The 144,179-nt window shown below is 38.1% G+C and overlaps 1 protein-coding gene and 1 pseudogene across 1 annotated transcript; both read left to right on the forward strand.

Annotated features, from left to right (window-relative positions):
- Positions 1–1,957: 1,957 nt before the first annotated feature.
- On the forward strand, positions 1,958–2,344 carry LOC112929934 (histone H2A-Bbd type 1-like). The gene has a single exon (XM_026012181.2). The coding sequence runs from the start codon at positions 1,958–1,960 to the stop codon at positions 2,342–2,344; it is 387 nt and encodes a 128-aa protein (XP_025867966.2).
- Positions 2,345–12,362: 10,018 nt separating this feature from the next.
- LOC112929935 (dnaJ homolog subfamily C member 14 pseudogene) lies at positions 12,363–78,995 on the forward strand (annotated as a pseudogene).
- The last annotated feature ends 65,184 nt before the right edge of the window (positions 78,996–144,179 follow it).

Genomic DNA, 144,179 nt, shown 5'->3' on the forward strand with positions numbered 1-144,179 from the left:
GACAAAAACAGTTTATAGCCTCAATTCTACAATTTCATCCTTGGGTCAAGCATTAACCCAGAAACAGTAAACACTCCTGGCACAGATATCAAGTAGATGTTCTCTTTGTAGAGGGCATGAAATTCTGCATTGATAGGCGCTAAAAATAGACAAACAAAAAGACCGACAAACTAGATTCTCTGTTGTCTCTCACCCAGCGGGGACCAGATCTCTATGAACAATCAATCAATTTAGAAAGATCTCCAGATGGTCAGACCATAAATACAAATTCTCACCACATGACCAGCAATTGTACTTTTAGGTATATACACAAGAAAATTGAAGCCATATGTTAACACAAAATCTTGTACCCAAATGCTTGTATCAGCAGGATTTATAATAGCCAAAGTGTTGGAAACAGCCCAGATGTCTATCAACTAATAAATGGATAAACAAAATGTGATATATGTTTACAATGGATTATTTTACAGCCATAAAAATACATTAAGTAATGACACATGCTATAATATGGACAAACCTTGAAAACATGCCAGGTACAAAATGTTTCACATGAGTCACATGAGTCAATTTATATAAATGTCTAGAGTAGGCAAACCTATATAGGCAGAAAGTAGATTGTCTGCCAGGGGCTTGTGGGGAGGGAGGAATAAAGAGTTAAAGCTTTAATGGGTATGGAGTTTCTTCTGGGGGTGATGTAACTGTTCTGGAATCAGAAGTGAGAGTGTCACAGCATTGCAAATGTATTAAAAAAACATTGAATTGTACACTTAAAAATGGCAAAAATGGTGAATTTTATGTTATGTGGACTTTACCCTACTAAGAAAATAAAACGAAAAGATAACCAAAACCCAAATTCCCAATCATGGCTTTCAATAGCAGGGAAAAACATACTGACTCAAAATGAGCCAAAACCAAAACAGAAACAGTAAGGAAGTAGAGAGAAAAATAAATTATAAAGAGTTAACAGTGTACTAATTGATACATTGGAGTTACTTCAAATAGCTAAGAAAAGACATCTGGGATTTAGATGTTCATGTGGGCCACTTTTCTATTATTGAGGTTTACCTGGCTCTGGTAGATGAAACAATTAGACATATGGATGTTTTCTTCAAAAATAAAGATAATTATTAAAGAAATATAAAATCATGGCACTCATACAGATATGAACACATGGTAAAAACATTTTGTTTATCATATGAGCAAATTGGCAGATATTGTTAACTAGTTTACAAGAGAATCCAAAGAATGGAACCAGGAATATTAATTGGGAATACTGAGATGAATATGTAAAAGGAAGCAAAATTGTTTTACCCACTGCATGTTAGGGGGATCAATTGAGCCTGCATTGAAGGTTGTACATATTTGTCAGTCACCTACAATTTAAAAAGGGATAGAGGGACGCCTGGGTGGCTCAGCAGTTAGGCGTCTGCCTTCTGCTCAGGGTGTGATTCTGGGATCCAGGATCGAGTCCCACATCGTGCTCCCTGCATGGAGCCTGCTTCTCCCTCTGCCTATATTGCTACCTTTCTTTGTGTGTCCCTCATGAATAAATAAATAAAATCTTAAAAAATTAAAAATAAAAAAGGATAGAAAAGAGCTCAAAGACAACATAAGGTTAGAATACTTGAAGTGGTGTCCTATAGCCAAGGAAAAATTTTTCTCTGAAACATATGTTTTGCTAGAATACTATAGTCAAGTAGAACATTAACGTTCCCTCATACAGAGTTTCAACAGTGAGGCCAGGTTTCTGTCCTAGACGTTTCCAAGGCAGTTATGATGAGGCCCCAGTGACCCCGATGACATCACAATGTGAGTTGTCATAAAGCTGACTCCCAGTGACCTCCAGTCACTGACCAGTGCGGCCCACAGTAAGCAGGAGTGAGCACTGGTATCCTGACGGACCAAGGCCAGTGGGATCGTTGGGCTGGGCTGATCAGGACCAAACGCAGCCACCAACATGACTGGAGAAAGAGGCCACGGGCATTCCCGTAGACCGAGGAGGCACGGCATGTCCCGCTCCAGAAGAGCCGAGCTGCAGTTCCCCGTCAGCCGCGTGGACCGCCTCCTGCGCGAGGGTCACTACGCCCACCGCTTAAGCTCGTCCACACCTGTGTTCCTGGCCGGCATCCTAGAGTACCTGACATCCAACATCCTGGAGCTCGCGGGCCAGGAGGCCCGCAACAGCCACAAGATGCGCATCACTCCTGAGCACCTGCAGAAGGCCCTGGGCAACAACCAGTACCTGAGCCAACTCTTTGAGGAGAACACCTACTCCCAGGGGGATGGGATGGCCCAGGCCAGGAAGTGGTCAGGCCCGGGCACCGGGTCCGACAGCCGCATCTAGTCACCAGAGCCGACAACCTCGTCTAGTCGCCAGAGCGGCACGCAGATGAGGGGGGCCTGCTCCTCTGGGGGCACCAGCCATTAAAGGGTTGAAACCCAGGGCCATGCCTCTGACTAGTTTCTGTCCTTCCGGAGACACCCAGGAGGAGTTCTCCCGTGGGGAGCGGAGGGCGGAAGGGGTGATCAGTGTGGGAGGCTGCAGCCCAGCGTTTCAGGGAGTTGTTTCTCTGGGGACTGCTTGGGGGGAAAGGCCCTGGGGGGAGTAGCTGGCTGCAGAGGAGAGATTTCCTCACAGTCTCTGAGCCATTCGAGGCCTGCGGGCTGAGAGGTTGGCAGCGGGTGGGGGGCTTCCCAGGCATGTTGAGTTCCAAGAACCATGGTGGTAACTGGGGAGGTCCCCAAGCTCGTGACTGAGGTGCCAGGAGCTTTATTCATGAGAAGGGAACGTGTAGAAGTCAGGAGGTGATGGCAGTGTGGGTGGATAGAGAGGGTGGCAGAGCAGTTGACGTGAACTTGATGGCATGAGCTTTACGTGAAGATTGAGGGGCGATGGGGAACCCATGAAGAGGTATACAGAGTGGAACGGTGCTCAGATTGATTTCATTCACTGATACCCAGCCTCATTCCAAAAAGGGACCTAAGACAGATAATATTAGTGCTGTGATAACATTTTGTGGAGTATGTCCTTGGGTCCTCTCCTGTGGACACTGGTATGTTCATTAGTAACCTCAAAGGTATTATCTGGCCTAAGACTTGCAATCCTAGAAGTTCTTAGTGGTTATTAATAATTGATTGATTGATTCGAGAGGAAGAGGAGGGAGGAGGAGAGGGAGAGAGAGAATCTTAGGCTCCACGTGGAATCTGACTCGAGGTGTGATCTCACAACCTTGATATCATGACTGGAGTCAAAATCAAGAGTCCGATACTAAACCAACTGAGCCATTCATGTGCCACTCATATGTGTGGTAGATTTATTTCTAAATACACTCCATCATAAGCACATTAGCCTCATTCTCAGAAGAAACACGTAACCTGTCTATGGTCATATATTTGATGGAGCGATCTAGACTTATCAGTGTCTGAATGCACATTTGGAGAGATATAAATATGTTTTCCCAAGTGGGAGACTCACAAGTACATGTAATTCTTATAAACAGTCTTGTGTGTTTTAGGTTAAAAATAGTGTCACGTCAAGTATCCTTGCAGCCTGTTCTCTTCCTGTGACTGTCAGCATTTAACATTTTCTCTTGTTCATCGAATGCTCAGGGCCCCCCCTCTGTTTCCCCTTGGTGTGTCATAGAGGGCTGCTCAGAGGTTGCCCAGGCACCTTCAACAATGGGGTCAGAGGAGCTGGGTTGGCCATCCCAGTTCACCACTTTCTGGCCTTGTGATCCTGGACAGTCCTCTATTCTGTCTGAGCAACACTTTCCTAATGTGTAAAATGGGGATAATAAGAATTCCTCCGTCATTGGATTTTTGCAAAAACATAAAGTTAATATGTGCCTGTAAACTGCTACATAACAGTGCCTGGCACAGAGTGTGCCCTTAACGAATAGCTGTGTGTCTCTCTCCCTTTTGGTAGACGAGATGCTTACATGTACTTCCCCAAGTGCTCCTGCACCTGGTTTTCCCATGACTGCTGGGTGCTTGGGCCACTGGCTGTGAAACCACAGCCTGCTGAGTCCTGTGGAGACACAGAGGAGTGCCCCAATAGAGGAAGAAGCCAGAAGTATGCCTGGGAACATGGTAGGTCTCAGCCTGGTGTCTCTCCTCCCCTCTGCATGGTGACTCCCCCTCTTTCTGCCTCCTATTATCTTTCAAAGTGTGGAGCTGTCTGTGCCTTTGCCTCTTTCACAGGAGGGTCCTGACAATAATAGGGCCAGGGTTGTGTTTAGAGCTCATTGGAATATGGGCCTGTATAAATCCAAGAAACTTTTCTTTCTCCCTAATGCCATTCAGTCAAATATTTCCAGAAACCTCCCTGTGAAGATGTCCACCGCATAATGTTGGGATTTGTTAGAGATCCAGGAGGCCTTATTGCCTCGGCCAAGTTTAACTATTACTCTTCTGTTCATCTGAGTATCAAGCAGGCCTCTCCTCAGCAGCTGCAGGTGAGATTGTCCTTCACCTGGTCACAGGAAGCACCAACATTGCTACCCCATCCCTGAAGCAGAGCATCTGTGTGTCCAGGGCATGGTGTCTCATATTCCAGTGTCCTTCAGCCAACAGCAAGTGCCTCTGGGGTGGATAATGCCAGGGAATCAGTCATTATGCTATGATGTTGATATGTTGGTTAAGTGGCTGATTTTTATAAGCTATTGATTTTGGCGATGGGAGTGGCTTGTTTTAGTGCAAAATAATCTCCTGGGTACTTCACCAGAAGGCACAGCTAAGGAGAAATTCATTAAAGGCCAGAGATGTGAGAGTAGGTTGATAAATTATGTTGGCGTAGCAGAACTGTGTGGTCAGGTGGTCCCCTTACAGTCCATGCAGGAGTCGACACTGTTGGTCATTGTGACATTTGCGAGGAGCCAGGCTGCCTGGGCTCCTCAGACTATCCAAGGTCCTAGGTGGAGTTTGGAGTTTGAGACTTAATGACCTCATGAGCCCTCAGCAGCCACGGGGTCATGGGAGAATCAAACAGGGCATTGTTGCCCTCCCATTTGGAAACAGTCCTTCACCTGTGCTTGTGGGTTTCACACAAAACATGGGGTCTGTGCCAGCATAGCATGGGTGTAAATGCAGCACCTTTCTGAATCCCCCTCTTATCTGGGCACAGGAATCCCACCCTCAGGGGAGGAAGGTGGGCAGAGAGTGAGAGTCACTACCCTTGGGAATGAATGAGCCATAGATGTTTATGCATTTTGTGCATTTCAAAAATTGGGAGGTAGGTGATAGTGAGGAATGATTAGCTGTATCTTGGGCCTGAGACAAGGGACACTATTGATGACAAGTGCCCTATTGTGAGTCGAAAATTAAAACTGGAGCAGTACCGGTGGCTGAGCCATTTAGCACGGCCTTCGGCCCAGGGCATGATCCTGGTGTCCCGGGATCAAGTCCCATGTGGGGCTCCCTGAATGAAGCCTGCTGCCTCTGCCTGTGTCCTGCCTCTCTCTCTCTCTCTCTCTCTCTCATGAATGAATAAATAAAATCTTTAAAAAAATATTAAAAAAAATTAAAATTAGAGTGAATAGGGATGGTCTGGGGAGGGTGTGGCTGACAAACCAGATCTGTGATCCAAAGCAGTATCAGGGCAGGCTAGGGTTAGACACAGATCAGTACAGGGGAAAATATTAATGTGTCAGAAGAGATTAGCCCAAGAGTTGAACTTGACAGGAACCTGGGAGGGTAATGTGGGCTTGGTGTTGGCATGAACACAAGGCCTGGACACTAGGCTGGCCTCTTACTGACAACAACCTTTGCGAACAGAGGTGTTAGAAAGATGTTAGAAAGATGAATCCTTCCATGAACATCAGTACGTCATTTCTAAACCATAAATTATAGAGAGGCAGCTCACAGGTATAATCTGGACAGCAGATGGGTTTTCTAGTCCTACATGTGTATTTGGTAGAAAATCAGTTAGCTGCTAACATTTAATCAAGAACTTTTTACCTGAAGAAAGGACTTGGCACAGGGTGCATTGGTGGAGGTATAGTAAACCTAGTTGAGAATGTAGCTGGAAGTGCATGGGTGCCCGATGCATGAGGTTAGGTGAAGAATCATCAGGAAGTTCATTAGCGTAGGATACAGCAACTATAGGGCATGTATCGGAAGGTCGTGTGTGTGTGGAAGGTGCAGCCATCGTAGGGCCTGATCAATTAAAAGGTGTATGGCAAGAGGGAGAACCCAGCCTCTAGGAGGATTGAGCAGGAGTTGAATGAATGGAGGAAACATCCACTTTGTGCTGGGACCTAAAATGCTGTGCATGGTTAAAGGGAGCATCTAGCCTAGAGGAAGACTTCTAGGCTATGCGTTGGTAGGGAGAAACCAGCCTAGTGCAGTATGCAACAACAGGTACCGCCGTGGTGGGTGTAGCCAATGTAGGGGACAACCCTGCAAGAAGTCCTTGAGTGGTAGGTGGACATAACCTTGGGTGAGGCTTAACAGGAAGTGCAAAGGATGAAGGAGTAGGAGTATTCTAAGGATGGATTTAGTAGAGCCTAAATGGTAGGTGAACCTTAGGGCCAGACATTGAAGATGGTGCGTGGAAAGAGGTAGCATGTAGTTTATGGCAGGACTGGACAAGAGGTGCATGGGTAAAATAGCCATTTTAGGTGAGCAACATGTAAGACCTGTGTAAGTGGAGGATTCAGAGGGCCTGGAAAAGTATTCAGTAAGAGGTATAAGGTAGAGGGTACAGACAGGTTAAGGGAGGAGTAGACCAAGGCATGTATGGCTGGTAGGATCTTTCAGCCTAGGGGAGTATTTGGCCTGAGAGGTTTATGAGTAGTAGGCTGTGATCACTTAATAACTATTTTTGATATTCTGTAATTGATGATTTGGCATCATGAAGTCACTGAGCCATTCTAGTGGCCCAAAGTTTTTTCATCTCCATCATCCCAGTGTTATCTTGAGCATGTAATAACCTTATTCTAAACTCTCCATGTACTCACTAACTTTAATTTGTTTTGCTTCTTGCCTAGTAGGTGATGTCCTCTCATGGCTACATTACACTGCTGTAGTAATAAAGGTCCTAATTCTACTTTATCCCTCTCTCTGCTTGTCCCTACAAGTTACCATGTGGCTTGCTGGGTCCTTCTGCCCTCTGGGGAACTGTGAGAAACTCTCCTTTTAAAGGTGATTGCCTCTTATGTCTGTTATCTTAATGTGCTCAAAGTAAATCTTGGGTACATTTTTAAACAGTTGGTGCAATGAACAGGGTAGTCTGGTGACAGATGAGCTTGACATGTCTCTGGGTTTACCAAGTGAATCCAACAGGCAGCAGATACTGTGGGAAGGCACTGCTGGCTATTGGCACTTTACTGGCCACTGCATTGTATTCTGTCTGTATGGTATTGCAGTGGTTCTGCAATCTAAATAATAGCAGAGCTCAAAAAGCTTAGTCTTCTCCCAGTGGCTGTCTGGTTTAGGGTGCTGTAATCTGGGCAATGTGGTCCCCATCTGGCTCCTTAAGTGTTTATAATGTGCCTAATCTGGGGAAGAGATCCTAGGGTAGTTGGCTATTGTACTGTGTGAAAGTCCTTCCAAAGAAATAGGAAGTGGTTACCTATGTCCCAATATAGGTGTGTCGAATCCACTGAACCTCCACTAGGGCTGAAGTCTGTAGAACTACTCAACTAAAAGCAATTTCCTTCCTAGGCACATTAGCCCTCTTGTAGCAGAAAACCAACCACCTAGAGCTACCCTTAGAACTGAAAAGACCTGTTGACTAGTGATGTGGTCCACTCTTTTCAAAGACACTGTGGTTCCTTGCAAACACTTTTGTGTTGACCACACTCCTTTGCTATTGTCTGTCTTGTTGCTGTATTGCACTTTGTCTCTGAAGCCTGTGGGTTATAAGAGTTCATATTCTTATAAGCCCTTGGCAGAATATTATTGGAAAAAAATGGAAGGATAAGGAGCATCTGGTTCCAGCATCTCCAAAAACCCTTTGATGATGGACTCAGTTTAATACTTGTAAAATACCACAAGAGCACTATTTACGGATCCTTAGCACTGCAGCATATTAAAATCAAAGCATATGCATAAATCAGGCAGTGTCACAGTTGCCTTCTTGGAGGTGGATACTGACTGTTTGTGTGTTGAGTGGGATACCTTTAGAAAGGCAGGCCAATTCTAAACCACTCCTGCAGGTATTTCTTGTAAACACCCAATGGATAAAAACTCTGAGAAATGAACGGGAAATTGAGATAAAGATTCAAAACTTCATAAGGCCAAATATACAAACCATCTTTAGGCCTTTATCCAGAGAGTTCAGGAAAAGAGAGCATAATGGGTTCTAAAGGTCTTTACTACTGGCTCAACTCTGGCTTGTGGCCTAAGAAATGAGGCAATCATGGGAATAGCCCAGAATCCTTAAATACAGCTTTACCAAGGAATGTCCACATTCCCTGAGAGAAGTCTTCCATAGGGCTAGATTGTTCCCTATATGCCCTGGCTAGACTCACACCTTTACTCAGTACACCTACCAAACAGATGAAAGTGACACTTATGAGCCGGTTCAGAGCAGTTCCCAGACAATTGCTATGCCGAATGAGCCCCTTCCCTTATGACCTTGAGTTTTTATGGCCTGGGAATGGGTTCACTGTAGCATAGCCACAGTCTTTGCTAAGGCTCCTGATAAATGGCAAATAGTAGTGGTGGCCAAAACATTATTATTCAGGATTGGCATAGTTCGATGGGTTTATTGTTTTGTAGAAAACCCTGACCCTGCAGATAATGAAGTGGTTTCAAACCCAGTGTCTACCCTCCTTAACTCAGAATCCAAGAAACTTTTCCTAAATATGGGACTGGCAGGTTATAAACCTGTCCTTCTTCTAACAGGCTCAGCCCACAAATTTAGGGAAGCCCTGGAGAGAACAAATACCCTAGTGGACTTGGAGTGAATCCCCCAACAATAAGCAGGTTTTAGTTTATCAGAACCAGCCACTGGCTGGATCCTCCAGGCATTTCCCCCCTAGCAACCTCCTCTACCTCTGGAAAATTTCTCTTGGGGGAACTTCCATTACCTGTGGCTTCTACAGACTTCATAGCTGTGCAGCCATCTCACATATTTGGACTACTTATGAAGGCGTTTCTTAATTTAGGACCTTTTCCTAATCCATAACCAGCCCCTGCTGAGGCAGTACAGAGCTTTCAACCATCATCCTCAGACAAACTTGTATATTGGCAACATAAGAGACATGAGCATCCCTCATGAAAAAATTTCAGGCCAATCTACCCTTAAACTCCAGCAATTCAAAAACTTATTAGATGTTGTAGTGAGTTTCTCCATTTTTTTTTTTTTCTCCTTTATTTGATATGGGAAGCCCTGCTCAGCCAGAGGCTGGCATTATCAGTTCCTCGTTCAAGGAGTCCTCATGCCTCATGTTGTATTCTGACCTTTGACATGGCTGTCACCTAGCCCCTACCCCTAAGGTAATGACAACTCCCTGGATCTTGTCCCACTGCCTGGGGACGGCTGCAGAGAAACTAATCTGATGGTATATTGGAGCCTATAAAATAGCCAATTTTCCCTGGCTCTTTTAGATACTAGAAACAAGTCACTTATTCTGGGTAACTCTTCTCTTTAAAAAAAATAAGGTAACCTATTTAAAATGCAGGGCATATTGGATCACCCCATTCAGAGCATATGAGTCACACATGATGTTATGATTAGATTTATCAAATTAATTAAATCTACAGTCGTGGTGGCCCCTCTGTCTCTGATCTGTCTGAAATGAGGCATGGACACCATTTATGAAATTCTCTTAAACTGGAACAAACCAAAACCAGTAGCACTTGCTGTGGGACTTGCCTCAGTGTGAACCTGTGAACCCTCCACCTTCTATTATGATTGTCATTATGTCTCAATGCAGGCCACAAGACTGTAGAGATGGACACAGGCCCATTATTTCAGATCTTTTAACTGGATAGGGTGTAAACAGGGCAAGGAGTATGACTGACCATCTGTTGATTCAGTGGTTTATCCTGGCAGCAAATATGAATGATTGCTACCTGTGAGTCCAGTGGAGTAGCAAACAAGGGACTATGTATGAACAGAACAAAGAGGGCGAGTCATGTGCTATCAGTGCCCTGGGGGATCTTGGCAGAAGATATGATTGGGGAAAAGAAATGTAGCTTGCACAGTCATTGTGCTGTTTTAATTGGACAAAGTATGTGAATGGAGCTAAGAAAGTAGCTCACCCAGTGTATTATACAGTAGTTCGAGGAAGAGGGCTTGTGAACAAGGCAAAGAGGCGGAGCCCTGTTTCAGGATTATAGTGCCACCACTGGACAAAGGATGTGAATGGGGAAAGAAAAGGTCTTTCCGGGCAGCCCCGGTCGTGCAGTGGTTTGGCACCACCTGCAGCCCATGGCGTGATCCTGGAGGCCCTGGATCGAGTCCCACGTCGGGCTCTCTTCATGGAGCCTGCTTCTCCCTCTGCTTGTGTCTCTGCCTCTCTCTTTCTCTGTGTGTCTCTATGAATGAATAAATAAAATCTTAAAAAAAAATAAAAAAGAAAGAAAAGGTCTTTCTCTCCAAGGGAGTAGGTGACAAGGTATGACGAGTCGACAATGTATGACGAGTCTAACGAGAAAGACCCCTGAAGCATCAGTGCTGTAATGGCAGAATGTGAGTTGGGTGAGAGAACTAGAACAGGCGATATGAATAAGGCAGGGAAGATGAGGCCTTCCCCATCATTGCAGTGATGTGCTTGGCCAGAGAATGTAGAAGGGACAAATGAAAAGGGCCTTACATCATCAATTCATTAGAGCAGCTGGACAGAGGGTATGAATGCAGCAGATAGGAGTATTTACTCCATAGATGCAGTTAGTCTCTAGACAGAGCATGTGGATGGGGCAAAGAGTAAAAGCCCTACACCAATTGTAGTGGTATAACTGGACAGATGATGTGAACAAAGAGGAAGAACCCCACTATATCAGGTCAGTCGAGCAACTGGACAATGATGGTGATAAGTGAAAGAGGAGGATTCCCAGTTGATTCCTGCAGTGGGGGTGACATGACAAGTTTTCTGATGGGGGCCGAGATCTCATTCCCCAAACCTTATGGGTATGACAGGGAAAACCTACTCCTGGATGGGAGATGTGTACAGGAAGTGAGACACATGCTCTTACCATCATTATAGTGAGTCTGGACAGCAAATTTGATCATGGCAAAGAAAAGGAGCCCAGCACCATCACTATCATGGTATAAGTGACAGAAGATGTGAAAGGCACAAGGAGAATGTACTTCCTTCCCCGCTCCAGTATAAAACACAGTACAGGGCATGTTATCAGGGTCTGGAGGAACAATTCTGAATGACTGCATCAGTGCAGGAAGGTAACTGGACAGGGGATGTGACTTGGTCAAATTAGCCTGGTACCGTCAACATAGTGGTACATGTGTACAGTTCATGTGAACTAGGCAAGAGGAGGACCCAGCACCATTTCTCAGAAAAGTCGAAAGAGGGCCCAGGGCACAAAATTCTGAGCAGTGCAGAGTGGAAGAGCCTGAACAATAAACAACACTGTGGCCTGGCCACAGATGTAAAGCGGGCAGAGGTTCAAGCCTACACCATCAGTGTAGAGGTGTAACTGCAGAGGGCATTCCAGCAACATCAGTGTAGTGAGGTCATTAAGCAAAATATTCAAATGATGCTTAGAGGGACAACTGAGTGGACCAGGTCATGACCTTAGGGTCCTGGGATTGAGCTCCATATTTGGTTCCCTGCTCAGCAGGGAATCTGCTTCTCCCTCTCCTCCCTCTGTGTACATACTCTCTCTCTTTAAAATAAATAAATAAAATCTTTTAAAAAAATTAAAAATAAACAACAAATGACGCAAAGAGAAGGAGGCCAACCCCATTCATGTGCTGGTGTAACTGGCCAGTGGATTTCATTTGTGCAAAGAATAGTCACCTTGCACCATAACTTTTGTAATAGTATAATTCGTTAGAAGATGTGACCAGGACAAAGTTGAGGTGTGGTCCACGTGCATAGCAATGTACTTGGACAGGAATGTGAACCTGGCAAATAGAAAGTGGTGTGAGACAACAACTAGACTGGAAATGTGGGTGGTGGAAATAGGATGAGCCCTGGTCTGTTAGTGCCTTGATAGAATGGGGCATGACCTGTGAGAGGGAGAAAGAAGCGGAGTCCTACCTGACAAGGTCAGTGGTGAAACGTCACAGGGGATGGGAGTAGACCGAATAGGAGAATCCTCATACCATTAATGCTGAGGTGTAACTGGACAGGACCCAAGATCATGGCTAAGAGGAAGAACACTGCACCAGTAGCACAGTGGTTACATGGATAGGGATGTGAGCAGCACAAAAAACTGCCGAGGGTAAAGCCGATATGGTGGTGGTGCTGGGTGGGTGATGTGAGCAGAGTGAAGGGAGGCCTCGTGTTCTCTGGTGTAAGTGCATCATGGGTCTTTATGAGCAAGGGAGGGATCCTCACAGCATTGTGACTATGTTGTGCATGAATGTGGTAGAGGAGGTTCATGTACTGCAGCACAGTTGTGTAATGGGATGGGATGTGGATAGGGAAAGGGAGTGACGTGCCACCATCAAGGTGTTCCCTGAGTGGAATGGGAAAGTTGGGAGGAGGAGCACCAGTGCAGTTGTGCATGTGACCAGAGCAGAGAGTAAAACTGTCCTGCCAGCCCTGGGTTTAGTCTCAGGACGAGAACAGGGCATAGATGGGCACATCTGTACTCGTGCTGCAGTGGTGCCACCAGACCAGTGTGACCAGGGTAAAGAGGGTGAGGCCTGACTAATGGATCCTGTGGTGTACCAGAACAGGGGACCAAAAGGCCAGAGGGGATGGTCAGGGAGCCACATCACCACTGCAGCTGAGTAACAGCACAGAAGATTGGCAGAGAGGAGGAGAGTGACTTGAGAGTGGATATGAACATGCAAAGAAGGGGAGCTCTGAAGTATGACAGGACTCTAACTTAATGGGGGGTATTTACAGGGCACATGGGAAGAGCCCTTCAACATCATTTCAGTGGAACAATGGGCTGGATATGAAAACGGCAGCTAGGAAGAGCCCTAGCCATCCTTGGAGTGGGTCAACTGGGAAAAAGTTTGGAAAGGGGCATAGAAGGGAAGGGCCAGCTCTATAATTTCAGAGGTGTGACTTAACAGGGATTGTGAGAAAGCAAAGAATCGGAACCCCACACCGTCGGTGGGGTTATACACTTGGATGGAGATGTGAACATGGCAAAGAGGAAAAACTCAGGCCTTCATTACAGTGATGCATTCCTGGCATGTGAAGAGCTCCAGGGCAAGCATCCCTGCACCAGCAGTCTGATATGGCAACTGGTTAGAAACAGTAAACTGCCCAAGCAGAAACAACCCCATATCATCAGCTGAGTTGTTAGGGATGGAAAAGGAGTAAATAGAAAGCCTGCATATCACCTAGTAAAGTATAGGGAAGTTGAACAAGACCAAGTTTTGGAGCCCTTCCCCTCAGTGCATTGGGGTAAATGGAGAGGTTATGTGAATATGGTAAAGGAAGAAACCCCACCCCAGCAGTGCAGTACTAGATGGTTGATATGAACTGGGCAAAGAATAGAACCCCAAAACATGAGTCTATGGGTATAATGACACAGAATTTAGAGAGATCAATTAGCAGCATCCTCACACCACAAGTGTAGTGCTGCAACAGGAAGGGATTGTGAACTGCACACAAGAGCTGCCCTTTGTCATCCATGTGTGGTTGGGTGTATGGAGAGAGAATGGTAAAAAGGGAATGAGGACAATACTTCATGGCCATATATACCTGGGAGTGTAGTGCGAGTGGGACAGAGAGTAAGATTCTTCTATCACCACTTCAGTGGTGCAAATGGAAAATTGATGAAGACAGGGCAAAGAAGAACCTTCTCAAAGCATGGACGTGGTCACGTAAGTTGTGGGAGAGTGTGTACTGGGTAAGGACTAACATCCTCATATCACTACTACAAAGCTACAAATGGAAACTAGGCAGAAACTGGGGAAAGTGGAGCCCTCCCCATACCATTGGCCCAATTATGTAAGTGGAGAGGGTGTGTGAATGGGGGTCCTGGGATTGAGTCCCATATTTGGTTCCCTGCTCAGCAGGGAATCTGCTTCTGCGAAACCTTTTGCATCTCAATGGCATGATTTGAGGGGGACTTCAGCAGCAGCAGGAGGATTATACCCACATCTTCAGATTAAGGCTCTCATGAGACATGTATTTGAAAGGGATGAAGGTTGGGAGCACTTCTTCATCACTGGAGTGGCGTGACTGGATAGTGATGTTTACATACCAAATGGCAGGATTCCTGAACATTCAGCGAAGTATTAATAGTAGGCAGAAGTAGAGATCAAACAGTAGAGCAAACACCAAGAGCCCTGCTCCTTCATTGGACTGGCGCCTGGACAGGGAATGTGAACAGGGCAGTCAAGAGTATTCTAACTCCAGTGTGGTGGTGTTGGTTGGCTGGATCTGTGAATGGGACAGTGGTGAACTGGCAACTCGACCAAGAGCAAGAACACCAAACCACCAGTGTAGTAGGGTAATGGGACAGGGGATATGTATTGAGCCAAAAGCAATACCCCACCCAGTCAGTGGAGATGAATAACTGGATAGGAAGGAGAGTGTGAATGGAGCAAATACAAAGAGCTCCAAATTTTTCTTGCAGTGGTATAATTGGGAAGAATGTTTTATGGATATGAAGAAGCCAAGTCTTGGAACTTATTTAGTTGGGCAGGGCTACATATGGGGCAAAGAAGATGAAATAAGTATAGCGCCATAACTGTGCAGTGTATACGACATGGTGTGGTTTGAGATGATCCACATTAGTGCTCTGGAGTAACTGACAGTGTATATGTGGAGCCCTGCCACGGAAGTACAGTGGAGTTATTGGACAGTGTATGTGAATGGGGACAGTAGGGGAACACCTGCCTTGTCAGTGCAACTGTATTACTGGATTGTAGATCCCTGAGGCCATTAGGAAAAGCCCTACAACATCAGTACAGTAGAGCAGTACACAGTAGATGCGAATGGGACCATTGGGAGGAGCCAGCCCTGCAGTGGAGTAACTAGACAGTTTGTGACACAGGGTCAGGAGGAGTCCTACCATCTCCTCGCAGGAGGGTAACTGTATAAAGTTAGTGAAAAGGGCAATTGTGAGGACTCCTGCCGCTCAGTGCATGAAATGACTAGATAGTGTATATGAATGAGGTAGTTAGATTGAGTCTTGCCCCATCTCTAGAGTGGAGTAACTGTTAGGTGATGTGAGTGGGTCATTTAGGAAGAGCCCTGCCACGTCAGTGCGCTGTAACACATGGACAGTGTATGTGAACAAGGGCAATTAGGAGGATCTCCACCATATTAGTGAAGTACAATGTGAACAGAATGGATAGGAGGAGCCGTACCCCATCAACACAGCACAGTGACTGTGGGCAGTTATTGAGAGTTCCCCTGCATCGGTGCAGTGGAGTCACTGGGAAGACCCCTACCTGTGCTCTTACAGACTCAGCATTTCTGCCACCATAATTTTGGGCTGAAGCCAGGGATGCCTCTGCCGCCAGCAACTCAGTTCGCTCCCAAGTTAGGAAGAACTGGAGTGCTGCTCTTCAGTGCCCCAGGAGAATTAAAAGTGTGCCTTCATGCTAGCGTGATTTATAGTTACAGTGTCATGAGACATTTCATCTTCAATAGACTGATCTGCTTTTTGGAGCTTGAGGTGACCTTCTAGATACTACTGAGATAGTTAACGGAAAGCCAATTCTCCTGCCGTCCTGCTCAGAGCCTGTCGTGTATCTTGTAACATATATCACTGAAGACTCTAAAAGCCGAGGTTCTAAATTTTCAGACACTATAATTGCCCAAGATATATACCCTGACATAAATATGCACAATGGTAACACTCTAGAATGTTAGGTAACTAACATGCAAACCAAGTAAATGACCCAAAACCAGTCCAGGCTCTAGTTACTAAAAGTCATCATGGATTATCTGGCAGCCTTGACAAATTGAGTTTCAGCAGAAGAGAATGGATCACAAGACAACCCCTGCCACAGTTGGCGGCTTATTGACATTTCCGCAGACATGGCCAGGAAGTCAGTGGGCTGTGAACGCTGAATTATCCTCTTAAGTCTGGAAGTGATCTCTGCAGGCCAGGCTGCAGGACGTTAGCAGAATGACTTGCAGGAACACACACCAGTCCTGGATGCTTCTCCTTCTGTTCTGGGAATAAAGGGGCTGCCTTGCTTTCAAGGTTGTGGACCTGACGATCGAAAGCAACACTGTGTTCACCAAGGAGCCACCTAGCAAGATTGATGTTTCTCACTATATTGTTGTGCTGTATTAAATGTGCCAAAGTTAAAATAGATTGAGAAAGATAATCCAAATCAAGTTTATTGGGTAGATACTCTAAAATTTTAGACAATATTTAACAGGGGTATGGTGTTCATGGAAGAAAGGAGAGGAAATAAGTTTGGGAGGTGAAGTGAGAAAATAACTTTGAGGAGTGTAACCAGGGTTTGGTGGGGCCACCTTGCACAGTTGTGTGGTTTGCACACTGCACAGAGTGCCCAGTCACTGGGGTGGGGACACTGATATGCAGCTTGGAGTCTCCTCTCCAACATGCAAACCCCCTACTACATCTGGCAGAGAGGCACTTCTTTCTGAGTCCTCTTCTCATAAGAGGGAGACATTTCTTATGGGGAGTAGGAGCTATTCCAGATCATTCCCCTAGATATAGTACCTCTTCACTCTAAAAAGCTACCCTTTTCACCATTCCGGAGGGGAACCTTTCATTTCTTAAACACTCCTCCTGCTGGGAGCCTCCCATCTTCACAGTGAAGCCAGCACTCTGCTCACCTTCCCTGATGGCAGGGAATGCTTCCGGCTAATACATACAAAGATTCTATATAAACTGTTGGTGACTCGGAGTTTATGGTGCCAAGGGAATTTTCCTGATGCAGGACAACCAGTTCACATTGTCAGGTACCATGCAGGTTAATGCCCTGAGGCTGTTCTATTTAATGTCTGATTATAGATACAACCAATTCATACTTCAGAAACATTTTCAAAGGACTTTGGATCTTATAGGAAGCTCCATCAAAGATTAGGGAACTACTGGGAAACCTCTAGTTTTCCAGGTAAGTTTCTTTCATTTATACATTCATTCTACAAACATTTGTTATGTATTTGCTATGTACAAGGCAGTTATAGGCACTGATGATTCATATTTTTGGGGTTTTTTTTGTGATTCATAGTTTTAATGCTATTTGAAAAGTTTATGTTACAAGTAGGGAGTTAGACATTAATAAAGAACTAAATGATTCCACGATACTCATTGTTTTAGAGAAATAAAGTGAAAATATTAATAAAGCTAAATCCCTTTATTGTTTTCCAGGACAAACACAATCACCGTTTTCAAATACATGTTATAAGCATACACTTGGGGGGAGGCATTATTAAACCAAATTTCTTTTACTAAAAAGGTTTTTCAAAACCAATATAGGTAAAAATTGGAATTATTAACATTTATACTTCTTTGAAATCCTATTTACGGTAACTATTCAGCCTTACTTCCTCTATTTAATTGATTTCCCCATTCACCTTTGGGACTTTTACTATGCACTTCTACTTCAAAGGTTTTATTTTGATTAATTTTTTGAATTTTGATGAATATTTTCAGACATGGTAGAATCTTCAGAGTGTATATAATTGGAATTTTTTCTGGGGCTTTCAGATATGATTTGATATAGAATTGTTGAGTCAGACACAGCCTTGTCCCCTTAACCTATTATATGCTGTTGCTTTTGTATCCTCCTCACTCTCTGACACTCAGGAACAGCCTGATTTTGTGCTTGTGGGAATTTTTTTCCTGAAAACCTGTTGGATTATTTTTCTTTGAAGTTAAGAATGTCAGACATTCATATTTAAATATTGGACAGAAAAAAATAAATATTGGACAGTTTTAAATTTTGATTGAACATTTTAAGATATTTTCATCTGAAGATTAACGCTTTTCATCTCAAGAAAACTTTATTCTTTTATCTAAATATTGCTGCTTTTCCATTTGTTGAGGAATTTTCTTCCAAGCATCTGAATAATCTGCAATATGGATCTCCATTCTCTTTTATTTTTTTTTAAAGATTTTGTTTATTCATAGAGACCCAGAGAGAGAGAGAGGCAGATACACAGGCAGAGGGAGAAACAGGTCCCCTACAGGACGCCGGACTACAGGAAGCCGGACTTGGGACTCGATCCTGGGTCTCCAGGATCACACCCCAGGCTACAGGTGGCGCTAAACCGCTGCACCACCGGGGCTGCCCTATTCTCTGTCTTTAATATCTGTTTTTCTTCGACTACTGCTATGCATCTTGCAGGATAAAAGTGGTGTTTTTTTTTCTGATTTTATTTTTAAATAATCTCTACACACAACATGGGGTTCAAACTGATAACCCCGACAGAGCTCAAGAGTTGCATGGTCTACCAATTGAGTCAGGCAGGTTCCCGCAAAAGTGTTTTATATATATATATATATATTTTTAAAGATTTATTGATTGATTGATTGATTGATTCATTCATTCATTCATTCATTCATGATAGACATAGAGAGAGAGAGGCAGAGACACAGGTAGAGGGAGAAGAAGCAGGCTCCATTCAGGGAGCCCGACTTGGGACTCCATCCTGGGTCTCCAGGATCCCTCCCTGGGCTGAAGGTGGCGCTAAACTACAGAGCTACCCGGGCTGCCCAAAAGTGTTTATTCTTTGAATAGCCACATGCATAATATAAAGATGGACGTGGTACATCACTAAGTGTAATTTCTTCCTGACATTGTGATTTGATAATTCTATACATTATGCATTGTTCGTCATAATAAGTATAGTTAACATCCATCACCATACAATATTATTACATTATTATTGCCTTGTATTTCCTATGCTTTGCTTTTCAACTCTGTGAACTATTTGTTTTATAAATTCACATTTGTACCTCTTGCTTTGTAAAAACATCTTTACTAAATTATCACTAATATACAGAGAACTGCATGCATATAATGTGTACAGTTTGATGAGTTTGATTATATGCAATTATCCCTGATCCCATCAGCATAATCAAGGTAATAGCCATATTCAACACCTCCAGAAGTTACCTCGTGTCACATTTGTTGTTGTTATTATTTGTTTTTGGTGTTCTAAGCACTTAATTTGAGATCTACCCTATTAACAAAATTTGAAGTACACAATAATATATTGACTCTAGCCACTGTGTTCAAGATAATGCTAGATGAAAGAGTTCTCGTGATTGACTGTATGTGTCTTAACAGTATCTTTTGGAGACTAGAAGTTAAAGCAATTCTTTTTTTTGCTTTTTAATTCATTTTTTTTAGTATAATAGGAAATAAAACATAACTAAAATGTTAACATTAGGAAAAAAGTGTGGGAACTAGAAAATTAAGAGAAAATGCTTTGATTCCGGCTTACATCTTAGTATCTCAAACTTTCTTTTTTTCTGACTTTGCTTTTATATTTCTTTGAACATTGTCAGATTGACTCATCGAAAGTAACAGGGCTTTTTTCAAGATGGATAAGGGAAGGTTTTTTTTTTTCCTTGTGGTAAATATACATAAGTTTAACATTTTAACTATTTTAAGTGTACATTTCAGTGACATGAAGTCCATTCACATTGTGCTACCATAGATTTTAATTTTAAAGAAGTTGACCGTATCAAATTTTTCTTTTGCAGATCATGTTTTTGGTGTTGTATCTAAAAAGTTATCAACAAACTCGAAGTCAGCTAGATTCTCTCCCATGTTATCTTCTAGGAGTTTTATAGCTTCCCATTTTATATTACTCCTATAATTCATCTTGAGTTAATTTTTGTGAAGGTGTAAAGTCTGTGTCTGTGTTCATGTTTTTGTATGTGAATGATGCCCAGTTCTGGCACCATTTATTGAAAAATCTGTGCTTTCTCTATTTAATTGCCTTTGTACCTTTGTCATAAATCAGTTGGCTGTATTTGTGTGGGTCTGTTTCTGAGTTCTCTATTCTGTTACATTGGTCTGTCTGTTCCTTTGCCTATCCCACACTATTCTGATTACCTGATTACTGTGGCTTTACATTAAGTATTGAGTTTGGTAATGTCAGGCCTCCAACTTTGTTCTCCTTCATGATTGTGTTGATCATTCTGGGTCTTTTGTTTTTCTATATAAACTTTAGAATCAAGTTTTTCAGATCCCCAAAATACATTTCTGGACTAGCAAAGAAGTGGAAGCAACCCAAATTTCTGTTGCTGGATAAATCGTTCAAAAAGATGTGGTATAGGGCAGCCCCAGTGGCTTAACGCTTTAGCGCTGCCTTCAGCCCAGGGTGTTATCCTGGAGACCTGGGGTCGAGTCCCATGTCGGGCCCCCTGCATGGAGCCTGCTTCTCCCTCTGCCTCTCTTTCTCTCTCTCTCTCACGAATTAATAAATAAAATCTTCAAAAAAAACTGTGGTGTATACATACAATAGAATACTATGCCCCCTTAAAAAGGAAGGAAATCTTCTCGTAAGCTACCACATGGATGTACACTTAAGATTTTATGGTAAGTGAAATAAAGCAGTTAAAAAAGTACAAATACTGTATCATTACATTTATTTGAGATATCTAAAGTCAACAAATTCATACAGGAAGTCTTCGAATTAGACTAGATACATGGTTGGTACTGGACACTATAGGAAAGGGCAAAGGAATTGTTTAATGGGTACACAGTTTCAGTTCTGCAGGATGAATAGGTTTTGGAGATCCATTCACAACAATGTAAATATACTTAACACTAATGAATTGTGCACTTAAAACAGGTTAAGTCTGTACATTTTATGATAATTTTTTACCCCAATTAAAATAAACTTGCTGGGATTGCATTAAATCTATAGATTAAATTGGGAAGATATGATATCGTGAGAATATTTAATGTTCCTATTCATTAGGATCATGCACAGAACGTCTTTCTATCTAGTTAGATCTTCAGTTTCTTTCAGCAGAGATTTGTAATTTTCCTCATATAGATCTTGTACACATTTTGTGAAATGTATACCTAAACATATATCTTTATTTGGTGCTGGTGTAACTGTCAATGTGTTTTTAATTTCAAATTACAATTGTTTGCTGTTGGTATTGAGGAAAGCATTTGACTCGTATATTAACCTTGTATCCTGAAACCTTACTCTAATGATTTAATAGTTCCAGGAGTTTTTGTTGTTGTTATTGATTCTATCAGATTTTCTACATTGAAAATCATGTCAACAGCAAATAAAGACAGATTTATTTCTTCCTTCTAAATCTATATATTTTTATTATGCTGTATTTTAGCATTAAGAATGCCTTTCCAAAAAAAAAAAAAAGTGCCTTTCCAGGGGTAACTGGGTGGCTCATTTGATTGCCTGCCTTTAGCCCAGGCATGATCCCGGAGTACTGGGATCCAGCCCTACATTAGGTTCCATGCTCAGTGTGGAGTTGGCTCCCTCTTCCTCTGCCTCTCCTTTCTTTTTCTTTTTTTTTAAGATTTTATTTATTTACTCATTAGAGACTCTTCTCCCCTGCCTATGTCTCTGCCTCTTTCTTTGTCTCTCATGAATAAATAAAAGCTTTAAAAGAAAAAAAGAACTACTTCTTTATATTGCACAATCATATGGGACTCTTAAATGTAAACCATTTTGGCCATCAGAGGTACGTGATCCAGGCAGCAGTAGCAAAATCAGGGATGTAGTCCTGTGTACCAGCTCCTTCCAGAGAGATATTGGTGATTTGGAGTTGGCTGGAGGGAGAAGACAGAAGTGTGAGGAAGAGAGTATAGCTAACCTCTAGATGTATGCTAAATTAGAAGCCTGACTGTGGAGGCAACCTCTTTATAAGTTTCCAGATAATCCTCTTTTGGGTTAAGAATGAAAGATGGGTGTTTTTGCCTGATCTCTCTACACTTTGTTTTGGAGGAATAGCCTTGGTGAGTGCTCTCGTGACCAATAAGAAATATTCTTTGATTGCTATAGTCTCATTGGTCTCCTGGACACAAGCCCCACTGACTTTCAAATTTAGATGTTTTGAGGGCCCACCCTTGGGTGTGAGTCTGAAAAGCTGGAATGCTAGATGTGGTTTTCAAACCCTTTGCTCCTCTTCCCTGACTTTATGGTATGTGCCAGAGGTGGAGTTCATGTTAAGAGTTTGTCTCAGCCTTTCCTACCCTTTCAATATGGGTATTTTCTTACTTGCCCAATGTGTAGAAGTTACTCAGCTAGTTTCTAAATCTCTTTCATAGGGAATTGTTCCACGTGTATATTTGATGTGTCCATGAGAAGAAGGGGCAGAATTGATGAAAGGCACTGAGGCAGCCCAGGAGAGATTATCAATATGCATTCAATATTTTCACAAATTTCAGAAAAAAACATAATACTGAATTATGTTCCAGTCAGTGCTTTCTGTTACACACATGTAGGGAAATCTTATGTTTACTGAGGCACGACTGATTGTACTCAGCTCTTAGAACTGTAGACACTCTATCTGGAAATAAACTTTCTGAAGTATGAATCTCATATAATCAGAACTACACAGTAATGGCAAATATCACACACAGATTTAATAAAGGTAGAAAAGATTCAAATCAAACATCACTCAGGGGATGGAGAAGTGTATGCTTTATTCATTTAGGTTTACAGAGAACTTAGGGAAAGGTGTACTCCTCTTTGGAAAACTTAGAGAATTTCTCTCTAAAAATCCTCTTCATTAAAAAAAAAAAAATCGTCTTCATTTATTTTCCAGAGGATCTTAGAATAAAGTAACAAAGAAAACAATAAGAAAATTATTGCCTGAGGAATTGCTTGACTAAATAGCTGTTTCTTAAAGTATTGGTAGTTTCTTCTGGATACAGTTAAGTGCCAAGGCTAAAATTTCCCATTTATTTTCCTTTGTCATTGTAAATGTTGGTTATTTACCCAAACTTGATGCAATTTGCACTTTGTCAGAGGAAGACTTTCTGCAGATTCATATTAACCACATTTCTTCTCCTAAAACATGTCATAAAAACTGTCCCTGTCATTCTTCTTTTGACATCGACCTTTTTCTCACACAGAACTCAGTCATCAAATGATTGAAGGTCTGTGTAATTCAGCTCTAATGGATTGTATGAGGCAATGGTGTTTTAAACTACTGTAGTTTAAAATGTCTTTCCTCAAATAGCTCACAGATCTGAAAGTGCATACACTTCAAGTAGTTCAAATTCCACTGTCATGCTACTGTAATAGCTATCTTGACAGCTTTTTATTTATAGATTTTGTTTGGAGGGTGTTTAATGTGAGGAGAGACATATAAATCATAGGTGAGTTTTTGGTTCTGGATGTGAGCTCTTGGACATTGTATAGTTTAAACAGCAGTGTAGACTGCACATCTTTTTCTTGAACAAACTCACTTTTGATCTACTCCACATTAATTTCCTTTAATGTAATTTTTTAAAAATTTAACCTATTACTTAAGTGTTGTGCCTTTTCACCAAGAAATATAACTATATCTTCAATATTGTCCTGTTTTGGAAGTGGGTTCAGTTTAATGCATAGTGTATTGTGGCTTTATCTTTCCAAAGGGAATGATTATCTTATTACAAATATCAATACTCACCTTTTGAAAAAACAAATAATACATTCTCTACTACCATTTTCCTTTTGTCCACAATGCTCCTAAATGTCAGCAATACCAAAAAAAAAAAAAAAAACCAAAACCATAAAATTGGACCAATGACCATAACAAACACCTTTACCAAAAACAAACAAAAAAACGAAAAACGGTGGAAAGTAGTATATAAGATGTTCCTCATTGTGTGTCATCTGGAAAATGCAAATTAAACCAATGGAATAAAAAAAAATACCATTAAACACCTATTAGAATGGCCACATCCTGAATATTGACCATATCATATGGTGGTGAGGATATGGAGCAATAGTAACCTTCATACATTGCTGGTAGAAATGCTATATGGTAAAAACACTTTGGAAGACTGAGTTTCTTAAAAAAACTGAACATACTCTTGCCATACAAACTAGCAATTGCACTCCTTAGTATTTACCAAAAAAAGTTAAATATCTTGTCCACTCAAAATTTTGCATGTAGAGGGTTATAACAGCTTTATCCATAATTACCAATACTTAAAAAAAAAAAAAAACACCAAGATATCCTTCAATGGATGAGTGGATAAACTGGTGCATAGACAATGGAATATGATTCAGTGTTAAAGAAACGAGTTATCAAGCCATGAAAAGACGGAGAAACCTCACATATTTATTATTAAGTGAATGAAGCCAATCTGAAAAGGCAACATTCTGCATAATTCCAACTACATGACATCATGGAGAAGGCACAACTATGGGGACAAGTACAAAAAGTTAGTGGTTGCCAGGATTCAGAAGGGAGAAAATATTGAATAGGAAGAGCACTGAGAATTTTTAGGGCAGTGAAACTACTCTGTAAGTTACTATAATGTTGGTGGGACGCCTGGGTTGCTCAGTGGTTGAATGTCTGCCTTCGGCTCAGGGCCTGATCCCAGGATCCAGGGATCAAGTCCCACATCGGGCTCCCTCCCTGTGAGGAGCCTTGTTCTCCCTCTGCCTGTGTCTCTACCTCTCTGGTACTCTCATGAATAAATGCTAATGGTGGATTCATGTCATTATACTTCTGTCTAAACCTGTAGAATGTACACCACCATGAGTGAACTCTACTGCGAACTATGGAATCTGATGACATGTCAGTTTATGTTTATTAATTGTAATAAATGTACTACTCTGCTGGGGATATGTTAATAATGGGGAGGCTATGCACATATAGAGTTATAGGTATATGGGAAACCCTCTACCTTCTGCTCAATTTTGCTATGAATCCAAAACTGATTTTAAAAATAAATAGGTATTGGCATGCCTGGGTGGCTAAGTCAGGTAAGCTTCTGCTTTCAGCTCAGGTTGTGATCCCGGGATTCTGAGATCAAAGTCCCATGTCAGGCTTTCTGCTCAGCAGGGGGCCTTATCCCTCTCTTCCTGCCACTTTGCCTACTTGTGTGCTCTTGCTCTGTCAAATAAAGAAACAAAAATTTTTAAAAAATAATTTTTTAAGAAAAAATGAAATTTTTACATATCCACTGTTAAGATTAGTATGAAATTGGATATTTGTCTTTGAGTTTGGATTGCATATTTTAAAACTACCAAAAGCTTTTAACTCATGTATGTCACTAGGTATTAATATGTCTTTCTAGGGTTTATTAGGGTTTCTAGGGTTTATTAACTTTCATTTTGCCAGGCATCTTAATCTAAGTATGCCCACCCTCAAATAGAAAATTTATCATAGCTGGGAAGGATTCTTACAGAATCCCTTTGCTAGTTACCTATGACACAGAGGATATTGTTAGGAAAAGTCATGATACAAATTAGCTTGAGACATTTGGAGAAAAAGTGTATGTTTGTGTGTTCAAATGTAAGAGAGGGGGATGCTTGGGTGGCTTAGTGGTTTAGCATCTGCCTTTGGCTCAGGGTGTGATCCTGTGGTTCTGAGATCAAGTCTCACATCGTGGTCCCCATAGGGAGTCTGCTTCTCTCTCTGTGTATATCTCTTTCTCTTTTTCTGTGTCTGTCATCAACAAATTTAAAAAAGAAATAAATATTTGATTGGAAGATAGGCAACTGCTGGAATATGCATCCAAAGACACAGAGAAAGCAACAAATTGTATGTGCTTACCAGCTGACTGTTCCTCCTAGTCTAGATAGGCTGTATACCTCTACATGGAGGCCAGCACCTCTGTTCTGTGTGTTCCGGACACAGGATACTGACAGAACCGTATAAGAAAGTGGACTATGGAAAAGGAATCTGTTAGAGAAAAGGATACAAGAGGACCTCTACACGGGATGACTTAAAAACAATTTAAATATGACCAACGGATAAAAAATGTGACCAATAAAGATAGAAAAAAGGCATAGGAAAATGTTCTTTGTGCTTTTTTTTTTTTTTCAAGTATTAGAGGGAGAGTGTGCACATGGAGGGAGGGGCAGAAGGAGAGGGAACAAGCTGACTTCCTGCTAAGCGAGGCTGGATCCCCGGTGCCTGAAATCATGATCTGAGCTGAAATCCAGTGCTCAGCCCACTAAGCCATTGAGCCACCCTGTTCTCCGTGCTGTTTGATTTAAATGAACTCATCATAGACATCTAAGAACAGTTTATAGGTTTTTTTTAAAGATTTTATTTATTTATTCATGAGAGACACAGAGAGAGGCATAGACCTAGGCAGAGGGAGAAGCAGGCTCCATGGGACTTAATCCCGGGTCTCCAGGAGCATGCCCTGGGCTGAAGCCAGCGCTAAACCGCTGAGCTACCCAGGCTGCCCCAGTTTATAGTTGACTACTGATACTTAGAAGTCAACATTACCAAAGAAACATATATAATGATATTGATTTAAAATGCATTTGTGTGTATGCATGCATGTAAACATATTGGAAAAATAACAACTAGAACAAACGTGCATTGCTAAAATCTCAGACTGAAGTTGGATTGGTTTATTTCAAATTACGAATTCAAACTGGGTTATTTTGAACAAATCATTTTATCACACTTTAGTCCAGATTCCTAATCATTAATACAGGAATGATAAGAGCACCTACTTCAGAGGATTTTTGTAAGGATTAAATGAATTCATATGACAATGCTGGACCTATAGCAAACAGTTATTGCTGTAATTCTAAGGAGTATAATTATTGGAATGCAAATGCAGTCACATGAAATGATGGTGTGTTTGTCAGAACTGTGAAACTGCTTCTTTCTCTTGGCTTCAGTTGTCCAAAACTCATTATCACCATAAGCACTTGGTGGTAATTCTCTAGTAAGTAGAAATGGCACAGCAAAGATAAAATTGAGTGAGAGAAGGAAGAAAGAGAATCTTTTCCCCTAAATTCTGATTTATACATCCCAAGTAAGGAGAGAAGAGAAAAGCTAGAAACCGCATTCAAGGGATCTATACTATTCATAGTGTCTGCAGCTCTTCTTGCTGTGATATTCTGACCTCTGCATATTTACATTCCTCCTGTAATGCTCTGATTTGCTTCATGAGGCAGAGCCGCTGTGTCTCATCAATTAAAACAGGTTCCCAAATCCTCAGCTGTGAGTTTCACATGACTCCTGGTTTCAATGTGATGCGTTTTTATTTTATGGTAAATGTCACTTTTCATCAGTTCAGTTGTCTTCATGACATAATATGACTTGAAGATATGTAAATACTTGCTTACCAGATACTTCTAATTATGTAGAGGTCTTGGGTGGGGAGTGCTCCCTAATTACTTGAAGTAATCAGGAGACATTGCTCTTGTTTATATGCTGAATGTCAGCTTCAGAAATCTCAGAGCCAGCATTCACTATAATAGGGCTTCTGGGAGTCAGGCTCCAGGCTTTTCTTTTTCAGAAGGATACTTTTCTTTCTTCTCAAGCTTCCTCAAGATACAATATCCTCTCTGTATTCATGATTTGAAGACAGCCTGGGATCCTGGTTTGCATTTAAAATGGGCCAACAAGGAGTCTGAAAGCAAATGATGCACAGTTCTAAAACTACCCAATAATCAAATCTTAAAGCAAACACACAGATGTCAAATGATTTTAATTGGAAATCATTGGGAAATGTCACAAGTATAGGCATTACGGTTAAAGGGAACCTGTCAGCTATTGGGGAAGTGACAGTGATGGTGTCTGGCTTGTATACAAGACAGGGCCTTAGTGCTTAAGTGAATCGAAGAGAAATCCATTAAGAACTACCACCATGGGACCTTGGGGCCGTAAATCCATTTTTTATATACTTTCCCCTGTCTATCTCTTTGAGATCATTTTAGGTCCATGACCCTTAGTTTGATTTCATAAGTGTTAAACTTGATGTTCTTAAATCTAGCAGGGCTTAAGTTAAGCCACTCCCTCTGGACTGATGGTAAATGGTGAAACTGTGAAATCCAGGGAACATTCCAAATGAGTGTGTGTGGTTTGCCTGAATCACTTCCACTGTCCTGAGTCAGATACATCTGCAGAAGGAAGGCTCCCCTCAGTGACTCAGTGAATTTTTCTACCCCTGGTTTGCAAGTCTCTTTGGGTTTTCTACTTAAATATGAGAACAATAAGCAAATTCTCTACTGTGATTGCAGGGGTCCAGGGAAGGATGCCGGATTTCCCTCTGGTGCTGACATCTGCTAAAGTAGAAGAGAATTTGACCCACACTGCAGTGCTCAATGCTTGTGTGATTTAAAAAGTAGAGGAGGTGGTGCTGTTAGGTTGTGCTTTAGGAATGGGGACTGCCTATTGGATCACAAGGTCTCTGAATGTGCTTTCATGTCAAGCAGTTTGGGCTTTCTAACTATGCATTTCACCAAGAATTACATAAGGTTTGCTTTCTGATTTCAGAACTTGTAAATTTCTGTGTTCAGAGACAATTTGTTTGTCATTGCCTTGAAGCCCTTATTAGGGGCAGAGGGTAGAGCCATTCAACGTCCAAACCAAAATGCTAATCATACAAATGTATTCATATTTGAAATGTAACAGTGGGTCACTTAGGGCCCAGGGGGTGAGAAATGGTTCAAGTGTAATCTAGGATTAGGCAAGAAATAGCAGTAGGGAAATGATTTAATCAACATAATGAGAAGAATACTTTCAAGACTAAATCAGAGCACTGTACCATCCCTCAAGAAAACTGATTGGGCAAAATATTCATTTAAATTACCTGTATTTGACAGTTATTCATTATTCATTTCAGTGACTAGCATGGTAAGCTGACCCCCCTCAATTCCAATGCCATTGTTTTAATAGAAAACTTTAAAAACCAATAGACACCCAACATTCATTATCTGTCTAATAGCCACACACCAGTTAAATATTACTTGCTCTTGGGGTTGTTATAATTGCCTTGTCTTTCAAGTCAGATTTTTGGTCAACAATATATCATTCCCCAGCTTTGATGAATTGAGGATTTAAAGGAAATGGTCTTTAACTTAATTAGAATACAGAGCACACCCACCCTTGAGGGGGAGAAGAAGTTAATAGACTGTGTTAGTGGACAGGGGACCTGAATTGTGCTGGTGCTAAAGGACTCTAAACAGGGCCAGGCAGCATATGAGCACTGTAAAAGATGGGATGAATTCCTGGCATTGGTACCAGTTTGCACTGGATCGCTGGCCTGCAGGGTACATAATAAAATTGGGATCAGTTGCTAATAAGCAAAACAGATAATGAGATTTGTAAAATAATTCAAAAGAAATTCTATAAACCAGTCAGGCCTTGAGGGCAGGAAGAAAACAGAGCAGGATAGTCCCCTCTGTATAAAATTATGGCTAAAATACCCCTACTCTGTATGTTAGGTGTCAGTTTGCTACAATCCTAAATGGAGGAAATAAAGGGTTTTCTATGGGTTTTGATAGCTGCAGCACAGCAGGATAGATTGGAATTATAAAACAGTACTAAATTACATGATCACTGTCTCAGACACCTCAAGTTGTGTCGTTAGCAGCATGGTTTAACTTGCTTAGTTTAGTTAATTTTGTTTCTGGAATTGGCATTTGAAATTTCTGAACAAAGAGAATAATATTTCAAACACAATGTTTCTGCCTAGTAGAATGTCCCTAGTTCTCAGCCAAAGTGCCTGAATAATACTTTTTTTTTCCCCCACCAACTTAACAGGTGACTATTAAGGAACTTTGCAATAGGCATCCAAGGTGACAGGATGATAATGTATATCACTTTAATTGTCACAACACAGCCAGGAATCCCTAGGGCTATGAATGAAACACATTCTTTAGCTAATGAGTTCTGAGAAAGCCCCATTGATCCTACGGACACACGGTATTAATAAGATAGTGCTAAGAAATAAAAGAACAAAAATTTTGGAAGCTTGTCCTAATTTTAAGCAAAAATTCAAAAGTCTTATTGCCTGCATATCACATTTAATATTGTAAGGTTCTACAAATTACACATATTACTAATCTCTTAGCTTCTGTCGTTTTGTTTTGTCTCAGAAAATACGGAATTATGGAATGTGGAAAGTCGAAACTATATTGGGGGAGGGGAAGATTCAATCATGAAACAATTCCTAAACATTGTGCCTAGTTCATTATATATTGGTTGAAAATTCTGGGTATTAACAGGTTACCAAAGGTTCAAAACTATGTCTATCACATGAGCAGTGAAATAAGCAAATGCTTATCGGAAAAAGTAACAGCTTAAAAACATCTCTTTTGTAATATCTCCTTTACTAATATCATTCTTCATGGTATTACCAATTACTATTCACTACCCCCTTCCCTACTGAATGGGTCCATACAAATGGGGCTGAGGTAGGGCAGAGCTGCCAAGTACTTCTCACCCAATGTTGCATCATGTAGCCTGGTAAGTCTGTACTGGAAATCAGATCCTAAGAGTAACTTGATAAACTGCTCAAAACAGTTGTTGTCATGGGGTCAGGGGAGAGGGTGGCAGTGGTCTATTTTTCCCTATCCACTGTGTTTGACATTCACTAGGGTCTTTCATTCTAGAAATTTATATAGTTATTTCTGGGAATTTCTTATACTGTTTTTAAGTAATCATATATTACTTACAAGGAATAGTCATTAAGATTAAGAGCCAATTTCTCATAAAAAATTAGGGATGCTAGAGGGCAGTGGGATGACATTTAAAATGCTGGAAGAAAAAAACTATCAAGAATTTTATATTCTATTGCTACTTCAATATTTTCCCTTTGTTTTTGGTTTTCAACAACTTGATTATAATGTGTCATACTGTGGATATCTGAGTTTAACCTACTTGGAATTTGTGAGATTTTTTGGATGTAAAGAGTTATGTGTTTCATCAAATTTGGGAAGTTGTCTGATGTTACTTCAGCAGACAATATTTTGTCAAATATTATTTCTGTCCCATGCTACATCTCCTCTCTGCTGGGACACCAGTTATGCATATGTTGTTATACTTGATAGTGCCCCTCAGGTCTCTTAGACTCTGTTCATTTTTATTCATTTATTTTTCTTTTTGCTTCTCAGACTTCATAATTACAGTTGACTTGTACTCAAGTCTACCAATTCTTTCTTCATCAAATCTCCAGTTGGATCTCTTCAGTGAATTTTTCACTTGAGTATGTGTACTTTTCACCCTGAAAAATTCCATTTTCTTCCTGTTTATGTTTTCTATCTCTTTATTGATATTCCCCTTTTGGTGTAGCATTGTTATTTTGTTCCCCTCTACTTCCTTTCCCGTGATGTCCTTTAGCCCTTTGAATATATCCAAGATGTTTAATTTAAAGAAGTTTTCTATTAATTCCAACCTCTGGGCTTCCTCACAGATAGAAAGGTTTCTGCTCATTTCTTTTCTTACTGTGAATGAGTCATGCTTACTTCTTTTTGTGGATGACTTATAGTTTTTTGTTGAAAATTTGACACTTTGAATGTTATAATGTAGTATCTTATTTTATTCGTTTTTAAAAGATTTTATTTATTTATTCATGAGAGATACAGAGAGAGAGAGGCAGAGACACACACACAGGTAGAGGTAGAAGCAGGCTCCATGCAGGCAGCCTGATGTGGGACTCGATCCCCGGCCCCCGGATAATGCCCTGAGCTGAAGGCAGACGCTCAACTACTGAGCCACCCAGGTGCCCTATTTTATTCATTTTTAAAAGTAAGCTCTGCACCCAATGTGGGGCTTGAACTCCAAACCCTAAGAACAAGAATTGCATGCTGTCCTGACTAAGCCGGCCATGCAACTGTGGTTACTTAAATAAGATTCTCCTTCCTCTCTAAGATTTGTTACTGCTTATTATGGATTATAAATGTCATTTATTTTTCTAGTGGCATTTTAAACTATATTTTAAAGATTGAAATTTTAGTAATTTGTGTTCACTTAAGTCCCTGCTCCCTTAGCTTAGTGGTAAGCAGTAATTGACATAGTTTTCTTTAAAAGATTCGATCTCCTTCCCTCCCCCTAAAAAAGAAAGAAATTTATTGACCTACACTTTGTAGAGTAAGGAATATTATAAGGGATAAAGAAAGGCATTACAGGTTGATAAAGGAGTTCATTTCTTAAGAATACATAAATATCTTTGAGATGCATCAAAAAATGTGAGGCAAAGAGGGATAGAACTGAAGAAAGGAGAAATGGATGAATCTGCAACTACTAGAGATTTTTAAACTCTATCAAACAGTAAAGACACTGTTGAACTGAACAACACCATCAATATACTGGATCTACTTGATATCTGTAGCTAATTGACCTCTCTAGAATACTCATCAACCAAGAGGAGATTGCACATTCTTCTCATATCACATGAAACATTCACCAAGATAGAACGCATTCTAGTGAATAAACCACACTTGAACAAATTCAAAAGACTAGAAATCACATAGTCTGCTATCAGACCACACAGGAATTAGACTAGAAATCAAAAACAAAGCTAGCTGGAAGTACCCTATGATGGACTGAATGTTTATATCCCCCCCCCCCCCCCCATGCATATATTGAAATCCTAACCCCCTCCCCCACCTCCAATGAAATGGTATTTAGAGGAGTTGCCTTTGGGAAGTGATTAGATAATGATGGTGGGCCCTTCCTGATTGGGATTAGTGTGCTTATAAAAGAGATCACAGAGATCTCCATTGGATCCGTTGCTATGTGAGGACTTACTGAGAACATAAACATCTATCAACAATGAAAAAAAAAAAAAAATCTATCAACAGATGAGGTAGCTGGCCCTTACCAGACAGAGGATCTGTCAGCAACTTGATCTTGGACTTTCCAACCCCCAGAAGTGTAAGAAATAAATTTCTCTTGTTCATAACACAGTCAGTCCATAGTATTCTGTTATAACAGCCTGAATGGACACACTCCAAATACTTGGAGAGATTAAATATAAATATAAAAGGAGAAAAATATAAAATTAATAATGTAAGCCTTCATCTTCGTAGACTATAAAATAAACAATAAATAAAATTTAAAGTAAGCAGAAAAAAGTAAATAATAAGGATGCCTGAGTGCTTCAGTCAGGTAAGCATGGTTGGCTCAAGGCATGATCTCAGGGTCATGAGGCTGAGCTCTGCATCAGGCTCCCTGCTCGGTGGGAAATTGTCTTCTCTCTGCCCCTTCCCCTGCTTGTGCTCTCTCTCTCTCTTTCTCAAATAAATAAATAAAATCTTTAAAAAAAAAAACAAAAGGACTCACAGACTGAAGTGTAGGGATAGGAAAAAATAATCTATGTAAATGGATATTAAAAGAATGCAGGAGTAGCTACATTCATATCAAACAAAATAGACTTTATGTCACAGACTATATAACAAGAGGCTAATTTATTATATAATGATAAAGGGACCAAAGGCGTCTATAACATTTAGAAATATTTACCAACCAAACATAGGAACGCTTAAATAATATAAAGCAAATCTTAACAGTTTTGAAGGGAGACATAGATAAAAATAAAATAATAGTAAGGGCCTTCATTATGCCACTTTCAACAATAGATAGATCATTCAGACAAAAATTAAGGAAAAACTGGACTTAGGTGATACGTTAGACCTTATAGATGGACCTTACAGACACATACAAATAATTCCATTCAATGGCAACTGAACACACATTCTTAAGTGCACATGGAACATTCTGCAGGATAGATCATATGTTAGGCCGTAAAACATACTAAAATTAAGAAGATTGAAATCATATCAATCAGGTTTTTAGACCAAAAGACTGAATCTGGAAGTAAATCACAAGAAAACTGGAAAATTCGTAAATATAGGAAAATTGAACAATAAATTCCTTAACAGCTAATGGAACAAGGAAGAAATCAAAATAAAAATAGTAATGTGTCTTCAGACAAATGAAAATGGAAAAACAAAATAGTGAGATTTAGGGTATAAAGCAAAAGCAGTACTAAGAACAAAGTTTTTAATAAAAACACCAATTTATTACATGACAGTTCTCACAGAAACGACTTTATGCCTCAACAACTAGCATCAGAGGTGAACCAAGCCTAAAATTAGCAGAAGGAAGGAAAGAACAAAGATTATAGTAGATGTAAATGAAATGGAGATCAGGGACTCCTGGGTGTCTCAGTGGTTGAGCCTCTGCCTTCAGCTCTGGGCCTGATCCTGGAGTCTCAGGATCAAGTCCCGCATGAGGCTCCTTGCATGGAGCCTGCTTCTCCCTCTGCTTGTGTCTTTGCTTCTGCCTTTTTCTCTCTGTCTCTCTCTATATCTGTGTCTCTCATGAATAAATAAAATCTTTAAAAAAAAATGAAATGGAGATAAAAAAACAATAGAAAAAATTAATGAAATTTATAGGTGATGTTTTGAAAAGATAACCCGAAAACAGGCCTTTAGCTAGACTTATCAAGAAAATAGAAGGCTCAAATAAAAATATAAATGTCTTTCTATAAATTAATAAACTATTAGAGAAATTAAGGAAGCAAAATCAATTTATAATTGCATCACAAAGAATAAAATACCTAGGAGTAAATTTAACCAGGGAGGTGAAAAACCTGTATACTGAAAACTGTAAGATACTAATCAAAGGAATTAAAACAGAAGAACATAGAAAGATATTTCATGCTTACAGATGGTATTTGTCACTATATTTAGTATCAATTTCTTGAACATTTTTGTTTTAATGAGTCTTGTGTCTTTGAACATAGATGATGTTAGTAACGTTTGACACCTGATTCTTCATCTCTTCCACCAGGATGTTGTGGGTATTTTTATAAACTCTTTTAAAGAAATTTTTGAATCTTTTAAATTTGTATGTTCTCCACTTTATATACTAGCCTAGTAAGAATGAATTCTGTTGGAGGAAAACATTAGATAATTTTGGCTTATTAATCTGTAATGATTCTGGGTAAATATTATTCCATATTTAAATTCTCATGAAAGTCTGTAACAGGCATTGCTTTATCTTAAGAAATGTATTAGCTTCCTCGCTTGTTAGCAGAAACGCATGACTGAGAGAAAATTGCACAGGCAGGAGGATATCAATTAATAAAGATAGGAACGGTGATACAGTTGTGTGCCTTTAAGGTGAGATGGGAAGAAACATGGTATACTGGAATGAATGGCAACTTTGTAGGCAGACACTCTTATGCTTTAGACTTGGTGCTAGGCAAATGAGAATAAGAGAATCAATGTCCAACTTGCAGTGCCTTTGGAAGAATTAAAAGCTATGAATAGAGAATTTTCTATGGGATGTGGCACTTAGTTTTCTCAGATGAGAAAATGTTAATTTCCAAAAAATGTGTATGGAGGAAAAATAAAATAAGACGAAAAGAGAGAGGGAGGCAAACCACAAGAAACTTAAGTCTAGGGAACAAACTGAAGGTCTCTGGATGGGAGGTGGTTGGGGGGATGCAGTAACTGGGTGAAGGGCGTAAAGGAGGGCACTTGAAGTAATGAGTACTGGATGTTATATGCAACTAATGAATCATTGAATTCTGTCTCTGAAACTAATAGTATAGTATATGTTAATTAAGTTGAATTTAAATTAAAAAAGTTTAAATGTATATGGAACTAGTATTTACATATGATCGTCATTATGTCTTCTTGGGAGTAAGAGTATGCTTCGGGAGCAGAAATACTACTTCAGGGCAACACAGGCCCCTTCCTAACCTCTGACTGCATCCTGTGGGACAACCAGCAATCCACTTCTAGCCACACTCTGGGTTTTTTAGTGTTTGGTTGTATAATATTTTTAAAATATATTTTGGATATTGATCCCATATCAGATCATTTGCAAATATCTTCTTCCATTCAGTAGGGTATCTTTTAGTTTCATTGATGGTTTTCTTTGCTGTACAAAAGCTTTTCATTTTGATGTAGTCCCAATAGTTTATTTTTGCTTATGTTTCTGTTGCCTGAGGAGACCTATTTATAAATAAAATACTAAGGCCAATGTTTAAGAGATTACTACCTGTGTTCTTTTTGAAGTTTTATGGTTTCATGTCTCACATTTAGGTCTTTAATCCATTTTGAGTTTAATTTTGTGTATGGTGTAAGAAATTGGTTCAATTTCCTTCTTTTGCATGTAAGTGTCCAATTTTCCCAACATCAGTTATTGAAAACACTATCTCTTCCCCATTGTATATTGTTTCCTCTTTTGTAATAGATAAATTGACCATATAGTTGTGGGGTCATTTCTGGGCAAAAGGTTTCCTGTTTAAATTACAGCAGGACCTATGATACTAAACAAAGATATATTTCTATTCATTAAATAGCATTTAAAATTTAAATTGAGGGCCACCTGGATGGCTTAATTGCTTAAGTGTCCATCTCTTAATTTTGGCTCAGGTTATTATCTCAGAGTTGTGAGATTGAGCCCCATGTCCACACTAGGTGTGGAGCCTGCTTCAGATTCTTTCTCTACCTTTCCCTTTGCCCCTCCCTCCAGTCTCTAAAAAAATTAGAAAATTGAAATTATAGTGGTTCGCTAAGAGGCCAGGCATAGATAGTTTAAATTTGTATTTATTTATGGACCTTATAAATCCAGTTTTATGAATTTTCTAACTATATTAAATTTTTGAAAAGACTTAAAAATTTTTCCCCCCTAAGATTGTTGAGGAAAGGAGTCCCTGGGTGGTTTAGTCAGTTAAGCTTCTGCCTTTATCTCAGGTCATAATCCCAAGGTTCTGGGATCGAGCCCCATATCAGACTCCCTGCTCAGTGGGGAGTTTGCTTCTCCCTCTCCCCTCCCCCAATTTGTGTTCTTCCTCTTGCTATGTCAAATAAATAAAATCTTTTTTAAAAATTAAAAAAAAAGATTGTCCAGGAAACATTATATGCTTTTTAATAGTAAATCAGTGGTACTTGAAAGCACTTCTAATAGAAGTTAACAGGAGGAGGGAAAATATAATTAATCTAAAAGGTTATTAATAGCTAACTATGTTTTTGACAACTCTAGCAGCCTAATATTTCCCAAGCCCATTTGGTCACTTCCTCTGGCATAATGCAATTCCTTGCATTACACATTGGAAGGATAAACTGAATGTAGATACAATCTCAGAGATTATAGAATATCGCAGGAGAAGGCAGAGTTTGTTGTTGTGGGTTTTAAACCCTCGTATCTGGGCCCCCATACCATTATCAGTTTTGGTTCAGTACTTTGACAGAAATGCAAAATTTTCTGAAAGTAAGAAATGTTTTTGGTAAATTTCCCTCATTTTTATTAATAAAACATATTTCATCTTTCCAGGCCTTATGTTCCATGGTTCTGAAAAACTCTCCAGCCATGATTCTATGTATGCACGTTTTAATTTTTTCTCTCTGCACACTCCTGATCACAGTGATTCTAGGTGATTAAATTTGTAATGCTTATTTAGCTCTGAGTAAAATATGTTGCATTTTTTTCTTTATTTCTTTGTTTTTGCATTTTTATGAATGAGGAATCAGGACAAAATGCAGAGCTGTCTAGGTTCCATTGTTAGGATCCTTTCTATTATGCTCCAGTGTAGTCTCCTTTCCAGGCGCCCCACCCGCCCCATTCTAGGTAATTTAGTCACTGCCTTCTCATCACTTCCTAGCACATTGTTGCATTTGCTTTGAGACTTCTGCCCCCCAGAGTAATAAGGCCATCTTATGGGGACATGAGGTTTCTTCTGCACAGGGCCTATGACTGCTCCTCTGCTATCCCTACATCAGCCCATTGCATAAAGAAGAATAAATAAGTGAACTGAAGAACAACTGACTGGCTTCAGGCTGTCTGCTTTCTTGTGCTGCCTTCAGTTCAATTTCTACATTTATAAGAAGGCAAGGAAAAGCATCGTATCTCCTTAGTGAGATTTCTTCCAGCTCTAAAAGTCTATATGCTTGAAAACTGGGGCTGTTCTGTCAATGTTACTGACTCCCTGCTGACACCTGCTATAGAGGGAAGCTGGAGCCTGCCTTTCTCTGGGCCTGTGTCTTCTTCCACCCTTCCTTGACACCTCGGTTCTGACAGCACGTCCCCCACTGGCATTGGCTCGCATGCAATTTGTCCAGTGCTTGACTATAGTCATTTTTTATTTGATAAGAACAGATGCTGTTATTGAGAATATGTTACTGTTAGTTTTTTCACTGAAAAATTAAAATTAAAGTATTTTTAGTTTTTAAAGATTTCTTTATTTATTTGAGGCTGGGAGGGGCAGAGGGAGGACAGAGAAACTTTAGCAGACTATGCTCAGTGCAGAGCCAGATGTGGGGCTCAATCTTACAACCCTGAGATCAGGCCCTGAGCCACTGAATGGAAACCAGGAAGCCAATGCTTAACCGATTGTGCCACCCAGGCACCCCAAAATTGAAGTACTTTTAGATTAAAAATAATATTTACATACCTCTGTTAAATCAGCATTTATTTAAGCTTTGCACTGCTCTGAAATTCCATGTTTGTGATCAAGGCTGGCTATAAAACTACTCAAAAACACATGGTCCATTATTAAGAATTATACATAGTTTATGTTACAAGAACAAAATGCCACTCTTTTTTCATCAAACCCCAGAATGTAACATAGGAAAAAAATTTTTTTTAAAGATTTTATTTATTTGTGAGAGACATACAGAGAGAGGCAGAGACACAGGCAGAGGGAGAAGCAGGCTCCATGCAGGGTGCCCAATGCAGGACTCCTGGGAACCCAGGATCACACCCCCAGCTGAAGGCAGCTCTAAACCACTGAGCCACCTGGGGTGCCCGGAAAAATTTTTTTTAAAAGAATTCCTTATCAATTTAACAGAAAAAATCATCCCCAGAGAATTCTGTTGGCTTTTTAAAAAATTCCAGTATAGTTAACATGCATTATGTTAGTTTCAGGTGTGCAATATAATGATTCAACAATTCTATAATTACTCAGTGCTCATCAAGATAAGTATACTCTTAATCTCCTTCACCTGGGATCCCTGGGTGGCTCAGCATTTTAGCGCCTGCCTTTGGCCATCGCGCGATCCTGGAGTCCCTGGATCGAGTCCCGCGTCGGTCCCGGCATGGAGCCTGCTTCTCCCTCCTCCTGTGTCTCTGCCTCTCTCTATCATGAATAAATAAATTTAAAAAATTAAAAAAAAAATCTCCTTCCCCTATTTTACCCATACCCCCACCCACCTCCTCTCTTTTAACCATCTGTTTGTTCTCTATAGTAAAGACTCTATGTTTTAGTTTCTCTTTTTTTAGCTTTGTTGTTTCTTATTCCACTTGTGAGTAAAATGCTATGATATTTGTCTTTCTCTGACTGGCTTGTTTTTTTCAGCATAATACTCTCGATCCATCCATGTTATTACAGATTGTAAGATTTCATTCTTTTTATGGCTGAATAATCTATTGTATATATACACCACATCTTTATCCATTCATCTCTTTATGGACACTTGGGCTACTTCAATGGTTTCACTATTGTAAATCATGCTGTAATAAACATAGGGTGCATATAACCCTTTGGTTTTTTTTTTTAAGATTTTATTTATTCAAAAAAAAAAGATTTTATTTATTCATGTGAGACACACACACGCACACACACAGAGAGAGAGGCAGATACGCAGGCAGAGGGAGAAGCAGGCTCCAAGCAGGACTCCAGGATCACTCCCTGGGCCGAAAGCAGGCGCTCAACTGCTGAGCCACCTAGGGGTCCCACATGTAACCCTTTGAATTAGTGTTTTTTTATACTTTGGATAAATACCCAGTAGCGTGATTACTGGATCATAGGGGAATTCTATTTTTAATTTTTTGAGGACATGACATAATGTCTTCCACAGTGGCTATGCCAATTCGCATTCCCACTAACAGTGCACAAGGATTCGTTTTTCTCTGTATTTTCATTAACACTTGTTTTTTTTGTGTGTCTTTTTGATACTAGCCGTTTTGACAGGTGTGAGGTGATCTTGTTGTGGTTTTGATTTACATTTCCCTGCTGATCTGTGATGTTGAGCATCTTTTCATGTGTCTGTTGGCCATCTGGGTATCTTCTTTGGAGAAATATCTTTTTTTATTTTTTATTTTTTAATATTTTATTTATTTATTCATGAGAGACACAGAGAGAGAGGGAGGCAGAGATACAGGCAGAGGGTGAAGCAGGCTCCATGCAGGGAGCCTGATGTGGGACTCGATCCCGGGACTCCAGGATCACTCCCTGTGCCTAAGGCAGGCAGTAAACCGCCGAGCCACCCAGGGATCCCCGAGAAATATCTTTTCATATATCCTGCCCATTTTTCAATTGCTTTATTTGTTTTAGGTTTCTGAGTTATATAAGGTCTTTATATATTTTGGGTGTTCATCCTTTATTGGTTATGACCTTTGAAAATATCTTCTCCCTTCATTAGGTTGTCTTTTTAGTTTTGTTTATTGTTTCCTCTGCCGTGCAGAAGCCCTTTATTTTGATGTTGTCCCAGTAGTTTATTTTTGTTTTTGTTTCCCTTGCCTCAGGAGACTTATCTAGAACACTGTTGATATGGCTAATGTCAAATATTTTTGCTTGTGCTCTCCTCTAGGATTATGTTTTTAGGTCTCAAATTTGAGTTTAGTTTTGTGTATGATGTAAGAAACTGGTTCATTTTCTTTTTTTTTTTTTTTTGAAACTGGTTCATTTTCATTCTTTTGCATGTAGCTGTCCAGTTTTCCCAACACTATTGGTTGAAGCAACTTTTTCCCATTGCATATTCTTCCCTCCTTTGTCAACGATTAATTTGACATATAATGGTGGGTTTATTTCTGGGCTGTCTATTCTGTTGCACTGGTTTATGTTTCTGTTTTTGTGCCAGTACCATACTATTTTGATTACTATAGCTTTGTAGTGGATCTTGAAATCTGAGATTGTGATACTGGCAGGTTTTTTTTTCCCCCCAAGATTGCTTTGGCTATTAGGGTCTTCTTGTTCTGCACGAATTTTAAAATTATTTGTTCTGATTCTGTAAAAAATGATGTAGGTGTTTTGATTGGGATTGCATTAAATGTGTAGATTGCTTTGCGTAGCACAAGCATTTTAACAGTATTTGTTCTTCTAATCCATGAGCATGGTACTTCTTTCATTTGTGTTATCTTCAATTTCCTTAATCAGTGTTTCATCATTTTCAGAGTACACATCTTTCATCTCCTTGGTTAAGTTTTTTCCCTAGGTATTTTATTATTCTTGGTGCAATTGTGAGATTGTTTCCCTACTTTGTCTTTCTGTTTCTTCATTATTAGTGTATAGAAATGCAGTGGATTTTTGCGTATAGGTTTTGTATCCTGCAACCTTAACAGTATTAATTTAACAGTTATAGCAGTTTTTTGGTAGAGTCTCTAGGATTTTCTATAATACATTATTATGTCTTCTGCATATAGTGAAAGTTTTACTTTTTCTTTACCAGTTTGGATCCCTTGTATTTCTTTTTGTTGTCTGATTACTGTGGCTAAGACTTCCAGTCCTGTGTTGAATAGAAGTGGTGAGGGTAGATATCCTCGTCTTGTTACTGATCTTGGAGGCAAAGCTATTTTCTCCATTGAGTATGAAGTTTGCCATGGATTTTTCATAGATGGTCTTAATTATGTTGAGGTATATTCCCTCTAAACCTACTTTGTTGAGGGATTTTATCAGGAATGTATGTTGTACCTTGTCAAATGCTTTTTCTGCATCTATTGAAATGATCATATGGTTTTTATGTTTCTCTTTTATGTAACAAGACGAGAAAATCCTAGAGACTCTACCAAAACACTGCTATAACTGTTAAATTAATACTGTTAAGGTTGCAGGATACAAAACCTATGTGATGGATCATGTTGATGGATTTGGAAGTATTAAATGATACTTGCATCCCAGGAATAAACCCCACTTGACTGTGGTGAATGATTTGATTTGTTAAGGATTTTTGCATCTATGTCCATCAGAGATAGTGGCCTATAGTTCTCTCTTTTTGTAGTATCTTTATCTGATTTTGGTATCTGGATGCTGCTGGCCTCATAGAATGAATTTAAAAGCTTTTCTTCCTCGTCTGTTTTTTGGGATAATTTGAGAAGAACACATATTAACTCATCTTTATTTTTTTTTAAACATTTTATTTATTTATTCATAGACACAGAGAGAGAGAGGCAGAGACACAGGCAGAGGGAGAAACAGGCTCCATGCAGGGAGCCCAACGTGGGACTCGATCCTGGGTCTCCAGGATCATACCCCAGGCTACAGGCAGCGCCAAACTGCTGCACCACCGGGGCTGCCCTATTAACTCATCTTTAAATGTTTGATAGAAATCATCTGTGAAGATGTCTGGTCCTGGGCTTTTGTTTGTTTCAGTTTTTTCATGACTGATTCAATTTCATTGCTGGTGATTGGTCTTTTCAAATTTTCTATTTCTTACTGATTCAGTTTTGGAAGGTTATAGGTTTCTAGGATTGTAGCCATTTTTTCTATATTGTCCAATTTATTACCATATAATTTTTCATAATACTCTTTTATAGTCCTTTGTAGTTCTGTGATGTCAGTTATTTCTCCTCTTTCATTTCAGATTTTGTTTATTTGTGTTGTCTTTTAATGAGTCTGACTAAAGGTTTATCAATTTTATTTTCATAAAACGAACTCCTGGCTTCATTGATCTGTTCTATTGGTTTTTTTTTTCTATTTAATTTATTTCTCCTTTAATCTTTATTATTTCCTTCCTTCTGTTGATTTTGGATTTTAATGTTCTTATTTTTCTACCTTTTTAGGTGTAAATTTAAGTTGTCTATTTGAAATTATTCTTGATTCATGAGTTAGGCCTGTTTTGCTATAAACTTCCCTTTTAGAATAGCTTTTGCTGCATCCTTGACTATTTTGGACCATTTTGTTTTTATCATCATTTGACTGTAATATTTTTTTTCATTTTTGATTTCTTCGTTGACCCTTTCATTGTTTAGTAGCAATTCATTTTAATTCCATATATATTTTCTTTCCTGATTTGTTCTTACAGTTAAATTCTTGTTTCATAGCATTGTGGTCTGAAATGATGCGTGGTATAGTCTAATATTTAATTCTTCTAATGTACTTTTCACTTCATTTGTTGAGTTACTCATCTGTGGTTTCTTTTTTTATGTTTTCTGTCTCTTTGTAAAGGGTCTCATCTACAAGGGCATTCTTTGCCTGTTGTAGGCAGGGTTTGGTCTCTATGTTGTTTTTTAGCCAGTCTGGATCCACCATGGGCTTGAGTTGTGTCAGACCAGCATTTGCCAGAGATCCAGTATCATGGAAATGTAAGAGAACACAGGGGTGGAGTGCATGGTACCAGCAAGGTTTACACTGGTCCTCTGAGGAGGTGACTTGCAGTCTCAGAGACCAAAGCAGGCCAGGTTCGAGGGATTGGATTTGCAGAAGCACACAGTGGTAAAACGCAATGTGTTAGTAGGATTTGCAGGGGTCTGCTGTGGGAGGTGGCCGGGCAGGGGGTGATGTTTTAGCAGGAGAATGTGGAGGCAGGGCCCGTTGTTAGCAAATTAGATGGAAATGTTGGCACAGAGTTGGTTCTGGTGGGTGTCCATATGTTTATGCTGGTGACATGGTGCCAGCCAGCTCCTTGCTCCTGGAGAAGTCTCCCAATGATCCCTGTCCCTCACATACTGTGAGATGAGTAAATAATCTCCCTTGTATAATGCAGGTATTTTTCAAACTGCTGCTTCTATACTGTTTCTCAGCTTGGCCATCCTTGTGGTGTCTTTTTAAAAAGTGATGACTCCATTAACTCTTGTCCCCCCTGCTATCTTAGAGCCAAGCCCACTGATTTTTAAAGTTCCAGGTTTTTAGACACACTGATTTTAAAAATTCATGAAATTTGTCCCCTTTGGTTTTCACAGCCAAGTGTTATGGGGATTTCTTCTTCCCTGTGGGAGCTTCCTGGTGTGAGAGCCTGTTTCTGTCCTCTCTCCTCACCTGCAGCAACCCTCCCATGGGTCTGTTTAGCTCCTAACTGCATCTCTGCCCTTCCTACCCTCTTCTCTGTGTTCTATTCTCTACATTTAGCTGTGGAGAGTTTGTTCTGCCAGGCTTTGAGTCATTTTCTGGGTTATTTATACTGATATGACTGTTATATAGTTGTTTCTGTGGGATGAGGTGAGCTTAGGGTCCTCCTACTCTGCTATCTTCCCCACAAGACCCATACATAATTTTTGAAGTCTGTAATAATCCATCATTCAATACACAATTTTTTAGGAGCCATCAGAGGCTAGATACCAAGGCTCTGTGTGTAGTTAGAGGGATGCCCACATGAGAAAGACATAGTTCCTGTTATAATAACAATGAAATTAATGATTAAAGCACTGAGTTTTCAGCCCAAAGTTGTAGTATCCAGATTACTTCTTTTTTTTTAAGATTTTATTTATTTATTCATGAGAGACCTACAGAGAGGGAGAGAAAGAGAGAGAGAGAGAAGACAGAGAGGCGGAGACACAGGCAGAGGGAGAAGCAGGCTCCATGCAGGGAGCCTGATGTGGGACTCAATCCCCGGTCTCCAGGATGAGGCCCTGGACTGCAGGTGGCGTTAAATTGCTGAGCCACCTGGGCTGCCTCCAGATTACTTCTTGGTTCATGAAAACAATTCACTGATGTACACTAGGTAAACTATGGGACTTATCATTTTTCATCCATCCACAAGAATATAATCATCAGCTTTGCAGTCTTTCTCTGTCTCATTTGTGCCTGTATCTCCTGTGCCCAGAGACATACCTGGCCAAGAGTAACCATAATAAGTGTCTATAGAAAGAATGAATTCTCATCTGAAATATTTCAGTTCTTTCTGTATTAAAAGCCTTTGATGGGTTCTGTGATTACGTGTAAGATGGACACACCATTGTACACTGGAGAATAGGGGCATAGCCTCTAGACTCTCCAGCTGTGTGACCTTGGGTAAGTTTCTTAACATCTCTGACCTTCAGTTTTTACATTTGTCATTTTCAAGTGTTAGCCATAAATATCCTCTTCACAGGCTGTGTGTAGGTGAAACTATCTAATGCATGTTCAGTGCTTAGCATGATGCCTGAGCATGATAAAGAACTGTCCTTGTTTTTGATGCTCTTCTCATCATATAACATTCAACTCATCAGAATTAATTCACCTCTCTCAAACAGTATAAAGTTGCTGTGCAAAATGAGAATTTCAGATGATGTGATATCTGAGACATAGCACAGTGCCTAAGGCACAGTAAATTATAACCTAATTCACTGTAGTGATAATGAAGCTCAAAAGTTATGCCTTCCAGTACTGTAGCCCTGTAGCCTGCCATTCTTGCTCCTGGCACATATCAGACAGGCAACAACAAGTTGTTCCCTTTTCTTAGGAAGCATAGATGAGAAAAAAATTCTGGAACCTACGAGGGATTGAAAAGAATGGCGATAAAGATGTTCATGGGCCCTGCCCTAGAGAGTCAGAAGAAACAAGCAAGAGCTCTTCAGGGAGCCCCACCGGTGTTTTCACTTTATCATTTATTTCGGGGGGAACTTCATCTCCCCCAGAACTAAGCTGTCAATGACACCTGAGAAGGGACCATATATCTGTGAACCGGGAAGAGAGTTCCTTCATTGCTGTCCCTAAGAAGAGATTAAATTATATCTTTCTAGTGGAGCTATGTCCTCAACTTGTCTCTTTAAAAAATAATAATTTCTAAACAAGTTAAAATTGATGTGTATTTTACAATAACCTTGTTAGAGTTTATAAGAACACATTTTTGCAGTATCATTTAGTGCTCATGAAAGGCAAACTCACAGCGGAGCGAAAGGATAGAAATATCAGGATGTCTGTCACACGAGGCATGTTACAGAGGCATTTCAGGAGACAGGACCCACCACCTGCTCACAGAAGCTGCCGTTAGACACCTGAGGAGCTGCTGCCCAGACAAGTTCGTCTTCTTCCCAGTCATTGATTCTGTGTAGGGGAAATCCAGTGAGCTTCTATGTGAGCCTAAGTTCAGCCACTTCCTGAAAGGACAACATAACCGCTCTGTTTTGTTCATGCTCACCTCAGTCACAAATGGATTTTGTGCCAGTATTATAAATCAATTCTGATGATATGTGGGGGTTAAAATTCCCAGTACGTATTTTTATGAGTGGAAGTGTTAAGTCCAGTGTCACATTCCAATGCAATTTTAACGTCCCATGCGTAATTTTAAAACTTCCTGAACTTACATAGTAAGTAAATGGCATGTAAGGTTTTAATGGATGCAGAAAGGCATGTTTCTACAATTCTGGATGAAAGAACGTGCTGGGAAAATGTCTTCCACTTTCTTTTCTCCCAAGCTTGCAACTCACTTCTCCCATATCCCTCACCTCACTGTGCTTGCCAAAGCCACAGTTGCATAAACTTCACCCACCTCCACAGAGCTTGATCTACAGTAGCCAACTGGGTACAGTTCATACCAAATAATAACAGGGGCTAAGTATGCTTTGCTGCTCTTCATCCTTCCCTTTCCAAATCACTCCCTGCACATTTGTTATACACCCACCCCTCACCAGGACAGTGAACCCTTCATCGTGCTGTTCCTCAAAATTGTGCGTTCCCTCACATCCCACATTTACCCCCATCCATAGTTTGGCTATTGCTAATAGTGCTGCTATAAACATTGGGGTGCATATGCTGCTTCAAATTAGTATTTTTATATCTTTTGGATAAATACTTAGCAGTGCAATTGCTGATTCATAGGATAGTTCTATTTTTAACTTTTTGAGAAACACCATACTGTGTTCCAGAGTGGCTGCACCAGTTTGCATTTCCACCAACAGTGTAAGAGGATTCTCCTTTCTCTACATCCTCACCAATATCTGTTGTTCCTTGAGTTGTTAATTTTAGCCATTCTGATTGGTGTGAGCTGCTATCTCCTTGTGGTTTTGATTTGTATTTCCCTGATGATGAGTGATGTTGAGCATTTTTTCATAAGTCTGTTAGCCATTTGTATGTCTTCTTTAGAGAAATGTCTGTTCATTTCTTATGCCCATTTCTTGACTGGATTATTATTATTATTATTTTTGAGTTTGATAAGTTCTAGATAGATTTTGAATTTGAGCCCTTTATCTCATAAGATGTTAGCAACTTTCTTCTCACATTCTGTAGGTTGGCTTTTAGTTTGTTGATAGAGTTAAGGGTGCTTTTCTGGGTTGTCTATTCTGTTACATTCATCTGTATGTCTGGTTTTATGCTTGTACCATACTGTCTTGATGATTACAGCCTTGTAATATAGCTTAAAGTCATGGATTGTGATGCCTCCTGCTTTGCTTTGCTTTTCAACATTCCTTCAACTATTCGGAGTCTTTCTGGTTCCTTACAAATTTTAGGATTATTTGGTCTAGCTTTGTGAAAAATGCTGGCATTATTTTTATAGGGATTGTGTTGAGTGTGTAGATGGCTTCAGGTAGTATAAACATTTTAACAATATTTACTTTTCCAATCCAGGAGCATGGAATGTTTTTCCATTTCTTTGTTTCTCCCCCAAATTCTTTCATAAGTATTCCATAGTTTTTTCAGTATAGATCTTTTACTTCTTTGATTAGGTTTATTCCTACATATCTTACGGGTTTTGGTGCTATTGTAAATGGGATTGATGCCTTGATTTCTCTTTCTGCTTCTTCATTATTGGGGTGTATAGAAATGCAACAGATTTCTGTACATTGATTTTATGTCATGTGGCTTTACAGAATATATCCATTTTAGCGATTTTGGGGTGGAGTCTTTTGGGTTTTCTACATAGATTATCATTTCATCTGCAAATAGTGAAAGTTTGACTTCTTCCTTGCCAATTTGAATGCCTTTTATTTCTTTTTGCTGTCTGATTGCTGAGGCTAGGACTTCCAGTACTATGTTGAAAAACAATGGTGAGAGTGGACATTCCTTTGATGTTCCTGGCCTTAGGGGAATAGCTTAGTTTTCCCCCGTTAGGATGATACTACCTATGAGTCTTTTGTATATGGCCTTTATGATTTTGAGTTATGTTCCTTCTATCCCTACTTTCTTTAGCATTTTTATGAAGAATGGATGCTATATTTTGTCAAATGCTTGTTCTGCATCTATTGAGAGGATCATATGGTTCTTATCCTTTGTTTTATCAATGTGGTGTAACAGGTTGATTGATTTGCAGGTACTGAACCACCCCTGCAACCCAGGAATAAACCCCACTTGATCATGGCGAATAATCCTTTTTTAATGTACTGTTAGATTCAATTAGCTAGTATCTTGTTGAGAATTTCTGCATCTGTGTTCATAAGGAAATATCAGTCTGTAATTCTCCTATTTGGTAGGGTCTTGTTCTGGTTTTAGAATCAAGGTAATGCTGGCCTCATAGAAAGAGTTCAGACGTTTTCCTTCTATTTCTATTTTTTTAGAACAGCTTCAGAAGAATAGGTATTAATTCTTCTTTAAATGTTTGGTAGAATTCCCTTTGGAAGCCATCCAGCCCTGTACTCTTGTTTTTTTGGGAGATTTTAAATTATTGACTCAATTTCTTTTCTGGTTATAGGTCTGTTCAGATTTTGTATTTCTTCCTGTTTTAGTTTTGGTAGTTTATAAGTTTCCAGGAGTGCATCCATTTCTTCCAGATTGTCCCCATTTGTTGGCATATAATTGCTGATATATATTATCATTTTTAATTTCTTATAACCATTTATATTTCTGCAGTGTTGGTTCTGATCTTTCCTCTTTCATTCTTGGTTTTATTTATTTGGGTCCTTTCTCTTTTCTTTTTGATAAATCTGGCTAGGGTTTATCAATTATATTAATCCTTTCAAAGAACCAGCTCCTAGTTCCATTTATTTGTTCTACTCGTTTTTTAACAAAATTTCCATATCATTTATTTCTGCTCTAATCTTAATTATTTCCCCTTCCTGCAACTTTTAGATTTTATTTGCTGTTCTTTTTCCAGCTCCTTTAGGTGTAAGGTTAGGTTGTATATTGGAGACTTATCTTGTTTCTTGAGTGTGGAAGGCTTGTATTGTTATGTACCTCCCTCTTAGGACCACCTTTTCTGCATCGCAAAGGTTTTGAACTGTCCTGTTTTCATTTTCATTTGCTTCCATGTATTTTTTAAGTTCTTCTTTAACTTCCTCATTAATCCATTCATTCTTTAGTGGTTTGTTCTGTATCCTCATGTATTTGTGTTTTTTCCAATTTTTTTTGTGGTTGATGTCAATTTTCACAGCATTATGATCTAAAAATATGCATGGTATGATCTCAATCTTTTTGTACTCCTTGAGACTTGATTTGAAACCAGTCTGTGATCTCTTCTCAAGAACATTCCACATGCACTCAAAAAGAATGTGTATTCTGCTGTTTTAGGATGAAATGCTCTGCATATATCTGTGAAGTCCCATGTGGTCCAGTGTGTCATTCAAAGACCTTGTTTCCTTGTTGATCTGCTGCTTAGATGAGCTGTCCATTGCTGTAAAGTCCTCTAGTATTATTGTATTTTTACCAATAAGTTTAAGTTTGTTATTAACTGATTTATATATTTGGCTGCTCCCAAGTTGGGGGCATAAATATTTACAAATGTTAGATCTTCTTCTTGGATAGACCCCTTTATTATGACATAGTACCTTTCTTCATCTCTTATTAGAGTCTTTGGTTTTAAATCTAGTTTGTCTGATAGAAGGATGACTACTCCAGCTTATTTTTTTATATGCCCATTAGCATGATACATGGTTCTCCACTGCCTCACTTTCAATCTGGAGGTGTCTTTGGGTCTAAAATGAGTCTCTGGTAAGCAGCATGTCATTGGGTCTTGTTTTTTGTCCATTCTGATGCCCTCTTTCTTTTAATTGGAACATTAAGTCCATTTACATTCAGAGTAATTTAGTGCCATTGTATTGTAACGTCACTGTTCCTATAGATTGTCTCTTCCTTTCTAGTCTTTGTTTCCTTTGGGCTCTCTGTCCCACTCAAAATGTCCTCTTAATGTTTCTTGCAGAACTGGTTTAGTGTTCACAAAGTCCTTCAGTTTTTGCTTGTCTTGGAAACTCTTTATCTCTCCTTCTATTCTTAATGATAGCTTTGCTGGATATAGTATTCTTGGTTGCATATTTTTCCCATTTAGCATGTAGAATATATCATGCCTTTTTCATCTTGTCTGCTATGTTTCTGTGGACAAATCTGCTGCTAAGCTTTTATGTCTACTCTTTTAAGTTAAGGACCTTTTGTCCCTAGATGCTTTCAAAATTCTCTATTTTTGTATCTTGCAAGTTTTGCTATGACATGTCTAGTTGTCCTGATTTGTTGATTTTCAGGGGAATTCTCTTATTCCTCTTGGGTTTAAATGCCTGTGTCCTTCCCCAGATTAGAGATGTTGTCAGCTATAATGTGTTCAAATAGACCTTCTGCTCCTTTTTCCCACTCTTCTTCTTCTGGGACTCCTATGATATGGATATTATTGTGCTTTGTGGAATAGCTGTGTTCTCTAAGTCTATATCCATAATCTAATAGTTTTCTTTCCCTCTTCTTTTCAGTTCATTATTTTTCATAATTTTATCTTCTATATTGCCTATTTGTTCCTCTGCTTCTTCCATCCTCATTTTGATTATATCCAGTTAGATTTGTATCTCAGTTATAGTATTTTTTATTTCAGCCTGACAAGGTTTTAGGTGTTTTCTCTCTACAGCAACGGTTTCTCTCATGTCTTCTATGCATCCTTCAAGCCCAGTTAGTAATCTTATGACTGTTGCTCCATATTCTTGTTCAGATATATTGCTTATATCTGTTAGAGCAAATCCCTGGCTGTAATTTCTTCTTGACCTTTGTTTTGGGAGGAATTCTTGTCATCATGTCTGTGTTTCAGCATTTTGTGTATTATGAAAGCTTGTTATATTTCCTGCTTCTGAGAGTAATACTATATTAAGAAGGGGTCATACACTGTCCATGTCTGGTGCTTCAGGAAGTGTTTCCAATGTATGGTGTGTGCATTCTGCTGTTGTGTTGAGTTCCTTCTTGCTTGCAGTGGGCAGTATTTCAACCTTTAACCAAGTGTGCTTTGATGTTTTTGTTAAGATAAACCTGATTTAAAAAAAAAAAATCTGATCCAAGAAATGAGAAAGAAAAGGATGCAAAAGCAAACAAACTGACAATCAAAAGATTATAAGCCCGATTCCAAAAACCCAATTGAAATAAGAGGAAAAAATAATGAAATAAAATGGAAAGCCTGGTCCTATTTCTACTGGAACTGAAGCTGATGCTTTGGAGCATTCTGTGATCTGTAGACTTCGTACATGCAGGGTGCCTTGTTGTTCTTCTGAAGGATAAGCCAGCTGCACTGGCTCATGATCATACCTGGTATACTAAAGATGCCCCCGCTGGCACAGGGGGGCAGTGTTTGTTGTAAGCAACTCTAAGCCTCCACTGGAGGTATTGTTTTTCTTTCTGAAGGCCAACCATGCTGGTAGGCAGGGAGGGATTGGAAGATGGCATCACTCTGCCCTCTTGTCCTGGGGAGAATTCTTGGCTTCCGCTGTTCAAGAGGCCCTCACAGAAAAGCGATCAATTTTTCCTCCTGTGTCCCAGGCTTTTGTCAGATCCCCGCCCTCAACCTGTATGTACCTGAGCTGTTGGCACATACAGTTCCCCTGTGTTTTATCTCTGGCATGCAGTTGGGATTCAAAACTCCAAATCTTAAATGACTTGGCAAGGTGTGGACCTACTCCTCTCCCCTGGAGGAGAGCCTTGCAGTGCTGAGCCCAGCACCCATTCAGTCTCAGGAAAGAGCCACACAGGTGCCTGGAGTCTATGGTGAAAAATAGTGAAAAGCTGTGACCAGGTTTTCTGTGATCTGTGTGCACCTCTATTCCTTGCTGTTGACTGGCAGCTCATTGACGCTGCATGGGTCTTTTGTCCTGAGAGAGGCAATATACCCTCTTCCAAATGTACTCCAGACAGGGGAGTATTTTCTACCAGTGTGACCCAGGGGATCCCCACACTACAGTGTCTTGTGCAAAAACCCTATGTGCTCCTCTCTCTCCTGCTCTCCCTCTCCCTGAATTCTCTCCACAAAAAGGGCTCTTTCCCCTCCACAGCACTGTGGCTTTTGTCTCCCCAATTCACATCTCCAAAACCTCCCATCTCCACATTTTTTCCCTCCAATTGTGCAGATTGTTTTCTTAATCCTCAGGTTGATTTTCTAGTTGTTCAAAATGATTTCATGTTGATCTGTCTGTGCTCAAGGGACTATGCAAGCCCAGGATCCCCCTACTACTGTGCCATCTTAACTCCCCCACCAAGCCGAGACCATTCTAAAGAAGTTCAGGGAAGTAGAAAGTGTATTACCAAATAGCAAATAATTATTGAGATTCTCTAATAATTGAAACAGGTCTTATTGGCAGAGGGATAGAAAACTATATCAGTGAAACACTGTAAAATAATTAGAAAGAGCCCTCCAGTACATCTGGGAACTTGGTGTGTGTTGGATGTGATACTACAGATAAAGAAGTTATGAATTACTTTATAAATAATGCTGGAAAAATTGTCTTTCTGCCAGACAACAAAAATTAATAAAATTAGCTCTTCACCAAAAAATAAATTTTAGAAATCTATGTCAACTAAATGTGATCAATTTAAAACAATTAGGAAAATATAGCATAAGCATTTCTTAATTATTTTTTTTTAAATTTTTATTTATCTATGATAGTCACAGAGAGAGAGAGAGGCAGAGACATAGGCAGAGGGAGAAGCAGGCTCCATGCACCGGGAGCCCGACGTGGGACTCGATCCCGGGTCTCCAGGATCGCGCCCTGGGCCAAAGGCAGGCGCCAAACCGCTGCGCCACCCAGGGATCCCGCATTTCTTAATTAGAAAACAAAGTAAACACAATTCATTAAAGAAAGCTTGATACACTTAACTGTATTGTGACTATCTAATAAGAAATAGTTTTTATAAACTAACCTGAAGAATAAGAACTAATCACAGGATCACAGAATGCTTTTTGTCTTCTCACATCTTACCAGAACATCAGTAGCATCCCTACATAATAACAGGTGACTATAACTGAATGAAGTGCTTGGCTTCGACCTTATCAAAGAAGTCTCTAGGGAGCCCCAAAGACAACAGAGGAGGTTTTTATTAGAGAATTATTTTATTCTTAATTTGATATAATGGATAATAGGTGTTTAAAATAATAACAGTAACCATGCATTTGGTGATTGTAGCCTATGTGTAAGTGAAATGAGTGGTAATGATGTCATAGTGACAGGAAGAATCAATTGGAAATACTGATTATAAGGTACTTGCAGTAACTTGAAGAGGTATACTGTTATTTGAAACAGGATTTTAATTAATTATACACTCGCAAACTCAAGGGAAACCACTGATAAAGTAAGAGTAGCATAATTGGTACTTTCAGAGAGAAGAAAATGGAATCATGTAAAATGATAAATTAAAAGCAGGAAAAGAGTGAAACACAAAAAAGAAATGAAGAATGAGGGCAATGAATAGAATTATGTAATAAGGGGCATCTGGTTGGCTCAGTTGGTTAAGCATCTGCCTTCAACTGAAATCATGATCCCAAGGTCCTGGGATGGAGCCCCAAATCATTCTCCCTGCTCAGGGGGAACCTGTTTCTTCCTCTCCCATGACCCCTCCCCCAGTCTTACTCTTTCTGTCAAATAAATAAAATCTTAAAAAAAAAAAAAGAATAAGAAATATGGTAGATATCAATACAGCTTAACTATACTCACTTTAATATCTGTGGTCTACCTATAGCAATTAATAGAGGGTCTCAGAATGAAGTAAAAAAAATAAGACCTAGTTCTGTGTTTTCTACAAGACACCTAATTTGAATGTAAAAACACAGATAGATTAAAAGTAAAACAGCAGAGAAAGATATACCATGCCAACACTAATCAAAGAATGTTAGAATAGTTATATTAATTTCAGATGAAAAAAATTCAGAGCAAGGAAAATTATAAAGGAAAAGAGGGGCATACATAATAATAAGGTGATTAATTCTCCAAGAAGATATCACAGTCCTTATCCTATATGCACCTAACAACAGAGTATCAAAGTACTTGTGGCAAAACTGATAGAATTGCAAGGAGATATAGATTCATCCACTGTTACAGTTGGAGACTTCATTACCCCCTGTCAGTAATTTATAGATGCATCAGGTAGAAAAACATCAAGGATATATTTGAACTGACTAACTAACACCTTTAGTCCACCAAATCTAGTTGACATGTAATACTTGAATTATAATCAATCCTGAGTAGTTACTAAGTAAACAACTTGAAAAACTATAGAAAAATAAATTAGATGGGAATCCAAATGGTACAGTAGAAATAATCATTAAAAAAGCCAGTAAGAAAAAAAAAAAAGCCAGTAAGGAGGAATTGAGAAATAAAACATATATAAGACAAATGGAAAATAATTAGCCAAATGGTAAAAAGAACTTTGTTACCAGTAATTACTTTAAATATAAGGATAAATTCTCCAAAGGAAGAGATTGCAAAAATAGATAAAATATCCAACTATATGCTGTCTATAAAATACTCATTTTATATCTAAAGACACAAAAAGTTTGAAAGTGAATGGAAAGAAAAAGATATTATAAGGATATGTTACCCAAAAGACATCTAGGGTCTTAATATTGATACCACACAAAATCCTCATTAAGTCAAAAATTATTACAAGATACATAGAAGAATATTATATATTTATGAAAGGGTCAGTCCCTTAAAAAGAATACTAACATATACGCACTTGAGACAGAGTCTCAAAATATAATGCTAAACTGACAAAATTGAAGGAATAAATAGTTCTACAATAAAGATGGAGACTATGATATTGCACTTTTAATAATGACTAGAACAGCTAGGTGCGATATCAATAAGGAAAAAGAATACTTCAAGAATACTATGAACCAACTAGACCTAATAGACATATGTAATCTAACAGCATCATGCACATGTTTCTGAAATGCACAGAGGACGTTACCCAGGATATAACTTATGTTATGCCACAAAATAAACCTCAATATATTTAAAAATATCCCTGCAATACAGGGTATCTTCTTTATTTATTTATAGAGGAGAGGAGCAGAGGGAGAGGGAGAATATCAAGCCAACTCCATGCTGAGTATGGAGACTGATACAGGGCTCAATTTCCTGACCCTGAGATCATGACCTGATCCGAAATCAAGAGTCTGATGTTTAATCAATGTAGCCACCCAGGCGCCCCAATTCAAGGGATCTTCTACCACAATGGAATGAATCTAGGAATGTATAACAGAATGAAAATGGAAAAGAAATTACAAATACATGAAAATTCAACAGAGACCTCTTAAGCATTGTAGCAGTAGAGAAGAAATCACAGGGAATTTAGAAAATTATCTGAGATGAATTAAGCAAAACAAAACATCTCAAAGTGGATGTGGTGAAAACATTGCTCATTTGGAAATTTATAGCAGTAAATGCTCAAATCAAAAGGGGGAAATGCTTAATTTTATATCTTAAGAGATTAAAAAGAGAAGAGCAAGTTGATCCCAAAACTAGCAGAAGGTTGGAAATGACAAGACTAGATGAGAATAAATGAAATAGATGGTAGAATAATGGAATCAACAAAACTGAAAGGTCCTCCTTTAAATATCAACAAAATTAAGCAATATTTAGCTAGAATGAGTAAGAACAAAGGAGAGAAGATTAAAATGACTAAAAATCAGAAATAAGATAAAATCAGTAAACAAAACATCCAATAAAGAAAAGCACAGGACCAGATGGCTTCACTGGTGAATTATACCAAACTTTTAAAGAATTAGCACTAATCATTTCTATATGTTTCCAAAGAATGCAAGAGGAGAGAACCATTCCTAATTCATTCCATAAGATCTTCCTTACATTGATATCAAAGCCTGATAAAGTCATAAGGAAAAAAACTGGGTCTAGGAATCCACATCTAATACACTCAGTGGTTAAAGACTGAATGGTTTCCTCCCAAGATAAGGTAAAAGAAAAGGATACTCACTTTTGTCACTTCTCTTTAACATTGTCCTGGAAGTCCTAGCCAAGGAAAATAGGTAATAAATAAAATAATAAAGTAAAAGATATTGAAGTTTGAAAGAAAGATATGAAACTATTTTGTCCCTTCTTGACATGATCTCATATATAGAAAAGTCCCCAAAAATCCACTAAAGAACTATTTGAACTATTAAGTGTATTCACCAAAGTTGCAAGATACAAAATGAACATAAATCATTTTTATTTCTAAACATTTGCAGTGAATAGTCAGTAAGAAATTAAGAAAGCAATTCTGCTAATAAAATATTTGGGAATAAATTTAACTAAGGTAGTGTACATCTTATACACTGAAAACTACAAAACTTAATGTTTAAAAGACACCCATGTTCATGGATCAGAACACTTAATATTTTTAAGATGACAGTACTCCACAAAGTGATACACACATTTAGCGTAGTTACCATCGGAATTTCTGGTTTTTGAGTGCAAAAATCCTAAAATGTATGAGGGATTCCAAGGGCCTCAAGTAGCCAAAACTATCTCAAAGAAGAAGAATAAACTTTGAACACTCACACTGCTCGATTTCAAAACTGAAAAGATACAGTGATCAAAATGATGTATATAGACACATACATTGTCATATAGGTCAATGGAATAGAACTGAAAGTTCAGAAATAACCTCATACATCTGTGGACACTTGATTTTTTACAGGAGTGCCAAGATCATCCACAAAGCATGAGGTAGAACACCTACCTCACAACATATACAAAAGTTAACTCAAAAAGATAAAAGGCTTAAATCTAAGAATTAAACTATAAAAATCTTAGAAAGCATAGTGGTAAATCTTCATGTCCTTGGATAAGGCAATGGATTCTTAGGAATGACACCAAAAAGCCTAAGCAACAAAAGAAATAGATAAGCAGTACTTCATCAAAAAAAAAATTTTTAGGCAGCCCAGGTGGCTCAGCAGTTTAGCACCGCCTTCAGCCCAGGGCATGATCCTGGAGACCCGGGTTTGTGTCCCACATCAGGCTCCCTGCATGAAGCCTGCTTCTCCCTCTGCCTGTGCCTCTGTCTCTCATGATTAAATAAATAAAATCTTAAAAAAAAATTTTTTAAATTGTGCATCAAAGGACATTATCAAAGGGAAAATATAGTTTAGAGTGGGAGAAAATATTTGCAACTTATATATCCGAAAAGGGTCTAGTATCCAGAATATATATATTTTTTTTTCAGAATATATTTTAAAAACAAACATTTAAAACTTCGCAAAAGACAAACAACCCAATTTACAAATGAGCAAATGGCTTGAATTGATATTTTTGTAAACAAGATATAAAAATTGCCAGTAAGTATATGAAAAGATGCTCATCATTATTCATCAGCAAAATACAAATCAAATTCACAATATCACTTTACACCCATTAGAATGGCTAGAATAAAAAGTCAAGTCCTAACAATCGTTGATGAGGGTTTGGAGAAGCCTAAACCCTATACACTGTTGCTGGGAATGTAAAATGTTGGAGCCTCTGTCAGCATTTGATGGTTTCTCAAAAATTTAAATATAGAATATTCATTTTAACTAGCACTTCCACATCTAGGTATATAGTACAAAGAATTTAAAACAAGTTAAAAAAAATCTTGCACATGTTTATAGCAGCATTATTTGCATTAACCAAAAAAGGGAAATAGCCCAAATGTCTATCGATTAATGTCTGCATAAACAAAATATGGTATATCAATACAAGATAGTATTATTCTGCCATAAAAAGAAGTAACGGGAGCACCTGGATAACTCAGTCGGTAGAGCATCTGACTCTTGATCTCAGGCTCTTGAGTTCAAGCCCCACTTTGTGTGTGGAGCCTATTTAAAAAAAGTAAAAGTAGTAAAATACTGATACATGCTTCAATATGTATAAACCGCAGAAATATGCTAAGTTAAAGAAGTCAGACACAGAAGTTCACATTTATGATTCCATTTATTTATTTATTTATTTATTTATTTATTTTTAAAGATTTTCCTTTTTATTCATGAGAGAGACACACAGAGAGAGAGAGGCACAGACACAGGCAGAGGGAGAAGCAGGCTCCACACAGGTAGCCCGACTCGGGACTCGATCCTGGGTTTCTAGGATCACACCCTGGGCCGAAGGCAGGCACCAAACCGCTGAGCCATCCGGGCTGCCCTATGATTCCATTTATATAAAATATCCAAAAAGGTAAATCTATAAAGTCAGAATGCAGATTAGTGATTGTCAGGGGCTAAAGGAAAGTATGAATGGGGAATGATTGGTTAATGGGTATAGGATTTGCTTTCTGGGTAGTTAAAATTTTTTGGATCTAGATGGATGTGGTAGTTGTACAAATCTTGAATGGACTGAATTCCACTGAATTTTACTATTTAAACTAGTTAATTTTATGTTATGTGAATTTTGTCAATTTTTTACAAAAAAGGTTATCTGTCTGTGTCCACATAGTATGCAAAAATCAATTCAAAATAGGTCATAAACTTAAGTGTAAAACATTTCAATAAGATGGTAGAAGACAGCAGAAATTCTTTTTTTTTTTAATTTTATTTATTTATGATAGTCACACACACAGACACACACACACAGAGAGAGAGAGAGAGAGAGAAAGAGAGAGGGAGAGGGAGGCAGACTCCATGCACCAGGAGACTGACGTGGGATTCGATCCCGGGTCTCCAGGATCACGCCCCAGGCCAAAGGCAGGCGCTAAACCGCTGCACCACCCAGGGATCCCCAAGACAGCAGAAATTCTACTGGAACTAAGGCTAGGAAGAGTTCTTAGACTTGACACCAAGGCATCATCAATAAAAGAATAAATTAATATTCATTAAAATAAAAAATTGTGACAATATCAAGTGCTAGTGTGGCTGAGGAGAAACTGGATTACCTCTAATATCTATAATGAGTAGTTAAAATAGTTCTTAAACTTTTGAGAATTCTTTTTCTTTTTAAGATTTTATCTGTATATTCCCGAGAGACACAGAGAGAATCAGAGACATAGAGAGAGAAGCAGGTTCCTCACAGGGAGCCTAATGTGGGACTCGATTCCAGGACCAGGATAATACCCTGAGCCAAATCTGAGTCACCGAGGCATCGCAAAAATTTTTTAAATAGTATAGCCTCTCTGGGAGAAGTTCTGGCCATTTGAAAAATAAAAACCAAAACCTAACATGAAAGTATCATAGACCCAGCAATTGGACATCTGGGCCTTTATCCCAGAGAAATGAAAACGTATGTTCTTGCAACAATCTGTTCATGAATGTTTAGAGCGGTTTTATTAATAAGAGCCCAAACTTGGAAACAAAGCAGATGTCCTTTATGGGTTAGCAGATAGACAAGTTATAAAATGTGTATACCAAGAAGTACTTCTCAGCAAATAAAAAGGACGGAGTTATTGAGGCAACAAACTATATGAATCCCCAGGGATTGATGCTGAGTTAAAACAAGCCAATCACAAATGGTTAAATACTTTACAGTTTTGTTTATAAAACATTCTTGAAATGACAGGATTATATAAATGAACAAATTAGTGGTTGCTGAGATGAATGAGGGCAGGTAGAGTGACATGGAGGTGGACATGGCATGGCACACTTTTGTGATGATTGATATGTTCTGTGTCTTACCTATCACAGTCCATATCCTGGTTGTGATATTGTACTTTAGTTTTGCAAGGTGTTATCATTGTGGAAATCCTGGTAAAAGGTATCTGGGACCTCTCTATGTTATGTCTTACAACTAAATGTTAATATATAATTATCTCAAAATTAAAATCTTAAAAATTAGGTAAGGATGAACTGCAAATATGAAAATATTACTATCAAGTTGAGATTTCAGTCATAAATCAAATGGGGTTACATTTTTTATAAAAATTACAAAACAGGGATCCCTGGGTGGCGCAGCGGTTTGGCGCCTGCCTTTGCCCCAGGGTGCGATCCTGGAGACCCGGGATCGAATCCCACATTGGGCTCCCGGTACATGGAGCCTGCTTCTCCCTCTGCCTATGTCTCTGCCTCTCTCTCTCTCTCTCTCTGTGACTATCATAAATAAATAAAAATTAAAAAAAATTTTTTTTAAATAAAAAATAAAATGAAAATTACAAAACATAATGGAGAAATAATGGCCATCAATGTGTATATACCAAATTGCATCACAAGGCATATGAAGGAAATTCTAAGAAAAATACGCATAGGGCAGCCTGGTGTCTCAGCGGTTTAGCACCACCTTCAGCCCAGGTTGTGGTCCTGGAGTCCCACATCGGGCTCCCTGCAGGGAGCCTGCTTCTTCCTCTGCCTGTGTCTCTGCCCCTCTCTCTCTTTTTGTGTTTCTCATGAATAAATTTTAAAAAATCTTAAAAAAAAAAAAAAGAGTAGGAACGATGAGACCTGTAGAGACCGCTAAGAATAAGGAGGAAAGGGCAGGAGCTACCAGTATCAGTCACGTGGTGGGATTGACCTGGATTCCCAGTCATTTCTGCAGAGGATCCCAGTGGCTTTTACCCCTGAGGACTTCACCAGACATTGCAGTTTGTCGCAGACCTCCCCAGTTATCATCACTTGTCATGGATCCCAGAAGACTCTTTTGCAGAGGACCCCAGGAGCATTTGCCACAGAGGAAACCGATGGCTAAGACAACTATCATGGACATCCTGCATATTCCACAACTGATGTTTTTTTCCTCCACAAGTTTTGGCAGTTGCAGATGCTAGCTGTCTGAGTCCCTCTCTGTTCCCTGCCCACCTACCCTCCTGTTGCAGCCTAGGCCCCCCACTGGCAGCCAGCTCTATCCTCTTCACCTATACACGTATAAGATGCCAGCCGAGGCCCCTACAGTGGACTCTCATTGCTGTGTTTGAGCCTGTCGATAGTCCCTGCAGCCACATGAATACATGCTGACAGCCAAGGCTCCCACAGCAGTTCATGGGCCTTAATCTAACCCTGACTCCTTTCACTGGCCTTTGCTGCTGCACCTACCTGCAGCTAGCCACTGCAGTTGGACACATGCACACTGCTGACCTAAACTCCCATCACTAACCTCCACTGCTCTGTGCTTACTGTCAGTTAGCCTCATTAGCCACACAAATGCAGGCTGACTGCCAGGGTCCCCCACAGAGGCTCATGGGCATGATCTGGTCACAGCGTATATCACTGGCCTACATGGCTGTATGTGCCTGAGAGTTCAGCTTTAGTGTTCTTGTCATATGAGCAACAGTAAAATGGTAATTACATGAGGTAAAGGATGTATTAGCTAGCCTTATTGTTGTAGATATTTCACAATATATACATGTATCAGATCATCACACTGTATACCTTAATCTTATATAATATATGTTAATTATATCAATAAAGCAGAAAAAATAATTTTGTGGACTGATGATCTAACTCAGTGCTTCTCATACTTAATGTATAGACAGAACTACCTTGGGAATCTTGTTACAACTCAGATAAGCAGATTCTGATTCAGCAGGCCTGAAGTGACATCTAAGATTCTACATTCCTAATCAACTCCCAGGAGATGCCAATGCTGTTGGTCCTCAGACCACACTTGGCATAATAATCCTTCAGCCAGCCTCCTTGTCTCAGAGGTTGTATGAGAACTGAGAATTTTCTGAGCTGGAAAATTGAAAATAGAACAACCAGAGTGCAATCATTCATCCCTGTGTTGTCCAGGCAAGGAGATGAGAGCAAGAAAGAATCTGGGTTACGTCTTGAGCAGAATATGAGAAATAGTAAAGTTGAGAAATAGTGGTGAGGGGATTGGACGAGTTCAAAAGGAGCCTGGCTGCAGATTTGAGACACAACAGGCATGACATGAGAATGGGTCAGAAGAGCAAGAGAGAACTCAAAGGAAGAACTTGGTCAAGGCCAGTATAATATAGCATTTCTGGTCCATGTTTTACTTGGCGAACTCACTGCCAAGTATAAGATTTTCTGTGCTCCTGAGCAATGTGAAGCCCTCAAAATGTCTTTTTGATGGATATAAAAAGAATTTGAAGAGATAAAAGGTAGTCTGATAATTGGGAAGCCACAGGTCCAGCCTGGCCACAACAGACCGATCAGTTTCTTTTCTGCTTATTTCCTTATCCACTACTACTATGGGACAGTTGGAAAATTTTGTTTTCTTTTTTTTTTTAAGATCTTATTTATTTATTTATTTATTTATTTATGAGAGATACAGAGAGAGAGGCAGAGACATAAGCAGAGGGACTTGATCTCACGCCCTGAACCAAAGGTAGATGCTCAAACATTGAGCCACTCAGGCATCCCGGAAAATTTTCTTTTGAAGAGTAACCAAACAAAATGTATTGGAATAAAAAAGAATTATAAAAAAATCCCAGACTATATGAAAATATATTTAATTACTTTCAGTTTAATGGAGCTAGAGTGATTTCCAGTGTTTCCCTTGTCAAATACCTTACCATCTGTTTTGTTTATCTAGTTAATAGAAAGTTCAAGAAGCATGTGGAGTTTGATCATTTTCAGCAGTATTTTTGGGATAAACTTGAAGTATCCATGAGCAGGAGTTTTCACTATTGTAATTTGGTGTTCAAGAGGAAATGACTATGTTCTGTCAACGTCTCTTACAAGCACCATTGAAAGTCAGAGCATCTTACCTGTAAGCTCTGTTCCCTGCTTGTAAAGAAATACGTTGGGTAGCCCCGGCAGCTCAGTGGTTTAGCGCTGCCTGATCCTGGAGACCTGGTATCAAGTCCCACGTTGGGCTCCCTGCATGGGGCCTGCTTCTCCCTCTGCCTATGTCTCTTCCTCTCTCTCCCCCCCCCCCCCTCATGAATAAATAAATAAAATCTTAAAAAAAAAAAAAGGGAATCTGTTAAAACAAACTTAAATGAGTTACTTTGCAGCCATCACGATCATTAGTTGTTAATGGATCAATGTTTCTAGTCCATTGATGACCAAAATAAGAAAAAAATAATTTACGGAAAAAAAAAATTTACAGGGCAGCCCGGGTTGCTCAATGGTTTAATGCTGCCTTCAGCCCAGGGACTGATCCTGGCGACCCGGGATTGAGTCCCACATCAGGCTCCCTGCACGGAGCCTACCTCTCCCTCTGCCTGTGTCTCTGCCTCTCTCTCTCTCTCTCCCTCTACCTCCCTCTCTCTCTCTCTCTCTCATAAATATATAAATAAATAACTTACCATCTTGAAAGGAGAAATGAATTTGATTTTAACTAACATATGTGGTTGTCATAAGATGAAAAATCTTTACAAAAACATCAACCTTTGACTGCCATTTACTGTCTAAAATTTATGTACTACTTTGCTTTAGTTTTTATTTACATTTTCAAAAAAGATTTGTTTACTTGAGAGAGGGAGAGAATGTGAGGGGAGGAGCAGAGGGAGAAGGAGAAAAACAGACTGCCCCCTGAGCTCGGAGCCCTTGGCCAGGGTTGGATCCCACGACCCTGAGATCATGACCTGTGCCGTAGTCAATAGCGGGACACTCACCTGACCAATCCACCCCAGCACCCCTGTCCTGCTCTGCTTTAAACAATAATTTTCTCAGTAGTGATATTTATATTTTGGTGTATCACCCCTGTTATCATTTCTGTTATTCTGGTGGGAAACAGATTTTGAGTGGTTTCATGATAGCAAAAAATAAATGCAAATGAATCATGAAGATTCTTTAAATGATTCTTTAACCTTATTAAAGTAGTTGAGTCATTTGTGTTTCCCTCCCACTGGGGCAATAAAAATTTCAGTCAAATTATTTTCATTTCTTCTACCAGTTTCTGGATTGCTTAAACCCAAAGAAAACTTCAGAGCATTGTTACCCTTTCAGGGTTTTAGAAATTGAATGTTTGACCTCATGTGGAAAAGATGGATTTGGCATTGTCTCATAGGATGGCTTCAATTTTCTTCTATATAATCACTAAAAGTATAGCAGGAGAAAATGAATGTTGGAATAATCATTAGAATGACCATACCAGGTTGCTTGACTGGCTCACTTGGTAGAGTGTGCAACTCTTGGTCTTGAGGTTCTTGGTTTGAGCCCCACATTGGGTGTAGAGATTACTTAAAATCCTAGAGAAAAGTGATCATCCCCATTAAAGTAACTAAAACTTTGAGCAATTTTTTTTTCTTCATTTCTGATGATAGGCTTTTTCTCTCTACCTGTCTGCACTTCCCATAAAATGCATTCTTGTCAGGAAATGCCCACTGAATTTAATTAACTGAACATCATCAACAAACCGGAAATATTAAAGATTTATTACTTCTCAGCATCTTCAAGAATTTTCAATCATACTGATTTGAGGACATCCAGAAGAGACCCTCTTGGGATAACTGTGTATCTTCAAATAATAACCAAAACAACAAACAAGTTTCCAGTCTGTATCCATATTACAATCAGGCTTATGAAAACAATGCCTAGTGAAGTTTCCAGAGAATATTTGATTCCCTAGGGATATGTAAACCTTGGACTTTTAATACCTCTTAAGTTGAGAATGTTAGGTCCTTAGCTTCCATGGGAGTATTCCTTTCATTAATGTATTGGATGCAAAGACAATGAGTCTACCTTGAAAGTTGGAAGTTTGATTCTACTGTTAATAGTACTGAGAATATCTATAAAGTTAAATTGGAAAAATCACCAGTATAATCATAGGTTTGTTAGAAATGAATTAGTGTAATACTGCCTTTGGATGTTTTAGATAGCTATTTTTAAAAAAAATTTTTAAGTAAGCTCCATACCCAGTGTGGGGCGTGAATTCACAACCCGGAGACCAAGTGTTGTTCGAAACTATATGAATCTGTGCAAAGCAAAGTGGTCTTTCTTCTCCAAGATTTGTAATTGAATTCAATGGGCATATTGTGATATTTGAAAATAAGCATCCACAAGAAACTATGCTGTGCATCTCTCATGTCAACAAATACACTAGAGAGGGATTTTAAGGGACTATGCCTCCATCATCCACAATGTGAAGATTAATTCATTACCTTAAACGTAAATTCTTAATCTGTTTTCTGCCAAACAGCCAGGAGTTTAAATGAAAATCTAACTAGCTTGCCTGATTTGGGTCCTAATTTATCCTCAGAGTCACGGATTTGCTTAAGTTCGGTATGAATGTATGTATTTTAAAACTTTGGGGATGCCTGGGTGGCTCAGTGGTTGAGCATCCACCTTCGTCTCAGGTCATGATCCCATAGTCCTGGGATCAAGTCTCACATCAGGCTCCCCAAAGGAGCCTGCTTCTTCCTCTGCCTAAGTCTCTGCCTCTCTCTCTGTCTCTCATGAATGAATAAATAAAATCTTAAAAAATAAAATTTTGCCATGAGTTCATCTTATCACTCAAAACAATGGAGTGTATGTCCTTGTTGATAAGGCAGGTATGTATAAAAAGATAAACAATTTCCTACCCAAAAAGCATAACTTAGATGACAAGTGGTCAGTGCTGACTTAGGAATATTTATTTCTTTTTAATGTTTTTCTGACTCAGTATTATCCTGTAAACTGGAAGCTTTCTGTTTTTGCTGGGGTTCTCCTGGGATATTTTTCATGTCTGTGGGCCTTGTAAGTTCTTTATTGGTGTTACATGCTATTTACATACAGAAATGGTGTCATCGTCTTTTCTAAAACATCACTCTACTCTTTGAAGACCAAGTGCTCCTTATGTTTCTCCCTCACTGTTCTTCACTGGTGGCTCAAATCTATGAGTGACTGAGAATTATCAATTTTCTGCATGGATAGGCAACCCAGACTCCCTGACTTATGATAAATAGCTTCTCATTTTTCAGTCTGACTTCTTGGTGGGGGGTATAGCCTTTTCTTTCTGCATGTTTTCAAAGCAACCTCAGTAATAAAAACTCACAATATTTTGCATGATTTTACATATGACTAAACACTATTTTTGTAATACTAAAATAATTTAGTGGTTTTCTGTCCAGTTTTAGGAGAAATAACCAGTTTGAGCATTGTAAAAAATTTGTAAGAATGAAAGTCTTAGCACTCTGGTATAGAATTCTAAATAAAATCCACCATAAGATATTTAGAAGTGTATGTAGGTTTATATTTTTGGTTTTGGAACAGAAGATAGGTGGGTGGAGCTCAGAGAACATGCTTCATTATTCATTATGATTCAGAGGAGAAAAAAAATCACTAAAGAAGCTGGGATATGGCCAGCAGAAATAGCAACAGTTCTTTGTGATAAAGATCCAGTGATGCATGGAAACTCATATTCCTAGGACTGTGATGTGAAACACAGAATAAAATTCCAAACATTGAAGATTGCCACTTAGCAGGGATTTGTGGCTCAGCAGCACCTTTCTTAGAACTAACTTACTAATCTTTATTGATGAATATATACAATAGTTATTTAAATATCTACTGTTTTTCTTTTGATTACAGCTATGTAAACTCTTTGGTTATACATATATTTTAAAATAACAGCTTTATTGAGGTATATAAGTGGTATACAAAGAATTGAACACAGTTAATGCATATAGTTTGATGAGTTTAGACATATGCAAGGACTCCTGATGCCATTACCACAATCAAGTTAATGCGCATATTCAGCATCTCTCAGAGTTTCCTTGTGTCCTCTTGATTTTTGTATATGTGTGTTTGGTTTTTGTTTTTGTGGTTAGAACACTTAACTTGAGATCCACTCTCAAGTTTTGAAATGCACGATACTGTATTATTAAGCAGATTTCTAGAATTTGTTCATTTTGCATAACAGAACTTCCTACCCATTTAATAACAACTTACTATTTCTCCCATCCTCTGGCCCCTGGAAACCATTACTGTATTCTATGCTTCTATTGTTTTGACTGTTTCACATACTTCATATAAGTGGAATCGTGCAGGATTTTCTTTCTGACACTGGCTTCATTACTTATACCACATTTTCCTTATCCACTTATATATCAATGGACATTTAGGTTTCTTCCCTGTCTTGGCTATTGTGAATAGTGCTGCAGTGAAAATGGGAGTGCAAATATATCTTGAAGATCCTGATTTCAATTCTGTTGGCAATATACCCAGAACTGGAATTTCTGGATCTTGTGGTAATTCTGTTTTTAATTTTTTTAGAAATCATCATACTATTTTCCATAGCTCCTGCACCATTTTACATTCCCAACAGCATACAAGAGTTCCAATTTTCCCACAACTTCACTAACACTTGTTACCTTTTGTTTTTCTTAATAGCCATCCTAAAAGGTGTGAAGTGATATTTCATTGTAGTTTTGATTTGCATTTCCTTATAATTAATAATGTTGACTGTCTTCATAAATATATTAGCCATTTATGTGATGTCTGTGGAAAAATATCTATTTAGTTCCATTGCCCCTTTTTCATCAGATTACTTACTTTTTAGATATTGAATTGTATAAATCTCTTACATGTTTTGGAAATAAATTATCAGACTTATTTTGCAAATATTTTCTCCTGTTCCATAGGTTGTTTTTTCATTTTTTTGATTTTTTTATTTGGCTGTGCAGAAGGTTTTAGTTTTATTTTGATCCACTTGTCTATTTTTTTTTGCTTTTTTTCTTTGCACTTTTGATGTCCTATCTAAGAAATCATTGCCTTGGACCAATGTCAGGAGGCTTTTGCCTCAACTTTTCTATAGGGGTATAAGATCAATATCTCTTACATATGTTTTTAATCCATTTTAAGTTTATTTTTGTTCATTGTGTAAGGTAGGAATCCAATTTCATTCATCTGCATGTGAATATCCACTTTTCCCAGCATAATTAGTTGAAGAGACTATTTATTCCTCATTGTGTGTTCTTGGAATCCTTGTCAAAGATCAGTTGATCATATATTCATGGGTTTATTCCTGGGACCTCTATTGTATTCCAGTGGTCTCTATATCTGTCTTTATGCCAGGACCATTCTGTTTCAATTACTGTATGCTTGTAATATATTTTCAGTCAAGAAGTGTGATGCCTCTAGCTTTGTTCTTTCTCAAGACTACTCTGGCTGTTCTGCGTCTTTTGTGGTTCCATATGAATTTTAGGATTATTTTGTAATTTCTATTAAAAATACCAGTGGGATTTTGGTGGCATTAGTGTTGAAACTGTAGATTGTTTTGAGTACTGTGGACATTTTAACAGTATTAAGTCTTCTAATCCATCAAAACAAGTTATTTTTGCATTTTTTCTTCCTTTAATTTCCTCCATTAATATTTTATAATATTCAGTGTACCTGTCTTTTACCTCCTTGATCCAATTTATTCCTAAGTATTTTACTCTTTTTAATGCCATTCTAAATAGGGTGGTTTTCTTAATTTCCTTTTTGGATAATTCATTATTAGTGTCTAAACTCTGATTTTTATTTGTTGGCTATGTGTGCTGCAACTTTACTGAATTTATTTATTTTAACAAATTTTTTATGTGCATAGTCTTTAGGGTCTTATACATATAGGATCATGTCATCTGCAAAGTGATAATTTTACCTTTTCCTTTTCAATTTTGATGCCTTTTATTTCTTGTACTTGTTTAACTGCCCTGATTAGGACAACCAGTACTTTTTTGAGTAGAAATGGTAAGGATGGGGGGATACCTGGGTGGCTCAGTGGTTTGGCGCCTGCCTTCGGCCCAGGGCGTGATCCTGGAGTCCCCGGATCGAGTCCCACATCAGGTTCCCCGCATGGAGCCTCCTTCTCCGACTGCCTGTGTCTCTGCCTCTCTCTTTCCCTGTGTCTCTCATGAATAAATAAATAAAATCTTTAAAAAAAAAAAGAAAGAAAGAAAGAAAGAAATGGTAAGGATGAGAATCCTGGTCTTGTTCCTGTTCTTAGAGGGAAAGCTTTCAGCTTGTCACTGTTGAGCATGTTGTGTGCTTATTGTATATGACCGTTATTGAGGTACATTCCATCTATACCGAGCTTGTTGAGCATTTATTATCATGAAAAGTTATTGAATTTTGTCAGACTATTTTTCTGCATCTATTGATATCATCACCTAATTTTTGTCCTTTATTTTGTTAATGTGTTGAACTTATCACATTTATTGATTTTTTTTTAAGATTTTATTTATTCATGAGAGACACAGAGAGAGGCAGAGACATAGGCAGAGGGAGAGGCAGGCAGAGAGCCTGATGTTGGGACTCAATCCCGGGACTCCAGGATCACACCCTGGGCTGAAGGCAGGTGCTCAACTGCTGAGCCACCCAGGCATCCCACATTTATTGATTTGTATGTGTTGAAACATCCTTGCATCCCAGGGATAAATCCCACTTGATCGTGGTGTGTGAACCTTTTAATGTGTTGTTGAATTGAGTTTACTAGTATTTTGCTGAGGATTTTTTTGTACTTGCTCATCAGGGATATTGGCCTGTAATTTTTTCTTGTAGTGTGTTTTACTTCCTTTGGTATCAAGGTAACGCTGGCTTCATAAAATGAATTTTAAAATTTTCCCTGTTTATTTTTTGAGAAAAATTTAATTAGTATTGGTGTTACTTCTTTTTAAATGTTTAGTAGAACTCACTAGTGAAACTATTTGGTTTTGGGATTTTATTTATTGAGAGGTTTTTGACTACTTATCTAATCTTATTTGTTTTACAGGTTTGTTCAGATTTTTTGTTTCTTCATGATTCAGTCTTGGAGGGGTGTATGTTTCTAGAATTTACTCATTTCTTCCAGGTTTTCCAATTTGTTGGCATATGATTTTTCTTAGCAGTACTTTGTGATATTTTGTATTTATGCAATAACAAAAATTGTCATCTCTCTTTTTCATTTCTGATTTTTTTTTATTTTAGTCTTCTCTCTTTTTTCCTAGTTAATTGAGCTGAAGGTGTATCAATTTTATCTTTTCAAATAACTACCTCTTAGCTTCATTGATTTTTATAAAATTGTTTTTCTAGTCTCCATTTATTTCTATTCTAATATTCATTATTTTTTCTCTCTGCTAACTTGGGTCTTAGTTTGTTTTTCTTTCTTTTTCTTTTTTTCTTTTTTTTTTTTTTTGTAGTTCCTTGACATGAAAGGTTAGGTTGTTTGATATTTTTCTTGTTTTTGAGATTAGTCTGTATCACTATAAACTTCCCTCTTAGGACTGCTTTTGCTTTGCATTCCAAAGATTTTGTAATGTTGTAATGTTTCCATTTTCATTTGTCTCCAGGTATTTTTAAATTTTTCATTTGATTTCTTCTTTGGCCCATTTAGGATATTTAGGAGTGTGTTGTTTAATTCTCCAAATCTGTGAATTTTCCAGTTTTCCTCCTGTTATTTACTGTCTAGCTTTGTATCATTGTGGTTGGAAAAGATACTTGTTATGATTTCAGTCTTTTTAAATTTGTAAAGATTTATTTTGTGAGCTAACATGTGATCTATCCTGGAGAATATTCATTGTACCCTGGAGAAGAATGTGTATTCTTCTGTTGTTGGGTGGTGTGTTCTGTTTAAATTTTGAGTTTATTGGTCTATAGCTTTCTTCACATTCACTCTTTACTTATTGATTTTATGTTTGGAAGATCTATTGCTTGTTGAAAGTGAGGTATTCACATCTTCTACTATTATAGTATTGCTTTTTCTCCCTTTATTTCTGTTGATAATTGCATTATATATTTATGTGCTCTAATGTTGGGTGCATAAATATATGAATTGTTATATCTTCCTGATAAATTGCCTCTTTTTTAATTATATACTGTCTTTGTCCCTTGTGATAGGTTTCTTTCACCAAAGTAGCAGGATGAAATTCTCCTTTGCAGTTGGTAAAATTTGATGATCACATGAAAGAATATGCACACATTTTGTGAGAAAATTGATTGTTGCTTTAACAAACAAGAGAGATTATCACTGATGTATTTCAAGAAGGCACATCTGGATGTGTAAGAAATGAGTTGAAGAAAAAATGGCAGAGTAGGGGGCTCAAAAGATTCAGTCCCTTTACTGAAGCAACAATTAAACTGTAAAAAAAAGTTGAGTATCAATTTATTTGGAGCTCTTAAATGTAATTAATATAACTTGCAGCTACCAAGGGAGTGTTTAATGAAGAAACATGCTGCTAAATTTTGCCAAGAAAGTGTTGTAATGTTTTGCTTACCAGATAACAATCTCCCATTCCCCCCTTGGTATTAGCAGTCCATAAAGATGGCAGCCCATGATTCTGGTGTGTCTTTCGGGTCTCAGAACAGTTTGTTTTTAAAACATTGTGATTGTATGTTTTTCCTGTATAGTGGTTCTCTGAGAGACCAACACAGAGGCACACCTTTGCTTTGCTCACCTTTAACTAGAGTAGCTTTCTGGTTGGCAACATCTGTTGAAATCATTTGAAGATTTACACCACCAGTAACAATCTAAAGCAAACAATCTAAAGATAATGGACAAGACACATTGTCGACAAACCCAAAAGTATGGAAAGGAGGAATCAGAAGGAAGGTATTTAGGGGAATAATGGCTCTGTAGGGCTTTCATATATACCAAGGAAGCTGGAGTGTTTAGCTTATGCCCCAGAACAGGACATATGCTTAGTAAAGACCTAAGAAGATCCCAGATTTTGCACTTGTGTCTGATTTATGGGCTCTGCACAAGCAGAAGGTGCAAGCTGAGACAGAGTTGTAGCCTGCTTAATGCTGGAGGAATATCCCAACTCAGAGCCAATATGCAAAGACCAGGAGAGTATTTTTTTTTTTTTTAAATCTCCAGGTACATAAGGATTTCCCTATTAGGTCACTGGCTGACCACTAGGATAATAGGACAGAATCTTCAATTTACCACACATAACAGAGAATTCAGTCTTTAAAGAAATCATTTGAAAAAATCACTAAACAAATGGACAACTTCAGCCACAGTAGTCAATAGCAGAAATCCTGGAGAAGAATGATTTCCAGAGATACCATATCAAAATATTTGAAATACCATTTTTCAAAAAAAAAATTACACAGTATACAAAGAAATAGGAATGTATGGTTATGCACAGGAAAAAAAAGGTTGACAAAAACATTCCTGATAAATGCCAGATATGGACCAACTAGACAAAGACTTTAAATCAACTCTCAGAGCTATGCTCAAAGAGCCATAGGAAACTATGGACAACAGTTTAAAAGTAAAGAGATAGAATGTATAAGGAGGAAACAAATTCTGGAGTTGACACTACAATCCCCAAGATGAAAACTTCACTAGAAGCTTTCAATAGCAGATCTGAGCAAGTAGAAGAGAAAATGAACAAACTTGAATATAGGGCAATTATTATCTAGTTTGCAGAACAGGAAGAAAATAGAATTTAAGAAGAATGAACAGAGCCTAAAGGGACCTGTGGGATACTATCTTTAATAGCACAATACATATTATGGATGTCCAAGAAGAAGAGAGAATAAAAATGGCAGAAAGAACACTTGAATGAATAATAGCTTATTACTTTCCAACTTTAAAGACAGTAATGACTCTACCCATCTAAGAGCTCAACAAAAACCAAGTAGTCTAATCTCAGAAATATATACACTGAGACACATTGAAATCATCCATCAACAGCTGAACACATAAATACATTGTGAAATACATATTATTAATTATGTATATAATAAATGTTTATTTCAGCCATATATAGACTGTAGTACTGATACATAGATACATGAGTGAACCTCTGAAATACTTTGCTAAGTGCAAGAATCCAGAAAGAAAAGATCACATACTGTGTGATTCCATATATATGAAATATCCAAAATAGATATTCATTAAAACAGAAATCATACTAGTGGTTGCCAGAGTCTAGGCAGAGGGGGAATGATAAGATTTGTTTAATGGTTCCTTGTTTACTTTAAGGGTGATAAAATTGTTTTGGAACTAAATAGAATTTGTGGTTGTACAGCATTTAAATGCACTAAATCATATTTAGTTTTTCACTTTAAAATGGTTAATTTTGTATTATGTGAATTTCACATAAAAATGATTTAGAATTAGATCTTGAAGGCTAATAAGAAAAATATTAGAATAGCTTCTGCATGAAATAATAGAGTAAGACTTGGATATTGACATTTTCCATACAAAGTACCACTGTGAGAGATTATGAGAAATAAAATAATTAGTATTTAAAGTACTTGTCTGGAGGGAAGAATCAGAATTTAGACTATAGTGACTTAGTGATCTAAATAATTATAAAAGAAAAAATGAAATTTCAATAACAAACTTAGTTGCTTTTGTATTATTATATAGATATTTATAACATATATTGACCTTCAGCCAAGACAATTTTGGCAGTAAGAATTACAAAATGTCAATTCCAGGTCACTGGATATTAAAGATATTAAAATATCTTTAACATACAGAGCATAAATATTTATTAATTCCTGGTGGTAAAAACACAGTGTTGTATTTTTTCTTAATTTTTTGATCCTTAAAAAATTTTCCAAAATAAAAACAATAAATGAAGGAAAGGAGAGTAAGTGAGTCTTAATAAAAATGAGAATACAGGCGCCTGGGTGGTTCAGTCAGTTAAGCATTTGCCTTTGGCTTAGGTCATGATCTTGGGATCCTGGGATTGAGCCTCGCTCAGTGGAGAGTCTGCTTCTCCCTCTTTCTGCTCATGTTCTCTCTCTGTCTCTCTTTCTCTCTCTTAAAAAAAAAAAAAATAAGTAAATAAATAAAAATAAATCTTTAAAAAAATGGGCACACAAGGAAGAATAAGTTAGCTAATTTCTAGTTGGGAGAAAGATGAGAATATATGTGTATAGAGGGACACTGTTATTTAGTATGTTTTAGTTCAGGCTGCATAACAAAATACCACAGACTGGGTAGTTTATACAGCAGAAATTTATTTTCTCAAAGTTTGGAGGCTGGAAGTTTGAGATCATGGTATCATCATTGTTGGGTTCTGGTTAGACTTTCTTCCTAGCTTACAGAAGACTGCTTTATTGTTGTGTCCTTGGTTGGTGGATAGAACTCTGGTTTCTCCTCTCCCTCTTATAAGAATAAAAATCCCATTGGATTAGGGCTGCACCTTTATGGCTTCATTTAAGTTTAATTACTTTTGCAAAGTAATTACTTTTGCAAAGGCCCTATCTCTGTATAGTTACATCGGAGATTAGGCTTCAACATATGAATTTGGGGGAAGAAGGCACAAAACCATTTAGTCCATAATAAATACATGAAAATAAAAGAACACAATTAAGATGGTGGGCAGAGAGGAAATCCCTGATTGGACATTGTCACACAAGTGATTAGATGGCATGGAATCAGAAGCTTCAGTTGATCTGACAGGAATATGGCAATCCTTCTCTTCTTGAAAGAGAGGAAGAAAAACTAGAATTCACAGGGAAATTTAGAGGCCATGAGGAGAGGAAGTAATTAGAGGATCTTTAAATTACATGGTCTCAGTCTTTCAACTAGTTTGTAGGTGTATTCATTTATCAAGAGTCAGAGATGCTGTGATTAAATTATACCCTGTGGAGTACATGAAGAGTTTGAAATGGCTTCCATGGTCATTATAACAGAAATTCAGCAAGAAGTGTATTTTTTTTTTTATTGTAGAGGAGCAGTGAAGGAGCACTTGAGGTTAGAAAACATTAATTTAAGGATGTCTGGGTGGCTCAGTGGGTTAGCATCTGCCCGGTTCAAGGCATGATCCCGGGATCCCAGATCGAGTCCCATATCGGGCTCCTTGCGGGAAGCCTGTTTCTCCCTCTGCTTTTGTCTCTGCCTCTCTCTTTCTCTCTCTGTGTGTGTCTCTCATGAATAAATAAATAAAATCTGAAAAAAAGAAACATTAATTTTTAGTGGATTTTCAAAGTAAATGATCATGATTTTCTTCTGATCAAGTCTTAACTGAAAAGCTTGGTAATTGGCATGACAGACCTGGTAGTGCAGAGCATGATAGTTTCCATGTGAAAAAGAAAAGAAGAACCATGAGAGTAGATAGCTAGTAGTTGATGTAGTTGTTTCTAGCTAGACCATGATACTCCTCAGCTGAAGGTAAAACCACAGAATATCATCAGACTGTGATTGAACAAGACAAGAACAAACACAAGAATTCTGTCATCATGCAACCACAAACATCCCCTTCTTTCAGCTAACATAGGTAATTGTTGCTTCCTGCCCAGTAATGACTTTAGTCCCACTCCTTTCCTCCTGCCACTTAGGAAATTGTAATGACCCAATCTTCAAGTTATTCTTGCTTTCTTAATGCATCCCAGAACAGACATTCACTTTTTGAGGGCATCCCTAAATCCATCAGCATAAATTCAAATCCTAGAAAAATCCCCCAAATCCTTATTTTTTTTCCCCAAATCCTTATTAATGGAGTATCTCACTGTTCCTCCTGATTTAGTCTCCCATGTTGCAACAACAAATTTCACTTTATTGACTGTCGATGTACTTGATGGTTCCTCTCTGGAGAATGTCAACATAGGGCACAAAATTTGACTTTCATCATTAACACAACTGCCTGTGTGGTCCAAGCCAGGAAGACACTAGTGAAACCAAAAAGGATCTAATAGACTGATACACATGAAAGCCTGACAATAGCACTTAGAATAATGGTGGAGATCTGGTTTAATGTATAACAGACTGGACAGGGAACCTGAGAGGACAGATTTCACACTGATGATGACATCTTGTACTGAACACTTACTATTTTATTTACAGCTGTAAACACTCAGTAGACTATACTTTGATTAAAAACTAATCTGTGGGGTGCCTGAGTAGCTCAGTCAGGTAAGCATCTGCCTTCAGCTCAGGTCATGGTAAGCATCTGCCTTCAGCTCCCTACTCAGTGGGGAGTCTGCTTCTCCCTTTACCTCTGCCCCTCCCCCCACATTCTCTCTCTCTCTCTCTCTCTCTCTCTCTCTCTCTCTCAAATAAACAAAATTTTTTAAAAACTGATTTGTATTTTGAAGATGCAGCTTAGAGCTCCTTCTCTTAATCTTTTATCTTAAGTAGACATTTGCACATCAATTCCACCACATAAACTATGTCAGAAACACAAGGATCCTGTAATGTTCTCTCTCTTTCTCACTGACCTACTTAATAAGTATTTTTTAAAAAGATTTTATTCATTTATTCATGAGACACACACACACACACACACACAGAGGCAGAGACACAGGCAGAGGGAGAAGCAGGCTTCATGCAGGGAACCTGATAAGGTACTCGAACTCGGGACTCTAGGATCACACCCTGGGCTGAAGGCAAGTGCTAAACTGCTGAGCCACCCAGGGATCCCCGACCTACTTAACAGACAAGAAATTAGGAGGAACCATTGCCAAAGAGATAAACTTAAGGAAGCGCTTTCTATACTCTTTTGGCATGGCCAGTCAAAATAAAATGTAATTTATTTGTTTTGTCATTCAAAGACTACCCTTCCCACCACTTGTCAATGGAGAAAAAAATCACTAAATATTCAATTTTGTTTGAAGATAGTGTGATCCAAAAATATTGAGGAGCATCATTCAGATATGCAGAAAATGCACATTATTAAATTTTGAAGAAAATATTTAATCTTTCAGAGAGCCTTCCCTTCCCCTTGCTTCCTTCCTGATGGTGATGCCAGGGTATAAGAGGGAAGGATTTTAACTATCTCCCTGACATGACAAAAAGCCAAAGTCCTCAGATTTGATACTCTCTATTCTTCTAGTCTCTGGGATAAGATTCTTTGTAAACATTGGGTATGATTAACCCTGCTCACAGCCATGGCTGAAGTCTCTGGTTCAATTAGTAATCTTATCTCTTAATTTGGTTAGAACAATTGGACCTCAACTTGGTCTCCAGTGGTGACAAGTTACTGATTGCAATTGATCCACCATAGCATCTGCTGGCTTGAGAGCTGCGGTGAGCCCCTTTTATCAAGCTCTTCAGGTCTTCCCTCTGTCAAAGCCCATTATAAGGCCAAGTTCCTAGAGTCTTGTTTAAGTTTGAAGGGAGAGGCAGCCCAAGATGTGACCTTTTCAGTGGAGAGTGAAAGCATTAGCCCTCCTCTCAGCCTTACCTTGTCCTCTGTGGACCCTGAAATACTTTCATTCTCAGGACTCAGGGAGGCCTGCTCCCAATAGTACCTGCTGCCTCATAGAGCACTCTAGTCCCAAGTACATATAGCCCCCAAATGCAGCCCACTGGTTGAATCCAAGCCATGGCCCCCCAAAGGGTCCTGGACCCCCAGGGATGGAGAAGACCCTGATCAGAGTGAGGCATCTTCAGAAGAAGAGTCAAGAGTAGATCAGGAACTCTCAAGAGAGAATGAGGCTGGGTACCAGGAGGATGGGAACCCTTCTTTTCTTTTCATTCCATCTGCTTGCAACTGCCAGGGAACTCCTGGAATCCCTGAAGGACCTTACTCTGAGGGAAGAGATAGCTCTTCTAGCACATTTTGCCACCATTGTACCTCTCCAGTTTGGGGGGGAAGATGAAGAGTTGGAAGAGGAATATGATGAGGAGGAACCTCTTAAGTTCCCCAGTGATTTTTCACGTGTGCCCAGTGGGAAGAAACCTCCAATCCAGAAACAGCGGCACCACATTCTGACCAAGGAGGATACTCGGGAGGTGGATGCAGAGATCCCAGATCCTCTGGCCCACATCGGCTGGGCCAGAAACGAAGTCAGACAGATAAGCGCAGAGGCCTGGGATTATGGGGAGCAGAAGAACTGTGTCAGCTTGGACAGGCAGGCTTCTGGTGGCTGATTGAACTGCTGGTATTGGTGGGAGAGTACTTGGAAACTTGTGACCATCTCATCTATGCATGCAAGCAGCTGGAAGGCAGTGATGTGGACCTTTTTCGAGTCTGGTTGGGAGTCTGAGCAGGGCGGCTGAGGGCCTGGGCCCAGGTGATGTTCCAATTTCTGAGCCAACGATGTTGCTATGGGGCAGGGCTGTTCACCTGTTGTCTTAGGCTACTGGTGCTTTGCTACTCCTGGTTCTGGCCCTCTTGTTGGGCTGTCTACAGTCTGGTGGGACTGGATGACCGTTTAGGCTGGAGGGGTAAAGCCAGTTGGCTCTTTTTCTGGCTGGGTTTTCCCACCTTGCAGCATTGCCTGATTCTGTTAAGAGATAGCAGGCCATTGCAGCAGTTGGTAAAAATGTTTCAGTAGGGTTGGCTGGAGTTGCCTTGGGTCAAGCCAAGGACTAACAGGCAGGGGAATGCACCTGTAGCTGGTGGTCACAACTGCCAGCCTTAAGAAGAAGTAGCTCGACTCTTTACCATGGCTGGGGTTTCTGAGGATAAGCTAAACCCTTTTCATGTGTTGGGGGTTGAAGCCACAGCATCAGATGTTGAACTGAAGAAGGCCTATAGGCAGCTGGCAATGATGTTCATACTGACAAAAATCATCATCCCCGGGCTGAGGAGGCCTTCAAGGTTTTGTGGACAGCTTGAAAGTTGGAAGGAATATGAAATGAAACGAATGGTAGAGAATGAGCTAAGCTGGTCAGTGAATGAATTTCTGTCCAAGCTGCAGGATGACCTCAAAGAAGCAATGGAAAAAAAAGAAGAAGAAGAAGAAGAAGGAGGAGGAGGAGGAGGAGGAGGAGGAGGAGAGGGGAGGGGAGGGGAGGGGAGGGGAGGGGAGGGGAGGGGAGGGGAGGAGAGGAGAGGAGAGGAGAAAGAAGGAGAAGGAGAAGAAAAGAAGAAGAAGAAGAAGAAGAAGAAGAAGAAGAAGAAGAAGAAGAAGAAATGAATACTGTGATGTGCAGCCGATACCAAGGAATGCATAGGAGGTTTGAAATGGACCGGGAACCTAAGAGTGCCAGATACTGTGCTGAGTGTAATGGACTGCATCCTGCTGAGGAAGGAGACTTTTGGGCAGAGTCAAGCATGTTGGGCCTCAAGATCACCTATTTTGCACTGATGGATGGAAAGGTGTATGATATCACAGAGTGGGCTGGATGCCAGCATGTGGGAATTTCCCCAGATACCCAGAGTCCCCTATCACATCTCATTTGGTTCTCAGATTCCAGGCACCAGTGGTCGGCAGAGAGAAACCCCAGATGCCCCTCCTGCTGACTTTCAGGATTTCTTGAGCAGGATCTTTCAAGTAATCCCAGGCTAGATGTCCAATGGGAAATTATTTGCAGCTCCTCAGCCTGGTCCTGGGGCCACTGCAGCCTCTAAGCCCAACAGCACACTACCCAAAGGAGAAGCCAAACTGAAGTGGCGGAAGAAATTGAGGAGGCCCTTTCAATGTTGACACCCCTTCTCTTCTTTCCTCGGATCAATGTCAGGCAGTCAAAAGGGCTGTGTATAGCACAGGATGGAGTTTTGATTGTTTATTTTTAAATATTTAAAAAAAATTTTAATCTCAAAAAAAAGAAAATTAATATTACCTAGGTCTTCCCATAACCAGTTACAATGACCCCTCAGACAAATGAATGCATAGTAAAAATTAAATAAATTGTAGTTCACAGTGGAAGCCATATAGAGACTAACCTGTTAGTTCAGAGAGAACTGATTGATAAAGAAATTGTGTTAATGGTGTCAATTTGTGAGAGCAAAACAGCAACCAGAAAGAACACTGTGATTTCTGAAATTGTGTACCTTAACATGTTCTATTGACTCTGAGTGTTTGGGGTGGTGGTAGAGGTCCTCTGATTGTTTTCATTAGTAGTAGAATATATGACTGTAAACTCTGAGAGAGCACTATACAAAGGCTTTCCTTCCCTAGACACTTGATTTATCTTTTAGGGTCAAAGAACAGATGGTGATAATACATGGTTTGTATGTATATTTTTTGATTTATTAAAAATTTCTAGTCTATGGTCATTCTTAATAAATCTATTTTTCTAGTCAACCATCAGATTCACTCACCATATAATTCTCTATTGCAACTATTCTTTTTTAATTTTGTTATTTATTTATGAGAGACAGAGAGAGAGGCAGAGACAGGCAGAGGGAGAAGCAGGCTCCCTATGGGGAGCCTGCTGTGAAACTCAATCCCAGGACTGGAATCATGCCCTGAGCCAAAGGCAGACGCCCAACCACTGAGCAACCCTGGTGCCTCTCTACTGTAACTATTATAGAACTATGAAGGAAATACTAGGTATAAAATTTGAGCATTGCCCTAATCAGAAGAGAGAATTGAAAATTTTCATAAGCCTATTTAAAATGCTCTAGGGTCTTTAATAAAAGTGCTAACATAACACAAAGTATGCTATTTAACATATTTACACACTAAATATCCCCTAATGTCATACAAATGCTAGATGTTACCAGAAACTGGTTTATAGTCCATGTTATTAAAATCTCATATTTCCCACTTCATAAATTATTTCAGAGGCACTTTTCGCCAGCAAGTGACTATAAAGTGCTGGTATTTTTTTTATCCTTTTTAAATACATTTCAAAATTTAACACAGTGGGAAATTGCTCCTCTGTTGGAAATTACATATAGATGTGCTAAGCAAATGAAATTTAGTTGTCTTTCAAATCAAATATATTAATTTCTTCCAGTTTTATTGAGTTATAATTAACAAATAAAAATTTTATATATATATTTTTTTAATTTTATGTATTTAAAGTACACAACTTGATGTTTTTGTAGGCTTATATGTTGTGAAATAATCACTGTTAGGCTAATAAACATATCCATCACCTCACATAGTTATCATTTTCTTGTTTTGTTTTTGTGTGTATGGTAAAAGAACACTAAAGATCTACCCACTTAGTAAATTTCAGGTATATAATACAGTATTGTTAATTTTGGTCACATTTTGCATAACTAAAAATTTGTACCCTTTGACCATCACCTCCCTGTTTTTAACTCCCCCTAGCAACCACCATTCTACTCTCTGTTTTTATGAGTTTGATTATTTATATTCCATATGAAAATGAGATCAGGCAGTATTTGTCTTTTTGTGTCTTGCATATTACACTATTTTCACAAATGGCAGGATTTCCTTCTTAATACATACACACACAGAAATATTATATTTACCGCATTTCTTTATCCATTCATCTGCCAGTAGAAATTTAGGTTTATTCCATATCTTGGCTATTGTGAATAGTGCTGCAATGAAAATTGGAGTGCTGATAACCTCTTTGAGATGCTGGTTTCCTTTTCTTTTTTTATTTATTTGACAGCGAGAAAGAGCACAAGCAGGGAAAGCAGCAGGCAGAGGGACAGGGAGAAGCAGGCTGAGCAGGGAACCTGATGTGAGGCTCGATCCCTGGACTCTGGGATCATGACCTAAGCTGAAGGCAGATGCTTATGCAACTGAGCCACCCGGGTGCCCCGAGATACTGATTTCATTTCTTATGTATATATACCCAGAAGTGGCATTGTGGTTCTATTTTTATTTTTTTTTATTTAAATTCAATTTGCCAGCATATAGTATAACACCCAGTGCTCAGTCCATCAATATTTTTTCATTTTTTGAGGAACCTTCATATACTGTATAATGGTTTTAACAATTTACATTCCCATAAATAGTGTACAAGGGTTCCCTTTGTTCCACATTGTAGCCAACACTTGTTATTTTTTGTTTTGCTAATGGCCATTCTAACAGGTGTTAGGTGATGTCTCATTGTAGTTTTAATTTCCCTTTTCCTGATCATTAGTGAAATTGAGCACCTTTTCATATACCTATTGGTCATTTGTATGTTTTCTTTTGAGAAGTATTTATTCAGATCCTTTACTTGGTAATTTTTTAATCAGGCTATTTGTTTTTCTGCTATTGAGCTGTTTGAGTTATTTATATGTTTTGGATATTAACCACTTATATGATATATGGTCTGCTATTTTCCCCCATTCTGTAGGTTACCTTTTCATTCTGTCATTTGTTTCCTTGGCCATGCAGAAGCCTTTTAGTCTGATGCAAACCCGCTTGCCTATGTTTTCTTGTGTTGCCTGTGCTTTCAGTGTCAAATCCAAATAATCATTGCCCAGACCAATATCAAGAAGCTTTTCCCCTATGTTGTCTTCTAGTAGTATTACAGTTTCAGGTCTTATGTTTAAGTCTTTAATCCATTTTACGTTATGTTTTGTATATGGTATGAGTTAAGGGTTCAATTTCATTTCTCTTTATGTGTATATCCAGTTTCCCCAACACAGTTTATTGAAGAGATTACCGTTTTGCCATTTTGTTTTCATGGCACCCTTATTGAATATTAATTGAGTATGGAGACATTGATTTATTTCTGGGTCCTATTCTGTCCAATGAGCTATGTGTCCGTCTTTATGCTAGTACCATATAGCTTTATGATGTATTTCAAAATCAGTCAGTGTGATGCCTCTATATTTATTCTTCTTGCTCAAGATTCTTTTGGCTTTTTGGAGTCTTTTGTGATTCTATATGAATTTTAGTAATTGTTTTTTTCTAGTTCTGTTAATGAATGCCATTGAGATTTGGATAGAGATTGCATTGAATTAAATTTGTAGATCACTTTTGGTAGTATGGACATTTTAACAATATTAATTCTTCCAATCCATGAACATGAGATGTCTTTCCATTTACCTCTACTTTAATTTTATTTATGATGTTAACTAAAGCAAGTTAAATTCCATACTGTAGGATGTCAACCTGATTTAAAACTTGTAGTTTAATGTTAAAAATAAATATTGTTTTTAATAACACATTTAAAAAAAATAACACATTAAATTAGGTTAACAAGGGCAGCCCGGTTGGCTCAGTGGTTTAGCACCACCTGCAGCCAGGGGTGTGATCCTGGATACCTGGAATCAAGTCCCATGTCGGGCTCCCTGCATGGAACCTGCTTCTTTCTCCCTCTGCCTGTGTCTCTGCCTCTCTCTCTCTGTGTCTCTCATGAATAAATAAATAAAACCTTTAAAAAATATTAGATTAACAATAGGTTAATCAGCTTGTATCAGTTGAATGATCAAGTTACATTCATTTGAAGATGACTCATTTATACATACAAACCATGGAGTATTGTTGATTTCACAAATGTACTTAATTTCATTTAGCTTACATACACGTATAAACAGATCACAAAGTATTTACTATATCTGTCCTAAATATCCATTTAATATAAATACTGCAAGTATTATCACTTCAGTAATTCTCCTTACTTCTCTCACTATAGAAATATTTGGGGTCTTTTTTCAATGGCAAGTTTATATTATAGAATGTTTTCAAGGTTTCAGATTTCAAACAGCAGTGAATACTATTCCAGGCAGTAATTCCTCAGAAGCATGGTCATAAAGGGGTAGTAATTATAAAAGCCAATCCATTGACTCTCTAATCATCTCACATGCCTACAATGACACTCAAATTTTTTGATCCTTGGAACAATGCCATGAATAAATTGGTCTTTTAATCAGAACCTATTCAACCACACAGATCGACAACTGAACTGAATTTGAAATCAGTTTAGTTCTGTCAGCATAACAGTACACAGTCTTCAGCGAGTCTTCTTTACTTTGTGTATCAGTCAAGAGTGGCACTGCAAGAACCTAAACCAGTGGAATTAGGACTGTCTTGTATACAACTAAATTGATTTTAGAAACCAACATATCCAAAGAATCCTTTAGCATCAGCAACATAGAATAAAATGTCTCATTAATCTGGGCACAACCTGTTGTCTCCTGAAGCAATGTCAAGACAGACTCTAGCGGGATCCCTGGGTGGCGCAGCGGTTGGGTGCCTGCCTTTGGCCCAGGGCACGATCCTGGAGACCCGGGATTGAATCCCACGTCGGGCTCCCGGTGCATGGAGCCTGCTTCTCCCTCTGCCTATGACTCTGCCTCTCTCTCTCTCTCTCTCTCTCTCTCTCTCTCTCTCTGTGACTATCATAAACTAAAAAAAAAAAAAAGACAGACTCTAGCAATGGTGTCTTAGAATAAAGCATAATGGCAGTACATATGGAGTTGCAGGTCATTGTGTTGTATGCTGCAGTGATGTAGTCATAAAGGAAACAGACTCTGAAGAAGGCATCCTACTGCATATAGAAAGCCTACCAAGGGAAATGTCGATATCTTAAACTGCACTGATAAGTCTTAGTATCACAGAGACCAGGTGAGTGCATGGTTTTAAAATACATCTGGGGATCCCTGGGTGGCTCAGCGGTTTTAGCACCTGCCTTCGGACCAGGGTGTGATCTTGGAGTCCCGGGATCAAGTCCCACGTCGGGCTTCTGCATGGAGCCTGCTTCTCTCTCTGCCTGTGTCTGCCTCTCTCTTTCTCTCTCATAAATAAAATCTTAAAAAAAAAATACATCTGAAGGGATACCTCAGTGGTTGAGCGTTTGCCTTTGGCTCAGAGCATGATCCCGGAATTCCGGGATCGAGTCCCCCATCAGGCTTCCTACATGGAGCCTGCTTCTCCCTCTACCTGTGTCTCTGCCTCTCTCTCTTTCTGTGTCTTTCTCATGAATAAATAAATAAAATCTTTAAAAAAATACATCTGAAAATTCTTTGACACTCTGCCCCTCAAGAGATGACGTCTAATTTCCCACCTCACTCCTTTTTGAATATAGAAGGGCCTTAGTTAACAACATCTAATAAAGAGAATATAGCTGAAGTGATGCTGTATAACTTCTGAGGCTAGATTAGACAAGGTCGTAAAACTAACCAACTGGCTTGCTGAGGATACTTCCCTTTTGGAACAAAGTACTACAGTATATAGAAGCCTAATCCACATAGAGAGACCACCGTGTAGGTTTTTCTCTTGTTAGCCCCTGCTGAAGTCCCAATCAACAACCAATATCAACCACTAGATATATAAGAAAGGCTTTGAGATGGTTCCAGCTTCAGCCATCATTCAAGTACAACATCATGAGAGATTCTAAGTCAATCTCTGCCAAGCTGAGCTCAAGGCAATCCCTAAAACTTTAATGGAAAAATAATTAACTTTTAATTATTATACCTGTTTAACACCACTAACTACAGACCACATTGTTAATCAGGAAGAGATAATTGAAACAATGGGACATATACAAGGGTAGTAGCTTTTAGAGATGTCTTGTGAGAACATTCCTTCTGAAGCTAGCAGGTTTCCCTGTTATCATCCAAGGATTAAAGCGAATTTCGTCTCCATCAGAGACAATGAGATGTAAATCATGTAAAAGAATGAGAGATTGAGAATAATGGCCACCTGCTTTGTGTATTGTTTCCAAAATATGGAGGAAATTGATTTGTTGAAATTTAAGAAATGGATAAAGAGTAATAATTTTTCCATTCATGAGTGTAACTTCACCCTTCGTCATTAGTATTCTAAGCACCTTGACAGGTATAGTATTCCAGTAGATAGGGTATATCCATATATAATACTACTATAGAACTAACCACTTAATCATATTTTGTATATTAATCTATATGCTTATACTCCATGCTTTTTTTAAAAAAAGGATTTGAGTAAACTTAAAAGAATATGGAAGATCAGAAAATGAATGAGTTTAGAAAAAATTGTGGCAAGAGAAAACAAAATTTAGGGTTTGTACAAAGCATGCCCATGAATTAGGCTAGAATCCACTCAGTTATGACTTAACATGTGTGGGCCAGAAATTTATTCTATATACAGTATTAATGTTCTATATATAGTATTAAGTTTAGACAATTATATAATTCAAAAGGCCCAACAAATCAAATCAAATAATTACTCAAGAGCACTTGCTCCTTGAACTACAAAAATGTGACATTTTTCCTGAGGGGACTGTCCAAACATAAGACATTATCACTATAATGAATCTCTTTTCAATTATTATGTTAACAAAGTCCAGAGTATATATTTCATTTTGTTTTGTCTTTCTTTTGTTTTTCTTTCTTATGGTTTAAATGATGTGATGCCTTTTTATTTAAGAAAATAGGAAATCATAAAGTACAAAGTAAAAAAAAAACTGTTGGCAGATAACTTGAAATACACGGTTAACTAAGGATATATTAGAACATATTTGAAAGGCAGCATAGAGATTGCAAATATTTCTGCTTATTCACATTTTTTTACAAAGTTTTTTCCACACGAAAAATCAGGAAAGGCTTTCTGTGGTGGAAAAGTGTGACACTGTTGCCATATGTTGAGCAATTAAAAGTTATGTTTTATCTAGAGAAATATGTTTGAAACATGAATAATGGTGGGGATGGAGTTGAGAGGTTCATTCCAAAAAAAAAAAAAAAAAAAAAAGGAATGATAGAAGGGTATCTAAGCTAAGGCTCCTCTATCATTTTGGTCATATTAAAGATAAGATATATGTAACCAGGTTTTTGTCTAGAAATTTCCTACATTAATGCTATTGGGTATACTTTGGAAGTAGATGAAATTCATGAGATGAATTATCGTTGCAAACTCTGAATTTTTCATCCCTATCTCTACCTAAATTCTACACAGAATTCTCTCCTAAAAAGTTTGGCTGCCAGAAGTGAAATGTTAAAAAAGGAAGAAAATTCTGTCACTAACAGTTTTCTCAGAAATATGACAATAACAACTTCCTGCATTTTGTGTAATTACATTCATAATTAGAGGGAAAATGATCAAAACTTTTTACTTATAAGCCAAACCCATTTCCTAAGCGGCATATACATTGACTAATATTAGGATTTAAAAATGAAAACATTGTGGCATCTTTATACTTTGTACAAGCAGAAAATTAACAGTGAGGTAAAACTAAAACAAGAATAATTGAAAATTAATGAAAGACTGGTGGCTGCAGTGGGGAGTGTATTGACAATGGGTCTTTCCAAGAAATCTGTGATTTTGCAGTGGAAGGCTCATTCCCGCCCTCCTCACCACAGTTCCTGTGTTCGTGCAAAATGATGTCACAGTCCTCTGGAGAGACCAGATCCTCTCCCCTGACTTACTGCTGTTTCGGTATGGCTGTTTGGAAATATGTTCCTGTTGCTGCCATGATCTCAAGATGCATTGGGAATATTGATTTTTCATTGTGTTCTTTCAAACTGGCCATTTCTCTGGCAGTCTATTTCAGTGAATGTAGTAGAACAGATTGTATTATCCAAACACAGGGAAATAAAATCACAGCTGGGCGGACTCTCAGCAGCAGGTATCTCATCGTGAGCACTCCGTACTGTCTGGCTGATTGTGCCCTAAGCCATCAGAATGCCGAGAAACTTCTGTCACAGATACCACTGTGAACTGGAATGACAGGACTTCTGTGATCTCAAATGAGAAGACTCGGAGATTAGTCTCTGCACGGCCCTTGAAGCCTCCTTTCCTCAACCTAACCTTGCTCAGAGTTTGAGTTGGTGACATGTTTACCTTTATTCTCTTCCCTTAGGAAATAGTGACATTCTCCTCCCTCACTACTGTGAAAACACCGGTGCCCAGGGTGTTTATTGGTCCCTTCATATGCAGCACTGTGGCATACAGGTGGGTTATTTTGAGAGAGGCACAGGAAAATTCTCTTTTGCCCAAATAAATGTTTCTATTTTATTTTAATTTAATGAATGGAATGTGGTAAAATAATTGCATAGGGTAAAGTGGCAGTGTTAAAGTCGTGATATATTTTTCCCTCCATAAATCCAATATGATGAATAATGTGAGCCTGACTAAATGGCAGACACTCTCTTGTTGGAGACCAAGAGCATCACACATTTTGAACAGGAGTGCAAGTTATAGAGCAAAATATGCCATAGTGAGGGTGGGTGACGTTACGAAAATAGCAAATAACAGTTATCTGAGTGGGTTTGCCACCCTAGCAAGATGTGATTGCCCTTGTTTCTGTCATGCCTACTTCCAGACTTTGACTCATGTCTTTAGTGTACTCACCAAGCTGAACTCCTAAGTCAGGCCCAAGATGTTCTATAACTAAACTGTTTTCAGAACACATGGCATAACCCATAACAAATTAGTACTGGCTTATAACCCAAAATATAAAACAAATATCCATGAGTCCATACTAAAATAAATAAATGATTGAATAAATACATTGGGGAAAAGAGACAAATCTTCTATATCAGAAAAGTAGTGTATTTCCCTACACACTACTACTTATACCTTACTGTCCAGAACTGTCTGAGAAGGGGACCTCTCATGGCAAGGGATCTTGGAGAAGCAAATATTTAAGCTAAACATGTTGCCTGGACAACATAATGGTTCTCTTACCTATGTTTTCTTTTAGGAATTTTTTGGTTGGGGTCTTACATTCAAGTATTTAATCCATTTTTTTTTTAAGATTTTATTTATTGGGATGCCTGGGTGGATCAGTGGTTGGGCATATGCCTTCGGCTCAGAGCATGATCCTGGGGTCCAGATTCGAGTCCCACATCGGGTTTGCTCGCTCTCTCTCTCTCTCTCTCTCTCTCTGTCTCTCATGAATAAATAAATAAAATCTCTTAAATAAAAGATTAAATCTCTTAAAAAAAAAGATTTTATTTATTTATTCATGAGAGACACACAGAGAGAGCTAGAGACACAGGCAGAGGGAGAAGCAGGCTCCCTGCAGGAAGCCTGATGCAGGACTCCATTCTAGGACCCTGAGATCATGACCTGAGCTGAAGTCAGACAGTCAAACACTGAGCTACCCTTTAATTCATTTTGAGTTAATTTTTGTATATACAGTAAGATGGTGGTCTATGTTTTATTCTTTTACATGTGGCTGTCCAATTTTTCCAACACCATTTATTGAAGAGACTGTCTTATTTCCATTATATATTCTTGCATCCTTTGTCATAAATTAATAGACTAAGTAACTGGTTTTATTAATGGACTCTCTGTCCTGTTCCAATGATCTATATGTTTCTTCTTGTGCCAGGACCATACTGTTTTGATTACCATAGCATTGTAGTAGCTCTTGAAATCTGGGATTGTGATACTTCCAGCTTTGATCGTCTTTCTCAAGATTGCTTTGGCTATTCAGGGCTTTTTGTGGTTCCATACAAATTTTGGAATTATTTGTTATATTTCTTTAAAAATGCTATTAGTATTTCAATAGGGATTGCATTGACTCTAGATTGCTTTTGGTAGTATGAACATTTTAAAAATATTCTTCCAATCCATGACATGCCTTTCTATTTGTGTGTATCATCTTCAATCTCTCTCATCAATGTCTTATAGTCACCGCTGTGGTTAAATTTATTCCTACATATTTTATTCTTTTTGGTGTAATTGTAAATCGGATAGTTTTCTTAATTTCTGTTTCTGCTAATTTGTTATTAGTATATAGAAATGCAACAGATTTCTGAATATTAACTTTGTATATTTCAGCTTTACTGAATTCATTTATTCTAATAGTTTTTTGGTGAGGTCTTTAAGGTTTTCTAAATGTAGTATTATGTCATTGCAAACAATAACAGTTTTATTACTTTCTTACTAATTTGAATGCCTTCAGTTTCTTGTCTGATTCCTACAGCTAGGATTTCTCATATTATTTTGAATAAAAGTGGTAAGAGTGGATATCTTTGTCTTGTTCCTGATCGTGGAGGAAAAGCTTTCAGTTTCTCACCATTGAGGATGATGCCATGTATGGGTTTGTGAGTTCGTCATATATGGCCTTTTCATTATGTTAAGGTATGTTCCACCTAAACCCATTTTGTTGAGGGTTCTTTTCATGAACGGATACAAGTGAATATATCATTTGTATTTTGTCAAATGTTTTCTGTGACATTTATTGAGATGATCATATGGTTTCATCTTTCCTTTTGCTACTAAGATGAATCATATTGATTGATTTTCAAATACTGAACCACCCTTATATACCTATGATAAACCTCACTTAATTGTGATGAATGATCCTCTTAATTTATTGTATGTGGTTTGCTAATGTTTTGTTGAGGATTTTTGCATCTGTGTTCATCATGGGTATTGGCCTGTAGTTCTCTCTCTCTCTCTCTCTCGCTCACTCTCGTTCTTTCTTTTTTTTTTTTTTTTTTTTTGTAGTGTCTTTGCTTTTGGTATCAGGGCAATGCTGATTTCCTAGAATGAATATACAAGTTTTGTTTACTCTCCTTTATTTTGTAATAATTTGAGAAGAGTAGATATTAACCCTTCTTTAAATGTGTGGTAGAATTCACCTGTGAAGCCATCTGGTCCTGGACTTCTATTTCTTGGGAGTTTTTTGATTATCAATTTAATTCTTGTTGTTGGTTTTTTAAATTTAAAAACCACTTCTTCACATTTGTATTTTTCAAAAACCACATTGGTGAATGTCCAGTTAACTAACCCCCTTTTTAAAAAATTTTTTATTTATTTATGACAGTCACAGAAAGAGAGAGAGAGAGAGAGAGAGGCAGAGACACAGGCAGAGGGAGAAGCAGGCTCCATGCACCGGGAGCCCGATGTGGGATTCGATCCCGGGTTTCCAGGATCGCGCCCTGGGCCAAAGACAGGCGCTAAACCACTGCGCCACCCAGGGATCCCTTACTAACCCCTTTAATATATTTTTTCCTAGCAGCTGTTCTGCTATAGAATTCTCTGATTCTCCTGAGGTTACATATACCTTATTTGGTTTGTCAGCATAATGTGTCCTTTGGACAGCTCATCCTTTGTACAGGTCATCTGTAAGATTATTCTACTTCCCACCTTCTTTCCCCCTTTCTATTTCAAATTTTGTTAATTTTAATATATATAAATTTAGGAAATATAATAGTTAAATCTTATTTTGGCATGCTTTTTCAAAATATTCTTTTAACCTTAGATATACAGTTACACAAATTTATCAAGGCTTTTCCCAAAGTTCTCCTAATCATCACTGGTTGGCTGAAGCTTATCCTCTAGGTTATTCCTCAGTAAAGGCTCGTAGAAATTATGTCACCTAGGTTATTGAATGTATAAAAGTTTTTGTCTGTAGTCATTATATTTGAGGGTCACAAAAAATTTTTTTTGAGGGACAGCTTCCCCGGATAGAAAAGTATTGACTCAAACTTTCCTTTAGAAATATCTCATCGTTGGGACGCCTGGGTGGCTCAGCGGTTGGGCATCTATCTGCCTTTGGCTCAGGGCATGATTCCGGAGTCCCAGGACCAAGTCCCATATCGGGTTCCTTGCATGGAGCCTGCCTCTCTCTCTCTGCTTCTCTCTGTGTCTCTCATGAATAAATAAATCTTTTCTAAAAATCTCTCATAGTCTTAGTTCATTGTCTTCTGTCATTTAATGGTCTGCTGAAAAACATGATCCCAACCTGGGTTTCTTTACCTTTGCATTCTACCTAGATGAACAAAGAATTATTTCCTCATTTTAATACTTCATGATTTTACCAGGAAATGTCTTGAGATTTACTGTCCTGAATCATTTTTCATCAGGTGCATGGTGTTGCCATTCAAATGTATATTAAAATCTTTTTTATTTCAGGATTATTTTCTTAAATAATAGTTTTGAATATGTGTTGAATTGTTTCAGTCTTCTTTGATGACTCAACTTATGTACATATTGGAAATTTATGTACATATCGGACTTTTTTCTGCTTAATTTTTTTAGTTTTGTGGGGGTTCTTTGTATTGGACTTGAAGAGTTTGAGAAATCAAAGATGATTCAATTTTGGAAAATATATAAAAGATATATAAATATATAAGTCCACATAAGTGGCTTAGAAAAGCAAAATAGTAACATCTTTACAGAAGCAGAAAAATCTTTTTTTAAAATATTTTATTTATTTATTCATGAGAGACACAGAGAAAGAGAGAGAGAGGAACAGAGACACAGGCAGAGGGAGAGGCAGGCTCCAGGCAGGGAGCCCAATGTGGGACTCAGTCCTGGGTCTCCAGGATCACGCCCTGGGCCGAAGGCGGCGCTGAACTGCTGAGCCACCCAGGCTGCCCGAAAAATCTTTTTACAAAGCTCAATACAATTTTGTGATAAAAACAGGGTCAACTAAGAATATAAGGAAATCTCCTTAAACTAAATAAAAATTTCTATAAAATTCCTAAACGAAATGTCATTCAGGTATGTTCCTTTTATTAGTTATTTTAGAAATATTTTCATATTTTATTATGGAAAATTTTAATAATAAGAGAGAAAACAGTATAATGGACCTCAATATTGTTTCCCCTGTACACCTACCCACTTTCTTCTTTTTTTTTTTTAAAGATTTTATTCATTCATGAGAGACATAGAGATAGAGAGAGAGAGAGAGAGAGAGAGAGAGAGGCAGAGACACAGGTAGAAGGAGAAGCAGGCTCCATGCAGGGAGCTGGACTTGGGACTCATCCCAGGTCTCTAGGATCCCACCCCAGGCTGAATGCAGCGCTAAACCGCTGAGCCATTGGGGGTGCCCCCTACCCACTTTCTTAACAAATGTCCGATACATCCCCTATCTCACCCTATTGGGATTATTTTGAAGCAGATCCCAGTCATCATGTTATTCCATCTGTAGATATTTCTGAATGTACCTCTAAGTTAAAGTTAACAACCTCTAAGTTAACAAGTTAACAACCTCTAAGTTAAAAACAAGACTCTAAAAACAAGAATATCCTATCACCCCTACATAGTAAGTAGAATGCCTTAATATCATACATTATGTAGCCTATACATTGCAATAGGTTATGTCCCTAATTCTTTTCATTGATAGAATGCCTCTCTTTCCTTTATTTTCTTGCTGTTTATTTTCTGGGGAAAAAAACGGAAGGGTTTCTTCTATACTGTTTCACACAATCTGGATTTTGCTAATTGAATCCCTGTAGTTTAGTTTAATATGGTCCCTTGTCTCTTGTATTTTATGCAAATTCTTGATTAAATCTAACTTTCATTAGATTCTGATTTGCATTTTTAGCAAAACAGCTTCATAAATGGGATGATGTGCTGTTGTTAGAAAGCACAGAATATGTAGCACTCTCTGTTTCATAATAAGAACCATTGATGGGCTTTCCCTTGTTCCATTATTTCATTAAGGGTTGCAAAATGATGGTGTTTTAATTAAATTATTATTTTTTCATGTGTTAGCTAGAATGCCTTTATAAAGATGTACCTAAAGTTACAGTGAGTTCTAGAAAGGCCAGACTAATGCTTAATACTTTTATTTTCGAAGTGATGAATTTACTCCTTTAAATTCTCCAAAGTTGACCAATGAATGTGATGAGGGGTGTGTGTGTGTGTGTGTGTGTGTGTGTGTGTGTGTGTATGTGTGTGTTAGAAAGTACTCATGGATATAAACATTTAAAAACTTGTTTTTGTTCCCATTCACTGTAGTAATTATTATTTAATAATCTTGTTTTCTATTATAAACAGATGTTTTGGGCTCACTTTCTATATTTTTATCGCCCAAATTTGTAATCTCCCATTTCTATAAGGAGACTTTATCTTATTGTTTTAAATCTCTTTTTTTACTTCAGTTCTTGTAAACCTTGCTTTTCATTTAGTTCTTCTCTCTTCTTTGCTGTGCTTTCTGTAGCAGTTATTCTATGTTCCTTGTAATTTCATCTTTATTTAACATATTTTTCTGTTCTTTTTCTGAATTCTGTTGATTTACATCCCATGGCATCTTATTTTCAGGCTATCTCTACCTGTTTTCTGATTACCTTTTTTTTTTTTTTTTTGGAATTCTTATGTTTGTACTCTGTGATGTTCCTACATAACTATAATTTCTTTTTCAAGCTTTTGTAATTTTTGTGTCTTTCCTTTTTTTAGTTCTTATTTTTGAAATTATTTTTAGGTGAGTTTTCCTATTATTTAAAGGAATCAATATTCCTCTCATTCAGGATTTATTCTGTGGTATCTTCGTGTGCAGGTAGAGCTTCCTCATTTACTGTTACTTGCATTTACATGGGGTAAATTTTCCTAGACTTCCTAGTAGGAGACAAAGCAGAGGATACAGGGATGTGACAGGACATCATTACGAGTTTCAAAGCTCACATCTCTCTCCTCTGTCACTACAGGGAGTGTTTTATAGTATGTTAATTTCTATAGCCAGCACTGCTCTGACTCTCAGAGCCCAGCTTGGTTTTGGTGACCTTTACCTACCAGCTCTGGATTTCCTAGTCTCCTCTTCAGCCCTTTCTTTCACTATGATACACTTTCAGACACTATTTCTTGCTGGCATGTCTGCCATCTGCCAACTCTGGCCTCTTGGACACTTTCCAAACCTTGTCTCTCTTCCCCAGCACTCTTGAGGCACTCAATCTCAATTATGGTCACCGTAGCCCCCACTCAGATGGGAAGCAACTATCTGCTGGAGAGTTCTGAGATCCACCAGCCCTTTAGAATCCCTTTCCCCACTCTGCCCCCCACTCAGTCCTTACAATCACCAGCTTCTAGTGGCCTCACCTTTGCTGTAATGCATATGCAACTGAAAGTCTGTGAGTTTTCTATGTCTCCTAGTTTCACTGAAAATATAGTTTTTACTGTTTCTTTTTTTTTTTCCATATGATTTCCAGGAGAATGGAGATATTCCAAAATCAGTTGCTTGGTTATAAAACTCTTGGTTATAAAGTTTGATTTCCAAACTTTTCTACATAGTTGTAGGAGTAGGTGTCACTTACTAAGGGATGCCAAGGGCCAGACTCAGTGCCATGTACTAGAAATCTAATGACTCAGTATAACAAACTGGAGGGCTAATTGCTGCCATTATCTCAGTGTCAGATGGAGTAAGTGAGGTCCAGGAAGGTTAACTAATTTGCTTAACTTGCCACGGAGAGGATAAGTTAGAAGAATTGGGATTTAAAACCAATTTGTTTTAAATCCAAAAGCCATACTCTAATCCCATGAAATGGCTTGCGCATTTCCTGTAGATTTTAATATTCCAAAGTTAAAGTACTTGTGTACATTTCCTATTGTGCATATAGTAGTGCATCCTGTCATGGTTTAATGTGGACCAAGCATAAAGACCTTGATTTATAAACTGCACTGAATATGATTTTATGAGAGTTTCACATATTTTCCATTCCACTTGAAAGTGGAAAATTGACCTGTAATGTTAACATGAAAAGATAAATATGGCCTACATTGCAGTAATATAGTAAAATAAAAGGACATCTCTAATCTTTTCTCCAAAACTTGGCAAAAATGCTGAGTTAAAGATAAACGTAGAAACAAAGAAGGTATTTTGAACATATTGTACATGTTGAAGTCCTAAGATATTATGTCAGGGTACATATGTTGTCCATCCCTTTGTACTTATTGATTTGTCAAAATCTTCATAAATTTGAAATTAGTGTACTATATTCCAAACATAAACCATATCATAACTATAGTTTCAAGGTTATATATTTTCAAGGTTATATATTCATGTGGTTTAAAACCAATGTGTGGAAGCTAACATTTAACAAATACCTATTAAATGGTAGATATTGTTAAATGCATAGATTTCTAGGTATGGAACTGACACTTAAGAATTTATATATATATATATATATATATATATATATATATATAAAATTAGTTTTCTATTGCTTCTGTAACAATACCATAAACTTAGTAGCTTAAACAAAACAAATTCCCTCTCTTACGGTTTCAGAGGTCAGAAGTCTGAAATCACTTTCCCTGGACCAAAGTCATGGTGTCCACTGAGGCGATTTCTTCTGGAGGTCTTGAGTGGTTAATCTGTTTCCTTGCCTTTTGCAGCTGTAGTGGCCATCTGCATTTCTTGGCTTGTGGCCCCTGCTGCTATCTTCAGTGTGCATCATTGCATCTCTCCCTCCATCAGCACAACCTCTTCCCCTCTTCTATAGTCAAATCTCCCTCTGTCTCTCTTTTATTTAACACTTGTGATTACATTTAGGACCCTGGATAAATTCCCCATATCAAGATCGTTAACTTAATTATACCTTCAAAGTTCTTTTTGCCATATTAGGCAACACTTACAGGTTATACTAGGGAATAAGACCTAGATCCCTTTAGGGGCCATTATTCAACCTTCTATAAATATACTATATATGCTATTCAGCCTAATACATATGAGTTATTTTTATATTATAATTTAATAATACATATTTCAATTGTTATAAGGCATGAATGTAAATATGTTTTTTATGTCTCTATATTATATATATATTTTTAAAGGATTTATTTATTTTATAGGGAGAGAGAGCAAGCATGAACAGGGGAAGGGGCAGAGGGAGAGGGAGAGAATCCTTAAGCAGACTCCCTCCTGAGTGAAAACCAGGAGTTAGAAACTTAAATGAGCCACCCAGGTGCCCCTCTATTATATAACTTATACAAATTACATACAATTACATTATATATATGATAACTGGCATTTAGTCCATCATAAAACAACCACTCTGGGGGTCAGGGTATTGGAATAATCTTCCAGAAGTATTTTAGCTCCTCAGTGTCAGGGTTAGAGATAAAATACAGTATACATTGATTTCTGAAGTCCTTTCTGATTTTCTTGAAGAACTAATGTTTTTAATAATTAGAAATTGCATCTTACAAAGGTGTGAACTGGAATGAAAGAAGGAAAAATTAATTTGAAGCTAATTTATACTGAGAAGTTTAATTTTATGGTGAATTCTGATTTTGTGGACACTATCATTTCTGGACCAAAGTTATTTAGACATATTTAGGAAGTAGCCATGCTGCTCAAAAGCCCTGGATAACATCTGGTCTTTCTTATCTTGGTATCTTTCACTTAAGGTCAAAGCCTGAAGGCAGAGCTAGAATTGCACAGGGTTTCAAAGTCATATACAGGGCAGCCCTGGTGGCTCAGTGGTTTAGCGCTGCCTTCAGCCCAGGGCCTGATCCTGGAGACCCAGGATGGAGTCCCACGTCCGGCTCCCTGCATGGGGCCTGCCTCTCCCTCTGCCTGTGCCTCTGCCTCTCTCTCTCTCCCTCTCTGTGTCTCTCATGAATAAATAAATAAAAATCTTAAAAAAAAAAAAACAACAAAGTCATATACACTTGTATTAGCACAGGGTGTGATAACAAAATATATAGACTGGAAGGCTTAAACAATAGGAATTTATTTTTCAGTTCTGGAGACCAGAAGTCCAAGATCAAGTTGCCAAAGGTCTGGATTCTGGTGAAAGTTCTCTCCTTGGATTGCAGACGGCAACCTTGCTGTGTTATCAAATGACTTTTCCTTGGTGTGTGAATGGGGAAAGAGTACTGAGGGAGATAGAATCTCGTTCTTCCTCTTTTTATAAGTTCACCAAACCTATCAGATTAGAACCTCACCTTTGTGATCTCATTGAACTTTACCTACTAAAACCCCTATTTTCACATGTAGTCACCAGTGGTCGTTAGGACTTCAGCATATGAATTTTGGAGGAACACAAGTCTGTCCATAGCAACATTGGACTCTAAGATACTCTTTTATAATATTAAGTGATCAACATGACATAATTATATAACTTTGTGTTTTCAGCTAATATATCCTTTAATTATATTAAGGATAATAAATGCATGACACATAAACTTGCATTTTTTCTTTCTGCCATTCATGGTACATTAGTGGGATGTGTATATGTGAGATAAAGAAAGTAATCACCAGTTCTTCTTGCAGCACCCCGTGACAAAGCTTATGAGCTTTCAGTATACAGGAGCAAGAACCATTTCACTTTTCTTCATTAATTAGTGAATATTGAGATCCAAATTTTAACGAATGGAAAAAAGTTGAATTTCTGTTCAGACGTTTATAACACCCAGCAGCCTGACTTTGACTGCATATCAATTTAGAGTATATATTACATTTTTTAAAGTGAGGAAATGTACAACATTTAAATGACATCTCCTAGGAAAAATGGCACAAATATTCAACAATGTAGGAATTCAGTAAATCTGTGAAAGTGTAGAGGTGATCAGGTATTCAAAGTAAAAATTCATACTTTGAAGGAGACTTCCAGTCTCAGCTCCAACATGTAAAGAACTTGACCTTGTCATTCCTGTTCTTAAATCTATGAAAAAGCTGAATAAATTGAAAATTTATGACATTTCTTGAACTCATCAGAGAATTAAGGTCACAGAGCAAAGTGCCACACTGAAATCTGGAGGATGTGCTAATCCAGAGAGTAACAACTAAGGCTTGTTTGATTGGAGCAAAAGACACTGAATCCATAAACTTGTAGGAAGACTTAAATTATAATTTTGAAGAATTGCTAGAGGCTGAGTGTGGATTAGTTTGAGAATGAGAAATATCTGAGGACTACTGTCTTAGACCCTTCCTTTCTTGGGTCTGTCTACAAGAATCCCTCCTAGTTCTCACAGCAGAGAATAAAGAGGGCAGCCCTGGTGGCTCAACGGTTTAGCGCCCCCTTTAGCCCAGGGTATGATCCTGGAGACCCAGGATCGAGTCCCATGTTGGGGCTCCCTGCATGAAGCTGCTTCTTCCTCTGTCTGTGTCCCTGCCTCTTTCTCTCTCTGTGTCTGTCATAAATAAATAAAATCTTAAAAAAAAAAAAAAGAATAAAGAAAGATACCTTCAGGGATGCCTGGGTGGCTCAGCGGTTGAGGTGCCTTCAGCTCAGGACATGATCCCAGAATGCCTGGATCAAGTGCCACATGGGGCTCCTGCATGGAGCCTGCTTCTCCTTCTGCCTATGTCTCTGCCCCTCTCTGTGTCTCTCATGAATAAATAAATAAAATCTTAAAAAGAAGAAAAGAAAAAAGAAAAGAAAAGAAAAGAAAAAGAAAAGAAAAGAAAAGAAAAGAAAAGAAAAGAAAAGAAAAGAAAAGAAAAGAAAAAAGAAAAAAGATCCCTTCATGACTCTGGCAAGAGGAGGAGAAAAGTAACCATTGTAAAATATCCCCAGAGTAGTCCTCAGAACAAAGGACCACTCTTCAGGGGAAAAGACTTAACCAGAGCCTTATCCCACCTGGGAGAAGAGAATTTCTCTGACTTTAGCCTTCTCCAGCTTTCCTGTCTTACATAGAAGGTATGGGAATTAAGAAGCACTTGTGATGATCACAGACCAAAGGCACAAACCTATTAAAAGACTGAGTTTTAATCATAGGATTATAGACCAGTTATTACCACCACCATCATCCCCTTTACCACCATGTCAATAGGCCTTCAGTATAATTATAGTGAGTTACAGCAGAAGGAGCTCCAAGATTCAGATTCTAAGGAGGAGTTTTGGGAGAGCCCAAAGACAAAAGAGGCACAAACAATGACACTGAAAGAATTTGAAATCTCTGGGACCTACAACTATAGCAACCATTTAAAACAACTGAATTTTGAGCGAGGTTAACATAAAATCACACCCTACAGGCCTGTTTACTTCAGTTCCTATGACTTGACAGTATATTTTCGGATTTCACCTAAAAATTACAAAACATGCTAAAAGGCAAAATAAAAGCAAACAACAACAACAGGAAATCACAATCTAAAGAGACAAAGCAAGCATCAGAACCAGACTCAGGACACAAATTTTGGAAGTGTCAGATTTGGAATAAAATAAAAGATTTAAAAAAAATAAAATAAAAAATAAAAGATTTAAAAAAGAAGAGATCTAATAGAAAAAGAAGATAATGTGCAAGGCACTGAATGGGTAATAGAAGCAGAGAGATGGGGGGCACATGGGTGGCTCATTTGATTAGGCATCTGACTCTTGGTTTTGGGTCAGGTCGTGATCTTGGGAACACAAGAAGGAGCCCAACATCGGGCTCCATGCTCAGCATAGAGTCTGTTTACGACTCTCTCTCCCTCTTTGCTTCCCCCCCTCTCAAATAAATAAAGAAATCTGGTTTAAAAAAGAAGCACAGAGATGGAAACACTAAAAAAGAATCAAGAAGATATGCTAGATATCAAAAACATTTTAACAGAAATGAATGCAATTGCTGGGCACATTAGTAGACTGGACACAGCTAATGGAATCAGAGAACCTGAAGATAGGTCTGTATAAACTTCCCAAATTAATGGCAATGAGAAAAAAAGAATTTAAGAAACAGAACAGGGGAACAGCTGGGTGGCTCAGCGGTTGAGCATCTGCCTTTGGCTCAGGGCATGATCCGGGTCCGGGGATCGAGTCCCACAGCAGGCTCCCTGCAAGCATCTTGCTTTGCCCTTTGCCTGTGTCTCTGCCTCTGTGTGTGTGTGTCTCTCATGAATGAATGAATGAATGAATGAATAAAAATCTTTTAAAAATAACAAAACAGGAATATAAGAACTATGGGGGCAATTTCTTTTTTTTTTTTTAAGATTTTATTTATTTATTCATAGACAAAGGGAGAGAGAGAGAGAGAGGCAGAGACACAGGGAGAGGGGGAAGCAGGCTCCATGCAGGGAGCCCGATGTGGGACTTGATCCCGGGTCTCCAAGATCACACCCCAGGCTGCAGGCAGCACCAAACCACTGTGCCACCAGGGCTGGCCTGTGGGGGCAATTTCAAAAGATATGACATAGGTATAATTGGAATATCAGAAGAAAAAGGATAGAACAGAGATGGAGAAATGTTTGAAATCACAGCAATTGAGAACTTTCCAAAATAAGTGACAGAAAACTAAGCAGGAAAAGTATTTTTAAAAACCCACAAAACAACAACAACAAAACCCTAGTAGGCATAAAATATTCAAACCACAGAAATCCAATGACAGAGAAATCTTTGTGTGTTAATGTTGAATTATTTTTTCCTTCAGTTCCTTCAGTTTTGTGCTTCATGTATATGCAGGCTCTTTTGCTAGGTGCATATATGTTTACAGAGTTGTCATCTTTCTGATAGATTGACTCTTTTAATATGAAATATTCTTTATCTAGTAATTTATTTTTTATGATCTAGTTTGTCTGGTATTATTAGAGCTACTCCAGCTCTTTTGTAGTTGTTTATGTTGCATCACTGTTTTCCATCCTTTTTACTTTCAATCTGTTCGTATCTTTAAATCTAAAATATGTCTCCTATAGATATCATAGAGATGGCTATTGTTCTTTTATGCAACCTCACTGTCTGGTTTTGATTGAATTGTTTAATCTGTTTGTAGTTAATGTTATTAATATGGTTATATTTCCATCTGACATTCTAAAAGGTAATTTTGCTGAATATAAAAATCAAGGTTGTTTTTTTTACTTTCAGCACTTTGAATATGTCATCTCACTGCCTTTTGACATCTATTATTTCTTTTTGTTCTTTTTCTTCTAGCTTTATTAGGGTTATAATTGACAAATAAAAATTGTATGTATTTAAGGTGTACAATGTGATGTTTCCATATATATTTATGAAATTATTACCACAATGAAGCTTATTAACATATACATCACCTCAGATAGTTACATTTTTGTGTGTGTGCTTAAGATCAACTCTCAGCAAATTTCAAGTATATAATACAGTATTATTAACTATAATTACCATGCTGTCTATTAAATGTCCAGAATTTACTAATCCTGCAAAAATGAACCTTTATATCTTTTGGCCAGAATCTTTCCATTTCCCCTGATTCCCAGCTTCTGACTATGATAGTTCTACCCTCTACTTTTATAAGTCAGTCTTTTTTACATATAAATGAGACCATGGAGCATTTCTCTTTCTGTGTCTGGTTTATTTTACTTAGCATAGAATCCTTGAGGTTCATTTGTATTTGTTGCAAATGGTAGTATTCCTTCTTTTTTTAAGGCTGAATAAAATTTCATTACATATATATGTATATATACATATATGTATGTAATGTATGTATATATACACATATATGATATATATGGTATATGTACCATGTATGTATGTAATGTATGTATATATATACACATTTTTATGATATATATGATATATGTACCATACCACCACTACCATATACATGCTAATATATAAATATATATATATACATGCATGTGTGTATATATATATTTTTTCTTTATATATTTTCTTTATCCGTTAATCTGCCAGTGTACACTTAGGCTGTTACCTTACCTTGGCTATTGTGAATACTATTGCAATTAACATGGAAATGCATATATCTCTTTGAGATACTGATTTCGTTTTTTTGGATATGTACCAAAAGTGAGATTACAGGATCATATAGTAGTTTTATTTTTAATTTTTTGAGGAATCTCCATACTGTTTTTCCATACTGGCAGTACCAGTTTACATTCTCAACAGTATACAAGAGTTACCTGTTCTCCATATCCTCACCAACATTGATATCTTTTGTCTTTTTTTTTTAAAGATTTTTATTTTTATTTATTTATTTAGTTTTTTAAAGATTTTATTTATTTACTCATGAGAGACAGAGAGGCAGAGGGAGAAGCAGGCTCCATGCAGGGAGCCTGACGTGGGACTCGATCCCGGGACCCCAGGATTGCGCCTTGGGCCAAAGGCAGGCGCCAAACAGCTGAGCCACCCAGGGATCCCAGATTTTTATTTTTTAATGAGACACAGAGAGTTAGAGACACAGGCAGAGGGAGAAGCGGGATCCCCAAGGGGAGCCCAATGTGAGACTCAATCTCAGGACCCTGGGATCACGACCTGAGCCAAAGCAGACACACCCAATCACTGAACCACCCAGGTGCCCATGATATCTTTTGTCTTTTTTGATAATGATCAATTCTAACAGGTGTTACATAATATCTCATTGTGGGGCAGCCCCAGTGGCACAGTGGTTTAGCGCTGCCTGCAGCCTAGGGCGTGATCCTGAAGACCCTGGATCGAGTTCCATGTCAGGCTCTCTGCATGGAGCCTGCTTCTCCCTCTGCCTGTGTCTCTGCCTCTCTCTCTCTCTGTATCTCTATGAATAAATAAGTAAATAATCTTAAAAAAAATATCTCATTGTGGTTCTGTTTTGCATTTCCCTGTTGAGTAGTGATATCTAGCGAGTTTCATATACTTGTTGGCTCTTTGTGTTCTTTTGAGAAATATCTATTCAAATCATTTGCCCATTTTTCACTAGGGTTACTTAAGTAATGGTTTTTTTGTGTGTGTATGGGGTGTGTTTTTTTTTGTTTTTGAGTTGTATCAATTCTTTATATATTTTGGGTGTTAGCCTCTTAAGTGGTAAATGATCTGCTAATATTTTTTCTTATGATGTTTGTTGCCTTTTCAGTCTATTGATTGTTTTCTTTGCTGTGTAGAAACCTTTTGGTTTTTAGTTTGATGGTATTCTCATTTGTTTATTTTTGTTTTTCTTGCCTGTGCATTTGGTGTCATATCCAAAAAATCACTGCTCATATAAATGTCAAGCTTTTCCCCCTATGTCTTATTCTAGGAGTGTTGTGATCTCAGGTCTTACATCATTCAGTGTACAAGTCTTTCAAATTTTTAGTTGCTTATACCCATATATTTTATTCTTTTTGTTGCTATTGTGAATGGGGTTGTTTTCCTAATTTCCTTTGTAGATAGTTTGTCATTAGTGTATAAAAATTATTAATTTCTGTTTCCTGCAACTTTTTTTATCCTGTTTCCTTGCAACTTTTTTTGGGGGTGGTGGTGGTCTTTTTGTCCTTCACTTTAATATTAAAAAGAGAAAACAATGCCCATTTACTGCTTGCTAAATTAACATTTGACATGTAAATTTCAATGTCAGTTTCATCAGCTAGGTTGTGTACATTTCCTTTATTGCTCTCTGAGCTCAGAGCATTACCTGACCCACAGAAGAGGCTCAAATATTTTCAGGACTGCTAAAAACTGAGTGGGCCCATTGAAGTGTGTGGCCTAAAGCAACATATTGTTTCTCTAGACCTGTTTTTTTTTTTTTTTTTTTTGATAGTCACAGGCAGAGGGAGAAGCAGGCTCCATGCACTGGGAGCCTGATGTGGGATTCGATCCTGGGTCTCCAGGATTGCGCCCTGGGCCAAAGGCAGGTGCCAAACCGCTGCGCCACCCAGGGATCCCTCTAGACCTGTTTTAAATCACAAAGGGAGGCATACCGCTGTTTCTCTCAACCTGGTGTTACCAACAACCCAGACAATAGGATGTGTTCCTTGGTCAAAAGAGAGAATAGGGCAGTCCCGGTGGCTCAGTGGTTTGGCGCCGCCTGTGGCCTGGGGTATGATCCTGGAGACATAGGACCCAGTTCCACATCGGGCTCCCTGCATGGATCCTGCTTCTCCCTCTGCCTGTGTCTCTGCCTCTCTCTCTCTGTGTCTATGAATAAATAAATAAAATCTTTAAAAAAAGAGAGAGAGAGATAGAGAGAGAATAAACTGAATTCGATTATTCTAACACATTTTTTTTTGTTTTGATTCTTTAGGGTTTTCTACATTTATAATCATGTTGTTAGTAAACAGGGATCATTGTACATCTTCCTTTCCAATTTGGATGCTTTTTTTTTTTCTTATTCTTGCCTAATTATTCTGGACTTCCACTACTGTGTTGAATGAATAAAAATGGTAAGATTGGGCATCCTTGCCTTGTACTAAATCTTAGAGGAAAAGCTTTGAGTTTCCCCCAGTTAATTATGATATTAGCTATGTGCTTTTCATATAGGGCCTTTATTGTGCTGAGGTAAGTTCCTTCTATATTTTATATTTTGTTGAGAGTTTTCATCATGAATGGATTTGAACTTTGTTAAACACTTTTTCTAAGCATTTGTTGATATGATCTTGTAGGTTTTTTCTTTCATTGTATCACATGGGTTGATTTGTATATACTGAACTATCCTTAAATCTCAGAGTTAAATCCCACTTTGTCATGGTATATGATCCTTTTAATATGTCAGGGAATTTGATTTTGTAACTATTTTATCAAAACTCTACATCTTTGTCATCAGACACATTGGCCTGTAGTTTTCTTTCTTTAAGGTATAAACTTTGGCTTTGGTATTAGAATGATGATGGCCTCATAAAACTAGTTTGAAAGTGTTCCCTCTTTTGTTTTTTGTTAAGGGTTTAAGAAGGATTGGTATTAATCCTACTTTGAATGTTTGGTAGGATTCATCCATAAAGCCATCTAGTGCTAAGCTTTTATGTTTTGGGTAGGTTTTTTTTTTTTAAGATTTTATTCATTTATTCATGAGAGACACACAGAAAGAGAGGCAGAGACATAGGCAGAGGAAGAAGCAGGCTCCATGCAGGGAGCCCGATGTGGGACTCGATCCCTGGTCTCCAGGATCAGGCCCCGGGCTGAAGGCAGCACTAAACCCCTGAGCCACCTGGGCTGCCCTTTTGGGTAGCTTTCGATTACTGTTTCAATCTCCTTATTTGTTATTGATCTGTTGAGGCTTTCTATTACTTTTTTTTTTAAGATTTATTTATTTATTTATTCATGAGAGAGAGAGAGAGAGAGAGAGAGAGAGAGGCAGAGACACAGGAGGAGGGAGAAGCAAGCTTCATGCCAGGAGCCCGACGTGGGACTCAATCCTGGGACTCCAGGATCACGCCCTGGGCCAAAGGCAGGTGCTAAACCGCTGAGCCACCCAGGGATCTCCTTTCTATTACTTCTTGATTTAGTTTTGATAGGTTGTGTATTTCTAAGAATTTACTGTTTCTTTTAGATTTTCTGATATATTGGCATATAATTGTTTGTAATAGTCCCTTATGATTGTTTCTATTATTGAAGCATCTGTTTGCAATGTCTACTGTTTTGTTTCTGATTTTAGTAATTTGAGCCTTTCTTTTTTTTTTCTTAGTTAATGTACCTAATGGTTTGTTGGTTCAGTTTAATTAAACTGTTGAGTTTTATATTATTTTTCTATTCTCATTTGACTCATTTCTGCTCTTTTGTTTTGTTTTGTTTTGTTTTTTATTCCTTCCTTCTGCAATCTGTGGCATATGCTCTTTTCCTGATGAGGGCATAGCAGTAGTTCATTCTCAGGGAGGGTAACAGCAGCAGCTCATGGCCCTGGGGCAGGAGAGGAAAGGTGGGACAGTATGCAAGCTTTGGCTCCAACTCTGGGGGGCCAGGTGAGGAGGAGTGCAGTGGCAGCCCCAATCTTTGGCAGTTGACAGAGCAGTATCTCCTTCTCCAAGGGGCATGGTGATGGTGATTGCCATCACTGTGTAGAGCACAATATTGGTTTTTGGTGGGGATGTGGCAGTGTGAACTACAAGCTACTCCATCAGCTGGGCTCAGCATTGGTGAAGACTGCAGTGCTCCTCAGTGGCAAACACTGCTTTTGTCTGTGGTGATGACAAGGGTCACTGGAACTTCTCACTCTCCTTTTCCCACATGGATCATGATTGCAGCTGAGCAGATTTCTCTTGATGCTGAGTTCTGTCAAAATGGAAGATGTGTTAATGTAGGAAAGATGCTTTTTATGATTTTCTATGCAGTAAACCCGGATTTTTTGTGTGTGTTCTACAGCGTTTCTGGAGACTTTTTTCACTTTGGAACTTTGCCATCTGCCATCTTGCTGATATCACTGACCTCTATTACTTCTGATAAGATGTCATCTGTTAATCTTACGGGGTTCCAACAAAAGTGATGAGTCACTTTTTTTTTCCTGCTGTGTTGAAAATTCTCTTTGGCTTTCAAAAATTTTTTTTTAAGATTTTATTTATTTAGGGATGCCTGGGTGGCTCAGCAGTTGAGCATCTGCCTTCGGCTCAAGGCGTGATCCCACGGTCCCAGGATCGAGTCCCACATCAGGTTCCCTGCATGGAGCCTGCTTCTCTCTGCCTAAGTCTCTGCCTGCCTCTCTCTCTCTCTGTGTCTCTCATGAATAAATAAAATCTTTAAGAAAAAAAAGATTTTATTTATTTATTGAGACACACAGAAAGAGAGAGGCAAAGACACAGGCAGAGGGAGAAGCAGGCTCCAGGCAAGGAACCCGACGTGGGACTCGATCCTGGGTCTCCAGGATCATACCCTGGGCTGCAGGTGGTGCTAAACCGCTGTGCCACCGGGGCTGCCCAGCTTTCAACATTTTAAAAAATTTATTTATTTATTTATTCATGAGAGACTCAGAGAGAGGGGCAGAGATACAGGAAGAGGGAGAAGCAGGCTCCTCATGGGGAGCCCGATGCAGGAGCCAAAGACAGGTGCTCAACCGCTAAGCGAGCCACCCAGGTGTCCCTGGCTTTCAACATTTTGACTACAATGTGTTTGGGTGTGGATCTCTTTGCGTAATAGTTCTTGGAGTTTGTTGAGCTTTTTGGATTTGTAGATTAATGGTTTTTCCTAGCTATTATTTTTCAAATATTTTTCTGTCACTTTATCTTCTTTCCTTCTAGGATTCTTATGACACATATATTAGTCTGGTTAATGGTTTCCTATATTTTTCTGTGCCTCTTTATTTTTTCTTTATTTTTTCCTCTGTTGTATAATCAGATTGTATAATCTCTATCAGTCTATATTTTAGTTCACTGATTTTTCTTTCTGTTCAAACTACTGTTAGCCACTCTATTGAACTTTCAATGTTATTTATACTTTTTATTTATTTTTTTAAAGATTTTATTTATTTATTCATGAGAGACACAGGGAGAGAGAGAGGCAGAGACATAGGCAGAGGGAGAAGCAGGCTCAATGCAGGGAGCCCGATGTGGGACTCAATCCTGGAACTCCAGGATCATGCCCTGAGCCGAAGGCAGACACTTAACCACTAAGCCATCCAGGTGTCCCTATTTATACTTTATAACTCCAGATTTCTCATTTGTTCTTTTTAATAATTTGTCTTTAATGCAATACCATCATCATACCGTTCTTTAATTCTTTAAGTATGAGTTCCTTTGGTTTTTGAACATATATACATAGCTGCTTTGAAGTTTTTAATCTAATAAAGCCACTGTAATCCAAATTTATACACAGGTGGTATTGCCAGCTTTTCTCTCCTATGTTTAGGTCACACTTCCCTGTTTCTTTCCATGTCTTATCCTTTAAAAAAAAAAGCTGGATAACTTAGATAATTTATTGTAGAAACTCTGGATACTGACCTTTCTCTGGAGGTGATTGAGATGGTTGTTTTTTGCTTGTTTGTTTTTGTGATTTAGCTCAACTATTTCTACAAAGTGTATTTCCCCTCGGTTATTTTTTCTCTTATTTTTGTCTTTCAGTCTGGCTATGTTGAGTTCCCTTGTGTTGTTAAAAGGCACTTATTGGTCAAGTTTGTGCTTAAGCCCTCATAGCCAGTTGTATTTTCATTCTTTGCCAGTCTATAAGTAGCTTATAGACTGCTGAGTTTAGGGAATTTATATTTTTGGCCATATATTCTGCTGGGCACTAGTAGCTTAAAGTTTCCCTCTCTGATAACTCTAGATAGAGTACTGCTTTGGGTATGTATGCAGTGTTAAAGACTGCCAGTGATGACTGTGATATTAGTTTTAAGCCTTTCTTTTTAGAAAATGCCTGGGTTAGAGTACTTCACTGGATCATCAGTGTTTTGTCAGAGGCTTTAGTTAATCCCCAAGTGTCAGTAAGACTTCTGCCCTGTATTAATGGATCTGTGTGTGGCCTGCCTCATGTCCTGCTCTAATTGCTTCTGGATGGGTGCAGTATAATGCATATGCACAGACTTCATCAACTCTGGGGTTGGCTCTGATCCCAAGAGGGCTTTTCATGGCTTATTCCTTGGTTTTCACTATTAAAGTTCTGGCTGTTCGGTTAATTTTTTTTATATCAGAACTACCACCTTCAGTCCATCAAGGTGTCCATTGTTTTCAACAATACCCTTGGGGATGAGTTCTCTACTCAGTATTACAAATAGTGTCCATCCATCTCCTCAGTCAGAGCTGAGGAGTTCTTGGCCTATAAAGTTTATCTGTGTTCTTGGAAAGAACCCCTGTGTCACTGCACTGGAGGTGATGGTGAGGACCCACTTTTCCAGAGTAACAATCCCATCCTAACAATGGGCACTGAGGGACTGAGGTATTATCTCTGATTTTCTCAGCTTGCCCCTCCAGACATGAAACTTCTATCAGTGAGCTAGGGCTCTGACAGTTGGGGCCAGTATTCTTGGCCTGCAGCAACTGAGGTAGAGCTTTCACTCAATAATTGAAAACTGGATGTGAGAAGGGAGACCAAACCTCTCTTCTCCCTGCTCACAATAGAGATTCTGTACTTTGGGAGTGAGAAGAACGAGAACAACCAGCAGTGTGCCCCTCCTGAGATGAAAATACAGCCTCAGACTGGAAGCTGAGATGACAGAGATCTAGATTATTCTTTGCTGCATATGCCTGGAGTAGAACTTTGGTAATACAGTAGTGTGAATCGGTGGGTAATGGACTATGTTGCAGCTCAAATGCCACAGATTCTCACTGTCCTTACATGATTCAGTAATTTTTTTAAGTGTTTCTCCTATGCAGTATGGATGGTTTTAGGAAAATTTCCAGAAACTTTAAAAGATTTTTTTTGTTTTGTAATTTTTACTGGTTAAATTGTTTTGGTAGGTAGGGTTTTTTGCCATGCTTTTTATGCCATCCTTGTAGAAGTTTCACCTCCAGTAACTATTTCATATTCTTCATATTCATAATTTCCATCCCAGTTTCCTGTGTTTCATGTTAAGTGTCTTCCTCCTTATTGATGCTAAAAGAATGACTGAAGTTTCAGATTGGCTGGCAAGCTCTTTCAGTATGGTGCTATTGCATCCTGCACAGCTACTTTTCCTCTTCCTGCTCTGTATTGGGAAGAGGGAATGATGCCTTTATTCTTTCCTGCATTAATGAGAGCACTATTTCTTTCCAGTATATAGAAGACAAGCTTTATGCATTCTTCCTCTTTTATGCAATATTATATTTCTAATGTCTGGGGAATTCAAAATTATTCAAGAATCCATAGGAAAATCAGTCCTTGATTATCTACCATGCTACTCCAGAGTTTGTAATGTAGGTATGAAGTCTTATTGTGCCACTGGACCATTTATATAATAAACTAAAATCTTTATTACTTTTTGATAAAACTATCTAAGGGATGCCTGGGTGGCTCAGTCGGTTAAGTGTCTGTCTCTTGGCTTCAACTCAGGTTGTGGGCAGCCCCCAGTGGCTCAGCGGTTTGGCGTCACCTTCAGCCCAGGGTGGGATCCTGGAGACCAGAGATCAAGTCCCACATCAGGCTCCCTGCATGGAGCCCGCTTCTCCCTCTGCCTGTGTCTCTGCCTCTCTCTCTATATGTCTCTCATGCATAAATAAATAAAATCTAAAAAAATCAACTCAGGTTGTGATCTGGGTATTGTGGGATCAAGCTCTGAGTTGGGCTCTGGGCTCAGCAGAGAGTCTGCTTGATTCTCTCTCCTTGTGGCCCTCCCCTGCACATTCTTTTTCTCTCTCTCAAATAAATAATTAAATATTCTTTTAAATATCTAAATCAAATTATTTTCTCCATAAGAACTCTAAGAGTCTTTAGAAGAATTAAATGGTGTTCCCAGGAATCTTCTTCTGTCTTGACCAAAAAAATATCAAAGAATACTGTTACTACTCCTTATGTCGTTACTTTGGGTTATTTCCCTCAGGCTACACTTAAGATGGTTTCAGAAAAATGGTTTCTGATCAGCATGATGGGACTCTTCCCTCGTGTAAACTGGACTCTACTTTTAGTGTGGCCTAAGATGGAGGCAGATAGCCTCTGGCATTAAGCATTGCAGATGTTTTGTGGCTTATATTCTGAGAGTCATCACTGCAGTGAACAAATTTCTAAACAGAAATATATTTATAAATAGCTGAGCTGCAGTTCTAATAATTCATAGTTCTCATGTGCCCTTAGAGCTCTCTATTTTCACCGCAAATAACTGCCAATCATGGCAAATGATTGCCTGATCTATTTTCTGGGTTTTAGAAAGTATCTTGGCTTTCTCTCCTATTAAACAGCAATTATTTCTTTAAAACTTCTAATACTTTCTATTTCCCCTTATACACAGGATCTCAGTTGAATTCTACTTTTATGTGAGCCAATCTGTTTCTTTTTATATCTGTTTTTAGTCTTCTAAAGGATGTCTGAGAGGGCTAGTAGGACATTTGCTTTTGGAAAATAGAAACTGAGTCATTCTTTAAAAAAAAAACAATTCCCTTAGCTCTATCCAAAAGAGAAAACAGATTTAGAAAACTTACTGATTTTACAAGATTATAAATAACACCAATCTAGATACCAGGAAACTGAGTTACATTTTTTTCCTGGAAATGTACTCAATCTGCAGTTAAACTAATCGCGGCATGGGCCATGCAGTATTATTGCCATCGAGTCTATATTTAAACTCACTAGAGGAAATGATGGGCGCTGGGTGGGGAGTGGGTGGAGTGAGATGGTAGCAGCAAACTTTACTTCCATGCAATGTTTATTTATTTGTCTCTCAGAACATATATAACTACCATCATTTAGTTATTTCTCACATTATTAACCTGGAAAATACTATTTTTGATACCAATGTCAAAGAGCAATATCAAAGAGAACAGGTATTTTTGTGCTCATAGCATTTTGCTCCAAAAGCATGTATGGCCTTTTCTATTTCGTGTCTGGTATGAAAATAATATTTATTTATTTATTTAATTTCATTTTTAATTTAAAATTTTTTAAACGATTTTTTATTTATTCATTAACGAGAGACACGGAGAGAGAGGGGCAGAGACACAGGCAGAGGGAGAAGCAGGCTTCACGCAGGGAGGCCGATGTGGGACTCGATCCCTGGACTCCAGGATCGCACCCTGGGCCAAAGGCAGGCACTCAACCGCTGAGCCACCCAGGCGTCCTGAAAATAATATTTATATGAACAATAGAACTACTAAATTAGTAAGCATATGAAAAGGATTCTGCTACCACCATGCTCTGTAAGAATTCCAATGTCTGAATACCTTAATACCTTCAAATGCAGGATGGGAACATTAAGGTCTGCTTTTCCTCATTCCTAAGTTTTCTGGTAATGAAATGTAAGCTAAATACACATCTGAATGTGTAAAAATTATACTGCTTCAAGAGGATTAAGAATATAATGCAAAAAAAATTAAAAAATTAAAAAAATAATGCAGTTAAGATATGAAAAAATAATTTTATTTTCAAGCAGATAAAACATACATATAAATGTTTTTCATTTAAGTAAATTGTAGATAAAATGGCCCTTTTTATTATTAATAAAATGGGCCTACAGTTTTATTACCATCTCCAATTTGCATCATCTATAGACATTGTTATTTAAGGAATTTTATTTTGTATAATTTATAACTATAATATTTTTTAAGGAGATAGACAAAATTATATGTTATATAATTATTCAAATAAAATAGACAAAAAAATTAAGTGTTTTTTAATTAGAAAAGCTCAAAATCTAAAATTCAGTACTTCATTAATATATGAGAGTTCAAAAAAATTTTTTTTAAAGATTTTACTTATTTATTCATGAAAGACACAGAAGAGAGAGGCAGAGAGAGAAGCAGGCTCCATGCAGGAAGCCCGATGTGGGACTCGATCCTGGGACTCGAGGATCACGGCCTGGTCCAAAGGCAGGCACTCAACCGCTGAGCCACCTAGGCATCCTAAGAGTTCAAAATTTTTTTGTCAGAATAATCATATTGACAATCTGTGCAAGTGTGCATGTATGTAATTAATATTTTACTTTTCACAAATAATGGTATACTTTGCAGTTTGTTCAGTCTGGGATTATTTGAAAATTAACAGATACTTAGAGACATAACACTTCCTACAATACTAATATTTTTATAGACTTAAGTATAATCTTTTCCAACAAAAAATTACAATATATTGTGCAATTCCAATAAGCCAATTTAAATTTTACCTCTCTCAACCAAAAATCTGACAATTTGAAATGATGTGTGAAAATAAAATACTTAAACACTGATGGAAAGTATGCTTTATTTCATCTCCTAACTACTTTCCATTCCTTTTGCTGTAAAGCAGGATGGTGGTTGTCTTAGCACTGCCAAAATCATTAGGAGGGTAGACATTATGTGATTCTAACAATACCATAAAATAGCTTAGACGACTTGTTTGGATAATAATATAGCTTAATCTTTATGTAATTGTAATCACTACTAGTTATGAAACTTATTTTCCTTCAAAGTCAATTAAATACATAAGTTCCTCCTTCATGTCTTCCTCCCATGCCTGTCATTTCAAATTATCTAGGTCATATAGATCTTTATAAAATCATATAAAATACTTTATGCAAACTATATCCTAAATAGCTTAAAAATGGTAAAAGTTCCACTTTACAGTTTCTTTTGCTCAGTGATGAAATGGTGTATCTTCATCTTTCTGAAGGCCAAAAAGTGTTTTCTTGAAGTGCCTGATTTTGCAGGTTTGGCAGAAGGTAAAAGTGAAGGGAAGAGCAGGTCATGAAAAAGAAATGGAGATACAGTCAGCACCAGGAATGTGGCAGGATGATGTCTATGAAGAATTAAACAAATTTACCCTCTTTAGGATATTTCTTCCTGCCCTTTGAGTCTCATTTATTCAGTTGAATAGCCATTGGCATGAATCAGCTGTGGCTTTTTAATTTCAAACATCTAGGATCAAAAGAATAGGAATAATTTGTATTCAGTGATAATATATTTATAAGATGTTATGATAAGTAGAAAAAAGATTTTTTGATTTGGTGATTCAAGTTATTAACAGAAGTGTGAAAAGTAATAAAAATCTGTGTGAGGGTTTAGAATTTAGGATGAAAGGGAGTGACGTCAGCAAGATGGTCAAATAAGAAATCCCTTGTTTACATTCCTCTACAACAATCTGACATGTAACAATTAGAACAAAAGTGCCTTTGTGGGAGCTGTGACATCCAGGTAGAAGGTTGTGAAACCCCAGTACATTCTAAGAATGAGTATAGCTGTTTTGAGAAAAGAGGTCTCCATTCAGGCCACTAACTTGCTCATCATTGCCCTGGTTATAGATATAGGATACAGCTCCAAGAAATAAGAGGAAGGCTGGAAATTTCACAAATACATGGGAATTAACAATACACTCCTAGAGGGGATCCCTGGGTGACTCAGCGGTTTGGCGCCTGCCTTTGGCCCAGGGCGCGATCCTGGAGACCCGGGATCGAATCCCATGTCGGGCTCCCGGTGCATGGAGCCTGCTTCTCCCTCTGCCTATGTCTCTGCCTCTCTCTCTCTCTCCGTGTGACTATCATAAATAAATAAAAATTAAAAAATAAATAAATAAATAAAAGTATCTTGAAGCAGATGAAAATCCAGCCACCAAAATGTATGGAAGCAACAAAAGCAGTTGTTTTTTTAAAAAAAGATTTTATTTATTCACAGAGATGCAGAGAGAGAGAGAGAGAGAGAGAGAGAGAGAGAGGCAGAGACACAGGCAGGGGGAGAAGCAGGCTTCATGCAGGGAGCCTGACCTGGGACTTGATCCAGGGTCTCCAGGATCACGTCCTGGGCTGCAGGTGGCGCTAAACTGCTGGGCCACTGGGGCTGCCCAGCAGTTTTTTTTTTTTTTTTTTTTTAAGATTTTATTTATTCATGAGAGACAGAGAGAGAGGGGGGCAGAAGGAGAAGCAGGCAGAGGGAGAAGCAGGCTCCCTTCAGGGAGCCCAATGCGGGACTCGATCCCAGGACTCGATCCCGGAACTCCAGGATCACGCCCTAGGTCAAAGGCAGGTGGTAAACCACTGAGCCACCCAGGGATCCCCCAAAAGCAGTTTTAAAAGAGAACCTGATAGGAACAAATGCTTATAATAAGAAAAAATAAAAGTCTCAAACAATCTAACTTCCCTACGTCTCAAGGAACTAGAAATAGAATTTAAAAGCTAAGCCCGGGGACACTCGGATGGTTCAGGGGTTAAGTGTCTGCCTTCAGCCCAGAGTGTGATCCTGGTGTCCCGGGATCTAGTCCCACATCAGGCTACCTGCATGGAGCCTGCTTCTCTTTCTGCCTCTCTCTCTGCCTCTCTCTCTGTGTCTCTCATGAATAAATAAATAAAATCTTTAACAAATAAATAAATAAAAATAAAAGCTAAACCCAGTGTTAGTGGAAGGAAAGAAATAACAAGATGAGAACAAAAATAAAGGAACTAGAGTTCAGCAAAATGGTAGAAAAGATTGACAAAACTAAGAGCTAGTTTATGGAAAAATAAAACTGACAAACTGTGGACTAAGAAAAAAAATCAAACAAAATCAGAAGTGAAAGGGGAGATATTATAATGGATAATACACACATAATACAAAGGATTGTATGATACTATTATGAATGATTATATACACCAACAAATTGAATAACCTAGAAGACATGGATAAATTCTTAGAAACATGCAACCTACCAAGACCGAGTCATAACAAAACAGAAAGTCTGAACAGACCAAAAACATGTAAGGACATTAAATCAGTAATCACAATCCTCCCAATAAAGAAAAGCCAGGACCAGATAGTTTTACTGATTAATTCTACCAAATATTTAAGGAATTAAAGACAATCCTCAGGGTACCTGTGTGGCTCAGTTGGTTAAGTGTCTGCCTTCAGCTCGGGTCATGATCCCAAGGTTCTGGAATCAAGCCCCACATCAGGCTGTCTGCTCATCAAGGAGTCTGCTTCTCCTTCCCCCTCTGTTTCTCCTCTGTGCTTGTGCTCTCCCTCACAAATAAACAAACAAACAAACTTTTAAAAATGAATAAAAACAATTCTCAAACTCTTCCCCCCCAAAAAACTGGAGAGGAGGGAATGCTCCCAAACTCACTTTATGAGTTTAGCATTACCTTGATACCAAAGGCAGAAAACACACCACAGGAAAATAAATTGCAGGTCAATATCTCTGATGAATATAGATTCAAAAATTCTCAACAAAATACAGGCAAACTAAACACCACATAAAAAGGACCATATACCATGATCAAATGGGATTTATCCCTGGGGTTCAAAGATTATTTAACATACAGAGTTCAATAAATGTTATGCACCACATTAATAAAATGAAAGATAAAATCATTATTTTCTGAATAGATACAGAAAGATCATTTGACAAAATTCAACATCCATTCATGATAAAAAAAACTCTCAACAAATTGAATATAGATGGAATGTACCTCATAATAAAGGACATACATGACAACCCACAGCTAACATCATACTCAAAGATGAAAAGTTGAAAGCTGGGACACCTGGGTGACTCAGCAGTTAAGTGTCTGCCTTCGGCTCAGGACGTGATCGTGGGGTCCCAGGATCGAGTCCTGCATTGGGCTCCCTGCATGGAGCCTGCTTCTCCCTCTGCCTATGTCTCTGCCTCTCTCTGTGTCTCTCATGGATAAATAAATAAAATTTTAAAAAATATTGAAAGCTTTCCTCTAAGATCACCAACAAGACCAGTGGAAGAGAATCAAAGGCCCAGAAATAAACCCTCACATATATTCAACTAATATTTAACACAGAAGCTAAAAATACTCATGGGGAAAAGATAGTCTTTTCAATAAATAGTGTTATTAAAGCTGGACAATCAAATGCAAAAGAGTGAAGTTGGGCTCTTATACCCCTCACAGATATTAACTCCAAATGGATTAAAGATTTAAACATAAGACCTGAAGCTATACAATCCCTACAAGAATACATAGGGGAAAAGCTCCTTCGCATTGTTCTTGGCAGCAATTTTCTGTATATGATGCCAAAAGCACAAACAACAAAAGTGAAAAACAAGTGGGACTACATCAAACTAAAATCTTATGCCTAGGAAAGAAAACGATAAACTGTAATGGCAACCAGTGGAATGGTAGAAAATGTTTGCAAAGTATTTATCTGCTAAGGCACTAACATCCAAAATAAGTAAAACACTCAAGCATCCCTGGGTGGCTCAGCCTTTTGGAGCCTTCCTTCTGCTCAGGGCGTGATTCTAGAGTCTGGGTTTCGTCCTGCATCCGGCTCCCTGTGTGGAGCCTGCTTCTCCCTCTACCTGTGTCTCTGCGTCTCTCTCTCTCTCTCTCTGTGTGTGTATCTCTTATGAATAAATAAATAAAATCCTTTTTCAAAATTATGTAAAGCACTCACGTAACTAAGGAACAAAGAAACAATACAATTAAAGAATAGGCAGAAGGCAGCCCAGGTGGCTCAGTGGTTTAGCGCCCCCTTCGGCCCAGGGTGTGATCCTGGAGACCCCGTGTCAGGCTCCCTGCATGGAGCCTGCTTCTCTCTCTGCCTGTATCTCTGCCTCTCTCTGTTTCTCTGTGTCTCTCATCAATAAATAAATAAAATCTTTAAAAAAATAATAAATTTAAAAAAATAAAGAATAGGCAGAGGACCTAAATAGATATTTTTCCAAATAAGACATACAAGTGGCCAACAGGCACATGAAATGGTGCTCAACATCACTATTCATTAAGGAAATGCAAATCAAAACCCCAATGAGATGTCATCTCATATCTGTTAGAACAGTTATTATCAAAATGATAAGAGATAATAAGTGTTGGCAATGATGTGGAAAAAAGGGAAGTCTTGTGCACTGTTGGTAGGAACGTAAATTGGTGTGGACATTATGGAAAACAGTATGGAGGTTCCTCAAAAAATTAAAAATAGAACTACCATATGATCCATCAGTCCCACTTCTGGGTATATATCCATTCAAAGGAAATGAAATCACTACCATGAAGAGATATCTGCATTTCTATATTCATAGCAGCATTATTAACAATAGCCAAGTCATTGAAACAACCTTAGTGTTTCACCTAAGTTAGGTGAAACAACCTAAGTCTCTCTCTCTCCCTCTCTCTCTCTTCTATATATATATAGAGAGAGAGAGAGGGAGAGAGAGAGAGAGCCATTGCAACACAATGGATGGACCTTGAAGGCACTATGCTAAGTGAAATCAGACAAAGAAAAACAAATACTGCCTTATCTCACTTATATGTGGAATCTACAAAAGCTCAACTGTTAGAGAGTAGAATGATGGTTATCAGGGACTAAGGGGTGAGGGAAATGGGAAGATGTTGATCAAAGGGTAGAAAATTCCAATTATAAGATGAATAAGTTCTGGAGATCTAATGCACACCATGATGACTATAGTTAAGAATACTGTATGATATACTTGAAAATTGCCAAAAAAGTAGGTCTTCGGTGTTCTTACTACAAAACAGAAATAGTAATTATATAAGGTGATGGAGGTGTTAACTAACTTTATTGTGATGATCATTTCACAATATGTACATGTACCAAATCATCACATTGTATACCTTAAACTTACACAATGTTACATGTCAGTTGTCAATATATCTCAATAAATCTGGGGGAAAAATAATTTAGAATGAATGGACCTATCCTGGAATTAACAATGGACAAGAACAGAGACTAATAAAGACTGTCAATTTAAGGAGCAATTTTGTTGTCTTACTGTTAGTAAATGATAAAGATTAAAAGAAAAAATATCCCTTTGGTTAGTTTCTCCTGTTGACTGTCCAGCAGGTGGGATGTCTGTCTGAGCTCCAGATTTTCCCAATTCCCATTTAACTTAGCCTGTCAGAACAGGCTTCATTTTCAATGTCTAAAGACACTCATACACCCTGAGATGTAGGGTGAGACCTCAGCCATCTTAAGAAGTGAATTTGAAAGGAAAAATCTTTTGCATATGGACATGGGTAGAACTGACCAGAATCAATTCATTAACTTGCACTAGTCAGGAGAGAAATAATCCAATGAGATGAAAAGGATCTTTGAGGTAACTCCCATCTTGTGAACCTGAGTTTACATTGCAGAACACTTGAGTTGAGTGTGTCTCTCTTGCCCTTTTAGCATCATTCAAGGCTGTAAGTGGGTTGTACAATGAACTATGCAAGATCAATATAAGCAAGCTTGTGAACTACACTGTCCTTGTGGACACGTGCAGTTCAGGACTGGAAGTATCTGTAGAATATTAGCTCACATATCATTTTTGTGTGAAATATACCATAACCGTAAAAGCTATGGAGAGAAGAAAATAGAACTCTACAATGTATTTTTTCACCTTTTTCTTAGTGTAGATTTTTAATAAAGCAACACATGTCACAAAAGCTTAGGTGCTACTACTTTATGAGAGAGTGCAATTCTAGAAGCCTGAAGATTAGATACCCATACACAGCCATGAGGAATATATTCCCCCCCATACTTAAGAGAAACAACAATTGAAATATGAGCTATTTTTCAGAATTTGGACATGGACAATGCAGAGGATTCAGATATGGATGGGTGGTCACAATCTGAGTCTGAGAAATGCCTTACATTTATGAAATCTTAAAGGATAAGTATTTGAGGCTCTTGGCTCTATCAGGGCAAAATAACCATTGATTGTGAAAGAATATCTAAGTTAAGTGCAGCAAGTTTATGGACCAATAGAGAGATAGAAGGAGTAACAATTTCTTTAACACTCTCTAGAAGGCTAGACAAAATAGTAACTATATTTATGCTAAAGTTGTGTGAATTTGGTGCACTCTGTTGGCAGAGGCAGTTCCAACTGAACGTTTCATAATATATTTAATCAGGTTAAATTTAGTAGAACTACAAGAGGAAGCTGAAAGCAGGACAAGCATTCATACAGTATTACAATAACATGAATAAAGGCACAAATAAAATTTCAAATTTCCTAAAACTATTATACAACGACTCATAAAATATGGCAAAATAAAATTGGAAAAATCAATGACAAAAAGGTAATGGCCAAAACACACTAATCCAAATATCTTTAAAATTAGGTATGCATTCTGAATAATTTGTTGGTAAAAGTGGAAATCACAAAATTTTTGTAAAAGAAAATGAATCACTATATTTCAAACCTGAGTTTTGCATCTAAAAGCAGTAATGGAGGTGAGATGCTTAGTAATTACATCTACTAGAAAACTAGAAAGCCTAAAAAAAAAAAATTTTCAACTAAAGGCAAAAAAAAAAAAAAAGAACAAGCAAAAAAAAAATATTACTAAAAGCACCTAATGACAGTAATTAATATAATTTGAAACTTTAAAAAAACACAAAGTTGGGATGTCCGGGTGGCTCAGCAGTTGAGCACCTGCCTTGGGCCCAGGACGTGATCCTGGAGTCCCTGGATCGAGTCCCACATCAGGCTCCCTGCATGGAGCCTGTTTCTCTCTCTACCTGTGTCCCTGCCTCTCTCTCTCTCTCTCTCTCTCTCTCTGTGTCTCTCATGAATAAATAAATAAAATATTTTTTAAAAAAATAAAATAAAAAAACACAAAGTTGATCAATTAGAATTTTCTCATTTTTGGTAAGAAAAATAAAACAGAACATTCTGTCAAATATTTTGTTTTTTAAAGAGGGGGTAGGAATAAATATCAGTAATGAAAAATGGAAATATAAGATTTAAAAAATAAATCTAAAAACAATATAATACTTTGAACAAGTTTATAGTGTATAGTTACATAAAAAGCTAAGCAGCATGGGATTTTTTCTTAGGAAAATTTAAATTAACAAGATGGCTAGTTAACAAGAAGAAAGCTATATAGTAAATGAGAGAGTAGTTAAATTTCTTCAACAAGAGGGACATCAGACCCATATGGACTTATAGGTCAGTTCTACTAAATGTTAAAAAAAAAAAACAAAAAAAAACAGTTAATGACATTTCTATGAAAACTATTCCAAAACACAGAAAATAAGATGGGAAACTATTTTAACTGATTTTATGAGGTTAGTAATTACTGTGACCCTAAATACAGAAAACCACAAGAAAATAAAATCACACCTATAAACATAGAAGCAAAAGTTCTAAATAGATTATCAGCAAACCTATGCAATCAATAGTTTACTATTATATCACAACCAAGGGCTGATCTCAAGACTGCAAGAATAGTGCCATTTTAGAAAATGTATCAAAGTAATTAATTCACTCAAATAACATTAAATGAGAGAAATATTTAATTAATAAGTCTTAATAATACCAATGAATAAAATATAGCAACTAGTCATGATAAATATTTTTGACAAAGTTAACGTTCATAAGTATATCTACCAGACCCCTATAACAAATATATGTGCAATATAAGATACATAGTTCTAGAATAATTTAAACCCAGGAATAAAATTATGACCCCTTATAATAACAACATTGCCCTCAAAGTCCTACCCGTTGCAATAAAACAAGAGAAAAAAAAATATGGAGTGAGGTTGTAAAAGAGAAGATGAAAGAAATATTATTTGCCGACAATATGGTCATTTATGAACAATTTGGGATAATCAACTAACAAACTGTTAGAACTAAGGGAGAAAATTTAGCAGTGGAACTTATTTATATTGACAGCTATCAATAGGATCATGCTATTTTACTACATTTATGCTTAATACACCAAATGTAAGAAGGGAGATGGAAGCATGTGAGTTGGTTAATCAATTGGTTTGTCAGTTGCCACGAGGTTAAAAAATAATTTAAAGATATTAAGGGAGGGGGATCCCTTGGTGGCTCAGCGGTTTAGCGCCTGCCTTCAGCCCAGGATGTGATCCTTGAGCCCTGGGATCGAGTCCCACGTCGGGTTCCCTGCATGGAGCCTGCTTCTCCCTCTGCCTGTGTCTCTGCCTCTGTGTGTGTGTGTGTGTGTGTGTGTGTGTGTGTCTCATGAATAAATAAATAAAAATATTTTTTAAAAAGAGATATTAAGGGAAATTGTTTAGAGAGAAGCAAGGAAGGGGCATATAGGGACAGAGAGAATCTTAAACAGGCTCCTCGCCCAGCACAGAGCTCGATCTCAGAACCCTGAGATCATGACCTGAGCCAAAATCAAGAGTCAGACATTTAACCAACTGAGCCACCCAGCCCTGCGGTATTAATTTTATTTTTAGACTTACCCTTTAAATCTAAATCTATCAGATAATTGTCAACTACATTTCAAACTTTATGCTGTAGAGATGCAGTTTAAGTGTGAATTTCCATTAGAGGAATATAAAAAAACCAAGAAAGTGAAATTTAAACCACAGACATCCTTCCTTGTTTTTGTTTTTAATATAATCCCTCCAGAAAGTCAGTTGAAAATCTCTGAGAAAGAGCAGAGTTATTTTCTTTAGTGGAACAAAATGTCCTGACTAATAAAAATAATGTGTTCAGATCTCTTATTCAAAGGAATATAGATTAGTTAACAAATGATAAGGAGAGATGAAATTATGTTCAATACAAAACAAAGCTACCATCATCAGAGATGCTACTTCAAGAATAATATATAACCTTTATTATTCCATTGGTACATAGTTATGACAATAAATAGACATTGTTTTGAGTTGATAACAGCATTCTATCAGTTCCTGAAATGTATGTGTCATGTAGTTTCTTGATTTAATGTACACGTGAATGAAAAGAAATCAATGCAAAACTCATTTTTCATATGGAAATGAAAAGGAATGAAGAAACTGAGATAACTGCATATGCTTTGCTCAACCCTGCTGCAATGAATTGTACCACAGTGAAAGCATTTTTATTAGATTTTAAACCTGTTGATTGATGAGCTATTTTTTAATATTCTTTCTCTTGGAGATGCACTGGGTATGCATACACATAATGCAATTCATTTCTCATATACAGAACCACTTAAAGTTGAATAAAAACAAACAGCATTCTAATCTCATGACATTTGGAAAACAGCATGTGGAAAAGAAATTAGAGTATAGATTTGGTAGTAAAATAAAGTGACAGAATTGGATTCCCTCATCTATTCTTCTCTAGCTTGAGAGAGACCTAAATTTAAGAAGGTGGTAAAGAAGGTAAAATGAGCCAATTATAAGTGAACTATTTCAAAAACATTTCATTTCTTAATGTGCCAATGATTTACTTATCTGCATATTACTTCAGCATATTTCTTTAACTTGTAAATTTTGGAAGTTTGCCTTTGTAGCAAGTTACGGACATTGAGCTCAGTCTTATTCAATTTAGGAAAATCAAGTCTACTTGAAGTACTGGCAAACTGTTATAATAAATGCAATCCTGCCTCTACTGTAATAGATTTAGAAGCTTCCAATGCAGCAGTGCTAGCAACAAGATTTTGAAAGCAACTTTAACCCAAGGAGTCAATGACCTGTAGGATTGATTCTACTTCACTGATGGTGTTTTAGTATGTCATTTCTTTAGACTTCAGAAATAATGGATTTATTTCACTGTAAACACAAAAGCAGTGAAGTCAACTTTATTTTTGATTTATGAAATTATTTCATGTCTACGTATTTTACAAAATATTATTTAGAATTAAATATTTGGGAACTACTTTAATGTGTCAGGTTAGTTTTCCATAGCTCTTAGGAGTATAGCTTCTGTTAAGTAGGAAAATTTTCCCTTTTACCTTTCTTGATTCTTTGGCTGGTTTAATAATTAACAGACATAAGACAGATTAACAAGAGAAAAACAAATTTAATTTCATATGTAGAGGAGCTCCATAAAAATAGGAGACCCAAAAGCAAGTCAAGCATTTGAGGTTTATATGCCATCCTGAACTAACAAATAGAATAGGGGCCTGGGACTTCAGAGAGAAGGAAGGTAATTCACAGGACAATTAAAAGAGCAGGTGTTTGGTAATTAGGTATTTGCCCTGCCATACAGATGGGTCATTCAGATAAAAGTTTTCTCTGGTAATAACTCTCTGTCTGAGCCAGGCCTCCTAATCTAAATTCTTTTAGGTAGTTAAGAGAAAGGTAAAGGTTTTTCTTGAGTCTGCTGAGTCTTGATTGCCTTCAGCTCAAAATAATCCACATGCCAAAGTACATATTCTGCTTCCCTCTCCTCCTTTGGCTAAATGCATTATTTAAATCTATTATTAAACAAAAATGCTCCTTTTCATAGGGTGTGTAGGTAAGCTCTACTTTCTAAGCTGATAATAAAGCAGTTACTTAGCATTCTGATAATAAGAACTGAGATTGATGGTATACTTCCTATAATACAGGGAAAATGAGAAATAATTTCTATATTTAGGAATATATATATAAAACAGCACATTGTCAGTTGTTGGTGCCATCTAGTGCTGAATGCATGGCAGAGGATGGGTGAAGCTGTTACAAGTACAGTGGAAAGAGTACAGAGCCATCTAGTGATTATTTCAGCACTTCCAAATAGTCATATAAAATAGGATGTATGAATTGTGTTGAGATGCTCCACAAATCTAAAGTATTTTCAGTTTTTAGACAGCATCAAATTTTATTTCATCTCATGGATCTTGACCTCTAAAACAAAGGTCAGCAAACTATGCCAACTTGCCATACTTAGCCTGCCATCTGTTTGGACATTGCATAAGTTAACAATGGTTTTTATATGTTTACATACTTGAAAAACTTAAAAAGAAGAATAATAGTTTGTGGCATATGAAAATTGTATGAAATTTCAGTGTCCATAATTTAAATTTAATTGGAGTACAATTATGCCCATTTGTTTACCTGTTGCGTGTGGTAGCTTTAGAGCTACAATGAAAGAGCTGAGTATATATAAATATATATACTCTGTTATATTTTAAGCCCACAAAGCTCAAAATATTTACTATCTGGCCCTTTACAGAAAGTTTGCTGACCCTGTTTTGAAATATATTGGATTTTGAAAAAGACCCCAGAAAAGAAAGAACACATGCATGTATATACTTAGAATGTATAATATATATGTTTATATGTGTGTTTATGTAGGTATAGCCATATTTCTAGTTGCTTTAGCACATCTATTTGCTGTATTATGTATTCAGTTATAATTAAACATCACTTTCCATAAATATAGGATATGAACCTTTTTTTCAGATTTTATTTATTTTTTCATGAGAGACACAGAGGGAGAAGCAGGCTCCCTATGGGGAGCCCAATGTGGGACAGGATCCCGGGGAATCCCCGATCACACCCTGAGCTGAAGACAGAAGCTCAACCACTGAGCCATCCAGGTGCCCCTAGGATATGATCCTTTTTTAGAGCTTTGCTCTCAAGGATTCTAGGGTACGGGCTTCAAGTTTAAGCTCCATTATTTTTTCTTTTTTTTTTTTTTAGGATTTTATTTATTATTTATTCATGATAGACATAGAGAGAGAGAGAGGCAGAGACACAGGCAGAAGGAGAAGCAGGCTCTATGCAGGGAGCCCGATGTGGGACTCGATCCCGGGACTCCAGGATTGCGCCCTGGGCCAAAGGCAGGCGCCAAACCGCTGAGCCACCTAGGGATCTCCATCCGTTATTTTTTCTTTATTTCTTCATGAATGGTTCTTGCTTTGTCCTGAGTGCACAAATCCTCCAAAACACTCCTGCCGTTGCACTATTCAGGAGTGTTTCATACCATCTGAGTAACTTTTTTACAAAAGCCCTATATGATGAGGGGTTGTAAACCATTCATTGCTTAGCATTTCCAAAGGGTGTAACAAAAGGGATGGAATTTCTATTAGCATTGCTTGAGGAGGACAGGCCAGTCCCTGTCTTCCCTATCTGGAGAGTTTGATAGCATGAGATGTCTATAAAACAAAAATGGGCCCAAAAGGAAAATAAAGATGCCAATAATAATGGTAGAAAACACGGATACAATTACTCTAAGAAACATTCAAGCATTCTGGTTGCTTTTGACATGTGAAAAGGAAAGAATGGAAAATTGCAGGAGGGAGATGAATTAATTTATTGTTTACTGCCATGGACATTATGCTGCTACGCTTGTGACAGAATGATTTTGAAACACACTTGATATTTGTCTGACATTTATCTTCTCAAACTTCCCTGACATACAGAATTCATTTGTAATTTGGTTTGTGAAACAGTGAGACATAATAAAATACATTTTAAGATGCATGTTTTTACAGATAAGCATTTAAAGTTTTATATCTCCCTCCATTTTATAGCCTTAGTTCACTAATTCCTGTGATATGTGAAGTTCATACAAAAACCAATCCTTATATGAATGAAATACTTTTAGTAACTTCATACTAGGCCTCTACTCTAATGTCTCTAGCCCAGTAGAAGATACGCTTCATCAATATTCCTGTCAATGCTTTTTAGGAAACAGAAATGATTGGAGTCTTTTGGGAAATAGTGTTAACAGTGCCTCTGAGCCAGGGGCCCAGAATTACTTAACAATCCTACCTAGCCCTGCAGGATCTTCCCTATCACCTTCCCAAAGAAGGTACACGAAAGGCACAGAAAATAAAGAGGTACTTTATGATTCAGCGGTGCACATAAAACACTACCAGATGATCTGGGTCTCACCTGTCAGGGTCTATAATCCTATAGAGCTCAGAATCAAAGCAGGCTGAGTGGCCTTTGGCTTCTACAGACCTGCAATGAAAAATTTTTGTTTACTATTTCAACTAAACAAAATGCTGCACCTAATTTCCACGTTAAATCCTGGCCCTTAGACCCGACTTCTATGAACAAGAAAAGATTTGTGAATGGTGCAAAGGGATAGAGCTGCTCATATGAGGCCAGCCCATGTGTGTAAAGAGGAAGAGAGAACATGGAGAAGGGAAAGATCAAGTTCATTTGAGAAGACCCTTAAACACTCACTAAATCTAATCAAGGATTGACTCACCAGGAGCCTTGCACATTGAGTATACATCTTTTTTTGTCTTCATCATAACTCTGTTGAAAAATGAATAATAAGAGATTAGGGACCAATAGTAATTTATTAAGAGGGAAGTTGCCTATTCATTTGTTTTAACATTTGGAAATTTTTCCTTTATTTTTATTTTTTTAAATTTTATTTATTTATTCATGAGAGACAGAGAGAGAGAGGCACAGACACAGGCAGAGGGAGAAGCAGGCTCCATGCAGGGAGCCCGATGTGGGACTTGATCCCGGGTCTCCAGGATCATGCCCTGGGCTGAAGGTGGCGCTAAACCGCTGAGCCACCCCGGCTGCCCGAAATTTTTCCTTTAATGATCAAAATTTTACCTATTTCCCCTTGTAACTTTTCCCCAGTGATTGCTTCTAGATCTGCCCTTTGGATGTTCATAGTTTTTCATGAAACTGCTGGTGTTGCAGGATTTACTCTTTATCACCTCAAATAAAGAACTTGATTGCTGATCCTTCACTATAAATATACACACAGAGGCAGAAAAAGGTAACATCTGAATGCTTAAAGAATCCCGACTTTAGCATAATACCCTCCAGTTCCATCCACATCGAAGCAAATGGTGGGTATTTTTCAGAAAGGGAGACAGAACATGGAAGACTCCTAACTCTGGGAAACGAACTAGGGGTGGTGGAAGGGGAGGAGGGCATTGAGGTGGGCACTTGACGGGATGAGCACTGGGTGTTATTCTGTATGTTGGCAAATTGAACACCAATAAAGAATAAATTTATTATTAAAAAAAATCCTGACTTTAGGAAACCACAATGTTTTAAACTCTGCCCAACCTTTGCATTAGAAAGAGACAATCTTTATTGTGGCTGACATCTGAAGTGGGGGAGGTAGGGCAATGTTGTGGGACTGATGCCTTAAACTATGGTATCTAACCCTAATCCAAGTAGATCATGTCAGAATTAAGTTGAATTCTCTGACACCCTGCTGGTGTCTGAGAATTGCTTGGTACTATGGGAGACCCCTGCCCCTCATGTATACACACACATATACTGGAATAGGGTCCTGGAACTGAAAAGGAAGAGGTAATTAGGTTTGGCTGAAGTCATGAGGGTAGAGTCTCCATGATGGAATCAATGTCTATAAGAAGAGGAAGAAACACCCGTTTTCTTTTTCTTTTTTTTCTTTTTTAAGATTATATTTATTTATTCATGAGAGAGACAGAGAGAGAGAGAGAAGCAGACACAGGCAGAGGGAGAAGCAGGCTCCATGCAGGGAGCCCGATGTGGGACTCGATCCCGGGACCCCAGAATCACGCCGTGGGCCAAAGGCAGGCGCTAAACCGCTGAGCCACCCAGGGATCCCCTCTTTTTTTTTTTAAGATTTTATTAATTTATTCATGAGAGACGCACAGAGAGAAGGCAGAGACATAGGCAGAGGGAGAAGTAGGCTCCCTGTGGGGAGCCCAATGCAGGACTCATTCCCAGGACCCCGGATCATGCTCTGAGCCAAAGGCAGCCGCTCAACCGCTGAGCCACCCAGGTGTCCCTTCTGTCTCTGCCATGTGAGAATATAGCAACAAAGTGGACTTCTGCAAGCCCGGAAGAGGGCCATCACCAAAAGGAAAAATCTGCTGACATCTCCACCTTGACCATTCTTGCCTTCAGAATTGTGAAAAATGTTTTTTAAAACCATCCAGTTTGGGGGTCTCTGGGTAGTTCAGTGGTTTGGTGCCTGCCTTTAGCTCAGGGAGTGATCCTGGAGACCCAGAATCGAGTCCTGCATCGGGCTCCCTGTGTGGGACCTGCTTCTCCCTCTGCCTGTGTCTCTGCCTCTCTCTCTCTGTCTCTCAGGAGTAAATAAATAAAATCTTTAAAAAAAAAAAAAAAAAAAAAAAAACAAGGGCTGGGTGTGAATCCCCTAGCCCGGTGGCCTGGATGTGTGACAGCTGTTACTATCTCTTCATTATTAAAAAAAAAACAAAAAACCCAAAACAACCCCATCCAGTTTATGGTATTTTGTTATAGGGCCAAATGTTACTAAAATATAATTGGCATGCCACAATTGGTTAATAATTCTGAAGTATTTCCCTATTCATATCCTTTAGGATTTTTTTTCTTCAGTGTCTTGTTACAAAAAAAATACTGGAGTAAACATCCTTTCTACTTATAACTTTGTAAATATATTTAAGAGTAATAGAAATGAAATTCCTTGATTAAAACACATACACTGAGAAATTTGAAGGATACTTTCAAAAGCCTGTTTTCCTAGGAGTACTCACATACTTATGACCCCACTAAGGATAAATCTATCAGAAGATAATGATTTAAAAATAACATTGCATAGTACCTTTGAATTTAATATAATTTTCCTTTTATATCAAATTTATCCCTACAAAAATGCTGGAAGCTGGCTCTTATTAGTTCTAATTTTAGGTAAACCAAGTGAGGCATTTCAATAAATGAAGCTATGGAAAAGAGAGATGTAATCAGAACTTCCGGAAAAAAAAAAAAAAAAAAGAACTTCGTTGCTAATTTCTTATATTTTGTATTTGGTACTGCTGGCTTCCTCTGAAACAAAGTATGTGTAGTCCAAGAGGTCATATATCAAAAAAATGCAAGAACTTCCTACTGGAGCATTTCTAGAATGTATTTCATCTCCCAAAGGCAACTTTGCTATATAGCTTCATCACATTTTCCAAAATTGAGTTTCATGGCAGTGGACTTGCAACCAGGGACTCATATTGAGCTTGAAGTCAACTAAAACTCTAGTTTTGTTTGTTTATTTGCTGTTGCTACTGTTGTTACAGCTTTCACATAAATGCCCACTTCCCCAGGTTTTCCCAACCCATTTCTATATGCAGTGGATTTTTTTTAATCCTTAGTAAAGAAATGTACATGTATCCTTAGAGAATATAAACACATCACCTTGCTAATTTTAGCTCATATATATGCTTGTCAAGGTCTTGACACTGATTCTATCATCTATTATATAAACTGACTCTTCCATTTTTGTATCATCCATGCATTTAAAAACATAAGTTCTTTTTCTGGCAGCCCCGGTGGTGCAGCGGTTTAGCGCCACCTTCAGCCCAGGGTGTGATCCTGGAGACCCAGAATCGAGTCCCACGTTGGGCTCCCTGCATGGAGCCTGCTTCTCCCTCTGCCTGTGTCTCTGCCTCTCTCTCTCTCTGTGTCTCTCATGAATAAATAAATAAAATAAAAATAATAAATAAATAAATAAAAACATAAGTTCTTTCCATGAATTCATTCAACTCACTTATTAAAATGTTGAACAGGACATATCCAAACACAAGCATATGTCTGTGCCACAAGCATCTGACGGTGGATACCGTTCTATGTCTGCCTCATCTTTTATTAGAAGAGCCATGGCCCAGAATTGAAATGGTTCTGATGTCACTAGCCCAGGCATGGGGTATACAAGATGATTATGACAGAAAAAAAAATGTTAATGAAAGGGACAGAGCTGCAACTTTTCATTCAAATCTGTATTTAAACTGGCCTTATGGGAAAGATAGTATATAAAAGTATATAAAGATAGTATATAAAGACTGCATATAAATTGAACTAAATTCTTATAAAATAATGTGCCTTTCATTTATTTTTTACCTGACCATCACCATCATGAATAGTTAAAAATGCCCATTCTCTTCATAGTTTTCAGGACATTTTTCATATTCACTTTGAAGGTTGATTTGCTGATATTGTTCCTTTTTTCAAAGAAGTCATTTGCCTACTGAATTATATTTTTATCATTTTGGCAATTATTTTTTTAATTGAGATACAATTCACATAACAATTCATTTTAATCATATAAAAATGTACAATTCAGTGGTTTTATCATATTCACAATGTTGTGCAACTATCATCAATAAATAATTCAAGAACATTTTCCTCACCCCAAAAGGAGAGCCTGTACCCATTTAACACCCACTCCATTATTCTTTCACTGGCAACCACTAATTTGCTTTCTGTCTCTGTGGATTTGTCTATTATGGACATTTCACATTAATGGAATTGTGCAACAAGTGGCCTTTTGAATCTGGCTTTTTAATTAGCATAATGTTTTCAAGGTTCACCCATGTTGTAGAATGTGTCAGTACTTCATTCTTTTTATGGTTCAATATTTCATTATACACATATACATACACACACACACACACACACACACACACTACATTTTGTTTACCCATTCTTCAGTTGGTGGACATTTAGATTGTTTTCAGTTTTTGGCTCCTATGAATAATGTTGCTGCTATGAGTATTTATGTCCAACTTTTTGTGTGAACATATGTTTTCAATTCTCTTGGGTAAATACTGAGAAGTAGAATCACGGGGTCATATGGTAACTCTATGACTAAATTTTTTTAGCTAACTGACAAAATGTGTTCTACACAAGTTGTGTGATTTTCCCTTCACACTGGCAGTGTATGAGGGGTCTAGTTTCTCCACATCCTCACTGATACTTCTTATCTTTTTTTTGTCATATCATTTTTGTAGATGTGAGGCAGTACCTCATTGTGGTTTTGATTTACATCTCCTTATTGATTAATGATGTAAAGCATCTTTGCCTGTGCTTATTGGACATTTGTATGTCTTCTTTGAAGAAATGGGTATTTGTGTCTTCTGCTTATTTTCTTAATTGGACCTTTTTTTTTTTTTTTTTTGGACCATTTGTTTTTTTTGTCCTTGAGCTAGGTCCTTATCAGATATGTAATTTACAAATATTTTCACCCATTCTGTGGGTTGTCTTCACTTTTAATTTTTTTTTAAGATTTTATTTATTTATTCATGAGAGGCCCAGAGAGAGAGAGAGAGGCAGAGACACAGGCAGAGGGAGAAGCAGGCTCCATGCAGGGAGCCCGACGTGGGACTCCATCCTGAGTCTCCAGGATCACACCCTGGGCTGCAGGCGGCGCTAAGCCGCTGCGCCACCGGGGCTGCCCAGTCTTCACTTTTTAAATAATGTCTTTTGTCTTATCTTTTTTTTTTTTTAAGATTTTATTTATTCATGAGAAACACAGAGAGAGAGAGAGGCAGAGACACAGGCAGAGGGAGAAGCAGGCTCCATGCAGGGAGCCCGATGTGGGACTCGATCCTGGGTCCCCAGGATCACGCCCTGGGACAAAGGCAGACGCTCAACCGCTGAGCCACCCAGGGATCCCTAAAAAATGTCTTTTGATGCATAAAGTATTTATTTAATTTTGATGACGTTCAGTTTAATTATTTTTTCTTTGGTTATTTGTTCTTTTGCTGTCATATTTAAGAAACTATTGTCCAGGGGAATCCCTGGTGGCTCAGTGGTTTAGCGCCACCTTCAGCCCAGGGTGTGATCCTGGAGTCCCGGGATCGAGTCCCACATCGGGCTCCCTGCATGGAGTCGGCTTCTCCCTCTGCCTGTGTCTCTGCCTCTCTCTCTCTGTGTGTCTCTCATGAATAAATAAATAAAATCTTAAAAAAAGAAAGAAAGAAAGAAAGAAAGAAAGAAAGAAAGAAAGAAAGAAAGAAAGAAAGAAAGAAGAGAAAAGAAAAGAAACTATTGTCCGATCCAAGGTTACAAAAATTTACATTTATTTCTAGGAATTTTTTGCTTGCAACTAAGTGTACCTCAATGTATACATTAAAGTCTTTGATCCATTTTGAAATAATTTTTGTATACAGCATGAGATAGGAGTTCAAATTCAACATTTTGTATATGTATATCTAGTTATCACAGAACAGTTTGTTAAAAAGACTGTTCTTTCTTCAATGAATAGTCTTAACACTTTGGTCAAAAATCAATTAACCATAGATGTAGGGTTTTTTCCCCTAGATTTCCATTTCTGTTCAATTGATCTGTGTGTCTATCCTTATGCCAGTACCACGATATTTTGATTAGAGTAGCTTTGTAGCAGGCTTTGGAATTGGAAAGTGTGAATCCTCCAACTTTATCTTCCTCAAGATTGTTTTGGCAATTCTGTGCCCCTAGATTTTCTATATGAATTTTTAGATCAGATCAGTGTATCTATTTCTGCAAAAAAACACATTTGGATTTATGATAGTGACTTTATTGAATGTGTATCAATTTGGGGAGTATTGCCATCATACCAAAATTAAATTTTCCAACGCAAAATTTTCCATACCTTTCCATTTATTTAGGTCTTCTTTAAGTCCTTTCAACAATGCATTGTAAATTTCAATGTATAAGTCCTGCACTTACTTGGTTTATTATTGAGTATATTCTGTTTGATGCTGTTATAAATGGAGTTGTATTCTTAATTTCACTTTTTAGATTTTTCATTGCAAGTATATAGAAATACAATAGATATTCATATATTGATCTTGGATGTTGCAACTATACTGAACTCATTTATTAGCCCTAATAATTTCTGTGGATTATTTAAGACTTCTGTATTTAAGAGCATATCTTCTACAAACACAAAATTCTATTGCTTGCTTTCAAATCCAGATGCATTTTATTACTTATTCTTTCCTAATACCTTTGGGTAGAACTTCTAGCACAGTGTTAAATAGAATTGGGGGGCAGCCCCGGTGGCGCAGCGGTTTGGCGCTGCCTGCAGCCTGGGGTGTGATCCTGGAGACCTGGGATCGAGACCCACATCGGGCTCCCTGCATGGAGCCTGCTTCTCCCTCTCCCTCTGCCTGTGTCTCTGCCTCTCTCTCTCTGTGTCTATGAATAAATAAATAAAATCTTAAAAAAAAATAGAATTGGAGACAGAATGGGGTGCCTGGGTGGCTCAGTCAGTTGAGGTACTACTGACTCTTGGTTTCAGCTCAGGTCATGATCTCAGGTTCATGAGATCGAGCCCCATATCAGGTTCTGTGGTCAGCATGGAATCGGCTTGAGATTCTTTCCTCCTCCTTCTCCTTCCTCCTTGCTGTTCATGTGTACACACTCTCTCTAAAATACATAAATAAATAAAATCTTAAAAAAGTGGTGACAGAAGACATCTTTGCCTTGTTTCTAATTTTAGGGGTAAAGTATTCAGTTTTTCACCACTAGTGTCTTGTTAGTTGTGGATTTTTTGTAGATGCCCTTTTTCAGGTTGAGGAGGTTCCTTTCCATTCCTAGTTTGTGGTGTTATTATTATGAAAAAGTATTGATTTTGTCAAATATTTTTTCTGTATATACTGAGATAATCTTGTGGAGATTTTTCCTTCTTCTATTAAAATGGTGTATAGTATTGATTGATTTTCATATGTAGAGCCTTACACTCCTGGGATAAATCCCATTTGATTAAGGTGCCTGATCTTATAACAAGCTGCTAAATTCAATGTGTTAGTATTTTGTTGAGTATTTTAACATCTGTAGTCATAAGAGCTATTTTTCTGTAGTTCTCTTGTGATATCTTTGTTTGGCTTTGGTATTAGGTAATTACTGACATTGTGGAATAAGTTAGGAAGTATTCCCTTCTCTTCTATTTTTGGAAGAGTTTGAGAGCAATTGGTGTTAATTCTTAAATGTCTTCTAGAACTTACCAGTAAAGCCATTTTGTTTTCTGCTGTTATTGTTATAAAGTTTATAATCATCAGCATAAATCTCTTCACTAATTATGGGTCTGTTTAGATTTTCTGCTTCTTCATAAGTCAGGTTTGATAGTTTGTATTTATAAGGAATTTGCCCTTTCCACTTAGATTACATAATTTGTTGGCTCATAATATTCTCCTGTGATTCTTTTTATATCTCTGAGGCCAGGAGTAGTGTCCCTTTTTTTTTTTAATTTTTTTTCAATTTTTATTTATTTATGATAGTCACACACAGAGAGAGAGAGAGAGAGAGAGAGAGAGGCAGAGACAGAGGCAGAGGGAGAAGCAGGCTCCATGCACAGGGAACCCGATGTGGGATTCGAGCCTGGGTCTTCCGGATCGCGCCCTGGGCCAAAAGCAGACGCCAAACCGCTGCGCCACCCAGGGATCCCAGTAGTGTCCCATTTAATTGCTAGTATTAGTTGCTATTATTAGAAATACAAGACTTCTCTCTTTTTCTTAGTCTGTCTAATGGTTTGTCCTTTTTTTTTTTTGATGTGTTCAAAGAATGAACTTTCGATTTTACTGATTTTTCTCTATCATTTTCTATTCTCATTTCATTTATCTCCACCCTAATTTTTATCATCCCTCCTTCTGTTTGCTTTGGATTTAGTTTAGTCTTTTTTTTTTCTGTTTCTGATGGTAGCAAGTTACATTTTTTTAAGTCCTTATGCATTTTAAATTTTTTAAAGATTTTATTTATTTATTCATGAGAGACAGAGGGAGGCAGAGACATAGGGAGAGAGGGAGAAGCAGGCTCCCCGCAAGGAGCCCAATGCAGGACTGGATCCCAGGACCTGCCTGGGATTACGACCTGAGCTGAATGCAGATGCCCAACCACTGAGCTACCGAGGCACCCTCTTATTCTTTTTTTTAATGCAAGCATCTACAGCTATAAATTTCACTCTTAGCTCTACTCTCAATGCATCCTGTAAGTTTTGGTATGTTAGTTTTTCTTTTTTTATCTCAAAGTATTTTTCTGATTTGTTATTTCTTGTCTCAGGTGGCTGGGGCTAATATATTTGCCATTAAATTCTTTTGATAAATGCCCACTGGGAGGCTATCCAGCTGTGAGAAAGTTTCATGTTTGCAAAACGAAAGCAAGCCCTTGGAACTGAGCCTTCAGAGAACTATCAGACAGGACAAAACTCCAATTCTTTGTAAAACAAAATTTGTATTGCCCCTGCTGGTACCTACAAGCAACACTCAGAACTACTGGTACTGCAAAGCTAAAAGGGACCTTGAGGAATTTTCCTCCTCTTCTGTTGTATTTGCTCAAACTTTTCTAACATATATCTTATCTCCTTAGTTTAAAAAATGCTGCCTTCTCTTCTGGACTTTAATTCTGTGAAGCTGGACTGTGGCTTTAATGATCTCTCATTCCCCAATAGTTTTGACTGTGCGTGGAAAATCATCCCTACTCAACAGATGTTTGTTCATCAGTTCATCTCTTTAAGGTAAAGAAATTAAGGCCCACGAAGATTGAAGTGACTTGCAGTGACACACAGCTACTCAAGAGGGAAACCTAGCTGCATTTTTGGAGCTCCCAGTGTTGTTAGTTTACTACTTTGGATTTCAGTCTTTCCTTGCTACTTTGATTTGCCCTTGAGGACAAAGACTATGTATTATACTCCTAGAATATTGTGTTAGTTTCTCCATATGCCTAGCTCCAATTCCAATATGCAGTGATAGTCCCAAAAGAGAGCTTTAAGAAATATATAGACTACTTTATTCTAAAAACTTTTGTCATTAAAAAAAATTTCAGGGAAAAAATGCTTTATGGTGAATGTCAACTGCTCTACTAAAAATTGCCATCCATCATTTCCCAGATTTCCTACAAATCTCAGGACTAAGTAGAGACTACAGGGTAACAGTTTTTGCCTGTTGTTTGTCAATTCATCCAAAATAATATCTGTACCTTTATTTATTTTTTTTAAAGATTTTATTTATTTATTCATGAGAGACAGAGAGAGAGAGAGAGAGAGAAAGAGAGAGAGGCAGAGACACAGGCAGAGGGAGAAGCAGGCTCCATGCAGGAAGCCCGACATGGGACTCCATCCCAAGTCTCCAGGATCACGCCCTAGGCTGAAGGCGGCGCTAAACCGCTGAGCCACCCGGACTGCCCATATCTGTACCTTTAATTATCCATTTTAAGAACTTTTAGCTCTTGGAAATTCAGTAAGATAAAACCTTTGTGGTTAATTTACCATGTGACAATATATACCACCTTAAGGGAGAGAAAGACACAAATTTGAATGACATGAACCTAAGGAACATAGATCTACTAGATTTGATATAATCAAGAGGAAAATCATCCATTTCCTTTATTGTATATAACACTTCTGAGAATAGCATCACTCTAAAATGCTGGTTCTTACTCAGTGGTCTCAGGCCTTGCCCTAATCCCCCATAGTAGCAATTCTCTCAGACAGTGGGCACTAGTTCAGTCACCAGTAGGCAAAGGCATAAAGCTGATAAATATAAATCCCTCCACCCTTAGCCAGGGAAATAATAAATAAATTCAACAGATATGTAATGAGCAGGCTACACAACCAGTGTTCTGATCTCCGTAAGCAGGGATTTAAGTCCAAATATGTACCGATGTGTTCCCAGCAGATGAAAAGCACAGATGAAAGAAAGAAACAAGATAAAAACATGCATGCCCCCAAAATTCATCAAGAGGCTTAGAACCCAGTAATCATATCAATATGTTAAGGTCAAACACTAATACTTTCTGCCCTTGGAAATCTCCTTAGGTCCAGCCAACAACTATATGCAATTGTTTAAAAAAGGAAAAAAAAATTTAAAGGAAATTCTAAATGCAGTGGGTAGGGAGACAGTATAGAAAAAAAACAAACATTCTCATGGCCAGTGCTCCATGTTTTGTTTTGTAGGATGTTGGTTGTAAAATTTACTTCTTGCTTCTGAGACTTGTTTTTCAACCATAAAGCCTTCAAAAATATAGCATATCTAACTCAAACCTTTAAAATTTATGTTATAAGATTTATTAGTGTTCTTCTACATCAGCACTTAGTAGTAACAAATTATCAGAATGAGTTGTATATTAAAATGACAACTCAGAATTTAATAGGGAAGATAGAAGGTGTTCTCAAATCAGACAGCCAAAGGACTAACTAATGGGAATATTTGGAAATACGACAATGATTCATGGCAGGGTTCTTGGTTAGAGTGGATAAATCCATCAGAAGACTGCATTTATGCACTAGGACTTTTGGTCCATTGTTTGTAAATCAAGAAGTTCATGAAGAGTCAGAGATCTGTAAATCCAGATACTAAATTGGAAATTATTATTATTATTTTAAAGATTTTATTTATTTATTCATGGGAGACAGAGGGGGGCGGGGGGAGCAGAGACACAGGCAGAGGGAGAAGCAGGCTCCATGCAGGGAGCCCGACATGGGACTCGATCCTGGGTCTACCAGGATCAGGCCCTGGGCTGAAGGCAGCGCTAAACCGCTGAGCCACCCGGGCTGCCCTAAATTGGAAATTATTAAGTTTTGTTTTATAAATAAGTAACTCAAGAATTACATACGTAACTAAGCAAAAAAATGAATTTAAAATCAAGTGAAGGCGGACGCCTGGGTGGCTCCATGGTTTAGCGCTGCCTTTAGCCTTTAGGGTGTGTTCCTGGAGTCCCGGGATTGAGTCCCACATCAGGCTTCTCTCTCTCTGTGTCTCTCATGAATAAATGAATAAAATCTTTAAAAATAAATAAAATAAATCAAGTGAAGGTTAGCATTTATAAATCAGAGTTATAAATAAAAAGATGACTAATATCAACTTAACCAATTCTACAACTCTGCATTTCATAAGACTGTAACAAGGATGTGTGGAGCAGTATGGCAACACTTAGCAACTTCAGCGAAATAATTACCTCTTATGTGAGCTTCACTGTCCTCCTATTTGTTCATCTCCAAATATTTCCTGAGGGGAGAGGGAAGACTCTCATCACAAAAGAACACAAGTGAAGTAGACAGAATCAAGGGACATTAAAGACCACGGGATTAAGGAACCCAAACAGGTGACTGACTCAAAGATGAACTCGAAGAGGGCACGTTTGCCTTCCCCTGGCTCTGTTTCAGGGAGACCTCATTGCTGGATTGTCTCCCTCTGAGTTGCATCACTAGGGAAGAGCTGGGCCCAGTGGAGTTTCAGGGAGACTAGTCCTGTCAAAGCTCCTTTCTGTCCCTTATCTCTACATCCCACCCAACCCTTGACAGGGAAGTGCCTTGTTCTCTTGGCTACCCTGAGGCTATGGTAAAATATCCTGCCTTCCCATTCTGACTGCTTTCTATCTTCTCTCCATACTACATTAGTGTGTTACTAATCAATGGAATTGTATATGCTTTACATTTGAATGGCTGTTAATCCATGACCCCATGTGGGGTAATAGAGACCTTCATATTTGCCTGCTAACCACATAGTAACTTTATCATTTTTAGAAGGGCTAGGTTCAGGAACTTAATGGCCCACCATCCAGACTAATTCTCCCCAGGAACTTGATACTGTGAAAATATATCTGACCTCGGGACCTATGTTGAAATCACTTCAAGAAACACTTCATGAAGGCTCACCCTGCAGACTTTCAAGTCAGGAAATGCTGTTGCCTACACCCCTTATATACCACCTCTAGACTTTTGATCGACAATGATGCTCTGAAAGGGCTATTTGGACTCTAGGTGCATCTCTCCTCATCTTGCCTTACGGATCAGTACCCTCTTGTACACATGTCTGTTATTGCACTGGAGAGTGACACCATGACTCCGTTTAATGAAAATGACCAATTCTAGAAAGGATTCTAGAAGGCTATATATACCAGGTGTGCCCCCTTAGTTGCTGAATGGATCATATGGTAGTGAGGGGAGATGTCTAGGGCAATTATAAAGAGGTCTGGCAGCCCAAGGAAATGGCTAATCCACTGTTAATTTGGTCTTTTTTTTTAAAGATTTATTTATTTGTTTGTTTGTTTGTTTGTTTATTTATTTATTTATGATAGACACAGAGAGAGAGACAGAGAGAGAGAGAGAGAGAGGCAGAGACACAGGCAGAGGGAGAAGCAGGCTCCATGCCGGGAGCCTGATGCAGGACTCGATCCCGGGAGTCCAGGATCGCGCCCTGGGCCAAAGGCAGGTGCCAAACCGCTGAGCCACCGGGGATCCCCGTCCACTGGTAATTTGATGACAAAACATAGCTTTTCCCATTAATAGCATCTTGGTCCAGGTGAGGAGCACAGTGTAGTTACTAGGATACAGAGAACCAGCTAAGCTGCTGGCAGGCTGTGTCTATGGCACGTTATTTATTCTTCAAGCTATGGCTCTCCAGCAGTGAAATGGGGGTGATGGCACCTACCTCACAAGGGTGTTGTGAAACTCAGAGATGGAAAAGTGCTCAGCGTAGCAATTACACACAGAAATTGTACAATAATCACTGGAATGGGAGGGACCCCGGTGAGACCTCATCCAATTCTTTGCTATCTATATGAGAAACTTGACATCCAGGGATGCTGTCACTGCCTCGTGGTTACCCAGTAGTTCATCACAAGCACAAGTCCTGGACATTGGAATCTTTTTGACCAGGTTCTGAGTACCATTGGTTCCAGTTGTTTGGCCTTGGACAAGTTACTTCATCTTTTTTTGTGCCATAGTTTCCTCATCTGCCTACCTTGTGTGTTGTTAGCCTTTAATGGGTATAAACTATTATTTTCATTTTTTGTTTCAGGCAATTTCAGTCTAAGGACTTTGCTGTACTCTTCATATAGCTTGTCAAAAACGATTACAAGAGTTCTCTTTTATTCCCTTTGTGTTTTGTTGTGTTCTTTATTGGAGGTGTATGGTTTAACTTCAATTTAGTTGTAAGCTCTTTGAAGGCAGGGAACATTATATGTATCTTTTTATCAGGCACCTAGCATAGTATATTTTACAAAGTAGACATTTAAGCAAGTCATGATAATTTGGTTGGTTTGAAGGTTTTGGCACTTGTTCTCTTGATTTGGGGACCATTTCCTCTACCCCTATACTTCCTTCAGGTATGGTCCTATTAATTAATTTCAGTGCATCATGTGGGATTTCAGAAGTGCCTCAGTTAGTAATTAATGGTTGATGTTTACGCATTATTTCCTACCTCATTCTAGGAAATAATTGTCAATATATGTTAAGTTCTTTTTTTCTTTTAAGATTTTATTTATTTATGAGACAGAGAGAGAGAGAGAGAGAGAGTCAGCCACTGAACTAAAGTCAATCCATTTTCAACAAAGTTCCCCAAAAGGAGGCACAGACTATTAAGTTTAACTTATGTTAGTTACTACACAGTAATACTCTACCCAGTTTTATAAAGGGTTTCTGTAAAATCTTTCAAGCCATTGTTATTTGTATATTATATCTGAAGACTGTGATTTTCAGGAAAGGAATATGTGACTTCATTGTGTATCATTAATAATTTGATGAAATAATCAGCAGTATTTATTACTGCTTAAAGAAAGGAGAGAACATATCACTTCAAGGAGCTTATGGTCCAGTCTGGGTGACAGAATCTAAGGTGAAGTAACAAATGAAAATACAATTGTCTAGTTAGGATTCAGAAAAGAACACTATTTAACCTCATCAAGATTATAAATCACAGACAGCCCGGGTGGCTCAGCAGTTTAACACTGCCTTCTGCCCGGGGCATGATCCTGGAGACCCGGGATCAAGTCCCACGTCGGGCTCCCTGTTTGGAGCTGCTTCTCCCTCTGTGTCTCTGCCTCTCTCTCTCTGTGTCTCTCATGAATAAATAAAATATTTTTAATAAAAAGATTATAAATCACTAAAGAGAAAGGATAAACTTACATTTCTTGCATCTTCCACCATAACTATTGCAGTGCCAGACATAACTAATGTTCAGTAGACCTTTATTCCATGAATAAGGTAACCAGTTTCTTGATCCACATTGGAAAGTTTTTTGACAAACATTCAGCTTCTATCATTTTTCCCTCATGATTCCATATGATAAAGATTATGAATATAAGTAAAACATGAATATTCAAATGGCTTGCATCATCACAGCAAATAATATGTACTTATGTGCATGAGTCAACAAGATATACCTCCTTTATTAGTAATGCATAATAGTGCAGTGTTTTCATATATAATCATATTAAGTAAATATTTAACAGCATCACTCATTTCTTTTTTTTTTTTTAAGATTTTTATTTATTCATGAGAGACAGAGAGAGAGAGAGAGAGAGAGAGGCAGAGACACAGGCAGAGGGAGAAGCAGGCTCCACGAAGGGAACCCGACATGAGACTCGATCCCGGGACTCCAGGATCACCCCCTGGGCTGAAGGCAGGCACTAAACCGCTGAGCCACCCAGGGATCCAGCATCACTCATTTCTAAACTCTGTAGCCTCCAGCTTAGTTTATCTTCTTACAATCTGGATGTAGACTGCTGAATTGTGAAGTCCCAGGGTTCTGCCATGAGTAAATCTCAAGTATATTTCACACAACCACATGCCCCTCTACAGGCTTTTTTCTTGACAACTTATTCCTGGGAGTATGAATGGTACTGCCAGTCTCCCGTCCTCATCCCAGCCACACAGCTCAATAATGTCATTCATTTCCTTCCTCTATCTTTTCCTTTTCCTCACCCCTCAAACACAAGCAATGATTAGGACACAAGGAGTTCAGAGTCTGGCTGAACTGTTTTTTCTTTTAGTTTCCATTACTTCAAGTTCAAATCACCATTACCTCTTACCTACCCCTAAGTGATCTTCTGGTCACCAGTTTTTCTTTGTTCTAGATAGTAGCTTAGATTTCTCTGTCACTTGATGTCTACATAAATATGATCTTGATTCCACCTTGGTGATGGAATCTTCTACCTGCATTCATGCCCCAACAATCTATCGCTTACCGTATCCACTACATACTTGGTATGCCTTGCTTCTTACCATATCCACATATTTATTTATTTATTTTTAAAGATTTTATTTATTTATTCATGACAGAGAGAGAGAGGCCAAGGAAGAAGCAGGCTCCATGCAGGGAGCCCGACATGGGACTCGATCCCCGGTCTCCAGGATCACACCCCTGGCTGAAGGTGGCACTAAACCACTGGGCCACCAGGGCTGCCCCATATCCACATATTTAAAGCGTGTCTCTTCTTTAATCCTGTGCAAAGCCTCTATTTTCATAAAGCATATCTTTTTGAAGCTCCTACAATACCTCAAATGCACCCTTCTAGTAACATTTGTCACAGCCTTCCTATAACAATGGTTACTGGTATATTTAAACCTCTTTTAGGTCATAAGCTGTATTTGATTTATATAGTATCTGATCTCATGCTTTATGCCTAAATTCCATCATTACTGGCTAATACCCAGGAAGTTTAAAAAGGAAGAAAGTTTAAACCATCACAGGTTTATGGAAGAAATACAATAAATAAAAAAATGTAACAAAGTTTGGGAACATAAGACACTTGGAACACAAATAGGCAAAATCATGTATACAAGTATTGTGTGTTAGAATATCAGGCAAAATCATGTATTACTGTATTGCTTAAACAGAAAGATTCTTAAACATTCCTAGAAATCACAGTCATTAGAGAAACTTAAAGATAGATAGGTAGAAAAATACACAAAGATATATGTGTTTATCAAACCATTTTATTGTCCTAGACCTTTTGCATAGAAGATATTATTGGTTTGCTCATAGGGGAATTCAGTAGGCATGGCTTCAAACAATAGCTCAGTGGTGGGTTAGGCTACATAATTTTCATCTCAAACCTCAACTTTTTTTTTTAATAAGATATGCTGAGCTGATTTTTATTTTATTTTTTTATTATTATTTTTTAAAGGTTTATTTATTCATGAGAGACACAGAGACACAGGCAGAGGGAGAAGCAGGCTCCATGCAGGGAGCCTGACGTGGGACTTGATCCCCCAACTCCAGGATCACACCCTGAGCCAAAGGTAGGCACTCAACCACTGAGCCACTCAGGGATCCCCTCAAACCTCAACTTAATTGAATTCATAAATATCAGTCCCTAAAAATTACCTGAGGAAAACATTTTGTCATTATATTAAGAAAGTAGTTGGGCACCTGCATGGCTCAGTGGGTTGAGCAGCTGACTCTTGATTTCAGCTCAAGTAATAATCTCAGGGTCATGAGATCCAGCCCTGGGCGGGGCTCTGAGCTCAGCAGGGAGTCTGCTGGAAATTCTCTCTCCCTCTCTGTCTACCCCTCCCCTGATGCACATGCACCAGTCGTGATCTCAGGGTCTCAGGGTCATGAGATCAAGCCCCAAGTCAGGCTCTGAGAGTCTTCTTAAGACTCTCTCCTCCCTCTGCTTCTCCCCCAGCACTCACTCTCTCTCAAATAAATATATAAATCTTTAAAAAATAAAGAAAATGTAAGTTATTTTCTATAATGTATGTAGTATGAAGCAGAAGAAATGGAAGTAATTACTTTGTTTAAGCAGCACTGTTAATGACTCATACTACAAAGCCATGTAGGTCCTACAAAATGATGACTATTATTTATTTATGCCTAATGTACATTGAGAGTGAAAAAATCATGATGCTTAGCAAAGGCTTAAATGTAGTTAAAATTTAAAGCTCCAGTTACTTTTCTAGCCCATTCCTAGTGGTTGTCAACAGTGTTTTTATTGTTATTTCATGGACTAGGTCAAGATTTCACAAATTCAAGTTATAGAATAGTTGACTAACAAGATGCTCCAAGATAAAAAGAGTTAATACTAATATAAATAATTGCGTTAAGAAATAAATTAGGAGAAAGCACAGCTCTTATTTATAGAATAATTCTAATTAAGAAGTGAAGAAGGAATGAGGGAAATAAAAAATCACCTTTAGGCAATCATCACAGTAAGAAGTGGGACAGGCAAGTACTGTTGATTGATACTAAAATTAGTGAATGAAAATATGGTGAGAAACAAGATATTTACATAGCCTCAAAAGCCTGTCCTCACAAGATATTTATTACCCACAAAAGGTAAAAACAGCAACTTTTTGTTTTTATTTAAATAACTATAGCAGACATCACCTAATCAAGTAATCACATTTAACATCATCTGCAATAAGACACTTCAACATCATGAATCTTGTGGTATGATTCACTGAGGACAAATTATTTCTTTGGTGTTCTTGCCAAAAATACATAACCTCATTCTAATCATGAGGGAAAAAACAGACAAATCCAAAGTGGGGAACATTCCACAAAATACTGATCAGTGCTTTTGAAAGTGTTAGTATCATGAAAGGCAAGGAAAGATTAAGGAACGGACATAAACTAATGAGGCATAATTACTGAATGCAATGTGGGGAGCTGTGTTGGGTGGTAGACTCAAAAAAAAAAGACATTATTGAGAAGACTAGCAAAATTCAAATAAGGTCTGTGGGTTTTTTTTTTTAACATTTTATTTTTTCATTCATGAGAGACACAGAGAGGCAAAGGCACAGGCAGAGGGAGAAGCAGGCTCCAGGTAGGGAGCCCGATATGGGACTCCACCCCGGATCTCCAGGATCACACCCTGGGCCGAAAACAGGTGCCAAGCCACTGAGCCACCCAAGCGTCCCAGGTCTGGTTTAATTAATGTTACTGGGCAGCCCCGGTGGCTCAGTGGTTTAGCGCGGCCTTCAGCCCAGGGCCTGATCCTGGAGTCCCGGGATTGAGTCCCACATCGGGCTCCCTGCATGGAGCCTGCTTCTCCCTCTGCCTGTGTCTCTGCCTCTCTCTCTCTCTCTGTGTATCTGTCATGAATAAATAAATAAAATCTTTTTAAAAAAATAATGGTACTGTGTTAACATTAATGTTCTGGTTTTGATCATTTATTTGCATTATGGTTACATGAAAGATTAACATTAGAAGAAGCTGAGTGAAAGGTATACAGGAACTCTGGTTTTTTTT

Source organism: Vulpes vulpes, chromosome X (assembly GCF_048418805.1).
Source record: "Vulpes vulpes isolate BD-2025 chromosome X, VulVul3, whole genome shotgun sequence".
NCBI classification, from domain to species: Eukaryota; Metazoa; Chordata; class Mammalia; order Carnivora; family Canidae; genus Vulpes; species Vulpes vulpes.

Bases quoted from the DNA above. Each gene is read 5' to 3' on its own strand.
- LOC112929934 (XM_026012181.2), top strand. From the start codon at position 1,958: ATGACTGGAGAAAGAGGCCACGGGCATTCCCGTAGACCGAGGAGGCAC.